Source organism: Peromyscus eremicus, unplaced genomic scaffold, assembly GCF_949786415.1.
Source record: "Peromyscus eremicus unplaced genomic scaffold, PerEre_H2_v1 PerEre#2#unplaced_1047, whole genome shotgun sequence".
NCBI classification, from domain to species: domain Eukaryota; kingdom Metazoa; phylum Chordata; class Mammalia; order Rodentia; family Cricetidae; genus Peromyscus; species Peromyscus eremicus.
Genome location: NW_026735282.1, coordinates 21,935 through 145,000, shown reverse-complemented (window position 1 = coordinate 145,000; position 123,066 = coordinate 21,935). Strand labels below are relative to the sequence as shown.

General features: G+C 41.9%; 1 protein-coding gene across 4 annotated transcripts; it reads right to left on the bottom strand.

Moving 5' to 3' along the window:
• Window positions 1-13,202: 13,202 nt before the first annotated feature.
• Window positions 13,203-63,414, bottom strand: LOC131901986 (POTE ankyrin domain family member A-like). 4 transcript variants are annotated; one of them, XM_059253022.1, is made up of 22 exons: window positions 63,071-63,406; window positions 60,928-61,045; window positions 60,596-60,769; window positions 56,425-56,531; window positions 55,451-55,588; window positions 54,606-54,664; window positions 48,159-48,189; window positions 45,624-45,696; window positions 39,126-39,213; window positions 37,246-37,328; window positions 35,317-35,374; window positions 33,252-33,280; window positions 33,108-33,168; window positions 30,011-30,039; window positions 29,860-29,920; window positions 28,398-28,426; window positions 28,248-28,308; window positions 26,531-26,625; window positions 19,125-19,230; window positions 18,516-18,592; window positions 14,342-14,440; window positions 13,203-13,473 (listed from the first exon to the last, which is right to left on the bottom strand). In XM_059253022.1, exons 1-21 carry the CDS (start codon window positions 63,319-63,321, stop codon window positions 14,366-14,368), a joined length of 1,803 nt encoding a protein of 600 aa, XP_059109005.1. In that variant the 5' UTR covers window positions 63,322-63,406; the 3' UTR covers window positions 13,203-13,473; window positions 14,342-14,365. The 4 variants fall into 4 exon arrangements, 3 of the variants coding, with proteins under 3 accessions (XP_059109005.1, XP_059109006.1, XP_059109004.1); XM_059253023.1 differs by having other exon boundaries at window positions 13,203-13,419; window positions 37,246-37,325; window positions 63,071-63,405; XM_059253021.1 differs by having other exon boundaries at window positions 13,203-13,419; window positions 63,071-63,403.
• Window positions 63,415-123,066: the final 59,652 nt, after the last annotated feature.

Below are 123,066 nucleotides of genomic sequence, written 5' to 3'. Positions count from 1 at the left end.
AAAATAATAAAAGAATAAAATTTCTATGAGAAAATCATACTAGTCACACAAAATTTGAAAATCCAGAATGTCAGCAGCTTTTAAGACACTGGGCAGTTTGGGGAGTCCACTCATCTTTGCCCAACATTATGTTCCATTTGTCGTACAAAAGACGCATCACTGCGAATCTGGAAATGTGCTTAAAGCATTTATTGTAATTCAAAACACTGAATTTTTTCAACATCAGAAACACAAGGAATACTCCAGCTGTGCTTCGTGGGGTGTTCTGTACACACGCTGCTTTTCTTTTGTTCTGTTCATGGCCTCCACTCCTGGGGCAGGAGGCTAGCTTACTCACTGTTTTCTGTCCTTGTCCTTTAGCATTTAAGTCAGACATTCGAGCATCATGGACACCTCTGCCACAGACTTCTCAACACCTGTTTCTTAGGTTTCACCCTTGTCCCAATAGGGGCTTCTGGGGTGATAGCCTGTCAGTTACAGCTTGTAGGCATGTGACAGGAAACTAGAGACCAGGATGAGCTACATCAAGGCTAACATATGAAAGAAGTCAGTTGGCCAAGAAAGCCCGTTTCTGCTGGGTTTCATGTAGAAAGGGAGGGTGCCAGATATGACCATGTAAATGGCCTAACATGGGCTCTGCCTAGTAATTTACCTCGAGCTGAAATATCCCCTCCAGATGGAGAGGGGAGGCTCCTGAGATGTCACACATCTGGGAAATATGAAATCTAGAAGATTCATGAGGTCCTTCCCCTAGGTTAGAGAAAAAGTCAGCTATGGCTGGACTTTGAGCATCTGAGCTTCTGGGAGCCACATCCCAACCTGTTGCCCTGCCTTCTGCTCTCCTACAGCAGGGAAGGCCTCTGGTCTCTGAGCCAGGTATTTGGCGCTGGATATGAAAAAGAAAATTTTCTAGCTTCTCAAGAGGGTGAACTGAGATTCCACAACATTCTGAACAGGAAGTCATTGCTAAAATTCAGATAATGTTGTATGTGCATGCATGTAATTCTGTGTGTGTCGTTTGCATGCACACATGCATGTACATTTCAGCTGTCTGGTAACAGTATACTAAACATGTGCTGTTCACCTAATTTCCCCTGGGCTGCCTCCCCTTGCTTAGACTCTGAGGATATAATTTCTGGAGGATGCAGATGTCTTACAAAAGCCAATTGTCTGAATGACTGCAAAATGCTCAGAATAACATTTGCCACTAACTTTGATAATATGTTCCACTTCTTACTGATTTCTGTTACCTTTTAGGGTCTGTCCTCTTTTGCAAAGATATTCCATGGAAAGAAATTTTACTGTTGACCTATAAATATTAAGGAACACAGGCTTTGATAATAAAAATTCCACTTTATAGATGAATATTTGCATGTCAATATTAATATGAATTTCATAATACTCCATTTTAAGGACAAAACTCCTCAAATTACCATACTCAAATTTTTGAGTAAAATTACTCAAAAATAACATTTTTATTTTCAAGTAATCACAATGTATAGATTGTAGCGTCCTAATTATGAAACTGATTACTTTTGCCCAGGAATTATGAAATATATTTACAATGTAGCAGTGACCCCCAGTGGTCAGAAAAGGTTGGGCAACTGTTCATAGTTTAAAAGGCAGATAGCCTCTTCCTTCCAAACTGAATTTTTACAAAGAGTTAAACCCACACTCATGTTGTTTGATCCAGACAGGAACTAGTATTTGTAACTCTGTAGTTTACAAAGAACTGTGAATGCATGTAGCCAAGTCATAATCACAAGAATATTAAATTACCGCTCAAAGGCATTTAACTGTGCACGAATCAGGATTTTCTTATAAATTTTAGTAGTGTCCTGAAATTCAGAAGTTCCTCTAAAAATCCACCTATGATGGAGGGGAAAGTGAGAAATAGACAAGCCACCTGGCCCCATCATATTTTTTACTTAAAGGTCTGAAGGACTCATATTAGATATTTCACTCAAAAATAAATGTCTGAAAGGAATCACCCTCACATCCATGCCTGGAGCATGCTTCATTCCTGCTTCGTTTCCTTGTTCTTTTCTTTGAGAAAGGGTCTCACTGTGTAGCCCTGGCTAGCCTGGAACTTGATATGTAGGTCAGGCTGGCCTTGAACTCACAGAGATCCACTTGCCTCTTCTTGAGGAGTGCTGGAATCAAAGGTGTGTGCCACCTCACACCAGCTCTGACTTTGTTTCTTGAACTGATTCCTGCTCATCACAGTTATCCTCTCTTCTGGTCTAGCAGTGTGGCTGACAGCCTCAATGACTTCCGGTGTCAAGTTGAAGTTGAGACAACATGTTGACCTTACTGATGACCACAACTCAGAGTTAAACCTATCTCTTGGAATGTTTATATGCCATTGTTCTTGTGTGCAGGCCATTTGTTAATAGTTTTCTTCCTGTGCCTGTTCTAAGTTTAAACACTTCTGCAGGGCAGCACCATGTACTGTGTATCTGAGCTCTTGATGCTTCTGTTAAAACCGTGATTCCCTCTTTCTGTGACGGTCTTCAAAACACAGAGGCAGGGAAGGTCAAATTGACTACTTACTAGGAGAACTACTGGAACATCAAGAACAGCTCCAGAGCAAGTGGACGCCAGAGGGATGATGGACACTCTGAGTGAGGCTCAAGGGTGAGAGGGCTGATGGTTAAGGCAACCTAGAATATAAAACACCACTGATGTAGACTCACTAGCATACTACAGACAGGCAGTGCAGTGGTCAGAGAACCTGGAGACAGGTTCATAGACATGTCCCCAGAGAAAGGATAAGTGATGTGGCATCATATTGCTACTGAAGAATTACACGGGTGTAGGAGAAATGGCAGAGGAGGAGGAAGGAGAAGAGGTATTTGTGGTAACAATGCCTGCAGCTTTCCAGTTTCTGACAGAAACCTAACCCTAGTCTCAGGCTGCTGGTGGCCATGCTATGCTGTCTCCTCCTGCTGCACTAGGTCACTTAAGAACAGAAACAGTAAACACACTGACTTCCTTCTCATAGATTCCTTCTGCCATGCTCGTCCTCTCTGCGAATTTCCACACTGTTTTAGCAGTTGCACCCCACTTTTCTCCTCTGCTTGGCTTCTTCACATTGGTCTGCCTTTTGTCGCTTCTAGATACCTAAGGTGTTTCTCCTCCCTGCATTTGTTTTCAAGGTTTCTTCCAGCGTCTTCAGGTTTTAGGATCTGAAGATGGCACTCAGTCTTGAGTGTGTTTATCTGGCCTGGTGTCCTTGAGCATCCTCAGCCTGCCTTGATGTTCACATGACCCATGTCTAGTCTAAGGGATCTTCTGCAGTCTATTCTAAGTCCTCGCTAACCTCAGCCTTTCTTAATACAGTGAGTCCTAAATCTATCAATGATGCATGAACATCTCAAGATTTCCCCCCAAAGCGCATGTGTGACAGTTTCCTCAGCATCTCCACAGAGACAGCCAATAGCATTCTCAAATGTCACATCTGGTCTTTCCCATGTCACGTAACGTCAACTCACTCCTTTGTGCTCCTCAGTACTGCTAGGTTTCAAACCTGGGACAAACGGCTGAGGTGCCTATACCTATATCAAAATAGACTTGACCACCAGGTTCTCCCTGTATCCCTCAGTCCCTGTCTGTTAAAGGGTCTTCCTGGCTGGCATACCAGGCCCCCTACCCTGACCTTCTCCAGCCCTGGGGCTAGGCTGCCCTTCTCCTAGCTACCCTTCCTTAATCCAATCATTTTGGTTGAGTGCTATCTGTGTACCTTTGGGCCTCCTGGCTGCTGCATCTGGTTCCCCTCTTTCCTCTCTCCCTTCCCCTCCTCCATCTCCTCACATGACCCACCTCAGTCTGGTCATGTCCATTCTGGGCTCTCCCAGATGTTCTAGCCTCTGGCTATGCTCTCCCACATATCTACAATAAACCTTCTCCTCCATACATACCTAGGAGCAGTCATGTATCCTTTTCCTTTTTCCCATTCAAGTACATACTTCGTTCAACTTAGATGCTACTCTTTGCCTATCTCTCATTCAACAAACACTCATGCTGGGGTGTCCCTCCTACACGCATGCATTCAAGTCTATACTGAAACTACAGCAGTGAGCAACAACTTGACCAAAAAAGGCTTCACGGGGCTTACATACAAGAAGATAGGCCCAGGCAATATGCAACATCAAAATTTATAGGTGGGGATCAAGAGTGCTGTTGGTGTCATTTGACATTTTTAGTGGCATGATGAAAGCTTCACCAGGAAGGTGGCAGCTGAACCTCTTCTTGGAGGGCATGAGAACCCAGGTGTGTGAATATGTAGAGGGGTTTTCCAGGCAGAGGATATGGTAAATGCAAACACTCTGAGTCACCTGGCCCAGAACGATGAGGCCTGTGTGACTGGAGCCCCATGGGAGCTTCAAGACAGGAGGGTGGGGAAACAGAAACAGAGGCAAGTCAGATCTGGCAGGGACTTGACAACCAGTGAAAGATTGGTTTTTACAAGATGAGACGGGAAGCCCCAGTTCTGGACAGAAGAGTCATGACTTGGCTCCTTTTTTTTTTTTTTTAAACCAGGGTTCCATTGCCTTTTCTCTGAGAAACCACCATTTGAAAGTGAAGGTGTGGTCAGTAAAGGAGGTTGGAAATGATATTGACTTCACAGATTCACAGCTACAGGGCTGTCCTATACGCCCTATGAACTAGCAAGCTTAACACTTGGGAAGACTCAGAAATGTTTGAGGAATGCCTTAATGGTCTAGAAACCACCGTCCAAACAATGTTACAGCAACCCTGAGAAAAGCAGGAGACTGTCCCAGAAATGGATCAATTTTAAGATGAGCTAAGATTCAGGTGTGGGAAAACCTGGAGTTAATTTCCGCTTCTGGTTTCAAATGGGTATCTCTATTTCATCCTATATGGATTTTAGAGTAATCTGTCGTTTACTCATTTTTATTAAGTATCTTGGGTTTTGTTGTTGTTGAATAAACTATAAAAATGTAAGAGCATACCAATGCAATAAAATAGTCTATTGATGTGGTTTTATAGGGGTTGTCTACTTGACAGGACATAGACTCACCTGTGAGGCAAGCCTCTGCCAGGCCTGTAAGGGATTGTCTAGGTTATGTTAATTGAGAGGGAAGACTCACCCTAGGTGTGGAGGACTATTCCTTGGACTAAGCTCCTGGACTGTGTGGAAAGAAAGCTCTCTGAGCATGAACACTCATCTGTCTTCGACTCTGACTGAGGCCGCATCATGATGAACTGCTTCAAGCTCTGGCCTCCCGATTTCTCCACTGTGATAAACTGCACCCTCCAACTTTGAGAGCAGACAACCCTTTCTTCTTCCATTGGTACACTGTATCACAGGAACAGCAAAAGTCACTGAGTGAAGAGTGCCCCAAACCTCCAGAATGTTCATTTGAAGTCTCTTCATGTACTGTGTGCATAGATATATACACATCTGAGACATTTGAGGCTCCACTGTCCAACCTACATGGGGAATTAAAGGCCATGCCCCTGTCCTGGGACACAGTCCATGCAGCCTTTGGTATTCTTTACCCACCTGATATTTAATGAGAGTAAAGAGATGGAATTGCTTTTAAAAGAATGTCTTGTCTCAGCCACTGAGATGGCTTAGCAAAGAGGCTTGTCAACCAAACCTGATGCCCTGAGTTTGATTCTTTGAGACCCAGATGGTGGAAGGAGAGAACCGACTCCCGCAAATTGTCCTCTGGCCTCCACAAGCATGAACAACACATGCACATACACATAGAAAATCAATTAATATATAATATTTAAAAAATAAAATGTGTTTCATTGCATTCAGCATGAGATTGCAAAGAAACCCTACCTTCTCATGACCACGATGTATAAATCACAAAAGGTTTTTCAAAGTCTTTCAGAGAATGGGAGTCTATCCAGAGGCAGCACTTTCTTGTTCCACCAGATCCCTGAAAGGCGCATGCGCAGGCTGCATCACCGGGCTTGTTTCTACAGGCTGGGATGCCACAGCATACCCTGCTTCATGTTCCCTCTGCTTCTCCTCTGGCCTGGCAGAGAATTCCCATGCCGGCCTTCTTCAGCGGACTCAGTAAATCTTTTAGCATCTCAGGAAAGTTCTCCCAGGAGTACAGGATGGCTGCATGTGATGTGCTACCTCCACGGCAGGGTTTGATCACAAAGCCGAAAGCAGCTCTGGGCCTGGTTTGTATCTCAGTCATCAGAGGATACAGAAAACCACCATCCCACAGACCTTCGCCTGCCCTGAGAGCTGTGCCGCTTCTGACACCATCAGGATGCCAGATTCTACTGACTTTTCTTCATCCAGTGGCTTCATCCAGCCCAGCGCTTTGCACCAAAGGAAGGCAAAGAGTTACAATGATACACACCCCACCTGAGACTTAGCCACAGATTTGCCTGGAGATAAAGCCGGCTTCCCAGACACCGTCACTCATAATCTTCTTTTTTCTGTTTAGTGTGTCTTTCTTCAGGTCCCTATAGACCAATGTTAAAGGTTTTGATTAGCATGTGCTCCCCAAGACTCAGTCAGAAATGCTATAATAATATCCACCTCAGCTCTTTGGGGGCCACACTACCCCCAATCTTGACTTTTAAAGTACATGTAAGTCCCAAGGGCTTTTAGCAAGAAAGTGGATTTAGGTAGGGTTCTATAATACAATGGCTAATCTTGGTGTCAATTTGACACACCTGGGAAGAGGAAATAACAATGGAGGAATTACCTCCAGATTAGCCTATGGCCATGTCTACAGGGCACTTCTTAATTGCTAATTGGTGTAAGAAAGCCCAACCTGACAGGGCTATACCACACCCCTAGGCCTTGGGTCCTGGGATATATAAAGAAGCCAGCTGACCTAGAGCCTGAGGGTAAGCCTGTCAGCAGCTTTCCTCCACAGCTTCTGCTTCAGTTTTTGCCTCCAATTTCCTGTCCTGGCTTCCCTTGACGACGCACTGTAACCTGCAAGCAGCCAAATAAACTCTTTTCTTCCAAAATTGTGTTTGCTCAGTGTTTCGTCACAGCAACAGGAAACCAAATTAGGTCATAGGCTAATCTGGAAAAATGACCATGACATCTTAAACTTAAAAACTTTTAAAGGAGCATTGGATACAAGTCCTTGAAAAAACAAATGTATACATACACACATGTGTTCATGTGCTTCAATATAGGCACAAAGATAGAGCTCTCTGGAAACATATGATGTCACTGCATTGTTTTTTAATCTTGGTTTTTATAAGTCTGCACCTTCAGCTCTGCGCACAGAGGTTTTTGGAAAAGTTGTAATGAGAGGAAGGGCGCACAAGCACATAATATCCTTTCATTATGAACCTAATTAATTTTAATCTTTATGAAAATCTAATAAAGAACTTCTCAGAAGACAGATGGAATAAATTTACATCAGATTTTTAATTTAATATCTAGTATTAATTCACTGAATTAATGTATATTTTACTCAGAATTTTATAACATTATCTAAATTATACAAGATTCAGTATGACAGGCATTTCCATCTGAACTGAACGTTCTTATAACACTGCTGAATGGTTTTTAAGCTACATTAAACAGAGACTCATTTTTTGAATGTAATAAACTTTTGTCACCACGAAGCTTGCCTCAGTGGGAGTTAGTAATGATGTAACAAAAAGTATCAGGCTGTGTGTGTCCCATCCCCGCCCATCTCGTGTGTGTGTGTGTGTGTGTGTGTGTGTGTGTGTGTGTGTGTGTGTGTCCCCACCGGCTATGATGTAAAGACTGTCTCAACTGTCTCAACTGGTTTTTAAGCACCTAGCCTGACCCATGACCACAGAATTACATTGACCTCTGCCTGGACCTAGGAGTCAGTACAAACCGTTCTTTGTAGGAAACTCAATGACCTCAAATACAGTAAATTAATTTTAAAGAAAATATGTACATGCTGGTGCTAAAATACTTTATACGTGTTCACCAAATAGAGGAGAAAGTAAGTCAAGACACATTCAGCCAAGCAGATCCTAGATTTATGTTTTCTAATATGCAAATATAATTCTAGATAGAATTTTGATACAACATTATTCTACACTTGGGGGACATCATGGAATTTGTCTAAAATGTTAAGACCGTTAGCTCTTGTACAGTCACAATAGTTCTGGTTGATGTGATAAATACATTACAAGTGCAAATTAAGGGGGTGCAGATTAATTCCAGCTTACACTGCAAGCAGTATGGTCTGTCCTGGCAGAGAAGTCAGAGAAGCTAACTGGTCACATGACACCTGCAGACTGGAAGCAGAGAGACAGGAATGCATGCATTCAGTTGCTTCTCTTTTAGGTCACCCCGGGACCCTAGCTCATGGGTAGGTGCTGCCTACATTTAGGATGGGTCTTTCCACTTTAATTAACCTAATTTAAAACATTTCTCACAGACAGCTCAGAGGTTTGTTTTCATGGTGACTCTGAATAGTATCAAAGAGAAGAAAGCGACCACCAGGTGGCAAATGGGTACTTGGCTGCAGTGATTATGAGCACTGGGAATGAGACCTTTCTCTATTGTCCTGTGAAAAAGTGAACCTGGGGGAAGGGGTGTAGATAAATGTTGGTCTCTTATCTGGGAAGTAAAAGGCTGGGAATTTAAGGATTATTAGTATAAATAGGGAACATGAAGAGAGAAGACAGATGTCAGATTGATCTCTGCGGTTTGAGCATTCATAGAGATGTCATTCAAAAGAGACCATGCATTCACAAGGTCACAGGGCAGGAGCCACATGCCCCGGCTGGCCCCGAGGATGATCAGTCCTACCAGGAAAGGGAGGCAAGGCTGATTTCTCCTGTCTCCTGGAGGTCCAGATTCAGCACACAGGAAGCCATCACGTCCTCACTTGAAGGCCTGCTGCTCAGAAAGAAACCAGAGAATATTGTCACCAGGGGACCCAACCAAAGAGAGGAAAAGGAAGACACCATTCCCAGTGACATCTAGCTTCTATTAGTCATGGAAAGGAAAAAAAATTTAGCGAATGGTTGTAAAGAAGTTCCGTCTTTAAGGACAAATCTGCCACCCTGTGGCAGTGGAGAAAAATACACTTAAAAAAACCCCTGCTTGGCGTTTCAGCCTAACCTAGTGGAAGACCCACAGCATGAGATTTCAGGGTTATTATGCCATGTATGCTAAATATTACTTTGTATTTCTGTTGATTCATTTTGGAAACCTTAAGTCATCTTAGAAGGAGAGAACCAAATAGCCTGGTTCAAGAAAAGACGCTTGTCTTTGTCTTAAAGAATATTTATGTATATGTTTATGAATGTCAAGAATGTGTGATAATTTAGACTCAAAAAACAGAGAAAAATATATCCTTCTCAGTTGTTAACATGGTGTTTACACAGATAGCCAAGAAAATACTCTCACTTCTCTTTCATATTTGCTGTCCATCTTCGCAGAAAGCAGCCTTCTACCTAGAGAATTGCATCCCGCAGAGAATTCTCACCACAGTGGCATGTGTTGACTGTCTTATCAATAAACAGTGTACAGGGTGGTCCTTGACTTCACTATCAGGATAGAAGTCACCAGAGCACAGTGGAGAGTCACCAAGGGCACCCACTGCAGAGGCAGGCAGAACCTGGAGGTATGGGGAGTGCACAGGACTTGGGGTCTCTTTCTGAGTGGAAATAGCCTTGCCAAGAAAATGAGGTGGACATCTGGATTCCATAAATTTTAAAGGATTAAATACGATGATTTAGCTTAATGACTGTCACAAATTATGAAAAGAGTGGTGGCCAGTGGGTACGGGATATCCAAAGACACTAGGAAATAATTTTTAAATTTTGTAGAGTGGAGTAATAACATACTAGATATGCAGAATAAGTGATCTTGATCTTTGCAAGTGGCTGATCTCTGAGTTTTAAGCCAGTCTGGTCTAGAGACCCAGTTTCAGAAGAGCCAAGCTTAGGCAGTGAAGGACAGAAAGCCAGGAAAGATTTCAATTGAACAAGTGGGTCATGTTCCAGCTCCAGTAAGCAGCAGATCTTGGCAAATTTGGCCATGTGGTTCTGGCTTTAGAGTTAAGGATAGAAGAAATGGCATGTGTCAGGATGTCCCTGAATGGAGGCCTAGGAGAGAGGCCATTGTGTGAAGCTGGGAAGTTGAAGCCTGGATTTCCTTGGAGAACCCAATGTTAGAGATGCCAGTGTCATGGGATAACTGCAGAGGAGAGCTGCTGATGGAGAATGGAACCAGCTCAGGAGAGAGAGAAATGTGTTGCACTCAACAAAGTTGAACAAAGTTGGGCATCTGAAGAACTTTCTAACATCAGACATTGAAATGCAGCATTTGGAGTTTGTCTGGCTGATTTTCAGTCTTGCTTTGATCCAGTTTTCCTCACTATGCTCCCTTCACTACATTTTGGAATGTTAATGTACATCCTGTGCTATTATATGTTGGAAGTATGTGATCTGGTTGTTTTATTTTGATTTTATAGGGGATTACATTTAAGAGACTTATGAATTTCACAAAAGTCCTTGAACTTTGGACTTTAAAACATTGTTGAGATTGTGATAGACAATGGAGACTTTTGAAGTTGACTGTATTCATTTTGCATTATGATATTTTTACAAGTTTATGGGTACAGGGGAGTGGAATGTGGTAGTTTGAATGTAACTGACCCCCATAGTTTCATAGGGAGTGACTATTAGGAGGTATGGTTTAGTTGGAGCGGACATGACCTTTTTTGAGCAAATGTGTCACTGTGAGTGTGGGCTTTGAGGTCTCCCATGCTCAGGACACCACTGAGTGTCTTAGTTGACTTCCCACTGCCTGCAAGATATAGGAGGCTCAGCTACTGCTCCAGCACCATGTCTGTCTGCATGCTGCCATGCTCCCCATCATGATGATAATGGAGTGAACTTCTGAAAGTGTAAGGGAGCTCCATCAATTAAATGTTGTCCTTCTAAGAGTTGCTGTGGTCATGGTGTCTCTTTACAGCAATGGAAACCCTAACTAAGGCAAATATGCATGAGGGTGAGGTCTAAAGTGCCATGGACACGCTAGGATGCTGGCGATGCAAGGAATGTGGGATGTATGTAAGCATGCTCACATTTAAAAAGTGGAATGAGCCTGAGAGAGGCCAGGTGTACTGCAGGAGTTAAGGCTGAAAAGGGCCTCTCTATGTCCTTTGGAGTTCATTTCTTGTAATCATATTCCCCACTTTCTTGTGCTGGAGCTGCAAGCTTTGGTATTTTTCTCACTTGTATTTGGTCTCGCTCTTTTTAAGATTTTTGTGTACCATTACCTACACTTTCCTTTTAGAATGCTGGTCTTTAATTTGTGACTTTGTATGTTTAAAGACTCAATATTCATTCTGATTTTGCAAAGGATTAAAGCTTTGAGACTCAGAAGAGCCTTTGGATTTCAGACTTTTGTACATTGTTTGAATTGTGAATCATATGGGGACATTCCAAGTTGCAATAAATGCAGTTTACATTATGAGAAATTCATGAGCCTTATGTATGGAATATTCTTATTTATTTGTGAAGTGTCTTCCAGAGAGCCATCCAATAAATTCCTTCCCCAAAAATAGAGGTGCATTTTTTTTAAAAGTTGTGGGATCTTTAAAAGTTAAGGAATGCCCTGTACAGTAGATCGCTAGAGCCACCCCTTTGAGGGATTATCCTCAATCTTTAGTTTCAGAAGTGCTCAGCTTATAGGTCAACCATAACCGGAACATCTGCCGCCTCACAGTTCAGCCACCTTCCACTGATTTCCTACACCATGCCTTCTTCATTCACATGGACTTAAACTCTCTAAAGTGATGTGCCAAAACCATGCTTTGTTTCTCAAATGGTGTTTGTCACACGACTTAAAGAAGTAATATAGTATCATGGAACAGACAACATTTCATAGTAAATTTTCTTTCTCCTCCTGTCCTTTTCACCAATGAAAGAATGAATTCTACTGAGCAAACATTGTCCAAAATAAATTCCCATCAGGGCTTGGTTCTGAGGCTTAAAGTATCTTAAAAACAAATATTGACATATCACATATATTTTTTCACATATAAGACTGTTTTTGAAACAGAAAATTCCTGCATTTATATTTATCTCAAACTATAAATAAGGACATAGAAAAGTGTTCCAATGCAGCAGTTTAACTAAAGCAGTGCTTCAGTCTTGATGGACAGGGAAGGAGCTTGGCCCTGTCTCAACTTGGCATATCATGCTTTGTTGACTCCCATGGGAGGCTTCATCCTTTCTGAGGAGTGGGTTGGGGAATAGAAATGAGGTTGGAGAGGGAATAGGATGAGAGAGGAAGGGGTGTGTGTGGGAACTGTGGTTGGTATGTAAAATAAACAAAAAATTTAATGAAAAAAAGCAAAAAACAAAGTAACAAGAGAGGGACCAATATTTGCTGATTGCCTTGTATGGGACACTCAACAGTCAACAGAAAAGGCTTCAGTAGGTTTTATTTTACCCAGAATCACTGGAATGGCAGTAAAAAAGACATTGCAAAAGCAATTAGGATAGCTACTATACATAAAAGGAAGAAGTGTCAGAAAGGGTGTGAGAAATTGTAACCTTTGTGCATTGCTGATAGGTATGGAGAGTGATGTAGGAGCTGGGGGATACAGTATGGCGCCTCCTCACAAACCTAAATGGGGAATTACCATATGATTTTTTATACATATTTATATTTACTTCACATCTATATTTATTCCCCAAAGAATTTCATTTCAGGCCTCAGATACTCATGTACTTCTGAGAAAACACACTTCTGCATTGCTCATTATAATTGCAAGATACCAAGAAGAAATCCATTCATGGGTAAAAGAATAAACAATAGATAAACTAAAAAAACTAAAACAGTGCTCATTTACATAAAGAAGGTATGGATGAACCATCAATGACCATCATCAAATACTGTATAGCTGCATTAGTAACTAGAAGAGCTAAAGGGAAATATAGCAATCAAATGGACTCGAACAACTTTGAATGGGTAATTAAATTATTATTTAATTATTATTAATTATTAGTTATTCAATAACTTTGTACATTCAAAAATGATATCTTCTAAAAATATATTACAAAGCACATAAACATATATACATATAAACATATATACATATATACACATATACATAAACTATTTACATCAAGGGAAGGAAGGTAAATATAAAATAAACACTGAAGATAGCATAGCATATTAACATAATATAACATAATCTAATAAAACAAGATAAACATATGGAAATAAAAACTGAAGATAATATAATAGTGTAATATAGTATAACATAATAAAACAAAATAAATAGGTGAAAATAACACTGAAGATTATGTAATATTATTCTAAAACATAAAATAAAAATATGCTTTTTTTTGAAGCAATTATTGGAGAAGAGACAGATTTTCTCCTGAGTTGTCTTATTGTGGATGGTCGGAGAAGTTGTCAGGCAATTGTCGAGGCTTGTCCAAGTTCTAGGATGAGAATAATTCATTTTAAATGCACAGTGTTCTCTTCTGCTTTATAAACTATATGGTGAAAAGAGCTAGTTAGAGCATTCATAAAATGCATTTCTAGAACATGTGTGCCAACAGAGACGTTTTTGTAAAGTTCACCTTTCATCCATCATGAACATTCCATTGAATACTTCACTTTCACGACAGATCGATATGCTCTATGACATTTGTGAACCTTAATGCTAACACCTAACTCTAACCTTAAATCTACTCTAACTATATAACAGGAAGCCTAATCGTAAAACTCAACCGAGCCTTAAACTCTAAATTGGGTCCTAACTCTAGTATGTAACAACAGTGAGGAAAACATGGAAGATGGTTAGGAATACCTTTTCTTCTTATGAATGAAACCTTTGTGTTAGAAATCGATTTATGTTCTTTTTACATTTTCAACACCATACTATTCCTTTTCTAAAGAATTTATTCTCTCCCTGACCACCAGACACACTGCCCCATTTTCCTCCTCTATGTCCAGTATTTGAAACTGTTCATATTCTTTAGCTCCCAGCTTTCTCTCTTCAGCTTTATTTCCTAATATTCCTGAACTTTTGAAATGTGACCAAAACATACACACACACATTCTATCTATCTATCTATCTATCTATCTATCTATCTATCTATCTATCTATCTATCTATCTTACTATCTATATCTATATAATCTATCTAAATAACTGTATATATATGTATATATATATATATGCAATTGATGACAATCTTGATTTAGCCAGTTGTTGACTCATGAGATAATCATTCCATTGACAGTTAACTCTTTTTATCCCCCTTGCTGCACTGAAATACTTATACTCCTGAGCTGGAAAACTGAGTATATATTTTAGATAAACATTCTTTCTAATACATTTAAAAAAATATAACTCTTACCATCACTTTTTTATGTTTTCTCTTCTATTTCTTGTAGTGGGAAGAAGAGCTCCGTTTTTTGGTGAAACATGCACAAAAGCATGCTCTTATAGCATCAATCTGAAAGAGATTATGTAAAATAAGGAGTTTTTAAACTGAAAATTAAAACAATGTCACCAAAGATTTGAACCATCCATTCAACTAAAAAGGGCAACTATGGCTGATTGCATATTTTACGTACATTCACAATTTTAGAATAAGTTACAATAGTATGAGAATTAAGTACTAGGACTCCTTCAGAAAGGGAGGGACTCTGAGTTCTAGGCTTAGGCTACCTCTGATGTTCCAGAAACTCCAGAACCAGATGAAAGATTCTGACTTCCCTTTAGGACCACATAAGATACCCATGAACTTTGTCCTGGGGCCTGACTTGCATGATCTCCTACAACAACATAAGGTCCAGGGATTTTCCTCCAGAATCCCAGGCAGTATGACTTCCTACACCAAGTGAGGGACCCTGCCTTCTAGATGTTAGGCCCACTGATGAACTAGGCAAACTCCATGACCAGTTGAGAGGCTCTCACTGCTTTGATTCAACCTATGTATTCTGCTCAGGACCATTCCCACAGGTGGCTATGTTTCACCTGCCAGGCACCACCTGTATTGACACATGAACCCTGCTCTAGGCTTAAACAGAGGCTGACTCCCAGAAGAAGGATATCCTTCAAATCACAAACATATTTAAAAATCTCCTTTGAATGTAATTCTAAAATCTAAAAGAAATGGATGTATTTCTAGATTCATTGTATGTAATGAAATTAAGTCAGGAGGAATGATATATATATATATATATATATATATATATATATATATATATATATATATATATATATGCACTATTGAGATTGAAGAAGGAACAAAATACTTTTCAACTAAAAACTGACCAGGACCAGATGGAGTATTTGAAGAATTTTACTGAATACCAAAGAAAAATGAATATCATTGCTACTCAGATCATTTCATGAAATAGTAAAACAAAGGATTTCTCCAAAATTTTTATGATGCCAGTAATACCTTGATACCCAAACTAGAGAAAGATTCATACGAAAAGAATTAAAACCACAGACTGATTTTCATGATGAGAACAGATACAAAACTTCTAAATATGAGATTGACAAGCTGGGGTTTGAGAAATGCCCCAGCATTGACAAGCAATGCCTATTCTTCCAGAGGACCCACTTTCAATGCCCAGCATCCACACCATATCTCACAGCTGTCTGTAACTCCAGTTCCAGGGAATTGGATGCTCTTTTCTGGCCTCTGAGTATACCAAGCACACATATCATGCACAAGAATACATGTAGGCAAATAACCATATATATAAAATTAAAAATGATATTGGCAAAGAGAATTTAAGACCATAACAAAAAGATTATCCATGATGGCCCTTTTGGTTTCATCCAAGAATGCAGGGTAAGAAAAATGTATGTAAATCAATCAATACAACAAATCAAATAAATGGAATAAAGAAATTCACATGATCATCCCAATATATGCATGAACGACCACTAACACAATTGAACATTTGGACCTTAATGATAAAAGTCAGGAGAGGCTAGGTATGGGTAGAGAATATGTCACAATTATACAAGCAATAAACAACAAGCCTACCATCTACATATTCTAAAATGGAGAAAAAATATTAATCTAACCATAATGATGAGAAAAAAAGGCAATCATTGTTCACTGTCTCTATTCTTTTTAATAAAGAGCTGAAGTTCTAGACAGACCCAATAAGGTAAGAAGGATATTAAAGCATACAAAGTGTGAGAGAACTCAGAATGCCCCTACTTAAGGATGGTAGGATTTTATCAGCTGTAAAAGGGTTGAGGCTCCACAAAAAGTCTTTCAGCTGATAAACACTACAACAAATTAGCATTTCACAAATTTAACACCAAAATCAGTGATAACAAACTGAATAAAAAAAATCAATGAAAGAATCCCACTCACCTGCCCTAGGATATAGAATCAACCTTGATAGCCATCAGCAGATGAATGGATAGGGAAAATGTGGTATATACACACAATGGAATATTACTCAATAAAGAAAAATAAAATAGTAAAAATTGCAAGTAAATTAATAGAACTAGAAGAAGTTTTACTCAATGAGGACAGCTAGGATAAAAAAGCAAATGTGATATGCTGCCCTCATGTGTAGATATTAGACTTTTGTATGTTCAAATAGGATTACACGAGGAAACCTAGAAATTAGACGTGGTCTATTATAGATGGACCCATTGAAAGGGAGGTAGTAAAATATATGTAAAATTAAGTCAGAGAAGGAGAATACTGGATGTTGACAGTTTCAATCACGGAAGGATTGGAGGATAAAGGACAGAATGATGAGTGCCAAATAAAAACGAAGGTCTATGAATAAAGCCTTATAGGAACCAAGATCTTGCAAATTAAGTAAAATATAATTTAAGGGGAGGTAGAACACAGGTGACAAGAAATAACACTGGAGCGATAAGTACTCTGGGGCTAAGGTTTAAGTGGCAATGAAGGTAGAAGAGTAAGTCAGAGCAGGGACTAAGGTGTAACTGAACATAAACTAAGGCTGTATGAAGGCTTGTGGAAGCAACTACTTGGTCAAATAGTTTAAAAGACATACTAAAAAGAGTTAGTTCAGAGGTACCTGGAATGTGTTGACTTATCTCATAAGACATGAAATTTATATTGAAACTCCAAAACAAGGGACAGCATACCTCCCTTTGAGTTGTCTGTCAAGTAGGCCTCCATGTCATCTCAAATAACAATCTATTTCTACACATTCTGGTAGTTTGTCATAACTAAATGGTAAGACTCTTTGTTGAAGATACCACACAGTCTGGTTGCAGGGCATTTAGAATTCAATCCCTAGCAGACAAGGAATTTCTGCCTTTCATCATAATAAAAGTTGTAATTCCAGCCACTGGTCATGAAATACATCAAGAGTCTATCCAGTCTTGGACCTTTCCTATGACAACAGTGACCAGCCAGGCAAGCTGTCCACAATGGTTGTGTGGTAGTTATGTAAATAACCAACCTTGTTAGGAATGGATGGGAGACCTGCACCAAGCAATGGATTAAATGTCTGATGCTGTAAACCTTGTCAAAAGCTTATGTCTGGAATAGTCATAAGCTAGTTCAGGAGAATTAACTAGTGCTATTATTATTTACATTTATACTCATAGGTTTGTTCTGCTCTCATTGTTGGTCATATGATATTTTTTTCAGAGGGTAATGGTTAATGTTAATATTAACTAGTTAACATGATAAGGATAAGCCAGTGTGAAGGTTCATCTGCAGATGGGTCATTTGCATTGACCTTCCACTACTGAAAGCTCAAGAAACAATGAGGAAGAATGGTCTGAAAACAATGTAAGAGTTTGAAGTACACTGAAATGTTCTTTTGGGGACATGGCATAACGGATGCACAGATCAACTCAGAACAGTTGTGTCTTATACTAGACTTGCACAAGCTCAAGCCAGTCAAGATGCCAGCATGAGTGAGGAAACATCTCTCAAGGCCCCAGCACTAGATGAGGAGCAATTGGCCATGGCTGGTTGTGAAAGGAGGAGATTAATTTATCTGTGGGCTGTGGCTTAGGACAGATTGCTCATGTCCCAGAAAGTGTCTTCACACACATTCACAGATGGTCAGCCCTACTTGGACTCAGTGGGCTATTAATAGTAATTTTAAGAGCCAGGCAGTGGTGGCACACACCTTTAATCCCAGCACTCAGGAGGCAGAGACAGGCGGATCTCTGTGAGTTCGAGGCCAGCCTGGTTTACAGAGCAAGTTCCAGGATAGGTGCAAAGCTACACAGAGAAACACTGTCTCAGAAAACAAAAACAAAAGTTAATTTTAGGAGACATTAAGCAAAGAAGAGGAAGAAGAAGAAGAAGGAGGAGGAGGAGGAGGAGGAGGAGGAGAAGGAGGAGGAGGAGGAGGAGGAGGAGTTCCACCAGCACAAGATGGAAGGAGTCAGTGGTGAATGTAGTTTTCAAAGAATAAATAATAAGAATACTTAAAAAAAATTTACGTTCTATGTATTAATTCTAGAAGACATACTAAATTTAACCTTATTTGGCCTATGGAACATTACTGTGGAAACAGCATAAATGTGCAATGTAAACTGAAGTATATACTTACAAATGGCCGCTTAGTTTTTCTAGCACTGTGCTGCTTCTGCTCTTCTGAGGCATGCTCTTGGTCTTCCATGACAGATGCTGTTAAGAAGGACACATATTTCACTAAGCAAAGTACAATGAACATTTAGGGAAAAAGCTGTCCATTGCTATAATGAAGGCACATTAGGGATGATAAAATATTTATTTTCGTTTTCCCAAGCAATAGTTTGAATTAATTATAAACTGCAGTGGAAATATTTAAATTTTCTTCTCTGCTTAATAAAGGATCTCTCTCCAAAACATGTGTCTGGGTGTGGTTTTTCTCTGAACAGAGGTTTAGGAAGCAGCCCCCACTGAATGGGAGTTCCCTTCACTTATATATTCAGATTGATCTCATATATTTCTGAAGATAAAGCAAATGAAATATGGACACCTGAGAGGTGGGAGCAAGGACTCTGTCTTTGACAAACAAAATCTTATCTGTTGCTCAGATTTGATAATGTGTGTGTTATTACCATTCTACTAATCCTTTTGCTTCCTATATGTGTAGTTGTCTGTCTATTACAGATAGTGTTCTGTTCTATACACAATCATTCTATAGAACAAATATATTTTAAAATGTAGTACTTACTTCTCTCCTGATGCATTATTACATTTTTTTCTGCATCATTGTCCATTTTGGATGAGTTGGGACCTGTTGTAGAAGATTCCTGTGGTCCATTAGGGTCAGACACACTCTATCAAAAGGCGTATTGGTAACATATGTTAGAAAGGTCTTATTTGATTTCTAAGAACATACTTGAATTCCTAATTTTATGACACGTGTACTTGAAATTCTATGTAGTGTATATTGAAGACAAAGACATTTTAATAGCAAATCTATTGCGCACAGTAAAGTTTAAATCTATCCTTCATTTTTCATGGCACTTCACTATGTAAGAGGTACAAAGAAAAAAGGAAACACATTCAGAGGATTTGACCTGATGCACAATATTAACAAAACAAAAGCAACTACTTTTATATAAGAACTGTTAATGCTATTTATATTCCCAAATGAATTTGGAGATATTTATAAAATAAAGAATTGCCTACCCTATTATCAGGAAAATTTCTTTGGACAGTGTGGTACTTTGAATGCAAATGGGCCCCATAAGCTTATAGGAAGTGTCACTATCAGAAGGTTTGGCCTTGTTGGAGGTGGTGTGACCTTGTTGGGGGAAGTTTGTCTCTGTGGGGGCCATTTGAGGTCTCCTGTGCTCAAGTTACACCCAGAGTAGACACAGGCTCTTTTACTGCTTGCTGATCAGGATGAGAACTCTCAGCTCCTTATCCAGGACCATGTCTGCCTGCATGCTGCCATGTCCCACCATGATGATGGTGGACAAAACCTGTGAAACAGGAATCCATCCCAATGAAATGTTTCCCTAATAGGAGTAGCCATGGTCATGGTATCTCTTCCCAGCAATAGAAACCATAACTAATGCAAACAGTATTGATTTCTATTCTCCTATTTCTCTCCCTTTAATTTTGTTCTCCTGATTTATTGCTCCAGCTAATAGATTGAGCACAACATTGAAAAGGATTCAAGATGATAGACAAACCTGTCTCTTATCACCTCAATGCACTCATGTTTTCTTCCATTGAGGATGATGTTGGCTCTGAGTTTCTCCTTATATAATTGTTATTGTGTTGAGGTATTGTCCTTCTTGTCTTACACTCTCTGGACTGTTATCATGATGGTATATTGGATTTTGGCAAGGGCCTTATCTACATGTATTGAGAAGTTTAGGTGACTTTTTGTCTAAGTCTGTTTCTGTGCTTTGTTAAATCTGTTGACTTGTGTATTTCAAACCATCTCTGCATCTCTGAGATAAAAACAACTTGTTCATGGTGGATCATTGTACCTAGAGTTTTTCTGCCTGGCCCACAGTCAGGACAAATCTCTCTCACCTGCCAGTCATACAGATGCTAAGACCCAACCAAGTAAACACAGAGACTTATGTTGCTTACAAACTGTATGGCCATACCAGGCTTCTTGCTAACTGTCTTACAGCTTAAATTAATCCATTTCTATAAATCTATACCTTGCCACATGGCTCATGGCTTACCGGCATCTTCACATGCTGTTTGTCATCGTGGCGGCTGGCAGTGTCTCTGACTCAGCCTTACCAACCAATCAGAGCAACACATTTGCCATACAGAACATCCCATAGCACTTCCCCTTTTCTTTCTTTTTTTTTTTTCAAAAAGGGAGGTTTTAACCTTAACAAAATAAAATTACATATATTTTGGGAATTTGGGTGTAGCTTCTCTTACTACTTCCTGCTGGAGGGGGCACTGTATCTTATGGGGACACAAAGAAAATTTTAGGATTATGGAATAGCCCATGAGGGTGTATCATCTGAGCCAGTTGCCTTCAAACCATTCTGGATGTTGGATCATTTGGGCCATGGTGTCATCGGAGACCTTTCAGGGGGTCTTGGCTGGTCAAACCTGATATATCTTAATCTGAAACAAATCCATAGCCTCTGGCTTTCTGTGGGAACAAAAGCAGAGCCTCCTTTCCAAAGCAACACATCCTTACATCCAAATTTTGAAGTCAAGGTATCTTTAAAATATACATATTGGTTTAACTCAACATCTTTTACAATCAAATGTTTTTCTGCAGTTAAAAATCCCAAAGACAACACAATCCAGATTCTCTGTGTAATATTCATCTTTACGTGGCTTATTTTTTATATTAATTTTATTGTCTCTTTAAAGACTTTATTTTTTAAAACTATGTATTTGTTTCTATAACTGTATATATCACCTTTTTTGTCTCTTTCAAGCCTAAGTATATTTTACACACATTGTAAACTATTACATCTGAATCTGTCTTATTGTGAATCTATTGCTTTAAACTGCAGCATTTGTAAGACTGAAACGGTGCTAAATGGCTGCTGGCTCTGCCCACCTCAGTTTCCCAACATGGTGGTGGTACATTTACCGCCAGCTCTGGGAGCTATCGTGGTTCTATACTTTCATCCAAGCAGCGTGTAGCCCAGAAACCTCTTTTTTTGTTTTGTACTAGCAAAGGCTAAATCCACCATGCAGCTTAGTGTGCCACTTGCAGAGGCCTCATTCCTGCCATACTGCAGGTCGAGTGCGCATGTCAGGAACCCACAAGTAGCTCAAACGGGCAGGTGCTGCTCATTTAAGAGAGACTATTAGGAAGCTATTTTTAGCTCCGTTTTAGAATCTTTTCTCAGGTTTTAGGTGGAAACTCTTGCCAACTTGTTGGGCGCCATTTGTAGCTAGAGTTTTCCTGCCTGGCCCACAGTCAGGACAAATCTGTCTCACCTGCCAGTCCCACTGCCGCTCAGACCCAACCAAGTAAACACAGAGACTTATATTGCTTACAAACTGTATGGCCATACCAGGCTTCTTGCTAACTGTTCTTACAGCTTAAATTAATCCATTTCTATAAATCTATACCTTGCCATGTGGCTCATGGCTTACTGGCATCTTCACATGCTGTTTGTCATCGTGGCGGCTGGCAGTGTCTCTGACTCAGCCTTCCACTTCCCAGCTTTATTCTCCTCCTTGTCCTGCCTATACTTCCTCCTGCCTGACTACTGGCCAATCAGTGTTTTATTTAGCAACCAATCAGAGCAACACATTTGCCATGCAGAACATCCCACAGCAGATCATCATTTTGGTGTGTGTCTATTTTAGCTTTGAAAATTATTTTATTGAGTATTTTTCAATCTCTATTCAAAGGCTCTTGTAAATTCTGTTGGTTGCTCTCCTGATCTGTAATATCCAGGGCTTAATATCACAGCATATAGTAAATATTCACTACATGTGAATTACAACTTTTTGGTTTTATTTTAAATTTATTTATTTATTTCACATCCCAACCACAGCTTTCCACCCCACCTCTACTTCCTGTGTCTCTCCCTACACTGTCCCCCATGCACTACTCAGTTTCTATTCATAAAAAGGCAGGCTTCCCATGAATATCAACAAAACATGGCATCACAAGTTCCAGTAAGACTAAGCACAAATGCTTGCTTTAAGGCTGGGCAAGGGACCCAAGTATGAAGAATAGATCCCTAAAGCCAGCAAAACAATTAGAGAAAAGTTCTGCTTTCACTTTTAAGAGTACTACAAGAAGGAAGATCTACCCAACTGCCACTTATATGCAGAGGGCCTAGGTCAGTCCATGAAGGCACTCTGGATGTCATTTCAGTCTCAATGAGCTCCTATGAGGCCAGGTTAGTGGATTCTGTGGGTTTTCATGTGATGTCCTTGACCCCTCTGACTCCTATAATTCTTCCTCCCATTATTCAGCAGGATTCCCCCAGGCTAGGCCTAAATTTTGGTTGCAGGTCTCTGTATCTGTTTCCTTCAGGTGTTGGGTGAAGCCTGTCTGATGACAATTGAACTAGGGCACAATCAAGTTTGTATTCTGGTTCTGGGTACCTCACTCAAGATGATTTTTTCCAGTTCCACACATTTGCCTGCAAATTTCTTTCCTTTTTCTTTTTTTGGTTTGATTTTGGTTTTTGTTTGTTTTCGATTCTTTTATTTATTTGTTTGTTTGTTTGTTTGTTTTACATCCTAACCACAGTTTCTGCTCTCTCTTCACCTGCCTTTCAGTCCCTCACCTCCATTCACTTTCTGTTCCCACCCCCCATCAACTCCTCCTCTCTTTTGTTTAAGAAAGGGCAAATTTTCCATGAGTATCAACAAAGCATTGCATATCAACATGACATGCCAGTTTAATGATGTCAGTTTTTTAACAGATGAGTAATACTCCATTATGTAAATGTACCACATTTTCTATATCTTTTCTTGTGTTGTTGGACATCTAGCTTGTATTGAGGTCTGGTCTGTTATGAAAAAATAACTCTGATCACAGTTGTGTAAGAGTCCTTGTGGTATGATTAAGTGTGCCTTGGAATATACCCAAGATTGTTATAGCTGCGTCTGGAGGTAGATAGATTCTCAATTTTTTGAGAAATCTCCATAGTGATGTCCAAAGTGGTTGTACAAGTTTCCACTTCCACCACCAAGAGAGAAGTGTTCCTATTGCTCCACATCCTTTCCATCACGAGCTGTCACTTTGGTTTTAGGTCTTAGCCATCTTGATAGGTGTAAGATGGACTCTATTGTAACTGTTTCTTGGCCATTTGAGATTCTTCTACAGAGAATTCTCTGATTAGATCTGTGTCCTGTTTTTAATTGAGTTATTTGGTTTATTGATGTGTAATTTCCTGAGTGTTTGTTTATATATTTTGGAACTATTTTCTCTTTTAGAAGTGAGGTTGGTGAAGATCTTATCTCATTCTGTAGGCTGTCATTTTTTTACCATTGATGGTGCCCTTTGCCTTAGAAAAGATTTTCAGTTTCTTGAGGCTCCATTTGTTAATTATTGACCTTTGTGTCTGCTCTACTGGTATTCTATTCAAAAAGTTGTCTCATGTGCCAATGGATTCAAGATTATTTCCCAATTTCTCTTTTATCAGGTTCAGTGTAACTAGATTTATGTTGAGGTCTTTGATCCACCTGGACTTGAGTTTTGTGCAGGATGATACATAGGAATCTATTTGCATTCTTCTACATGTCAACATTCAGTTATAGCAGCACCATTTGTTGAAAATGCTTTCTTTTTTCCATTGTATTATTTTGGCTTCTTGGTTGAAATTCAATATCCATACATTTATGGATTTACCACTGAGTCTTTGAGTCCATTCCAATCAAATACTGGAGCTAAAAGACATTATGACTCACATGGACCCAACAGATCTCCTGAGACCATTTCATCCAAACACAAATGAAGACATTTCTCAGCACCTCATGGAACACTCTCCAAATTGACAACATATTCAGTCACAAAGCAAGTTTTGTCAGATACAAATAAATTGAAACACACTCCCTGCATCCTATCAAACCACATGGATTAAAGTTGAATTTCAACAACAACAGAAACAAGAGAAAGTCTAAAAATTCATGGAAACAGAACAACTCTCCAGTGAATTACCACTGGGTCAAGGCAGAGATAAGAAAGAAATTAAAGACTTCCTCAAATTCAATAAAAGTTAATGCACAACATATTCACATGTATGGAACACATTGCACGGGTTGTTAAAAGGAAAGTTCATAGCACCAACTGCCTTCATAATGAATTTTGAGAGATCTCATTTTAGAGACTTAAGAGAACACCTGAAAGCTCTGCAACAAGCACACCAAGAGGAGTAGACTGCAGGAAATAACTGAACTGGGGGCACAAACCAATAAAATAGGAAGAACTTATCTAATGAATTCAATTTAGAGGATAGCACTTTCACACCATCCATTACAGAAACAGACTCAAGGACAAATAGCACATGATTATGTCATTAGACACAGAAAGGGTCTTTGACAATATTGATTGTCACTTTATGATAAAAATCTCAGAGAGTCTAAGAATGAAAAGGACATATTTCTGCATAATAAAGCCGATAAAAAGCAAACACACAACTAACGTATTGTTAACACTCAAATCATTCCTTCTAAAATCAGGAACCTGACAAGGATGACCACGCTTCCTCCTTCTGTTCAATATAGTACTAGAAGTCTTAACTAGAAGAGTAAGACAAGACAAGATACATGAAAGAAACCAAGAGGTGAAAATATTTTCATTTGTAATAATATGATTCTATAAAAAAAAACATATTTTGCCCAGAAAACTCCAATGGCTGATAAATACATTTAGCAAAGTAACAGGTTTTAATCTGAGCCTCCAAATCAGTAGCCTACCTAAAAATACTGCACATACTGAGAATAAAATCAAGAAAACCATGCTATTCCAAATAATCTCAAAGTGTAATGAATTAGGATAAATGTCACCAAAAAGTGAAACTTCAACAATGAAAGCAGTAAGAAAGTGAAAATAAGAAACTGAAGATATTTCGATAACTTGCAAAGACCTTCTGTGATCATTATTGTAGGGTTAATATTGTGAAACTGGTCATCCTAATAAAAGCGATATATGAATACCACATGGTCCACATAAAATTTCCAGTTCAATGTTCATAGAAAATGAAAAAGAAATTTTAAATCCCAAATGGAAACCCAAAAGACCAAGAATAGCTGAAACAATTTTGAACCATGAAACAAAAACAAAGCAAACTAAAAAGAACAAAAACAAAAACTTATGGAAGCATCACCATTCCAGATTTCAAGTTACGATAACCAATTGAAGTAATAAATAGAGTATGGCAGTGGTCCCCAAACAAACATTGATTGGTGGTAGAAAACTAATGACCCACATATAAGCCCACAGTCCTGCAGTCTCTTAATTTTTGTAAAAGAGGCCAACGATTCACATTGTAGAAAACAAATGGTGCCAGTCACATTGGACAGATTGGACTATAGGTGGATGAATGAAGTTAGAGCCTTATCTCTCACCCTGCATAAAACTCAGCTTCCAATGATCCAGGTATCTCAACACAAGGCCCAAATGTTACAGATTAATGATTAATTCTTTGGTATAGCTAAATACTTTCTGAGCAGGTCACTGGTACAGACACTATAAACAAGTAATTACCAAAGTAATAAATGGGATCCCATGAAACTAAAAATCTTCTGTGCAGCAAAGGACACCATAAAGTGATTGACAAGGCAGCATGGAAGAATGGTTAAAAATCTTTACACATTGTACACATGAGAGAGGGTATGTAGAATATAAAGAATGCATTGTTACTTCAAAAACCAATCCATGATATTCACATTGAGTCTTGTCTTTACGCTGGTGTGTAAATACATTAAAAATAGAGCAATTACAATTATCAGAAACTTACTGACTATACATCAAAGGAAATATTTAGCAATGTCATGGCATTCTAAGAATACTTTGTAATTAAGAATAGATTAAATGTTTTCATTGTATTACTCGATTATTAATTTTTTGACTGAATAACGTGGTTTAAAATGTAGCATGTGAGTCTATGGCAAAGTCATTGAAGCAAACAATAGGAAATGAGAAATTTAAATTTAAATTTTACGTACAAATTCTTGATTTTCTGCACTCTTATCAAAACTTCTCTCATTTTCCACTTTAAATTCTGTTATTTCTTCTTCTAGTTCTTCTGAAAATATTATATCTTTTACATAAAAAATATGAACAACAATTAGGCAAAATAATACTCTATAAAAATAGAAATAATGTAAAGTTAGGGTTTTATTTTTTATATGTTATTTCAATTAACCACATGGTATAGGTGTATATTTACATCCTCAAGAAAACTTGTAATTGTAGACAAATCAACACTTGGACAGGTACTACATATTGGCCAGTTTTGAGTCATATACATGCTTCATATGATTTGTCAGGAAACTCATAAATGACCTATATGCTTACATCCACATATGAAGGAACTGTGGAAAATAACATTTTCATCCTGTAAACTATCCTTGCCTTGCAAGAGTAACTTAAGTAACTCACTGTTCACTTCCCCCAAATGGTACTTGGTTTACCACACATTTTTCTGTGAACAGGATAACATGCTTTTGCTCTGCACTGAAACTGCTCCTTTTTTTTTTTTTGGTTTTTTGAGACAGGGTTTCTCTGTGTAGCTTTGGAGCCTTTCCTGGAACTCGCTCTGTAGACCAGGCTGGTGTCGAACTCACAGAGATCTGCCTGCCTCTGCCTCCCAAGTGCTGGCATTAAAGGCACCACTGCCTGACAAATTGCTCTTTTATGACTCACTTTATCACATGGAGTCATTTTGTACTGTACATCCTTTTTTTCCCAAGAAAAATGGGTATTGCTGTAGCTACCCTAGCTTAAGATAATGCTTAAACTCTTCTTTTGGATTTCAACTTGAACCCACTTTGTTACGGTTGTATCCGTTTTTCTCCTTGACATGTAGAAACTATATTAAAGGTTATTCTAAGATCGGAAGATCTCATTTGCTTTTGTTTCCTGTTTTCTTTTAATTACTTTGTGTGATTCTGATAGGTTTTGACTTTTAAGTTTTGAAAGTAAGTAAGCCATGGCAGACATGGTTTCTTTACTGATATAAACACAGAGAGATGAGTTTCAGACAATAGAGTACAGAGAAATGAAAAGGTGTAAAAGCAAACAAGATGTGCATATAAGTAATGAGATTTTCAGTGACTGAACTGCCATATGTGAGTGTACCCTAATTTATTGAAATAGATTATAGATATGGTTTGAAAATGCCATTCCTATTCCTTGTAAATCAATTACAATGCTCTGCAGATGGAGGAAGGCAGTGCACTATGAGTTATAAACAACACAAAAATTGATTTTCTTTTCTGAAGAGGTGGTATATTGCTGTTTGTCCAGCCCAGAACAGAATCTCTGAGCTCAACATGTCTCTGCCCTGACCTTTCAGGGAGCTTTACTATAGGTGTGCGTTTTGAGACCTAGGTGTCCAGAAATGATGTTCAAACTTTAGGGAAGTCACATTAGTCTCGTGATTGACTTATAGAAGTCACTAATAAACAGGGAATTTGCACACTGGAAAGGTTAAGGTGAGTGAACCTGGGTATTAAACATTGAAGCTGTGCTTACATTTACTAATAATTCATATTGTCCTTGTGAATGTTTTTGAAGCATGTCTGCCACTAGTAAGATGGCATTGCTTATGTCAAACCCTATCATCACCATCATCAAGATATAATGGGCATCAGGAAGTCTGTGTGCATTTGAAATGTATTAAAATAAACTGATCAGAAGAATATGACATACGAAATTTACCTGGTTGAGATTGGTGTGGTAGAGACTCAGGTTTGGAGATTGGACGTGAATAATCCCTCAGCTGAATGGATTTTCAAATGAGATACTTAATTAATGTTTTGGAATTCAATAAATATTAATCATTTAATATAAATTTTAAAAGTCATTTACCTCTGAGTGAGGACATTTTTCAGCCCACACTAAAAGAAAAAGGATAAATTTATTAATCTCCTACACAATGGGAACTACAAAAGTAACTTTATATAGGCTTTGGATGGCAGTGAGTTCTTATTCCCTTCTTCCTAAATAAACACCTATTAGTTTACTGGTTAGGACAACAGCTGACAGAAATGACTGAAACATTCTAAAAGCAATCTATAGATTTAATGTAATTCTCATCAAAACTACAACATAATTAGTCAGAGAAATTGAAAAAAAAATAACCACACCAGCATGAAAAAGCCTTTCAGCTCCACATAGAAATAAAAACAAATGAACAAAGAAAAAACCCTGGAGAGAGGTAAAACAAACCCCAATGCAAAAAGAGTTGGAGAAACCACCACCCCAGATTTCATGATTTTTACAGGTCTAGAGTAATAAAAACATCTTGGTTTTAGCATCACGGTATATGTGTTGATCAATGAAATCAAACTGAACACCAAACGTAAGTCCACACACCTATGGACACTATTTTTGATAAAGAAACTAGAAAGACACGCTGGAAAAAACCAGCTTCAATACATGGTGCTCACCAAACTTTATGGCTTCAAGAAGAATGCACAGAGAACTGTATTTCTAACCCTGAATAAAACTCAACTCCAAGTGGATCAAGGATCTCAAAATGAGACCAGAGACCCTGAGTAAGACAGAAGACAAAGTGTGTAATAGGCTTGAACTGACTGGTACAGGAAAAACACTTTCTGAATAGGACACCTGTGGCACAGGCACTAAGACCTACATTTAATAAATGGGACCACATGAAGCTAAAAGCTTCTTTATGGCAAGATATGTATACCAGTTATGGGATTTTAAATAATCACTCCATCATATGATAGTGTTATTGAAATAAATTATAGATATGAATTCTAAACACATTTCCTATTTCTTGTTACTAAATTACAGTGCAGTACAGATGAAGGTAAGATATACATTATAAATTCTAGAACAAAACAAAACTTGATTTTATTTTCTGAAGATGTGGTATACTGCTGGCTGTCCAGTGCAGAACAGAATCTCTGAGTTCACATATGTTTTTGCTTTGCCCTTTCTGGTAACTTTGGGTACAACAGGTGTTCATTCTGAGACCCAGGTATCAAGAAATCATAGACATTGGAGAAATCTCATTAGTCTCACGATTGACTTCTATAAGTAACTAATAAACAGAGAGCTTGCACACTGGAAAGGATAAGGCCTTAGATCATGAGTATTAAATATTAAAGCTGAGCTTATTTTGCAAATTTTTTATATTTCCAATGTAATATATTTTCCAGCATGTATGCCACTATCAGATGGCATTGCGTATGTCAAAGTCTACCATCACCATCATCAAGATATAATTGGCATCAGGAAGACTGTGTGCTTTTGAAATTTATTAAAATACCTTGATCAGGAGAATGTGACTTACAAAATTTACCTGCTTGAGATTGCTGTGTTTCAGACTTGGGTTTGGAAATTCGATGAGAATAATCCCTCTGCTGAATGGATTTTGAAATGAGATATTTAATCAATATTTTGGACTTCAATCAAGATGTAATTATTCAATATTACTATTAAAAAGCATTTACCTCTGGGTGTGGACATTTTTCAGCCCAAACTGAAAGAGAAAAATGTAGAGTCAGTCTCATGCACAACGAGATCACCAAAACTACCTTTATGTAGGCTTCAGATGGCAGTGAGATTTCATTCCCTTCTTTCATAATAAACTCCTATTATTTTACTGCTTAGGACAAAAACTGACATAAATATACCAAAACTTAGCAAAGCAACTTAAAGATTCAGTGCAAGAGCCATCAAAATTCTAATATAATTTGTCAGAAAAATTGAAAAAAAGGAAAACCAACCACAACAGCGTCTAAACACCTTTCAGGTTCATATGGAAATCCAAAAAATAAAAATAAAAAAATAAAAAACCAAACAAAAGAATGGAGAGACTCCACCAGCTCAGATTGTCCCCGTTCTCCTAGGCGCAGTTACAGGCCAGCAGGCAACACTCCTGCAGGCAGGTCTGATTCCCACCACCCCATCAGATCCTTTAATCACAAGTCCTACTCTGTCCCTCTAAGCCTACCCACTGCACCAAGACTGCAGCTGCTCCCTGAGACACACACTCTGCTAGCTCCAATTGAACCAAGAGGTGAATCATTGTTCTTCCAGCCAGTCACCCAGCCTCTAGGCCTTAGGCCCAGGGGCACAACCCATGCCCCCATTCCCCCACCCATTGCAGCCCCAATTTCAGGCCAGTTGGAAAGTCTCCTGCAGGCAGAACTAACTACCTCCACTCCACATAAGACTCTGTTATCTACAAGTCCCACTTGCTCTCCCAAATCCACCCATCCCCCAAGACCATAGCTGTTCCCTGAGACACAGACTTGGCTGGCTCCCATTGGACCAAGAGGTGACTTACTGTACTCCCAGCCGGTCACCCTGCTTCAGAGGCACAACCCAAGCCCCCTTACCCCCACCCATTGTAGCCCCAGTTGTAGACCAGCAGGCAAGACTCCTGTGGTGAGGTAACCCAGGCTCAGAAAGACAAACATGATATGTAATCACTCATCAGTGGATACCAGATGTAAAGAAAAAAAATAATCAGACTACAACCCACAGCTCCAAAGAAGCTAGGAAACGAGGAGCCTAAGAGGGACACATGGATTGCCATGGGAAGGAGAAACAGAGGAGATCTCCATGAGTAAAGTGGGGATGGGGAGCAATAAAGGGGATGGGATAGAGGAAGAGAACATGAGGGGATGATGGGATGGCTGAGCTGGGAGAGGGACAGAGTGGGAGAGCAATGAAAGAGATATCTTAATAGAGGGAGACATTATGGGGTAAGGGAGAAACCTGGTGCTAGGGAAATTTCTAGGAATCCACAAGGATGACCCCAGATTAGAAGACTGGCAATAGTGGATAGGGTGCCTGAACTGGCCTACCCTGGCATTCAGATTGGTGAATTCCCTAACTGTCATCATAGAGCCTTCATCCAGTAATTGATGGAAGCAGATGCAGAGATCCACAACCAAGCACCAGGCTGAACTCTGGGAGTCCAGTAGAGAAGAGGGAAGAGGATTCTATGAGCAAGGGGGGCGGGGTCAAGATTTGTAGGGAAATCTACAGAGACAACTAAACCATGTTTGTAGGAACTCAGGAACTTTAGACCAACAGCTGTGGAACCAGCATGAGACTGGACTAGGCCCTCTGCATATGGGAGACAGTTGTGTAGCTTGGTCTGTTTGAAGGCCCCCTGGTAATGGGATCAGGATCTATACCTGGTGCATGTGCTGGCAATCTGGAGCCCATTACCTATAGTGGGATGCCTAGCTCAGCCTTGTTGCAGTGTGGAGGTGCTTGATCCTGCCTCAACTGAATGTACCAGGATTTGCTGACTCCCCATGGGAGACCTAACACTTTTTTGGAGGAGGGGCTGGGGGTATACTGGAGGGGAGTCGGAAGAGGGATGAGAGGGGGATCTGTGGTTGGTATGTAAAATAAAATTTTAAATTAAAAAAGAACAAAATAATGAAAGACAACACTGAATAGAGATAAAAGGATACTTAATATGAAAAGAGGATGGAGAAGCCACTATCTTAGAGTTCATGTTTTGTTACAGAGGTAGACTAATAAAAACAGCATGGTTCTAGCATCACAATAGACATGTTGATCAGTGAAATCAAACTAAACACCAAATGGAGGTCCACACACCAATGGACACATGATTTTTCATATAGAAACCGGAAATATACACTGGGTAAAAAACATCTTCCACACATGGTAATGAACTAATCTTGATTGCTGCATGGAGAAAACTGCACAGAGATCTGTATTTACTACCCTAAATAAAAACTTAATTCCAAATGAATCAAGGATCTCTAAATAAGACCAGAGACACTGAATATAACAGAAGAGAAAGTGTGTAATAGGCTTGAATTCATTGGTACAGGAAAAGACTTTTTGAATAGGACACCTGTAGCACAGGCACTAAGACCCACACTTAATAAATGGGACCACATGAAGCTGAAAGTTTCCTATGGCAAGATATCTATGTAAGCTTTGGGATTGTCAATGACTGCTCCACTATATGATAGTGTATGCTGTGTTATTGAAATAGACTGTAGATAAGAATTCTAAATGCATTTCATATTCCTTGTAATTAAATTACAATGCACTATGAGTGAAGTGAAGCAGTGTACTATGAGTTCTAGAGCAACACAAAAATTGATTTTCTTTCCTGAAGATATTGTACATTGCTGTTTGTCCAGTCCAGATCAGAATCTCTGAGCTCAAATAAGTTTCTGCCTTGTCCTTACAGATAGCTATGTGTGTAGGTGTGCATTCTGAGATCCATCAAGAAATTATGGTCACACACTGGGGCAGTCTCATTAGTCTCATGATTGACTTCTACAAGTCACTAATAAACAGAGATTGCACACTGGAAATGATAAGGCAGTCCAACATGAATATTAAACATTGAAGCTGAGCTGACATTTCTAAATGTTTTATGTTGTCAATGTAATAATTTTGAAGCATGTATGCCACTAGTGAGTTGGCATTGCTTATGACAAAACCTTCCAACACTATAGTCAAGATATAATTGGCATCAGGAAGACTGTGTGTATTTGAAATGTATTAGAATAAATTGATCAGGAGAAAGTGACTTACAAAATTTACCTGTTTGAGACTGCTGTGTTTCAGGCTTGGATCTGGAGACTAGATGACAATCATCCCTCAGCTATTTTGAAAAGAGACATTTAATCAATATTTTGGATTTCAACAATATATAAATATTCAATATAAATATTAAAAGGCATTTACCTCTGGATGTGGACATTTTTCAGCCCAAACTGAAAGAAAAAGAAAGTATAGTCAATCTTATGCACAATAAGAATTCCAAACCTACCTTTATGAAGGCTTCAGAGGGCAATGAGTTCTATTCCCTTCTTTCAAAATAACCATCTATTATTTTATTGGTTAGGAAAGCAGCTGACAAGAAATATATTGAAATATATCAAAAGAAATCTATAGATTCAATTTAATTCCCATCAAAATTCAGAGAAATTTAAAAAACAACCACAACAGCATCAAAAAGCCTTTCAGGTTCATATGGAAATACAAAAAAATCTTGGATAGATTTAAGAAGATTCTCAATACTAAAATACGCTGGAGAAATCACTATCCCAGATTGCATGTTTTGTTACAGAACTAGAGTAATAAAAACATCATGACTCTATCATCAAAATAGACATGTTGATCAATGAAATCAAATTAATGTCAAAACACCTATGAATACATGATTTTTCATAAAGAAACTAGAAATACACACTGGATAAAAAAATAGCCTCCATACATGGAGATTACCAAACTTCATGGATACATGAAGGAGAATACACATACAAAACTCAACTCCAAGTGGATCATGAATCTCAAAATAAGACTAGATACCCTGAATATGACAGAAGAAAAAGTTTTTAACAGGCTTGAACTCACTGGTACAGGAAAGACTTCTGAACAGAACACCTGCAATACAGCACTAAGACCCAAATTTAGTAAATGGGACCACATGAAACCGAAAGCTTCTTTATGGCAAAGGACACCATCATCAGGCTACATAATAGGAAAAGAACTTAATCATTCAAACCTCTAATGTACAGTTAGTATCTAAAATACATAAAGAAGAAAAATTGGACTCCCAGGAAACAACTAACCCAATGATAATGGTGTTCGGGAATACAAAGACAATTTTTAAAAGATAAAACACAAACTGCTGACAAACTTTTAAAGAAATGCTCATCATCTTTCTTTATCAGGAGAATGCAAACCAAAAGTACTTTGAGATTTCATTTTTCTCCTGTCCAAAGGGCAAAGTTCAATTAAGCAAATGACAACTCATGCTTGTGAGGATATGACGAAAATGGAACACTTGCTCATTACTGATGAGAATGTAAACTTTTACAGCCATTAAGGAAATGACTCTGTCATTTTCTCAGGAAGCTGGCTACTAATCCTTCTCTAAAGCCACCTATACATCTATCTGGCATATACCCAAAGGACTCTATATCCTACTACAATAAATACCTGCTCATACATGCTCATTATTGACTATTTACAATAGCCAGATTTAGGGAACAGTTTAGATGTCCTTTAACTGGCAAATATATAATGAAAATATGGTGAACTTACACGATGGGGTGTTTTGCTTCTATCAAAAAAAAGGAAATTTACATATAAGTGTAGGAAGCTAGAAAAAAATCATCACCAATGAGGAGACCCAGATCCAAAAGTCAAATACTGTATAATTTCCCTTATATGTGAGTGTTAGCATTTAAGTCTTCAACATGTGTGCTAAAATCCATAGACTCTGCATCAAGTAAGGGACTGCTTGCGAGGATCGTTCAATTAAAGGGAAATAGAATATATAATTGTAAAGAGACAGTGGGGGGAAGGGCGATGCAAGTGAGAGGTTAGGGTAGGAATATGGGGATGGACAATTTACTAAAGTCCACGTGAAAAACCATATGGAAACATACTGCTGTAGAATATTTCTAAATACATATGCATATAAAATAAATCCAAATGGAGTCTCCAAATAAAAGAGGAGATAAAGCCCCAATTAGACATCTTTTGCTAAACATGAAACCTTCAGTTATACCTAGTTGAGTCAATGGACAAAAGGGCAATTTAGGTATCTCAGGTAGAAGAGAACTCAGAGATCCTTCTGGGAGTATCTCAATTTTACACATCGCTCATGCATATTAACATATGGGGCTTATTACCACTTTTGTTGTCTTTTATTTAAGTGTAAATTTATTCAGTGATTTCTTTTGGTAGCACAACATACCAGCATTTGTCTTACATAAAGTCTCTTCATGATGACTCTTACCTTGAATTATTTCATTTTCTTCTAGACCATTTCCTATGTTGGATGACTGGGCAGCTTTCTGCAGTGGATTAGGGTAAAAGACACTCCGTCACGTGATATTAGTAGTGTAATTTCAAAAGATCTCATTTTCTATTTCTGAACATATCATGATATTGGACTTTAAGAAAATTGTTCATGAGAATATATGCAGTATATATCAAAAACCATGGTATTTGAATGGAGAATCTTATATACACAGTCAAGTTTAAGTCTTTCATTTCCCAATTACATACAAGAAATATAGAATAGAGGAAAAACATCCATAGACAGAGTAATGCCTGATGTGTATGTATCAATAAAAGTAATTATTTTATATTACAATGCATAAAACTAATTTGTTCTTCTTAGTAAAGTTGGAGAATGTTAATGACACAAATGTTCACATCTTTAGTAAGGCCATTCCTCTAGGACACGATTAATATTAATCATGAGGTGTTATACAATGACATTATTTGTGTGGTTAGGCTTGATAGGAGATATGTATTATGTTAAAAAGCATTCATGTTATATCATGCTGATTGTGTAGTGAAGAAGGCAGAATGTGCTTAATTTCGGTAAAAGTGAACGAACAAAACTGACATATTTCGTTAATTTCTTATAGATGGTAAATCTGGATCAAAATGATAAGCAGACAAGTTATTTCCTATGTTACCTTTAGACAATAACATTAGACCATTATGCAGTTTTAATATTTTGCAAATGTTTCTCAATGAACAGAAATCTTCCCCAAACACCATTTCACATTTTTTGCATGTTTAATAGAATCAACAAATCTTGCTTTCTCGTCATTCAAGAATTTTAAAAGTTATGAGAATATGTTGTCCACTATTCTATATGTACAGTAATGCCATCCTATTTGACAGTTACTGAGTGGACACTCCCTCATCTTCTAAAACATGTTAGGCTTCATACTTTGATCTCTGATATCAAAATACCATTCTCACTCCTACCCTGTATTAACGACAATTTTACCTAAATGTCTCTCTGTACCATATGTTTTCTTTATGACAAAATGCACCTATCTGAACTAAAACAGTTGCTTTTTACTTGTTTTGTGTTCTATTACTATAGCATATTAGGCTTCCCTCTGAAATTCTCAGTTCTTGATTTCTCAACATAGAGTAGATATTGACTATACAGATTTATGTAGGTTTAAAATATTAAAAATGTCTTCAGAACATACTCATACTTCAGTAAGTACCTAACATTGTGTAAAAGGGAAACTATAGTGTCTTGAATCTATTTGAATTCTCTACATTAACTCAACTCCCAATATATATATTAATTAAGCATATTGGACAATAATGTGGAAATAATTAATTTTCTTCATTGAACTGAGCAAAATAATTGAGTTTTTCCTTCACAATGAAGCCTCTTTTATGGAATCAAAAATTCTTTCTGTTGGCAGATTAGTTGATTATATGTCCATATTATCTTCTCAAATGAGGACCTTGAAATAACCCAATGACCATAAGGAAAAAATTTCTCCTTGACATAACTGAGTATAATCATCACATAACAAATTTAGTTTCTGCAGGAAGAATCAACTTTATGAAATAAATCCAACTCTGAAGTCACAATTTTATATCATCCACTATTTTAAATAGAGAGCCATAAGACTCTCCAGCTACGTAAAGAGCTTAACATAAAGCACAAGTAATAATCACATAATTATTTACTAAATTACTTATAAAAGACAATGATTAGCTGTGTGACTGGATTCTAAGAATACCCTGTGTTTTATAATAGGTAAAAGACTTTCACTTCAATGTTAAATCATCATTGATGGACTGAATATAGTAGCCTGAAGTGTAGTTTCTTTTGGCCTATGGTAAGATCATCAAACCAAACAGTAGTAAGTGAGAAATTTAAATTTAAATAGTTACATACCAACTTTTGATAGTCTTCATTCTTATTATAAGCATTTTCATTTTCCAGTTTTAAATCCGGTATTGTTTCTAATTCTAGTTCTTCTGACATATCCACATATTTTATTTAAAAAATAAATATAACAATTAGATACACAATTTTCTATGACAATAGACTGAAATACATTCATAATTAGAATTTAGAAAAAAATTTACTCTTATCAAATATTTCAATTAAATGTACTTTATACATGAATATTTACATGCTTAGATAAATGCCCAAGTTGTAGAAATACCTGTATATCACTTGTACAGAAACTGCATGTTGCCAGCTTCAAGACATCCAAATACTTGACTAATTCATCTAGTAGTAACACACCTCTCATAAATGACCAAGCTCTCTAAAATCTACATTTTCAGACGTCATCCATTTTTCAGAACATTTATCATGTGCTCACACCCACAAGCACATTCAAAAATGTACAAATTAAAGAAATTGGAGAAGGATTATGAAATAATTTTTTTTATTGAAACTGGCAAAATAGTTTTAGTTGTAAGGCCCTATTGCTCAAGACTCCACACTTTAGACACAGAATTTGGAGTAATTTAGCTGGACCTGACATAGAAACCTGCTCTCCTACTATGAGAACATGCTATGCAAAGTGCCAAGGGAGATAAGCAATCAGTAATCCCACCACCAAGATGTTGAAAGGCCTGGCAAGATAACGCTCATGGTAGGATAGCGACACTTTTATTTTTGGGGTAATCAACAGCTGTCCTATCGGTCCGGAGACCCACTCAATGAGAAATTCATTCCTGGTACTGGGAAACTAATCAACTATCCATGGATGGAGAAATCATAAACACTAGGAGTCATCAATTACTCCCGTTTTCTTATAACAGTATACTTACTGTGTTCTAAATATGGTTTTTATAGTCACGGTTATACCACAGAAGAATGTAGCTGTCATTTCTCCTCAAAGAATTTACTTTACACAGTACATAAAAATATTACAGTATATACAATTAATCAGACTCCAAGGAGTGACCATAATATGCCGCAACTCCACTTACAAAGTCCTAAATCTAAAGATCAGGAAAAATAGCAAGAATTGGGTAGATAGATTGTAAAATCAAAGTACCAGCACTCTTGAAGCTACACAGCATCTTCTATGCATGACTTAGATATTGCTACCACGAAATTTCAAAAGTATGATATCTGAAAAGACACCTATATAAGGACAACACTTGATGAAATGCTACTGTGGGTGAAGTGAATCTCACAATGCACAACCCCTAGATGAAGATCTGTAGGCAATCAGTGACTGATAAACCAAGAAAAATCAGGTGATTTTCCAGAGATGAGCTCATCCTAGTAGGATAATAGGTTGTGCAATTCCAGTGATCAGTCCTAAACACATGTACATACAAGCAACACACTAAACAAATACACACAAGCATGCATGCACTTACACACACTCACACACGCACAGAGACACAAACACACATGCACACACATATTCACGCATGTACGCACGCATACACACACACACACACAAAAAAAATAGTGTGTCTTTACTAATAGTATAGAAGTCACACACATAGTTACTAAGGACTTGAGCACAGGAAAGGTTGTAGGAATAGCCAGACACCTGAAAATGATGTAAATATAGTACACAAGCATGAAATTATCAAAAGCTAAATAAAATAAAAGGCAACTCTTTTACTGACATTCTTATTTCAACCTTTGGATGAAAGTTTTTCTTGTCTACTATTACATTTTTACTTTTGTTTGATTTAATATGTATTACGTGGGTTATTTTATTTGGCTAAGGTATTTGTTGCCATGTTTTAAGCAAACCTCTCTGCCAAGTGATCTTACAAGTTAAGCATGTGCATTACCTTCTTGTTCTTCTACATTTTCATATTGTTTGGAAGCTATTGGTAAGTCATCCACACCACTTTTCAGACTATTCTCAGGAATATCTTGCTAAAATAATGAAAATAATAATGAGAATATAGTTGAATTTCCTATTTTGAATTCAACTAAACTTAAAAATAGGATAAAATATTTTCATAGATAACCTTTTGCATGCTCTTGAGATCAACCTGTCTTTTTACCCCATACAGTCACATATTCTAAAATCAAGCCTTGTAGCAGAAATAGAAAAAGATTATCTGCAGAATTCAATAAAGAACTAAACTCATAATATGAAACTTACATTCCTCACCAAAAATTAAACAGTGAAAGGATACATTTAAGTAATAATAACTGTTAATGTGCTTGCCATATCAAAGTATTTGATTTAAAAATCAATTCCTTGAGAAAATCATTTTAATATTATAATAAGGCCCTTTGGTTAGTATGAAAATACAAACTACGCCAGGTGGAGAAGAATTGAAATATTTTAGAATTAGTTTTGTTTATGAAAAGAAGGATGTACAAAAAATAGTTTTGTTAAAATCTTAGAAAGAGAGAAAATAGTTTCATAAAATTAAAAAGCAATTAGTGGTTCTTCTTTGTTTACATAATGCATGTAATCTTTCAATGAAATCTTAAACTCTTTCACAGTAAAAAATGGGTATCATTAGAGCATAACAAGCATTAACATGAAGGGAAGCATCAGAACATTCATTCTATGTCTGGAATGTTCCTGGTGCTTATTTATACTTGAAATAGTAGAGAGGTCCTTATGCAATTACACACTCAGCATTTTTAGTCATTTACTTGTGAGATAGGTAAGAAAATTTAAAGTTCACATAGATTCACTATTCTCTAAATGGCATAACACTAATGGTTATCACTTCATATTTAAGTCATATGAACTGGTAGTTTTAATTCAGAAAGATTCTGTGATGAAACATCAATGTCATTATGTCAGCTGAGGATTTGTAAGTCTTCAAATACTGTTGAAATATATGTCAGTCTGGTCCCAACATTCATAAAACACGTGAAGAAAGGAATAAAAAGCCCTATTGACTATATGCTGAAATCCACATTTGAAGAATTTATGTATAGCTTATCACAATAAGACTTGAAGGACTGGGTGTGTGGTTGAGTGGTAAAGAATTTGCCTTGCATTCACTAATTTCATAGTTGATGTAATAAACGGAAAAAACAAAAAAGAAAACTACAAAACTCTAATCACAAGTGATCTAGGACACCCAGAAACAGGAAGCCTAACCTCAGAGTGATTTTGGAGATTTAAATGAGCAATGAAACCACTGTGTAGACATCCTTTAAAATTTGAAGTGTTACATATGATGCAAAGAATTTCAGGTTACTTTTAAAGATTTTGAGTGCAAAAATAAGATGAAATTGAAATTTTGCCTTTAGCATTGGTTATCAAAGACCTTATTCTAGAACTTTCTACAATTAGGGGGAAACATGTATACCTCAATTATATGAAGAGTTTTTTCTTCCATTTTTGATTTAAAAATTTGCATGTACAATATATTTTGAACATATTTTCCCAACCAAAATACTCCCAGATTATTCCCCATCTACCTACCCCCAATCTTTCTCTCTTAAATCTACCCCCAAATTGAAAATACAAACTTACAACCAATAAGACAAACATGCCACAAGAGAACAATCAGCCCCCAAAAATACCACAAACACAAAATTGAACACTGCTTCCTTTGTGTTGATCAACTTCCCCTGGTCATAGTGTCTTCTCTGGAGTGCCTTTGATATACCCAGTGATGCTTCAAGTAGAACACTGACTTTTCCTTTTGCCAACAGCTATCAATTACAAACTGTGTCCTGGTTATGGATGGCAGCCTGTGTCTTCTTCTGCCTCTTAGTGCTGGCACCCTGTCTTGTTGGAACCTGGGCAAATCATCTGTGTATGGGCGTAGTCTCTGAGTTCATATGTGCATTGGTCTTGGTCCTGTTGTATCTGGAAGCCAAAGTTTCCTTGACCTTATCCATAAGCACTGGCTCTTATAATCATTCTGCTTCCTTTTCTACATAAACACTGAGCCTTGATGGAGGAGGTTTGATGAAGACATCCAATTTATGACTAGGTAGTCCAAAGTCTCTCACTCTGCATTTTGACCAGTTGTTGATCTCTGTGTTGATTCCCATCTACTGCAAGAGAAAACTTCTATAAGGAGGATCGGGAAAGGTATAGTGACATGTCTCTAGGACTCACTTTCTTGCTGTATTCATTCAGAAGAAGAGTAGCATTGGGTTTATCCATAGGCCCATACCCTACATTATCACGTTATTGGCCCCTTTGGCAGTGTTAGGTTTGTATTCCACCTTATGCAGTCTCTAAGTCCAATGAAAAAGTTATTTGTTATTCCCATAACATTTATGCTACTATGGGACCAGCATATGTTTCCGACAGGTCACTGTTGTAGGTCACAGGGTTGTAGTTGGTGATATCGATGATTACCTTTCTCCTCTGTGAGCAGGAGGTGTATCTTCTAGCACCACGAACATTAGTTAGAAGGTGTAATGATTCTATTTGGGCACAAATCCATCTACTCTATGTTTGGGTATTTAATATGTGGTTTTTTCACCAATAGGGTCTTTCTATTTGGTTGTGGAGTGAGACCAAAGGCCTTCACCATAGCCTGTTATGTTTGGATAATTCTATGTGCCTGTAGAATCATCAACAAATGGTTCAGGTCAAACTGGATGGCCACATGCAGAAGAACTAAGTAGATCCATATCTATCACCCTGCATACATCTCAACTACGAATGGATCAAAGACTTCAACATAAGACCATAAACTCTGATTAAGATAGAAGAAAATGTCTGGAAAGGGCTTGAATTCATTGTTACAGTCAATGACTGACTTTCTGAACCAGATACCAATAACACAGGCATTAGAACCAAAACTAACAAGTGTAACTTCATGAAGATGAAAAGCTTCTCCTTAGAATAGAACAGCATCATGTAAAAATTTATGGCATGGAAAATGAATAAACCATTGCCAATTATACATCTGATAGGGGATTAGCATCTAAACCACAAAGAACTAATAAACTGAAAATCAAGAAAACAAATAACATGTTCTAAAAAATGGGGTACAGAACAAAGCAGAGATACACAAATGCCTGAGAAACACTTCAGTAAATGTTCAACATCCTTAGTCATCAACGGAAATGTAAATCAATGCCCCTCTGAGATTTCATTTTACCTAAGTCAAAATGGTCAAGATCAATAAAACAAATGACAGCTCAGCTGGGGAGTATGCAAGGAAAGGGAAACACTTGTTCCTTCCTGAAGGAAGTGCAAACTTATACTAGGATGTGAAGAGCCTTCAAACATTCTTTTTGTACCTCATTGTATACCCATTGGCAGCCTGAGACAGAACTCATTAGGAACATCCTTGAACTCTTGGAAAGTTCAACCTGCCTCTGTCATCTGAATTTTAGGATAAAGACTGTGCCATGATGACTGGATCCAATATTTTATGAGAATGAATAATGCAAAGCTACAATTATACTTATTTTGAGAGAAAGATTTTGTATTTCTACATTTTAATCACTTTAAATAATACTTTTTTCTAGATAAAGTACCAAAATGCTGTGGGATGGTCTTTCTGTATGCTGTGAATATATGTTGCTCCCATGGGTTAATAAATAATGCTGTACTGGGCTATGGCAGGTCAGGATGGAGCCAGGCAGGAAAACCAAGAGAGACAGAGAAAGAAGAAGGGTGGAGTCAAGGAAGATGCTGCAAGCTGTCGGGGGGAGCAAGATGTAATAAAATACAGGTAAAGCCACGAGGCACATAGACTAATAGAAATGGGTTAATTTAAGATATAATAGCAATAAGCCTGAGCCATATATCAAACAGTTTATAATTAATATAAACCTCTGTGTTTTTATTTGGGACCAAGTGGCTGCAGGACACAGGAAAACTTCCATCTACACCAGACTTGAAAAATTGTTTTTAAATGTTAGTGTCCTGAGTAAGAGGGTGGTTTTTTTTTTGATATTTTTATTATTAAGAAATTTTCTATTCAGGTTACATAATAACCACAGATTCCCCTGTCCTCCCTCCTTGCACCCCCAGCCTTCCTCCCCAACCCACCCCCCATTCCCATCTCCTCCAAGGCAAGGTCTCCCATGGGGACTCAGCAGAGCCTGGTATATTTGGTTGAGGCAGGCCTAAGCCCCTCCCTCATGCACCAAGGCTGCTCAGGGTGTCCCACCACAGGCACTGGGTTCCAAAAAACACACTCACACACCAGGGACAGATCCCAATTCCACTGCCTGTGGGTCTGCTAACCAGTTCAAGGCAAACAACTGTCTCACCTATCCAGAGGGCCTAGTCCAGTCCCATGGGCCTCGACAGCTATTGGTGCACACTTCATGAATTTCCACTAGTTTGGCTGGCTCTCTCTGTACATTTTCCCATCGTGATCTCAATGTCCCTTGCTCATAGAATTCCTTCTCTCTCTTATCAATTGAACTACTGGAGCTTGGTCTGGTGCTTGGCCATGGATCTCTGCATCTGCTTCCATCAGTTACTGGATGAAGGCTCTATGATGACAGTTACGGTATTCACTAATCTGATTATCAGAGTAGGCCAGATCAGGCACACTCTCAACTATTGCTAGTAGTCTAAGGTGGGGTCATCCTTGTGGATTCCTGGGAACTTCCCTAGCACTCTGTTTCTCCCTGTTCCCATGATGTCTTCATTTATCATGGTATCCCTTTCCTTGCTATCCCATTCTGTCCCTGTTCCAGCTCAAACCTCCCATTGCCTTATGTTCTCATCCCCCATTACTTGCCCTCCATTACTCCCCCTCACCCTCAGTTTGCTCATGTTGATCTCATCTATTTCGCCTTCACTGTTTGATCTATAGGGTCTTCCTTGTTAGCCAGCTTCTTTGGAGTTGTGGGTTGTAGTCTGGTTATTCTTTGCTTTACATTTAATATCCATTTATGAGTGAGTACATACCATATTTTTCCTCTTGAGTCTGGGTTTTCATCCATTTGCCTGCAAATTTAATAATATCATTGTTTTTACTGCTGACTAGTACTCCATTGTGTGTATGTACCACATTTTCTTTATCCATTCTTCACCTGAGGGGCATTTAGATTGTTTCCAGTTTCTGGCTATTATGAATAATGATGCTATGAACATAGTTGAGCTTGTGTCCTTGTGGTATGATTGAGCATTCCTTGGGTATATGCCCAAGAGTGGTATAGCTGGGTATTGAAGAAGACTGACTCCCAATTTTCTAAGAAACCACCATACTGATTTCCAAAGTGGCTGTACCAGTTTGCACTCCCACCAACAGTGGAGGAGTGTTCCCCTTCCTCCACATCCTCTCCAACATAAGCTGTCTTCAGTGTTTTTTATCATAGCCATTCTGACAGGTGTAAGATGGTATCTCAGAGTTATTTTGATTTGTATTTCCCTGATGGCTAAGGATGTTGAGCAATTTCTTAAAAGTCCTTTGGCCATTTGAGATTCTTCTGTTGAGAATTCTCTGTTTAGGCCTGTAGCCCATTTATTTGGATTGTTTGGAATTTTGATGTCTAGTTTATTGAATTCTTTTATATACTTTGGAGATCAGCCCTCTGTCAGATGTCAGGTGGGGTTGGTAAAGATCTTTTCCCATTCTGTAGGCTGTTGTTTTGTCTTATTGACTGTGTCCTTTGCCCTACAAAAGCTTCTCAGTTTCAGGAAGTCCCATTTATTAATTGTTTCTCTCAGTGTCTGTGTTATATTTAGGAAGTGGTCTCCTGTGCCAATGCATTCTAGGCTACTTCCTACTTTCTCTTCTCAAGTTCAGTGTAACTGGATTTATGTTGAGGTCTTGGATCCACTTGGATTTGAGTTCAGTGCATGGCGACAGATAGGGATCTATATGCAGTCTTCTGCATGTTGACATCCAGTTAACATGTAGTTGACATCCAGTTAACAGTTTTTAAAAGTTTGTATCATGAGTAAAAGATTTTTTAAAAGGTACTTTAAAAACTAATGCTAATTTCTGTGCCCTTCAATACATGGGTTGGATATGTAAGCTACCTTAAGTAACATAATGAATAGGTTAGTCTACATATTTAGAGAAGCCTGAAAATTATGTAAGTCATGCTATAAGAAATAAAAATAAAACTACTAATGTTTATTTGTCCAAATATTCCCAAATTTCAAATTCCCTCCACTGTGGTAAAACTATACAAACTAATTTTTCTGTGATTACTTATTTCTTATCTCATTTTTGGCTTTCAGAACCTTAAAGTAATTAATATGTTTTGGTACTTTTCACCATCAATATAGTAATATTGTCATAATTTTATAAAAAAATTCTAGCCAATTTTTCATCTAGAGTGATGACATTTTGACAACTGCTCTATTATACCATTTCAAACTCCACAAAGAAGAAATTCAGCACAAGAATTTACCTCAAGAAGGCATTGATTACCTGAGTTTTCAAATTAGCTGTGTCCTCCATTGTTGCACACACGGAAATCAGTGACTCAGATTCAAAGTGATGTCTTTGAAGCAAAACACACAACAACAAATAAGTGAGTAGTGGACAAAAGCATTTGTCCTGAATGTTTAGTTATTTGAATAGCAGATGGTGTTTCTGTTGTTATTAGACATCTGTTTTATAAAATTTGTTCAGCTGTTAATTTCTGTCTCCACTTCTCCTAATCTCTGCATTTGTCAAGAAAGAGTTCCACATAGTTCCACATCAAATAGTGTCAGTCAATATATTTGTGGAACCTGAAAATCATTTGTTTTGAAAACTGTCCTGATGATTGCATGCAAATTACAATGAATTGCTCACATACTCTTTAATCATTAATTTAAATAAAGGTAATAGCCCCAAATAAAGCAAAACAATAGTGTCCTCATTCTACTCTATTAATAAAGCATAAAACTATATAACTACTAAATGGCAACCTTCATTCTTGAGCATGGAAAATACCCATTGAAAGGAAACCATCACATCCATTCATTGTAAAACAACTAATAAAGTCATGAAAAAGATGTGAAATCCTTGAACATTAAAGTTATAAGTGAACAAACAAATGTGCACATTGAGGTTTGAAATCCTCTTATCATGGGTGTTCAAACATTAAAATGTAATAATTCAGTTATTACATTGGTAGAGGCTGATTGAAAAACTACCAAGCACTTAAAAACCTTCATATGTGCTCGGTTGATGGCAGAGACTTCTGGAAAAGCAGATCCCTGGGACTTTTGCCTCTGTTTCCCTCTATGTTCTCTAGATGTCTTCCTTATATAGGATACCACTCCTCGTTCCCTCTTTTGCAGTCTTCAGTGATGCTCTCTGGCCTTTAAATATTCATCCCAGGAAGGTGCAGATTCCTGAAAGTACAGGCTCAAAGAACCTGAAAGACAGCTAGTTCCCTGGTTCAGGCAAATAAGCTAAATGGAGGGTCAGCAACACACATCCCAAGCCTAGATATGTTACAAAATTCTATGATTATGTTCTGCAATTCCAATCTGAAAAGGACAGGAATTTGGCAAAGGTAACAGGAAAAGAAGCAGTGGCAGTGGATCACAGATATTTTTCATTTCAGCCCTTGGTTCTGAACATTCTCTAGCCCACCCTCTGTGATACCACATTCCCGTTTTCTATAAAGACTTCAGGTTGCTCAAGTAAGTTTCAACAGAAGAATCTATTTGTCATTTCTATCAATTAAGCACAAAAGGTAATATAGTTTCCAAATTACGTTCAACCCTATCCATTCCCAGATGATTTTCACCATCCTGTGTCTATGTAAATAACTTTATTGTCTTTAAAAAACTAATCACGAGGCCAAACTCTTAGTCCTATTGGCCTCCATGATTTTCCTTTCGAAATTGCCCTTCCCCTGTTAATGTCATTCAAATCATCCACCATTAGGCTACTTTTAATGCCATTCTTGGAACACTTGAATCATTCCCATATTTTCCTACAGAAATTCTCAATCAAATACTGGTCAGTAAGGACTGGTCTTTTAGTGAAGGAATGCATGGGAATCTAAATTGGGCCATTTGTATTTCCACCTCCATAGAATACTGTGTTTTAGTTTTGGCTTCTCCCTCAGAGCAACTGTTTATGTATAACGTTGGATCTAGTTTTCTGTGCTCAGGATATTTTTATTAGTTTTCAAAATTCCTTAAAAACTACAAATTTTTCAGATCTGAGATTTTCTAATAAAACAAGAAGCAGTACCTGGCAGTCAAAAATTCTAAACTATAGGTCAAGAAACATGAGGAAAAATAAATGTACAATAAAAAATTTCAAAATTCTTAGTGTCATGGGGAAACAAAGACTTGATGAAATGAGAAAAAAACTCTCCTGTACCCAGGCAGTCCAGTAGTTTGAAGAGAAAACAAAACTGAGTATAAGTTCATAACGTCTCTTAAATAGATGCTCACTTGTATCAACATAACATGGTATATGTGCACATGGACTACCATTCCAATAATGTAATTCCAAGCCTTCTGTCATCTTGCTCATTTCAAACCTATGGCACTACAGACACAATAAAGAGAGGTTTCCCCCTCCAATCTTGATAGCAATGTAGTGTCTAAGAACAACTTTCAAAAGAAAAACTATGGAGGTTTTAGATAGGTTTCTCAGGAAAACTCTAATCCAGAGTTGACACATAAGGAAAACTGGCTTTCTACATGAGATCATCTCAATGTAGTCACAGGAACAAGAGAGTGCACAGGCTGACAGTTCAGTCAAGAGATGGCAACTTGTTACCTATGGGATTCATAGAATTAATCAAACTCTCTGGATGACCTTTGCTAAAGTAGTAAGACACTTAGTCACAAGGATATGAAAGCTTTAAAACATATGATTATATTAATGCATCATGGACACTAAATAAATCAGATGGAATCAGTGAAGAACACAATATTCAATAAACATTAGTTCTTTTCCCTGGTTCTAATTATAAGTTAACATTCATATTCAAAGACCTTAAAATCTTACCCCGATAAAAAGACATCTTCAGGCTGATTTCCTATAATTGAATGAAAAGTAGACATATTTCAGTCGATTATATTAGTCTATAAAATACCGTAGGGTAAATCTTCTAGAGTAAAAAATCTTCTAGGGTAAATAATAACTATGGTACTGGAATATAACAAATGCATCAGGAAATCTTCACCTCCTTTGGATTTATTGAATAAAAGAATGAAAGAAATTATCAGCATTTGATACCTCAAAGTAGGTGACCATGTATACTGACAACAAGTCCAACTAATGGCAAATAGTGCCGTTGCCAGAATCAGTGCCTATCATCAATAAATAGCAAAGAGAGTAGTTTTCTGGAAGAATGGTACCAGGATCAATTTGAAGACAGCATAAATATTTTGTTATAACACAACAAATATTCCCCAGATGCACGGCTGCAATCCTTTAGGTAGGGATGAAACAACCTATCAGAGAGAACCTGAGGCAATGATCATTGTACTTATCAATCTCCCCTAAAATTATGGAAACCTATCTGGACAAGGTTTCTCATAAAGACTTGCAAGGTATCAGAAAAGAGAGGTAAGGTGAAATCAATGCTGCCCACCCTCCTGATCTCCTCTGTGGTTAGGTTCTAATGAGCTCTTTTAGATCTGGCTATAGTTTTCATTCTTACCTATGATACAATAAGGTAGAACCACAATTGCTATTGTCACCTTTGGACATAACTACTGGTAAGATCCCCTCCTAAAGAATATATCTATTCTGCACATGGCTAAAATACAGAAAATTAAAAGTATGTACTAGGAAGGCTAGGTCCGAGAAAGTTGCTTTGGAGGTTTGTTTATTATAAAACTATAAATCCATATGTAGGTATCTACATATATATCACTTAATAACTCACTTAAGATCTTTCTACTGGGATAGAAACCTAGTTCCCTATGGTGGTATTTTATTTGTGCTGAAATGCGATTTTATTTGTATGTTAATAAAGATGCCTGGAGGTCAGAAGTAAAACCGAGCCACTAAGCAGAAGTCAGGTGGTGGTGGCACATACCCTTAATCCAATCCCATGGCAGGTAGAGTCTCTGTGTGGTCAAGGACACAGCCAAGGAGTGGTGACCTGAACCTTTAATCCCAGTACCAACCATAGAGACCTGGAGGTCTGTATAGACAGGCAGTGACAGGGAAGTCATGTGGTTGGGTTTAGAGCCAATGAGAAGGCAGAACAGAAAAGCAATAAAAAGACAAGTCACACAGGAAGAAGGTCTCTCTCTCTAGAGAAGAGACAGCAGCCAGGTATTAAGATAAGGCTGTCTGGGCTCTTCACTAGTGCTCTCATCTCTTGGACTTTTAACTCTGTAGTTGGCTCTGTGTTTCTTATTTACTAAGACCATTTAGAATTTTGTCTACAGTTCTCCTTTTATATAAAATAAGAAAGACCACACATGGTGAGATCCTATTGACATTACCCTTGAGAAAGTATCTTCCCATGGAAAATGAAGACTGGAAATGTGCCCAAGTGGCAGAGCACCTGTCTTGCAAAAATAGGGTAAAAGATAAAATGGGATTGTGGATGGATAGTCAAGTATTCTCTGGTGTATGAGTGGCTTCATATTTACTGATAAGCACTATAGATATTAACGACTCACAATAAAAACAGAATTTAAATCTGGAATTAGTAGACTAGTTTCTTCTTTTTTCCCCCAAAGAAGAGGTTCATTATTTACTTCATCTACAGTATTCACATTCTAAAGGTTACTGCATATGGGAAAAAGCCATGTGAAAGACTTGACTACAGTTTGGAAAAGTATGACCTCTGGAGATTGCCTTTTGGCAGTCAAGAGTCAGTTTGGCAACACAAAGCAGGAAGACAAAAATAAACAAAAATAAAAATAAAAATAGGGTCATTGGAGTAGCAAACACATAGAGCACCTCCTTCTTAAAGTATGAAACCTTGAGTTCAACACCTCACAGATAAGAATATTAATTTCTAATTATACATTTAGGAACCAGACCATTGCCATACAGTAGAGCCAGAAGTAATCACCGTGTATATAAACATTTCAGTAACACTATGTGATATATTTGTTTAAATGGAAGAATTTGAATACAAAATTACCATTATTTTAGGTTTTGCGCCACCTTTATTGAATACGTCTCTTTTTGTCTGTCACCCCCCAAAAACTGCCATCAGTAAACTCACACCTGGTCCAGATCCAAGCTGACAACCCTCTTTGTTTGTGAGCCACCATTGTTGGGCAATTCTCTTTTTCCATTTCCCATCCTATTATCCCCTACTACTATCTCCAAACCCACATGCCTTGCTTAAGAAATGCAGCAGGGATGGCCTCCATGTTTCCTAGCTACCTTTGCTAGCTAGGTGGCTACTTCATTTTCTCTGGAAGCCAACAATCCTATTCCAGACCCAAAGCTGTGAACCCTCTGTTGCAGGAATCCTAAATGTTATTTTAATTAAAAAATGGAGCCAGATATTGGGGAAAATGCTGAAAGATCAGAGAGACAAAGAAACAAGTCATAGCCAAGTCTAACCTCGCCAACTCCAGGAATCCTCTGACTGAATGCCTCTGAGTACTCAGCTGAAAGCGCTCCAGCTGAAAAGCCTCTAGACAAAAGGGGTTCCAGCCAAAAAGCCTTTAGTTCCTGTCTCCTCATGCCTTATATACCTTTCTCCACCCAGCCATCACTTCCTTCCTAGTGTTGGGATTAAAGGCATGTGACTTCCCAGTAATGGGATTAAGGGTTGGTGCCACCACTGCTTGCCTCTCTTTCTCTCCTAGTCTGATTAAATCTCATGTAGTCCAAGGTGGATATAACTCACAGAGATCCAGATGGATCTCTGCCTCCCGAGTGCTAGGATTAAAGATGTGTGGCACCACTGCCTGGCCTCTATATTTAATCTAGTGGCTTGTTCTGTCCTCTTATCTTCAAGCAAATTTTATTAGAGTACACAATATATCACAACCTTTTCTGGGTAAGTCACTTCTTCCCTGTTCTGCCCCCACATTTTTTGTTTGTGGCTGTCACCATACACAGAAGACTAGGTCCAGATCAATGGCTGCAATAGATATAATACTGAAAATTTCAGCATGCCAATTAGAAAGTTCAGAGAAAAACCTTACCAATATAACAAATCAAACAAAAGATAGAATATGAGAATGTAAAGAAAAAGTAGAAAAATCTATAATTAATTAGCAAATAATATAAAAAAAAACCATGCTAGAAGACCAGGAAAGAAATTTGAGATACTATCAAAGGCTCAAATCTTTGAATTCTATTGGCATACATGAGGAAACAGTATTCTCAATCAATAGCATAGACAAGATTAATAGAAAGATCACAGAGGAATTCTTCATCCAAGTAAGGAAATATATACACACACTGATACAAGAATCAAACAAAACCCCAACCAGACAAGATCAGAAAGAAAACTCCAAAGCATATAATAGTAACACCACCAAATATACAGGACTAGGAAAAAATATTGAAAGCTTAAGAAAAGAAAGTATACAAGTCATTTGGAAATGAACGTGCCCAGGGCAACAGCTGAATTATCAAACAAAACTCTGAAAAGCAGAAGAGCCTGAAGCAATGAACTTCAAATACTACAAGTCCATGCATGTCAACCAGGACTCGTGTGCCCAGTGAATCTGTCTGCCATAGCTGAAGAGGAAACACTTCCATGATACAAGCAGCCTGAAACAGTTATAGCAAATAATAAATTCTAAACAGACTACTAAATGTAATACTTCTAACTGAAGAGAGGAGTAAGTGTGAGAGGAGACTTTTAGAAAGAAAACAAGCAACGCTATAATTTAAGGAAATACAAAGGGCATCTAACAACACAAAACAACAGGAAAATAAAACACTGCAATCTAGGTACAACTTTCAATAACGAATCCAGATATCAATGGCCTCAACACTCCAGTCAAAAGACAAAGGCTACCTAAACAAATTAAGAAACAAAATCCAACTATCTATTGTCTATGAAAAATCTCATCTTAGTTTAAAAGTCAAGCACCCTCTTACAATGAATGGATGCAAAATGTATTCTCAAAATGTATTCTAAGCAAACACTGTCAGGAAGCAAGCAGGTATCGGCATCCTAGTACCTGAAAAATCATTTTCAAACTAAAATGAAGCAGAAGAGACAAAGATGTGCACTTCATACTAATTAAAGTGTCAACAAATACAAAATAGAATACTTACACACACACACACACACACACACACACACACACACACACACACATGCAGGTGCACCCAACTTCACAAGAAACCTAATGGAACAAAAGGCACAGATCAACACAGACCCGATAACATTATGTGATTGCAAACACTGATTTTTCCAATTGATTGGTCATCCAGCCCAAGTACATACAATCTCAGAATTAAATGACATCTTCATTCAATTGACCTAACCAATAATTAAATATTCCACCTCAATACCAAAGAATATATATTCCACTCAGCAGCACAAAGAGGCTCCTCTTAAATAGAGCATATGCCTAGAGACAAAGGAAACTTTAAGAAATACAGAAAATTGAAATAATGCCATGTACAGTATGCAACCACTGAGTCATAAAAGTTAAAATTGGCAGCAAAATAAACTCCAGTATGCATATAAACAAATAAATGACCTAATGATCCAAGTCAAGAATTTGAAGAAAAAAGAACAAAAACAAACCAAACCCCCAAACAGTAGATAGTATGAAATAATAAAAAGTAAATGAATTAAATAGAAAAAAAGAAAACTGTACAAAGAACTAATGAATCTAATAGCTATTTTTCTGAGAAGATAAAGATGACTCCTTCATCAAGATTCTCTTGAGTCTCACACCAGAATGTAGACATGAAGCAGAGATCAGCAGAGTCTAGGGATCCCAGTCTCAGTTGATAAATCAACATTACAACTCCAGCATCTCTAGCTCAGGGAACATCACAGAACAGGCAGAGGGAAAGACTGCAAACATCAGGAAGTCTGCTGTGAAACAGTCTCTCATGGAAATGGCTATATTAACAAGATCTGAACAGAGACAATATCAATAGACATGCTAAGGAAGAAGTAGGGAGGAATCTCCGAGGGCCATGCTCCTGGACAAGGAACTGCAGGAAACTAATGACTGCTGAGATAGGGATAGTGTGTCTCTCTCAGACAGGAACCCCTAATTGCTTGACTGATGAAATTGTAGTCAGCACTGAAACCATGTAACTACAAACAAGAAAACTGAACTCAGTAGGTTGTAGTTACACATTTGTGTCTCTGTGTGTGAATGTGTGCATTGAAGAGTAATTATAAGGGAAGAAGAGACTATCAATTTGAGACCTGCGGGGACATGGAAGAAGCGGGAGCGTGGGGAGAGTGCTGGAGGGAAGAAAGGGAAGTGGGAAAGTGATCTAATTGTACTTTAGTTAAAATCTATAGAAAAGAAAACATTCCTTTAATAACATACACAGGAAAGGAAATCATAAAAGGATTGAATATTGTGTCTTGTTTAGCCATACAAATCATGTTTTCTATGATATGTATAACAAAGTAATTGTGTTCACTTACTGCAATGCATTCATTTTTACTGTGAGAAAATAATGTGTTTTTTTATAATGTGTGTGGATAGCTAAGAAGACAACTTAGAAGTTAACAGCATGCATTGCTCTTCACGAGGACCTGTTTTCTGCTCTCAGAACCTATGTGGTATTTTACAATCACCTGTAACTCCAGTTCCAAAGAATACAACACCATCTTCTCTCTCCCACAAGCACCAGACATGAACATGATGCACATGCCTGGTGTACATGCAGGCAAAAACACTCACACATGAAATAAAATAAACAAATAAAATGAATTACAATACAGTGTAGTGGAACTATTAATGAAGTAGACACTATGTTAACATTTTTAGAAAAAAAATGTATGAAGTACACTAAAATGTGCTGTGGGCTGGGGAGAGGCTGGCATCTCATCACAGTATGGTAATTAAAAAAATATTTTTACATGCAAGTATGTAATTCCGGTGTAAAACTGAGAAACTTTTTAACAAAGCAGTTTCATACAACTAATTTCTTAAACAATTCAGCCGTCAATAGACACTTGGTTTTTAAAACTGCCTAGGAGGAGCTGGAGAGAGGAATGTAAAGGAGGAAAGGATATTAATTCTATCATAATTTAAATGCATTTTAAAAATAAAAACTGCTCTTTGCGAGTGAAGGGGAAGGGGAACACTCATCCACTCACCCAATGGTAAGGGCAGTACAAACATATAACCACTATGGAAATCTGTTTGGCCATTATTTAAGAAGCTGGTTATGGATCCACCTCAAGATCCAGCTACACTATTCTTGGGTATGTACCCAAATAATATCTAATTACAGAGAATTTAAAAATTCTAAATGCAACATTTTTAATCTAAAGAAGGGCTACAGAGAAGGAAACTTCAAAAGACTTACGTGTGAAGGTATTTTGTTGTCTCCAGAGGAATAAGTCGTGCTGAATAATCACCATTTTTCTGCCAAGTATGGAAATGGTGGTAAACAACGTTATTATTTTAATATGGATGGAAAATCATTTATCAATATATTAAATATTTAAGATATTTCAAAGACAATATAAGATTCCATCAAGTCATCTGGACATACCCTTCAAATTTATTAGTTCTAAAAGATTTTACAAAGTGTCTCATTTTAGAGGGAAAGAACAGAGTGAGATGGTGTAGATTTACTATGGTTCAAATCATCTGGATTATCTTGACAGGATGGAAAGTGCCCTAATATAGGTAGGAGTCCTAAGTATACTCGCTCTGGGAAAGTGTTTCCTTAGGCTCCGACTTAAGTTTCCAAAACTCAGGATTTCCCTACTTTGGTTTAAAAGTTTGCTATGAAAATTTCACCACCTAAAAACAGGCACAGAAATAGTAAAGCAGTATCTAACTTGCTTCTCAGTCTTGATCTGATTAGAATCCTAAATGAAAGCACTCTATAATTCATGAATGGACCTATTATCAAATGCTACAGAATTCAGAATTTGATATTACTGAAATAAAGAGTAAGCCCATGGTGAGAACACTAATGAATTCCAAGACATAGGTTGCTCTATTGCTGGTCTTCCTTTAGCCAAGAAGGAAACAATGATCTGAGTTTTGTCATAATGATCCTGAATCGCAAGTGGAGTTGACTAAAATGCTTCCATTCCAAAAGCATTTAAATAATGAATTCACGCTTGGTTAAAATACAACATTGGTAAATATTTCATGTCTAAATTTAGTTTCAATTAGCGTTTTAACTTCTGGACTTACGTTTTGCGTTTCCCCATAATGGCATAATAAAGAGCACTCCATCCAAATGTGTCCTTTAACTGGTGATCAACACCTTTCTTCAGTAAAATTTCAACCATATTTTCACAATCCCATCTAACAGCATACATGAGTGTTGTTCTAGAATGACAGAGGCAATTCAATTACTTAAATGGTGAACTGTATACATTTTACCATATAAGTATAAGGCCTTTGTGTGTAGAATGGACCATTAACTTTTTAAGCATCCTGAAAGCAGAGTTCAGATTCCTAAAATATGTCCAAGGCTAAAACTAGAAAACAAGCAGAAAACTTCTTAGCCCACTATGATACTTTATAGAGTAGAATTTGTATTTTAAATTGTTTATGGTGAATAACTGTTTGGAGAAAATTGACCAGAAGTACAGAAAGCTTTATATGAAAAAGAACACCATTTCCTTCCTATTCTATTAAAATACAATTCACTATTATATATGGAATTGAAATTTGCATAAAATGATAGTAATAATGTGATCAAATAATTTTAATGTTAAAAATGAATGTTTTCAAATCCTGATACTAATATCATGCCATATATGTAAGTTTACAACTACCATTCATGTATCATCCTTCTCTGCACACCACCAAAAGTATTTGAAGATTAAAGGGTGTTCACAAGGTTGTGTGATTGCAAACTTGAAAACACTGGGACTGACACTGTAAATGTACAATATAATATAAATGCTATCAACTCATAGAAGATCATATGGCAGTCAAAATAAAAATCAAAATAAAAACCTCTCATTATGAAAGTGAATATGAACCTGACTATCATTCTTTGGCATAACCATTTCATGTAATAGATATTTTTAGATATGTAACTGATGTTTTATTGACTTTTTCTAATCTAGTCCCATAACACATATGAAATGAATGATTTTTACTATTCTAGACTATTTTCAACACAAGTAGTGTTTTAAAAATGCAAAGTGTAGTACCTTAGATATTGATCAGATACGTGAAGATTCGCACCGTGTGTGATTAGGTATGCTGCCATGCGGGGTTTCCTTTCTCGGAGTGCTAGCAGCAGAGGGGTCAACCCATCCTGTAATGATATCAATTAATCATTCGCAATACCGCATATTTCACAACTGAACTGAAAATCATATATGTAGCCCGTGATCGTAATGTTTACCATAGACTTGACCACAGTAGTCTTTTCCTTATTAGCCTAATGCACCTGCTAATGATCCTCAAGATTGCAATATTCTAACCATGGCTGCAGTTGTCACAAAGTCCTCTAGTCCATTACAGAACTCATGTGACACCCATGGACCTGTGGTTCCTGTCACAGAAGTTGTCATGGTACTTTGAAGCCATGGCACTCTCCCCTCAGAGTTTATCTGAAGAGACACACACCGACACACAGTGGCAAAGGTGTTAGATCCTAAGTTGCATGGATGAGCAAAATTGTCTTTTCTATGTCAGAAATTCTCCTGTATTTCAAAAGACAGTTATGTGGCAGATGTAGCATTTCCCAACAGAAAAATTCAATTAAGGACAATGACAAAACTATGGAATTGTCCAGTATTTAAAACCTGATTTCTGAAGTACTGTTTGGCAAATCTTCTGTGGGGCAAATATCAGCAACAGCAGAAGTTGTTTCACAGGCACAATTCTCAGAGTATTGTAATGATGTGGTATTTGCTGAGGACACAGAGGAAGCTCTTCTTGATTCTCCATTCAGGAAGGGCCAAGGGTAACAATGTCTGCCTCTTGCTCTGAACAGGTCACCAAAGAAATGACCTCAAAATGAGTAAGAAATCAAAGAATCTTTTTTTTTTGAACTCACAAAGATCCGCCTGTCTCTGCCTCCCGAGTGCTGGAATTAAAGGCGTGTGCCACCACCGCCCAACTCAAAGAATCTTTGATTGCTTACCTTGAAATGTATTCTGTCCTGTTACAAGTTGAAAACTGTCTTAGTGTTTAGAAAATCCAGTACATTTTAAAAATATTTTTATTTATATTATTTTTAGACAGTTTCCTACATGAGATCTGTATTTACATAGTTTCTACACCCTCACTCCTCCAACTCCCCCTAACTCCCTCTGAAATTCAGGACCTGTATTTTATTACTGTCACACACACATGTGTATTATGTACAACCTACTGGTTCCATGTAATGTGAGCAGACTCTCTGTGTGCCTCTTTTTTATGTCTCTGCCTCTCCTTTTCTCTTTCCCTCCCCCTCTGTCTCTCTCTCTTCCTGTATGTGTGTTGGTTTGTGTGTGTGTCTGTGTGTGTCTGTGTGTCCATGTGTGTGCATGTGCATGTGTGTAAGTGTGTGTGTTTAAGCATGGCCACTGTGGTTAGATAAACTATTGAGGAGTTTAGAGTGTATCCCTGGAGAAAATTGAATTCTACTCTCAGCAGTTATGGATAATTGGCAACTCTTTATTTACGAGTGTAGTTTTGAAGTTTCCCCTATCAAGTGTTTGCATGTCAACTGGTGTTTTCCTTGTGCATGTCTTATTTAGGCAACCATATTATTGAGATTTCATAGATGAATTATCCCTTTTGTATCTAGAAGACACTTTTCTGCAACAGTCATCCTGGTCACTGGAACTCAGAGTTTGTTTGTTTGTTTGTTTTTTCAGAACTTTCTTTCTCAGTGTCACCCGAAACTTAAGTGTGGGTGTTGTATTGTAGATGTAGGATTGTGGTAGGCACCCATGGTCCTTTGGTCTTTGCATTTTCACTAGTTGTGGATCTCTGTTATACTCTGTATTTGCTGCATTTTAATCATCATTGCATCTAACTCCAATTTACTGAGTGACTGTACTGTACTATAGCTAGTGCATACAGATCTGTGTAATGGAAGTTTTAGAGATGGGCAAGGCATTGCTTTCTTTCTGGTTTATATTTTGCTTAGAAAACAACCTAAGCAGGAATCAAAATAGAGCAATAACTTAAAAGTATTTTAAACATTAGAATTCAGAAATGAAGGCACAACTGTAATCCCATCAATAGAGTGCAGGGTATTATTGCAGGAGGATCGTGACTTCTAGGAGAGTCTGGGCTACATAGTGAAACCCTATCTAAAAAATTAATATTGGAAGTCTATGATGATTTTAGGATTATCAATATCAGTGAGATTAAGACGATGTATTGTAATTTACATGAAGTTATGCAACAAGGGGTGGAAAAGCCTTGCCCAACTCCACAGCTAACAAAATACACAGTGCCAGGCAGGTAAAAATTCCCTAGACTTTTTGGGAGTTCCAGAGATTTCCCAAACAATATGAGCTACTGCCAGTGTTCTTGGTTGCCTCCAGTCACTTAAGTGTAAGATCTTGCTACAGAAGACACCAAATCCTTTGGAGAAAAGACTAGCAGGAATAAAGCTGGAACTAACCCAGTGATTCCTATCCAAGTACTAGCTTCCTGTGGTGATCTGCAAACTGCCAAGGGAGAAAAGGAATCTTCAGACATCCTAAATTTATATCAAACACTAAGAAATAAGGCTAGTAGACTGAAACACCTGTATCGGCAAAGCAGGTGAAATGGGATTTGTTAGCAAATAAAACACACTTGGAGGTTGGATTGTGGAAGTACATGCAGGGAACCGTTCCATCATAGGGGCTCAAAAGCAAAATGATTTGATTTGTTATAGTCAGGATGAAGCATAGTTTTTAAAATTCTCTTAGAGATTGAGCATGCACTGCATTCCTGGAGAAAATGGAGGTTATGAATGGACTGCGCTGTTCCATAGCCCTTTGGTTTGTTTACTAAAATTTTAACCTCTGCTGCATGCATACTAATGGATGTGTGGAAATCAAGTGCTTGTAGTGCAATGTACCATGCTTCAGTTGCAAATATTCAGTCTGTGATAGCATTTTGAAGGTGAAGTATCACCCACAGCCTGAAGTGATTTATATCCCAGCACAGCTTGTCAATATTTTGGGTAGGTGTTGAAGCTTTTGGAATTGGATATTTGATGGGTGTGATATTGGTATGTAGGCAGTTTTGGGGTACACCTATTCTGAGTTTTTCAAGAGGCCACTGATTCTGTTTCTGTGGAGATATGAGGAGGAAGGAAGGATTACAAGTTCCTGATACCACAGACAAAGTTATATCCAGCTGCCTATAGGAAGTTATCTTGATGGCTAACCAATGAAGAGAACCCAGCCCCTGGTGGGTGGCACCACAGCCTTGTTTCAGAACATGGCTGTGTAAGACTTTACAGAGATAGCTGCAGAGTAAGCAAACAGGCATCCTGGACTCATTCATTTCTCCCTCTCTTGAGGATAGATGATATGTCAACAGCTTTCTCAAGATCCTGATTCTGTGCTTTTCCCAGTAATACACAGTAACTTGGAAATGTAAGTCAAATAATCCTTTTAGTCCATTATCTATTTTTATAAATATTTTCCATGGCTCCATAAAAGTAAGCTAAATTCTCTAATGTTGATTTCAATAAATTAACATTTACTTCTCCCCCTTTGGAAATAATTTTGAGAGCTATATTCAGTGCAATTTAATCATATTCACCCCTTCCCTTTCACTACTTTCCAAATGCACCCCTCTTCTGTACCCACCCATCTTTCTAACCTTATTGATATAAACCTCCTCTCAAGTCTCTGGGGTCACTGTAGAAGATCAGGTTAAAGCTTGTAAGAGCCAGGTCCACTGGATGACCAAAAGCAAAGAGTGTCTCATGGGCACACCAGCGTAGATGTTCATATGACATCACAGTCACCGTGAAAACATTCAGAAGATGATGGTTGGAAGCTCAAGTGACACAAAATGTCATTATGCAAGCAGGAATTTAGCATGAAGTTCTGCTCTGAGCTGAGAAATTCTTGACAGTTATAGCTGCTAGGACTGGATAGTCATTTTCATTTAAAGGTGTGGCCTGGGTGGACTGAGCATGCTCCAGTGGATGGTCACATACCCAAGAGTATGTGGGCAGCACGAATTGGACTCAATGGGGTAAAAAACAAACTATAACAACATATCAATACTTAGATGGATACCGATCAAGTTATTTCAAAGTGCCAGTCAAGTAATACTTCAACTTCTAAACGTGAATAAATTGGACCAAGATATGACAACTGTTAAAGCATATAGTTTTCAAATACTTGGGGATTCAATTTAGAAAATTTTTACCTTTGTAGTATCTTCAATGTTTCCCCCAAATTCAAGAAGACTGCTGGCAATATCTGGCCTGTCTACATACACTGCATGGTGAATTGCTGCTTCTCCATTGCAATCTTTAATATTGGGATCTGCTCCACGATCAAGTAGGACAGACACGATCTCTGTCTCCCAGCTTTGTACAGCCTGTGGATATCATTACCAGGAAAACACTGTCAATTTAAAGAACACACAATAAACTTCCCCCAACTTTCACCATGATTTATATTTAAGTGACTTTAATTTTACTTTCATTCTAAACACTTAGATCAACTTAATTACTGAAATTGAAGTCTTTGAAATACCTTCATTAGTGGTGTGGACATTTGATTGTCAAGGGCATTAATCTCACAGGCCTTAAATCTTAACAGAAAACGAACCAGATTGATATGGCCATAGAAGCATGCAAAGTGGAGCGCAGTTCTGTGGGAATGAGAGACATTTTGAAGGAAAACTGTAAGGCACTATTATCAACATACACAATCACTCTGGCATTTATAAATATTATATCGTATTTAAGTCCATAGACCCATAAAAATATTTAACTTCATTCAAAATTTATTTTTATTTGCTCTTATAATTTACTGTATTTAAAAATTTATTGCAACTATCATTTATCGCAGTGTGAATAATACACACAGCTGTTGCAGCCTAGATAAGTGCTCTATTAGTGAACTACGTAGTAAAGAGCAGCCTATTTGAGCAAAAAGAACATGACTATTGGGTGAACTCATTTTCAGTTTGAATCCTACTCTAGACACTACCATCAACCAACTACTTCTCAGCCTTCCTGTGTTGTGAATTCTTGTCCAGAAAATGGATGTTAAAAGGAATACTTCTATCAAATTAGGATGACTCAATTAGATTCTTTGCAACTATTCAGAAAATATTCTTCAACAACAACTTAACAATCTTTTCGGTATTTAAGTTATGAATGTTAACACTGTAATAAACATATTTCAAGTCAATGTTAGTTCCATTATCTCTATTTTGTAAATATATTAAGGAGTATAAATTTTAGAGTCTAAGGATATCTCTTCAAAACTTGAGACAAGTTCTGCAATAAACTTATGCTTCTGCTGCCTCAGCCTGCAAAGAGCTTGGATTGTAGATATGACACACCACTGAGCTTGAGATTTGGTTTTTCACGCATTTTAACTCAGCTAAAATTGAAATGTCATTTACAATTCATAATGTACAACAGTGACTGCCAAAACTTAAAGACAATTTTTAATACATAAGATAGCATGTCATTGTGCCATGCATGGTGTCTCTACTAAGTGAAATGTGATATATAATGTGATATACATATACATACATATATACATATCCATAAATATAAAACATTTCTAGACTTTTACTGGATTTTTTAAAGAAAGCTATGAAATGTACTATTGATAAAAACTGAAAATTATCAACAGCAAAATCTAAATGCACAGCAAACTTGGCTTTGATTTTTAAGGAACTTTAATTCAAAGGAAGTAAGTATGGAACTTCAAGTCAAATACATAAGAATGCCCATTTTTGATAATAGTTAAATTCATAGCATACAGAGAAATTAGATGTATGCTATGTCTAACGTCAGTATCTAATATCAATTTCACGAGGGAGATTTAGGACACTGTGGGCCATCTAGTAAACCAAAATTGGGAAAGCAAGACAGTTTGTTGATTTGTAAATCATGAAATTCACTGCAAGTTCCATTCACCTCTATCAGAAGTAAGTAAAGATGTCAGAAGTAACTTTCAGAGAACTTGGAGCATGTCAGCACATTGTGTTATTAAAATGGTGGCTGATCAAGGCCACACTGAATAAACTTTCAGAAACATATGAAGTAATGAGTGAAGGAACTTAAGAGAAATTTACAGAGATGGGAGAGTGATATCCCCAGGAAACTAGTGAGAAACAACAAGAAAATGAAGGAGCAGCAGGAAAAGGAGCACACACCCATCTGTCAAGTTTAGATTATTTCTGTTATTTTCAGTGAGGAATATAAATGTTAGTACACACAGATAAAAGATCCATATTGAATGTTTTTGGGTGATTTTAGGTGGGAGGAAGACATTATGAGGAACACTACTTGATCTCTGTAGTTTCTACAGTTTATACAACATTGTGTTTATTAGGTACATTGAAAATAATTCCCATTTCTTTATAGTTTGTTAGATTATTCTATTGTGTATTCGATGCTCCATAAGAAAATGCTCCATAGGGGAATTACGGGGTGACAGTAAACCTGCTGGAGCTTTGGTCTTATGGTTCTCCTCCTCCAGAAGAAGATCTGGACACTGGAACTTTGTGATCACAGGTACCAAAGAGACTGTAGTCCAGAAAGCACAGCTGGTCTCTCCTCACCCCTATTGCCCTCAACAGAGCTAGGAAAGGTAGGTTTCTCCCATCACCCGATTTCCTCAAGGCCCCTCATCCTTATCTTCCAAGTGTTCTTACCGTTTCCCTTCATCCTCATCATTCACATGAAATTGGTTCTTCCTGAGGAGACGCACCACCACTTTGAGCTTTCCCATGCATACTGCCTCATGAAATTGGTTTTCAGGGTCATAAGGCTGGCGGTACCTGTCTTCAGTTCCACAGTGAAAGCAGGACAAGTATCCCGTTCCCCTGCTTGGGCCGTCACAAAACCCCAAGGGGGTTTTCGGCTCCTTCTTAAAGCAGAAGAGCTTCCTCAGGGTGGACAGCATAGCAGTGACCACCTTTCTATCAACTCAACACTAAGTAATTTTAGGAAATGATGAACTTTTAACCACTGACCGTCTAACAACCAGAGCCTAACTCTGCGACTCTCACAAGTGCGAGGCTATGGTTTGGCCAGTCAAACCGAAGCATGCAGTTATAGAACAGTCGTTGCTAAGCAACACTGGTAAACAAAAGCATGCTCCTTCTTCCTTAGGCATAACTGACAGTTTATGGAGCAAATAGTGCTCACTGTGCATGTGCAATATAAGTGTGGCGGTCTCCTGGGCTTTAGTTTGTGTATATCCTGCAAGATCTCGATCTCTTTATTTCTTTATTCCCCACAACAATCTTGCTTGGTACTTACTTTCTTTGTGGGTGTAATTACTCATTATGATATCTTTTTTTGGTTTTGTTCTTGTTTTGCTGAGTGTTTGTTTTTTTATTTCCTTTTTCACTAAGAGGTCAAGGATGGGCTTGTCTTTGTAAGGAAATTTCTCTCTTGAAGCTTCTCCCTGATATTTTTGGTTCAGTGTTCTTTGAATTTTCAGTGTAGTGAAAAGCTGTAAAATTACTATTTTCTGAGCTCAGAAGTGATGGTACACACCTTAATCCCAGCCTTTGACAGGAGGCAGAGACAAATGGATTTCTGTGAGTTTGAGGTCAGTCTGGTCTAGTGAGCCAGAGCTGCATAGTGAGAACCTCCTTAAGAAAATGAAATGAAAAAATGTTTTTAATTTCACATGATTTCAATACTAAGTGGAGAAGTTTTTATCCAGTCATGTCTGTTGTGATTCTAAATGTATTCTGTGTACTTGGGTCTATTTATTTCTCTTGATATGAGGAAATTTCTGCTGTTGTTTCATAGAACATATTTTCTATCCCTGAATATCTCCACACATTATCTGTAGTGTTAGATACATATATTTGCTGTGTGAGGTACTTTTGAAAGAGAATGTACCCACAGGTTTAGATAATTGAACACTTGTTCCCAGAGGGTAGTGCTAATTGGGGAGGATGTGGAACGTCTGGGAGATGGAGCCTTGTTAGATGACATCCATCCCTGGAGACAGGCCTTGAATGGTCATAGTCTCCGCCCATTGTGTTTGCTCTCTGCTTCCTGAGTGTGGTTGGGATGGAACCTCTAAGCTTCCTTTTCCTGCCCCCAGGTTGACCATTTGTGCTAAGTCTCCCCACCATGATAGACTCCTATGCTTCTGGAACTGAAAGCCTAAATACACTCTTCCTTCTGTAAGATGCTGCTGGTCATGATGTTTTATCACAGAAACAGAAAATTAACAAATGCAATCTCTGAACAGTAGCATCTCAGAGATCATAAAAGATGTGCTCATTACTTTTAATTTATTAGTGTCTAAATATAATAATACACATACCTTAGTATCCCTGATGTTTTTGTACTGGATTTTCACTCTATTGCTGACTCTTTTGAAAGAATTTCTATGCTTTGTGTATAGAGATATATTTCCATTAAAAAAAAAAACCTGTAAAAGTGAAATTCCCAATAGCCAGCCACTCCAGTGAGTACATGAGCAACACAAATTGTACTTGGTGTATTTGGAGCTGGGTCACAAATGTTGGATGGTGGACCTGGGAGAACTGGGAAGCTAGTGTGATTGTTACACATTTTTTGAAATTCCCAATAAGCAATACAAATATTATGTTGGAAAAATTACTGTGATAGTTTTCACATTCTTTCTCCTGAATTTCACATCCAAGTTGTGTATTAATTTTCTTATACATTCAGTTGTTTTATGTGTATCTTCACTGTAGTAATGGATGTTTCATTTCTAATTATTTTAAATTTTATTTATATAGTAGTTATTCTTCCCACAGCTCCAGAGAAGCTAGGAAACAAGGCGAATCCTAAGAGAGACACATGGATCACCTTGAGAAGGGGAAATAAATGAGTTCTCCATGTGTAAACTGGTGATGCGGGGGCAATATAGGGGAGGGGATGGGAGATGAAAACATATGGGAACAGGATAGTCAAGTGGGGGGAGGGATGGTGTGGGAGAGCAATGAAAGAGATATTTTGATAGAGAGAGAAATTATGGGGTTAAGGAGAAACCTGGTGCTAGGGAAATTCCCAGGAATCCACAAAGACAACCTCAGATTAGACTACTAGAAATAGTGGAGAGAATGCCTGTATTACCCTACCCTAGTAATCAGATTAGTGAATACCATAACTATCATCATTATGATGGAAGCAGATGCAGAGATCCACAGCCAAGCACCAGGCCAACCTCAGGGAGTCCAGTCAAGGAGAGGAAAGAGGGATTATACGAGCAAGAGGGTCAAGATCATGGTGGGGAAATATACAGAGACTACTGAACCAAGCTCATAGGAACTCATAAACTTTAGACAGCTGTGGAACCCACATGGGACTGGACTAGGCCCTCTGCACACAGGAGACAGTTGTGTAGCTGGGCCTACTTGAAGGGACCCTAGCAATGGGATCAGGATCTATTCCTGGTACATGAGCTGGCTTTCTGATCCTATTACCGATGGTGGGACCCCTTGCTCAGCCATGATGCAAGGGGGAGGGGCTTGGTCCTGCCTCAACTGAATGTACCAGGCTTTGCTGATTCCCCATGGAAGGCCTTTCCCTTTCAGAGGAGGGGATGGGGGTTGGGTCAGGGGGAGGAAGGCTGTGGGGGAGTGGAAGGAGGTATGAGAGGAGGATCTGTCACTGGTATGTAAAATGGATAAAAAAAAAATTCTTAAATTAAAAAAATTAAATTTTTCAAATGGCTGAAAGACATTTAAAGAATTGCTCAACATCCTTAGCCATCAGGGAAATGCAAATGCAAATGACTCTGAGATACCATCTTACACCTGTCCAAACGGCTAAGATCAAAAACACTGAAGACAGCTTATGTTGGAGAGAATGTAGAGCAAGGGGAACACTCTTCCTTTGTTGGTAGGAGTGCAAACTTATACAGCCACTTTGGAAATCAATATGGCAGTTTTTCAGAAAACTGGGAGTCAATCTTCCTCAAGACCCAGCTATACCACTCTTGGGCATATACCCAAGAAATGTTCAATCACACCACAAGGACACATGCTCAACTATATTCACAGCAGCATTATTTGTAATAGCCAGAACCTGGAAACAACCTAAATGCCCCTCAACTGAAAAATGGATTAAGAAAACATGGTACATATACACAGTGGAGTACTACTCAGCAGTGAAAAACAATGACATCATGAAATTTTCAGGCAAATGGATAGAACTAGAAAATATCATCCTAAGTGAGGTAACCCAGACTCAGAAGGATAAACATGATATGTACTCGCTCAAACATGGTATGTACTCACCCAGACTACAACCCACAGCTCCAGAAAAGCTAGCTAACAAGGAGGACCCAAAGAGGGACACATGGATTGTCCTGGGAAGGGGAAATAGATGATCTCCATGAGTAAACTGGGCATGAGGGGTGGGCAATGGAGGGTAGGGGATCGGGGATGGATGAGAACATAAGGGAACTGGATGGTTCAGCTGGAACAAGGGTGGAGTGGGAAAGCAATGAAAGAGATACCATGATAAAGGGAGATATCATGGGGATAGAGAGAAAACTGGTGCTAGGGAAGTTGCCAGGAATCCCCAAGGTTGACCCCAGCTTAGACTACTAGCAATAGTGGAGAGGGTGCCTGAACTGGCTTACCCTGGTAATCAGATCGGTGAATACCCTGTCATCATAGAGCCTTTCTCCAGTAACTGATGGAAGCAGATGCAGAGATCCACAACCATGCATCAGGCCGAGCTCCAGGAGTCCAGTGGAAGAGAGAGAAGAGGGATTGTATGAGCAAGTGCATCAGGATCATGATAGGGAAACCTGCAGAGATGACCAAACCAAACTAGTGGGAACTCATAAAATTTGGATCAACAGCTGTGGAGCCTGCATGGGACTGAACTAGGCCCTCTGCATCATGAGACAGTTGTGTAGCTTGATCTTCTTAAGGGGCCCATAGCAGTAGGATCAGAATCCATCCCAAGTGCATGAGAGGCTTTTTTGGAGAGCACTACCTATGATGGGACACCTTGCATTGCCTTGGTTTAGGGGGTGGGGCTTGGTTGGACCTGCCTCTACTAACTACCTCCCCATGGGAGCCCTTACCTTCTTGTAGGAGGGAATGAAGGGTGGGTTGGGAAGAGGAGGCTGGAGGGGCAGAGGGAGGGAAGAAGAGATCTTTGATTGGTATGTAAAATGAATAAAAAAATTCTAAAGAAAAAAATAAAATAAAATACAAATATATGAAAAAAATAAATTTCTCTGTCTCTGTCTCTCTGTGTATTTCTATGTGTTATGTGTGTGAAGGTGCTTGAGGTGGCTAGAATAAGGTGTTGTATTCCCTGGAGTTGAAGTAACAGGCAGTTGTGACCCACTTGAACTGCATTCTAAGAACTAAACTTTAGTTCTAATGGAGAGTAAGAAACACTTTAAGCACTACACAGTATCTCCAGTTCTGATTTTTCAATTCCATGTTATATTTTGATTAACATATAAATTATATCACTTTACCTTTTTCTTTCCTTCCTTGATCTCTTCCAATGTTTTCACCTTCCAAATTATTCTGTTTTTCCATTACCTCTTAAACTGATAGCCTCTTTTTAAAATTATTACTGTTACACACACACACACACACACACACACACACACACACACACACACAGAGAGAGAGAGAGAGAGAGAGAGAGAGAGAGAGAGAGAGATTAATGCAACCTGCTGAGTCCACTTCATGTTGCTTTTGTAAATATGTACCACATTTTCATTATCCATCTATCAATTGAACTACATTAAGATTTTTTCCATTTCCTAGCTATTGTTAAAAGAGCAAGAATGGACATGATTGAAAAGGCATGGATGAGGAGAGGGTATGTACATGAAGGGCATGGGAAACTCACTGAGCAAGAGCCTTAGGTTCCTTCCTAAGTTGGAGGTCTGGCTATTTAGAGTGTGTGATTAAATACTGTTACATGACAACTAGGGGACTTACCCCTGGAAAAGACTAATTTTCCCTCTTTCAGTAGTTGTTAGCTGTCTATTGTTCCTTTTAAAAATTATTTTTTTAATGTTTAAAATGTTTCTTTTTTAGATTCATATTTTTAGCAATTACAAGATTACTGGTTTTCAAATTTTCATGCAAGATATTTTGACCATGCTTTTCCTTCCCCCAACTCACTCCAGATCCTCCCTTCCACATTATGAACCTAAGCTTTTGTTTTCTCTTTTCTTTTTCTTTTGCAATAATACCACAAAACAAATGTAAAAACAAAAATGAGAAAAACACAAATTCCCCCTGACACATACACAAAGAACCTGGAATTCATTTTTGTTGGCCAACTACTCTTGGCCGTGGGATTTTGTATACACAGAGTCACTCCGTTACAGAAAAAAGGTTTTCCCTTTCTGGCAGGTATAAATTTCAGATACCTTCTTTATTAGGGATGGGAACCCTACTTCATTTTCTACCCTCCTCAATGCTGGAACTCCATGTAGTTGAACCTGTGCAAGTTTTTTGTGTACTGCCACAGTCTTTATGAATTCACTTGTGCATCAGATCCATTGTGTCTAGAAGACATCATTTCCATGGTGTTTTTTTTTTCATTTCATGACAGAAACTCATGTTAAAATTTTGTCACGAATGAATATATTCTTTTTATGTAGCAAGATTCTCTATTCTCATTTTAAGACATATAACACATGAACAAGAAGCATGATCTAGGTAGATTTGCACTCTGGAGAAATAGTTACCACATTGGATAATGCAGTTACATGATAGAGAAGAAAATGAAACACTGTTCTTTTCCAAAACAAAAGTTTATGAATGGTGCATTCTTCACTATTAATGAAGAAGCTGTGTGAAAAGTATACACTAACTATCGCATTTTTAAATCTTATAGCACTATGGACAAGAAGAATGTTAGAATTTTTTTGAAATTGGTTACATAAAAGTTTGGAAGACACTTCACGTTCATCCAGTATTTGATAATTGAAATGTAGTCTATGAGGCATGATTAACACAGAATGAGTAGATTCTATTTTGTGAGCACATCTTTACAACTGTACAATATTGAGCTACTTGCAAACTTATGCAAAACATGTAGGAGAGCATTTAAATTATGTAACTGGATAAGAATGTGGCTAATTTCTCCAATCCACAATGAAAGTTTTGTCAAATGCTGTGAAGTGGTCTTTCGGAACCCTGTGAATAGGTGTTGCTCTTATGGGTTGATGAATGAAGCTCTTTGGCCTATGGCAAGACAGCTTAGAGCCAGGTGGGAAATCCAAGGAGACATACAGGAAGAAGAAAGACAGAGTCAGGGATGACAATGCATGCCTCTGGAGGAGCAAGATGTAATAGAACACAGATAAACACATGCAATACATAGATTAATAGAAATGGGCTAATTTAAGAGGTAAGAGCTAGCTAGCAATAAGCCTGAGCCATACACAAAACAGTTTGTAATTGATAATAAGCCTCCGACTGATTATTTGGAAATAGGCAGGTGGGAGAGATTCATATGTCTATAGTCAATATTTCTTCTATATCACACAGGTCCCATTTTATAAGCCCACATTTCCTCCAGCTCATTATAGGAATGTAAGTGTTATGGAAAAGATCTTTGGCATTACTCCTATTACAATATACAGAAGGAAGAAAATAAGAACTGTCTATTTAATTTGAAAAATTATATTTGAGGATCTATCATCTAGAATAAAGAAATCTATTTTCCAAGAACATACTCTCCTTACATGATTATCAATCAAATGCACTGTTCTGGAAGACTTAGAGATGATTACTAAACAGAAGGTGTAAAGATGTGGCATTCTTTCAGGCCATGAGAGAACTCCTATGATGAATACCTCATAAAGATTCTATTTCAGAGGAAGACATTTTCTCTGGTCATTATAGGTCTATATCATTTTATTATAAATACCTTATTAGAGAACTTGTGAAATGCATTTCTAACCAGGGTGCATGAGAATGTACATTCCGTCCCATTCCTTTAGACAAGCATTTATATAATGCATCACTAACCTGGGAGAAACAGATTCCTTTTATGAGTGCACGAACCCTGTAGCTCTTTTAGACTATTTGGATTAGTGTGAAGAAGAATATGTTTCTCAAATCCAGTAACAGAGAGTGGAGAAATTAGAGTAGAACTTTTCATTTCACATAGGAAATTTTATGATTTGCCCTGGAGAAGATGGGAATGGGGGGTGGGCTGCAGGAAGGCGGGGGTTGGGGGGGCAGGAGGGGGGAGGACAAGGGAATCCGTGGCTGATATGTAAAATTAAATTAAATTATAAAATAAAAGGAAAAAAAGAAGCATAAAAAAAGAAATTTTATGATTAATCTTTCACCTAGAAAAATAAAAATCCGTCTTAAATGCACATATAATGGATAGCTCTTTATAGGTCTGTACACACTGGTATAAGGTTCTAGTTAGAGTACTCATAAATTGCATTTGTATTTACATATTTACAAAATTCGGGCTGAAACATCTACATCACAACTCTTACATCTCCAGATTTCAGGGAACATCACTGAAAAAGAGGTGGAAAGATGATAAGAGTTGGAGTATTAGTATATCTGTTAAAAGATTGTGTCTTCCAGCTATGGCAGGGAAGCTATACCTATGAAATCTCAATAATATGGCTGCTTAAATGAGATCTGAAAAATGAAACGATCAGTTGAAATGCTAGTTTGGATTAGGAAAATCTCATGAGAGCTCATCACTGGATGGTCTGTAAGAAATATTTAATGACCTCTGGCAGAGAAAGAATTAGTCTTTTCCAGAGATGTGTACCAGGAAAGATTATCCCATCCCATGTATTTAGACATAAAACATATACATAAAGAAATATTGAATGTACAGAGCAAGTATATATTTTCAAGTCTAAGGTGATCTCTTTAAAACTTGAGACTTGTTCTGCTGTAAACGTATGGTCCTGCTGCCTCAGCCTCCAGGGAGCCTGGGTTGTAGATATGGCACAGCACTGAGTTTGAGATTTGATTTTTCTCACATTTTAATTAAGCTAAAGTTAAATGTCATTTACAATTCATAATGTACAACAATGATTGGCAACACTTAAAAGCAATTCTTAATACATAAGGTAACATGTCATTGTGCCATGCATGATGTCTCTACTAAGTGAAATGTGATATATGATATATATATATATATACATATATATTACACACGCATCATTATTAGTCTTTATACTGTTTTTAACATAGTTATGAAGTGTACTATTGAGAAAAAGTGAAAAGTGTCAACAGCAAAATCTAAATGCACAGCAAAATTGGCTTTGCTTTTTAAGGAACTTTAATTCAAAGGAAGTAAGTATGGAACCTCAAGTTAAATATGTAAAAACGGCCATTTTTGACAACAGTTAAATTCACAGCATACATATGAATTAGATGTATGCTATGCCTAACGTCAGTATCTAATATCAATTTCATGAGGATTTAGGACACTGTGGGCCACCTCGAGTAAACCCAAAATTGGGAAAGCAAGATAGTTTGTTGATTTGTAAATCATGAAATTCACAGCAAGCTCCATTCACCTCTATCAGAAATAAGTAAAGATGTCAGAAGTAACTTTCAGAGAACTTGGAGCTTGTCAGCACATTGTGTTATTAAAATGGTGGCTGACCAAGGCCACACTGAATAAACTTTCAGAAACACATGAAGTAATGAGTGAAGGAACTTAAGAGAAATCTACGGAGAAGGGAGAGTGATATCCCCAGGAAACTAGTGAGAAACAACAAGAAAATGAAGGAGCAGCAGGAAGAGGAGCACACACCCATCTGTCAAGTTTAGATTATTTCTGTTATTTTCAGTGAGGAATATAAATGTTAGTACACACAGATAAAAGATCCATATTGAATGTTTTTGGGTGATTTTAGGTGGGAGGAAGACATTATGAGGAACAACACTACTTGATCTCTGTAGTTTCTACAGTTTACACAACATTGTGTTTATTAGGTACATTGAAATTAATTCCTATTTCTTTATAATTTGTTAGATTACTCTATTGTGTATTCGATGCTCCATAAGAAAATGCTCCATAGGGGAATTACGGGGTGACAGTAAACCTGCTGGAGCTTTAGTCTTATGGTTCTCCTCCTCCAGAAGAAGATCTGGACACTGGACCTGTGTGATCACGGGTACCAAGGAGACTGTAGTCCAGAAAGCACAGCTGGTCTCTCCTCACCCCTATTGCCCTCAACAGAGCTAGGAAAGGTAGGCTTCTCCCATCACCCGATTTCCTCAAGGCCCCTCATCCTTATCTTCCAAGTGTTCTTACCGTTTCCCTTCATCCTCATCATTCACATGAAATTGGTTCTTCCTGAGGAGACGCACCATCACTTTGCGCTTTCCCATGCATACTGCCTCATGAAATTGGTTTTCAGGGTCATAAGGCTGGCGGTACCTGTCTTCAGTTCCACAGTGAAAGCAGGACAAGTATCCCGTTCCCCTGCTTGGGCCGTCACAAAACCCCAAGGGGGTTTTCGGCTCCTTCTTAAAGAAGAAGAGCTTCCTCAGGGTGGACAGCATAGCTGTGACCACCTTTCTATCAACTCAACACTAAGTAATTTTAGGAAATGATGAACTTTTAACCACTGACCGTCTAACAACCAGAGCCTAACTCTGCGACTCTCACAAGTGCGAGGCTATGGTTTGACCAGTCAAACCGAAGCAGGCAGTTATAGAACAGTCGTTGCTAAGCAACACTGGTAAACAAAAGCATGCTCGTTCTTCCTCAGGCATAACTGACAGTTTATGGAGCAAATGGTGCTCACTGCGCATGTGTAATGTAAATGTGGCTGTCTCCTGCACTCATTTGCACATATCCTCAATCTCTTCCTCAGGTTTGGTGGATCCTTTCCTCCCCACTGTAATCTTGCTTGGTGCTTCTTTTCTTTTGGGACTGCAATTATTCATTATAAAATTTCTTCTTGGGTTTGTGGCTTGTTTTTATTTACATTTTTACTAAGAAGTCATGGATGGATTGCTTTCGTAAGGACATGGAATTTCTTGAAACTTCTCTCTGGTGTTTTTGGTTCTGTGTTTTTGCAATTTTCAGTGAGGTGAAAAGCTGTAAAATAACGATTTTTGTGTGCTTGGGAGTGATGGTACACACCTTTAATCCCAGTCCTTGGCAGGAGACAGAGACAAATGGATTTCTGTGAGTTTGAGGTCAGCCTGGACAAGTGAGCCAGAGCTGCATAGTGAGAACCTCCTCAAAAATGGCAAATTCTCTTTCTTTCTTTCTTTCTTTCTTTCTTTCTTTCTTTCTTTCTTTCTTTCTTTCTTTCTTTCTTTCTTTCTTTCTTTCTTCCTTTCTTTCTTTCTTTCATTAAGAGAATTTTCTATTCATTTTACATATCCACCAGGGATTCCCCTGTCCTCCCTCCTCCCACTCCCCGAGCCTTCCCTCACAACCCCCTCTCCCATTCCCACCTCCTCCAAAGCAAAGTCTCCCCTGGGGAGTCAGTAGAACCTGGTATGTTCAGATGAGGCAGGTCCAAGCTCCTCTTCCCAGCTTAATGTCTTTACAATACAATGTGGAGAAGTTATTATCCAGCCATGGCTGTTATGGTTCTAAATGTCTTCTGTAGAGCTGGTTCATAAATTTCCTTAGATATGAGGAAATTTCTGCTATTGTTTCACAGAACTTGATTTTTATGCTCTGATTATCTCCACTCTATCTGCAATACCAGATATTTATATTTAGTCTCTGAGGTGTTTTTGAACAAGAATGTCCCCCACAGGTTTAGATAATTGAACATTTGGTCCCAGATGGCGGTACTAATTGGGGAGGATGTGGAACATCTGGGAGATGGAGCCTTAATAGATGACATCTGTCCCTGGAGACAGGCCTTGAATGGTCATACTCTATGCTTTCTGAGTGTGGTTGAGATGGAACCCCTAAGCTTCCTTTTCCTGCCCCCATGTGAGCCATTTGTGCTAAGTCTCCCCACCATGAAAGACTCCTATGCCTTTGGATCTGGAAGCCCAAATACACTCTTCATTCTGTAAGATGCTTCTGGTCATGGTGTTTTATCACAGAAACAGAAAATTAACAAGTACAATATCTGAATAGCAGCATCCCAGAGATCTTGAATGATGTGTCCATTACATTTAATTTATTAATGCCTTAATATAATAATATGCCCACCTTGATTCCCAGCCCTGATGTTCTTCTGCTTGATTCTCCATATTGCTGATGCATTTTAAAGTTTCTACATTATTACACAGAGATATCCATGCAGAGAGTCCCCCGGTCGCCCCCTCAGCATTCAGAGCTCTGCTAGCACCCGGCTCCCCCGCAGCGTCCTGGACTCTGCCAGTCCCCGGTCCCCCCCGCAGCGTCCTGGCCTCTGCCAGTCCCCGGTCCCCCCGCACCGTCCTGGGCTCTGCTAGTCCCCGGTTCCCCCTGCAGCTTCCCGGTCCCCCAGCAGCGTCCTGGGCTCTGCAAGTCCCGGTCCCCCTGCAGCGTCCTGGGCTCTGCTAGTCCCCGGTCCCCCCGCAGCGTCCTGGGCTCTGCCTGTCCCTGGTCCCCCAGCAGCGTCCTGGGTCCAGATAGTCCCCGGGCCCACCACAGTGTCCTGGGCTCTGCTAGTCCCCGGTCTCCCCGCAGCGTCCTGGGCTCTGCTAGTCCCCGGTGCCCCCGCAGCGTCCTGGGCTCTGCCATTCGCCGGTCCCCCCCCCCCCCCTGCAGCGTCCTGGGCTCTGCCCGTCCCTGGTCCCCCAGCAGCATCCTGGGTCCAGATAGTCCCCGGTCCCACCGCAGTGTCCTGGGCTCTGCTAGTCCCCGGTCTCCCCGCAGCGTCCTGGGCTCTGCTAGTCCCCGGTGCCCCCGCAGCGTCCTGGGCTCTGCCAGTCCCCGTTCCCCTCGCACCATCCTGGGCCGCGCTAATCCCCGGTCCCCCTGCAGCATCCTGGGCTCTGCTAGTCCCTGGTCCCCCTGCAGCGTCGCCGGTCCCCCAAGAGCTTCCTGGGCTCTGCTAGTCCCCGGTCCCCCCGCAGCGTCCTGGGCTCTGCCATTCGCCGGTCCCCCCCCCCCCCGAAGCGTCCTGGGCTCTGCCATTCCCGGTCCCCCCGGAGCGTCCTGGGCTTTGCCAGTCCCTGGTCCCCCCGCAGAGTCCTGGGCCCCGCTAGTCCCCGGTCCCCCCGCAGCGTCCTGGGTTCTGCTAGTCCCCAGTCCCCCCCGCAGCGTCCCCGGACCCCCGCAGCGTCCTGGGCTCTGCTAGTCCCAGGTCTCCCCACAGCTTCCTGGGCTCTGCTAGTCCCCTGTCCCCCTGCAGTGTCCTGGGCCCCGCTAGTCCCCGGTCCCCCCGCAGCGTCCTGGAATCTGCTAGTCCCCGGTCCCTGGCAGCGTCCTGGGTACTGCTAGTCCCCAGTCCCCCCCGCAGCGTCCCAGGACCCCCCGCAGCGTCCTGGGCTCTGCTAGTCCCCGGTCCCTGGCAGCATCCTGGGTTCTGCTAGTCCCCGGTCCCCCCGCAGCGTCCCCGGGCCCCCTGCAGCGTCCTGGGCTCTGCTAGTCCCAGGTCTACTGCAGCGTCCTGGGCTCTGCCAGTCCCCGGGCCCCCCGCAGCGTCCTGGGCTCTGCTAGTCCCAGGTCTACCGCAGCGTCCTGGGCTCTGCCAGTCCCCGGTCCCCCCGCACCGTCCTGGGCTCTGCTAGTCCCCGGTCCCCCTGCAGTGTCGCCGGTCCCTCACAGCTTCCTGGGCTCTGCTAGTCCCTGGTCCCCCCGCAGCGTCCTGGGCTCTGCTAGTCCCAGGTCCCCCTGCAGCGTCCTGGGCTCTGCTAGTCCCCTGTCCCCCTGCAGCGTCCCGGGCCCCACTAGTCCCCGTTCTCCCAGCAGCGTCCTGGGCTCTGCTAGTCCCAGGTCCCCCCGCAGCGTCCCCGGGCCCCACGCAGCGTCCTGGGCTCTTCTAGTCCCAGGTCTACCCTCAGCGTCCTGGGCTCTGCTAGTCCCCGGTCCCCCCGCAGCGTCCTGGGCTCTGCCATTCGCCGGTCCCCCCCCCCCCCCGAAGCGTCTTGGGCTCTGCCATTCCCGGTACCCCCGGAGCGTCATGGGCTTTGCCAGTCCCTGGTCCCCCCGCAGCGTCCTGGGCTCTTCTAGTCCCCGGTCCCCCCCACAGCTTCCTGGGCCCGGCTAGTCCCCGGTCCCCCCGCAGCGTCCTGGGCTCTGCTAGTCCCCGGTCCCCCCGCAGCGTCCTGGGCTCTGCCAGTCCCCGGTCCCCCCGAAGCGTCCTGGGCTCTGCTAGTCCCCGGTCTCCCCGCAGTGTCCTGGGCCCCGCTAGTCCCCGGTCCCCTGGCAGCGTCCTGGGCTCTGCTAGTCCCCGGTCCCTGGCAGCGTCCTGGGTTCTGCTAGTCCCCAGTCCCCCCCGCAGCGTCCCCGGACCCCCCGCAGCGTCCTGGGCTCTGCTAGTCCCCTGTCCCCCTGCAGCGTCCTGGGCCCCACTAGTCCCCGGTCCCCCAGCAGCGTCCTGGGCTCTGCTAGTCCCCGGTCCCCACAGCGTCCTGGGCTGGGCTAGTCCCAGGTCCCCCCGCAGCGTCCTGGGCTCGGCCAGTCCCCGGTCACCCCGCAACTTCCTGGGCTCTGCCAGTCCCCGGTCCCCCTGCAGCGTCCTGGGCCCCACTAGTCCCAGGTCCCCCAGCAGCGTCCTGGGCTCTGCTAGTCCCCGGTCCCCGCAGCGTCCTGGGCTGGGCTAGTCCCAGGTCCCCCCGCAGCGTCCTGGGCTCTGCCAGTCCCCGGTCCCCCTGCAGCATCCTGGGCTCTGCTAGTCCCCGGTCCCCCTCTCAGCATTCCCTGGCCCCCCGCAGCGTCCTGGGCTCTGCTAGTCCCAGGTCTACCCTCAGCCTCCTGGGCTCTGCTAGTCCCCGGTCCGCGCAGCGTCCTGGGCTGGGCCAGTCCCCGGTCACCCCGGAACGTCCTGGGCTCTGCCAGTCCCCGGTCCCCCTGCAGCCTCCTGGGCTCTGCTAGTCCCTGGTCCCCCCGCAGCGTCCCCGGGCCCCCCGCAGCGTCCTGAGCTCTGCTTGTCCCCGGTCCCCCCGCAGCGTCGCCAGTCCCCTGTAGCTTCCTGGGCTCTGCTAGTCGCTGGTCCCCCCGAAGCGTCCTGGGCTCTGCCAGTCGCCGGTCCCCCCCCCCCGCAGGGTCCTGGGCTCTGCCAGTCCCCGGTCTCCACGGAGCGTCCTGGGCTCTGCCAGTCCCTGGTCCCCCCGCAGCGTCCTGGGCCCTGCTAGTCCCTGGTCACCCCGCAGCTCCCCCGGTCCCCCCCGCAGCTTCCTGGGCTCTGCTAGTCCCCGGTCCCCCAGCAGTGTCCTGGGCTCTGCTAGTCCCCCGACCCCCCGCAGCGTCCCCGTTCCCCCCCCCCCGCAGCTTCCTGGGCTCTGCAAGTCCCCGGTCCCCCCGCAGCGTCCTGGGCTCTGCCAGTCCCTGGCACCTCCGGCAGCGTCCTGGGCTCTGCTAGTCACTGATCTCCCCGCAGCGTCCTGGGCTCTGCTAGTCCCCGGTCCCCCTGCAGCGTCGCCAGTCCCCTGTAGCTTCCTGGGCTCTGCTAGTCCCTGGTCCCCCCGAAGCGTCCTGGGCTCTGCCAGTCGCCGGTCCCCCCCGCAGCGTCCTGAGCTCTGCCAGTCCCTGGCCTCCACGGAGCGTCCTGGGCTCTGCCAGTTCCTGGTCTCCCCGCAGCGTCCTGGGCTCTGCTAGTCCCCGGTCACCCCGCAGCGCCCCCGGTCCCCCCCGCAGCTTCCTGGGCTCTGCTAGTCCCTGGTCCCCCAGCAGGGTCCTGGGCTCTGCTAGTCCCCCGACCCCCCGCAGCGTCCCCGGTCCCCCCTGCAGCTTCCTGGGCTCTGCTAGTCCCTGGTCCCCCTGCAGCGTCCTGGGCTCTGCTAGTCCCCAGTCCCCAGAAGTGTCCTGGGCTCTGCTAGTCCCTGGTTCCCCTGCAGCGTCCTGGGCTCTGCCAGTCCCTGGCACCCCCCGCAGCGTCCTGGGCTCTGCTAGTCCCTGAACTCCCCGCAGCGTCCTGGGCTCTGCTAGTCCCTGGTCCCCCTGCAACGTCGCCGGTCCCCCAGCAGCTTCCTGGACTCTGCCAGTCCCAGGTCCACCCGCAGCGTCCTGGGCTCTGCTAGTCCCAGGTTTCCCCGCAGCGTCCTGGGCTCTGCCAGTCCCGGGTCCCCTTGCAGAGTCCTGGGCTTGCTAGTCCCTCGTCCCCCCGCAGCGTCCATGGTCCCCCCGCAGCGTCCTGGGCTCTGCTAGCCTCTGGCTCCCCCGCAGCGTCCTGGGCTCTGCTAGTCCCCGGTCCCCCTGCAGCGTCGCCGGTCTCCCTTAGCTTCCTGGGCTCTGCTAGTCCCTGGTATCCCCGCAGCGTCCTGGGCTCTGCCAGTCGCCGGTCCCCCCCCCGCAGCGTCCTGGGCTCTGCCATTCCCCGGTCTCCACGGAGCATCCTGGGTTCTGCCAGTCCCTGGTCCCCCGGCAGCGTCCTGGGCTCTGCTAGTCCCGGGTCCCCCCGCAGCGTCCCCGGTCCCCCCTGCAGCTTCCTGGGCTCTGCTAGTCCCCGGTCCCCCCTCAGCGTCCCAGTTCCCACCACCCCCCCGGAGCGTCCTGGGCTCTGCTAGTCCCCGGTCCCCCAGCAGCATCCTGGGCTCTGCCAGTCCCTGGTCCCCATGGCAGCGTCCTGGGCTCGCTAGTCCCTGGTTCCCCCTACAGCTTCCCGGTCCCCTGGCAGCGTCCTGGGCTCTGCCAGTCCCCGGTCCCCCCGTAGCGTCCTGGGCTCTGCTAGTCCCTGGTCCCCCCCTCAGCATCCCGGGCTCTGCTAGCCCCCGGCTCCCCCGCAGCGTCCTGGGCTCTGCCAGTCCCCGGTCCCCCGCAGCGTCCTGGGCTCTGCTAGTCCCCGGTCCCCCCCGCAGCGTCCTGGGCTCTGCCAGTCCCTGGTCCCCATCACAGCGTCCTGGGCTCGCTAGTCCCTGGTTCCCCCTGCAGCTTCCCGGTCCCCTGGCAGCGTCCTGGGCTCTGCCAGTCCCCGTTCCCCCGGTAGCGTCCTGGGCTCTGCTAGTCCCTGGTCCCCCCCTCAGCATCCCGGGCTCTGCTAGCCCTCGGTCCCCCTGCAGTGTCGCCGGTCCCCCCGCAGCTTCCTGGGCTCTGCTAGTCCCTGGTCCCCCCTCAGCGTCCTGGGCTCTGCCAGTCGCCGGTCCCCCCCGCAGCGTTTTGGGCTCTGCCATTCCCCGGACTCCACAGAGCGTCCTGGGCTCTGCCAGTCCCTGGTCCCCATCGCAGCGTCCTGGGCTCGCTAGTCCCTGGTTCTCCCTGCAGCTTCCCGGTCCCCTGGCAGCGTCCTGGGCTCTGCCAGTCCCTGGTCCCCCCGTAGCGTCCTGGGCTCTGCTAGTCCCTGGTCCCCCCCTCAGCATCCCGGGCTCTGCTAGCCCCCGGCTCCCCCGCAGCGTCCTGGGCTCTGCCAGTCCCCGGTCCCCCGCAGCGTCCTGGGCTCTGCTAGTCCCTGGTCCCCCTGCAGTGTCGCTGGTCCCCCAGCAGAATCCTGGGCTCTGCTAGTAGCCGGTTCCCCCGCATTGTCCTGGGCTCTGCCAGTCCCCAGTCTCGCTGCAGAGTCCTGGGCTCGCTAGTCCCCGCTCCCCCCGCAGCGTCCCCGGTCCCCCCGGAGCGTCCTGGGCTCTGCTAGTCCCCGGTCCCCCTGCAGCATCGCCGGTCTCCCTTCGCTTCCTGGGCTCTGCTAGTCCCCGGTACCCCCGCAGCGTCCTCGGCTCTGCCAGTCGCCGGTCCCCCCCCCCCCGCAGCGTCCTGGGCTCTGCCAGTCCCCGGTCTCCACGGAGCGTCCTGGGCTCTGCCAGTCCCTGGTCCCCCGCAGCGTCCCCGGTCCCCCCCGCAGCTTCCTGGGCTCTGCTAGTCCCCGGTCCCCCCTCAGGATCCCAGTTCCCCCCCCCGCAGCTTCCTGGGCTCTGCTAGTCCCCGGTCCCCCCGCAGCGTCCTGGGCTCTGCTAGTCCCCGGTCCCCCCGCAGCGTCCTGGGCTCTGCCAGTCCCTGGTCCCCATCGCAGCGTCCTGGGCTCGCTAGTCCCTGGTTCCCCCTGCAGTTTCCCGGTCCCCTGGCAGCATCCTGGGCTCTGCCAGTCCCAGGTCCCCCCGCAGCGTCCTGGGCTCTGCTAGTCCCCGGTCCCCCTGCAGTGTCGCCGTTCCCCCGCAGCTTCCTGGGCTCTGCTAGTCCCTGGTCCCCCCTCAGCGTCCTGGGCTCTGCTAGTCCCCGGTCCCCCTGCAGTGTCGCCGGTCCCCCCGCAGCTTCCTGGGCTCTGCTAGTCCCTGGTCCCCCCTCAGCGTCCTGGGCTCTGCCAGTCGCCGGTCCCCCCCGCAGCGTCCTGGGCTCTGCCATTCCCCGGACTCCACGGAGCGTCCTGGGCTCTGCCAGTCCCCGGTCCCCCGCAGCATCCTGGGCTCTGCTAGCCCTCGGTCCCCCTGCAGTGTCGCCGGTCCCCCCGCAGCTTCCTGGGCTCTGCTAGTCCCTGGTCCCCCCTCAGCGTCCTGGGCTCTGCCAGTCGCCGGTCCCCCCCGCAGCGTCCTGGGCTCTGCCATTCCCTGGACTCCACGGAGCGTCCTGGGCTCTGCCAGTCCCTGGTCCCCATCGCAGCGTCCTGGGCTCGCTAGTCCCTGGTTCCCCCTGCAGTTTCCCAGTCTGGCAGCATCCTGGGCTCTGCCAGTCCCCGGTCCCCCCGCAGCGTCCTGGGCTTAGCTAGTCCCCGGTCACCCCGCAGCTCCCCCGGTCCCCCCCGCAGCTTCCTGGGCTCTGCTAGTCCCCGGTCCCCCAGCAGTGTCCTGGGCTCTGCTAGTCCCCCGACCCCCCGCAGCGTCCCCGTTCCCCCCCCCCCGCAGCTTCCTGGGCTCTGCAAGTCTCTGGTCCCCCCGCAGCGTCCTGGGCTCTGCCAGTCCCTGGCACCCCCCGCAGCGTCCTGGGCTCTGCTAGTCACTGATCTCCCCGCAGCGTCCTGGGCTCTGCTAGTCCCTGGTCCCCCTGCAGCGTCGCCGGGCCCCCAGCAGCTTCCTGGGCTCTGCCAGTCCCAGGTCCACCCGCAGCGTCCCCGGTCCCGCGCAGCGTCCTGGGCTCTGCTAGTCCCCGGTCCCCCTGCAGTGTCGCCGGTCCCCCAGCAGATTCCAGGCCTCTGCTAGTAGCCGGTTCACCAGCATCGTCCTGGGCTCTGCCAGTCCCCTGTCTCGCTGCAGAGTCCTGGGCTCGCTAGTCCCCGCTCCCCCCGCAGCGTCCCCGGTCCCCCCGGAGCGTCCTGGGCTCTGCTAGTCCCCGGTCCCCCTGCAGCGTCGCCAGTCTCCCTTAGCTTCCTGGGCTCTGCTAGTCCCTGGTACCCCCGCAGCGTCCTCGGCTCTGCCAGTCGCCGGTCCCCCCAGCAGCGTCCTGGGCTCTGCCATTCCCCGGTCTCCACGGAGCGTCCTGGGCTCTGCCAGTCCCTGGTCCCCCCGCAGCGTCCTGGGCTCTGCTAGTCCCCGGTGCTCCTGCAGCGTCCCCGGTCCCCCCCGCAGCTTCCTGGGCTCTGCTAGTCCCCGGTCGCCCCTCAGCGTCCCGGTTCCCCCCCCCCCCCCGCAGCGTCCTGGGCTCTGCTAGTCCCCGGTCCCCCCGCAGCGTCCTGGGCTCTGCCAGTCCCTGGTCCCCATCGCAGCATCCTGGGCTCGCTAGTCCCTGGTTCCCTCTGCAGCTTCCCGGTCCCCTGGCAGCATCCTGGGCTCTGCCAGTCCCTGGTCCCCCCGCAGGGTCCTGGGCTCTGCTAGTCCCTGGTCACCCTGCAGTGTCGCCGGTCCCCCTGCAGCTTCCTGGGCTCTGCTAGTCCCCGGTCCCCCTGCAGCGTCCTGGGCTCTGCCAGTCCCCTGTCCCCCTGCAGCTTCCTGGGCTCTGAGAGTCCACGGTCCCCCCCCCCCCGCAGCGTCCTGGGCTCTGCTAGTCCCTAGTCCCCCTGCAGCGTCGCCGGTCCCTCACAGCTTCCTGGGCTCTGCTAGTCCCAGGTCCCCCTGCAGCATTCTGGGCTCTACCAGTCAACAGTCTCCCCGCAGGGTCCTGGGCTCTGCTAGTCCCTGGTCCCCCAGCAGCGTCCTGGGCTCTGCTATTCCCCGGTCCACCCGCAGCGTCGCTGGTCCCCCCTGCAGCGTCCTGGGCTCTGCTAGTCCCCGGTCCCCCCGCAGCGTCCTGGGCTGTTCTCGTCAGTTTCCTAAGTGGAGTTGAACTAGATATGGCCCATATGTCGGAAGCACAGTTCTTTTGTTCTGAGCAAGCTCACTGTTCTGGCCCTATAGGAAACAAAGTAGATTAGAAGAGTGCTCTTTTCTCAAAAGCAGAGTGTGTTTCTTGTAAGGCGAGCTAGTATTTTTTTCCTAGTCCTAAATGGAGTTGAATCACATGCAGTTTCTGGTCCTAGGAGCAGGAGTTGTTTTCTGGTAAGAAGAGTCACTATTGAGCTCCCATTGCCATACACAGTGAAAATAGCACTTGCGTCTGTTCCCAGCAAGTACAGTGTATTGGACTGAAGAGAAGCTACTGTTCTCGTCAGTTTCCTAAGTGGAGTTGAACTAGTTATGGCCCGTACGTTGGAAGCACAGTTCTTTTGTTCTGAGCAAGCTCAATGTTCTGGCCCTATAGGAAACACAGTAGATTAGAAGAGTGCTCTTTTCTCAAAAGCAGAGTGTGTTTCTTGTAAGGCGAGCTAGTATTTTTTTCCCAGTCACAAAAGGAGTTGAATCACATGCAGTTTCTGGTCCTAAGAGCAGGAGTTGTTTTCTGGTAAGAAGAGTCACTATTGCGCTCCATTTGCCATACACAGTACAAATAGCACTCGTGTCTGTTCCCAGCAAGTACAGTGTATTGGACTGAAGAGAAGCTACTGTTGTCGTCAGTTTCCTAAGTGGAGTTGAACTAGATATGGCCCATACGTTGGAAGCACAGTTCTTTTGTTCTGAGCAAGCTCACTGTTCTGGCCCTATAGGAAACACAGTAGATTAGAAGAGTGCTCTTTTCTCAAAAGAAGAGTGTGTTTCTTGTAAGGCGAGCTAGTGTTTGTTTCCCAATCAGAAAAGGATTTGAACCACATGCAGTTTCTGGTCCTATGAGCAAGAGTTGTTTTGTGGTAAAAAGAGTCACTATTGTGCTCCATTTGCCATACACAGTGCAAATAGCACTCGCGTCTGTTCCCAGCAAGTACAGTGTATTGGACTGAAGAGAAGCTACTGTTCTCTTCAGTTTCCTAAGTGGAGTTGAACTAGATATGGCCCGTACGTCGGAAGCACAGTTCTTTTGTTCTGAGCAAGCTCACTGTTCTGGCACTATAGGAAACACAGTAGATTAGAAGAGTGCTCTTTTCTCAAAAGCAGAGTGTGTTTCTTGTAAGGCGAGCTAGTGTTTGTTTCCCAATCAGAAAAGGATTTGAATCACATGCAGTTTCTGGTCCTATGAGCAAGAGTTGTTTTGTGGTAAAAGGAGTCACTTTTGTGCTCCATTCGCCATACACAGTGCAAAGAGCACTCGGGTCTCTTCCCAGCAAGTACAGTGTATTGGACTGAAGAGAAGCTACTGTTCTTGTCAGTTTCCTAAGCAGAATTGAACTAGACATGGCCCGTGCGTTTAGGAAGCACAGTTCTTTTGTTCTGAGCAAGCTCACTGTTGTGGCCCTATAGGAAACACAGTATAGAAGAAGAGTGCTCTTTTCTCAAAAGCAGAGTGTGTTTCTTCTAAGGCGAGCTAGCATTTGTTTCCCATTCATAAACGGAGTTGAATCACATGCAGTTTCTGGTCCTACGAGCAAGAGTTGTTTTCTGCTAAGAAGAGTCACTATTGTGCTCCCATTGCAATACACATTGCAAATAGCACTCGCGTCTGTTCCCAGCAACTACAGTGTATTGGACTGAAGAGAAGCTATTGTTCTAGTCAGTTTCCTCAGTGGAGTTGAACTAGATATGGCCCGTACGTCGGAAGCACAGTTCTTTTGTTCTGAGCAAGCTCACTGTTCTGGCCCTACAGGAAACACAGTAGATTAGAAGTGTGCTCTTTTCTCAAAAGCAGAGTGTGTTTCTTGTAAGGCGAGCTAGTATTTGTTTCCCAGTCAGAAACGGAGTTGAATCACATGCAGTTTCTGGTCCTACGAGCAGGAGTTGTTTTCTGGTAAGAAGAGTCACTATTGCGCTCCCATTTCCATACACAGTGCAAATAGCACTCGTGTGTGTTCCCAGCAAGTACAGTGCATTGGACTGAAGAGAAGCTACTGTTCTTGTCAGTTTCATAAGCAGAATTGAACTAGATATGGCCCGTGCGTTTAGGAAGCACAGTTCTTTTGTTCTGAGCAAGCTCACTGTTGTGGCCCTATAGGAAACACAGTATAGAAGAAGAGTGCTCTTTTCTCAAAAGCAGAGTGTGTTTCTTGTAAGGCGAGCTAGAATTTGTTTCCCATTCATAAACGGAGTTGAATCACATGCAGTTTCTAGTCCTATGAGCAAGGGTTGTTTTCTGCTAAGAAGAGTAACTATTGCGCTCCCATTGCCATACACATTGCAAATAGCACTCGCGTCTGTTCCCAGAAAGTACAGTGTATTGGACTGAAGAGAAGCTACTGTTCTTGTCAGTTTCCTAAGCAGAGTTGAACTAGATATGGCCCGTGTGTCGGAAGCACAGTTCTTTTGTTCTGAGCAAGCTCACTGTTCTGGCCCTATAGGAAACACAGGAGAGTAGTAGAGTGCTCTTTTCTCAAAAGCAGAGTGTGTTTCTTGTAAGGCGAGCTAGTGTTTGTTTCCCAATCAGAAGAGGATTTGAATCACATGCAGTTTCTGGTCCTATGAGAAAGAGTTGTTTTGTGGTAAAAAGAGTCACTTTTGTGCTCCATTCACCATACACAGTGCAAAGAACACTCTAGTCTGTTTCCAGCAAGTACAGTGTATAGGACTGTAGAGAAGCTACTGTTATTGTCAGTTTCATAAGCAGAGTTGAACTAGATATGGACCGTGTGTGTAGGAAGCACAGTGCTTTTGTTCTGAGCAAGCTTACTGTTCTGGCCCTATAGGAAACAAAATAGATTAGAAGAGTGCTCTTTTCTCAAAAGCAGAGAGTGTTTCTTGTGAGGCGAGCTAGCGTTTGTTACCCAGTCCTAAACCAAGTTGAAACACATGCAGTTTCTGTTCCTATGAGCAAGAGTTGTTTTCTGCTAAGAAGAGTATTGTGCTCCCTTTTCCATATACAGTGCAAATAGCACTCGCGTCTGTTCCCAGCAAGTAGAGTGTATTGGACTGAAGTGAAGCTACTGTTCTTGACAGGTTCCTAAGCAGAGTTGAACTAGATATGGCCCGTGTGTGTAGAAAGCACAGTTCTTTTGTTCTGAGCAAGCTCACTGTTCTGGCCCTATAGGAAACACAGGAGAGTAGAAGAGTGCTCTTTTCTCAAAAGCAGAGTGTGTTTCTTGTAAGGCGAGGTAGCATTTGTTTCCCAGTCGTAAAAGGAGTTGAATCACATGCAGTTTCTGGTCCTATGAGGAAGAGTTGTTTTGTGTTAAAAAGAGTCACTTTTGTGCTCCATTCGCCATACACAGTACAAAGAGCACTTGCGTCTGATCCCAGCAAGGACAGTGTATTGGACTGAAGAGAAGCTACTGTTCTTGTCAGTTTACTAAGCAGATTTGAACTAGATATGGCCCGGGTGTCGGAAGCACAGTGCTTTTGTTCTGAGGAAGCTCACTGTTCTGGCCTTGTAGGAAACACAGTAGATTAGAAGAGTGCTCTTTTCTCAAAAGCAGAGTGTGTTTCTTGTAAGGCGAGCTAGTATTTGTTTCCCAGTCAGAAATGGAGTTGAATCACATGCAGTTTCTGGTCCTACGAGCAGGAGTTGTTTTCTGTAAGCAGAGTCACTATTGCGATCCCAATTACATACACAGTGCAAATAGCACTAGCGTCTGTTCCCAGCAAGTACAGTGTATTGGACTGAAGAGAAGCTACCGTTCTCATCAGTTTGCTAAGTGGAGTTGAACTAGATATGGCCGTATGTTGGAAGCACAGTTCTTTTGTTCTGAGCAAGCTCACTGTTCTGGCCCTATAGGAAACAAAGTAGATTAGAAGAGTGCTCTTTTCTCAAAAGCAGAGTGTGTTTCTTGTAAGGCGAGGTAGTATTTGTTTCCCAGACAGAAAAGGAGTTGAATCACATGCAGTTTCTGGTCCTACGAGCAAGAGTTGTTTTCTGGTAAGAAGAGTCACTATTGTGCTCCATTTGCCATACACAGTGCAAATAGCACTCGCATCTGTTCCCAGCAAGTACAGTGTATTGGACTGAAGAGAAGCTACTGTTCTCGTCAGTTTCCTAAGTGGAGTTGAACTAGATATGGCCCGTACGTCGGAAGCACAGTTCTTTTGTTCCGAGCAAGCTCACTGTTCTGGCCCTATAGGAAACACAGTAGATTAGAACAGTGCTCTTTTCTCAAAAGCACAGTGTGTTTCTTGTAAGGCAAGCTAGTGTTAGTTTCCCAATCAGAAAAAGATTTGAATCACATGCAGTTTCTTTTTCTATGAGCAAGAGTTGTTTAGTGGAAAAAAGAGTCACTTTTGTGCTCCATTCGCTATACACAGTGCAAAGAGCACTCGCGTCTGTTCCCTGCAAGTAAAGTGTATTGGACTGAAGAGAAGCTACTGTTCTTTTCAGTTTCCTAAGCAGAGTTGAAGTAGATATGGCCCGTGTGTGTAGGAAGCACAGTTCTTTTGTTCTGAGCAAGCTCACTGTTCTGGCCCTATAGGAAACACAGGAGAGTAGAAGAATGCTCTTTTCTCAAAAGCAGAGTGTGTTTCTTGTAAGGCGAGCTAGTATTTGTTTCCCAGTCCTCAATGGAGTTGAATCACATGCAGTTTCTTGTCCTGCAAGCATGAGTTGTTTTCTGGTAAGAAGAGTCACTATTGCGCTCTCCCATTGCAATACACAATGCAAATAGCACTCGCTTCTGTTCCCAGCAAGTACAGTGTATTGGACTGAAGGGAAGCTACTGTTCTTGTCAGTTTCCTAAGCAGAGTTGAACTAGATATGGCCCGTGTGTGTAGGAAGTTCAGTTCTTTTTTTCTGAGCAAGCTCACTGTTCTGGCCCTATAGGAAACACAGTATAGTAGAAGAGTGCTCTTTTCTCAAAAGCAGAGTATGTTTCTTGTAAAGCAAGCTAGCATTTCTTTCCCAGTCATAAATGGAGTTGAGTCACATGCTGTTTCTGGTCCTATGAGCAAGGGTTGTTTTCTGCTAAGAAGAGTAACTATTGCGCTCCCATTGCCATACACATTGCAAATAGCACTCGCGTCTGTTCCCAGAAAGTACAGTGTATTGGACTGAAGAGAAGCTACTGTTCTTGTCAGTTTCCTAAGCAGAGTTGAACTAGATATGGCCCGTGTGTCGGAAGCACAGTTCTTTTGTTCTGAGCAAGCTCACTGTTCTGGCCCTATAGGAAACACAGGAGAGTAGTAGAGTGCTCTTTTCTCAAAAGCAGAGTGTGTTTCTTGTAAGGCGAGCTAGTGTTTGTTTCCCAATCAGAAGAGGATTTGTATCACATGCAGTTTCTGGTCCTATGAGAAAGTGTTGTTTTGTGGTAAAAAGAGTCACTTTTGTGCTCCATTCACCATACACAGTGCAAAGAACACTCTAGTCTGTTTCCAGCAAGTACAGTGTATAGGACTGTAGAGAAGCTACTGTTATTGTCAGTTTCGTAAGCAGAGTTGAACTAGATATGGACCGTGTGTGTAGGAAGCACAGTGCTTTTGTTCTGAGCAAGCTTACTGTTCTGGCCCTATAGGAAACAAAATAGATTAGAAGAGTGCTCTTTTCTCAAAAGCAGAGAGTGTTTCTTGTGAGGCGAGCTAGCGTTTGTTACCCAGTCCTAAACCAAGTTGAAACACATGCAGTTTCTGTTCCTATGAGCAAGAGTTGTTTTCTGCTAAGAAGAGTATTGTGCTCCCTTTTCCATATACAGTGCAAATAGCACTCGCGTCTGTTCCCAGCAAGTAGAGTGTATTGGACTGAAGTGAAGCTACTGTTCTTGTCAGGTTCCTAAGCAGAGTTGAACTAGATATAGCCCGTGTGTGTAGAAAGCACAGTTCTTTTGTTCTGAGCAAGCTCACTGTTCTGGCCCTATAGGAAACACAGGAGAGTAGAAGAGTGCTCTTTTCTCAAAAGCAGAGTGTGTTTCTTGTAAGGCGAGGTAGCATTTGTTTCCCAGTCGTAAAAGGAGTTGAATCACATGCAGTTTCTGGTCCTATGAGGAAGAGTTGTTTTGTGTTAAAAAGAGTCACTTTTGTGCTCCATTCGCCATACACAGTACAAAGAGCACTTGCGTCTGATCCCAGCAAGGACAGTGTATTGGACTGAAGAGAAGCTACTGTTCTTGTCAGTTTCCTAAGCAGATTTGAACTAGATATGGCCCGGGTGTCGGAAGCACAGTGCTTTTGTTCTGAGGAAGCTCACTGTTCTGGCCCTATAGGAAACACAGTAGATTAGAAGAGTGCTCTTTTCTCAAAAGCAGAGTGTGTTTCTTGTAAGGCGAGCTAGTATTTGTTTCCCAGTCAGAAATGGAGTTGAATCACATGCAGTTTCTGGTCCTACGAGCAGGAGTTGTTTTCTGGTAAGAAGAGTCACTATTGCGCTCCCAATTACATACACAGTGCAAATAGCACTAGCGTCTGTTCCCAGCAAGTACAGTGTATTGGACTGAAGAGAAGCTACCATTCTCATCAGTTTGCTAAGTGGAGTTGAACTAGATATGGCCGTATGTTGGAAGCACAGTTCTTTTGTTCTGAGCAAGCTCACTGTTCTGGCCCTATAGGAAACACAGTAGATTAGAAGAGTGCTCTTTTCTCAAAAGCAGAGTGTGTTTCTTGTAAGGCGAGGTAGTATTTGTTTCCCAGACAGAAAAGGAGTTGAATCACATGCAGTTTCTGGTCCTACGAGCAAGAGTTGTTTTCTGGTAAGAAGAGTCACTATTGTGCTCCATTTGCCATACACAGTGCAAATAGCACTCGCATCTGTTCCCAGCAAGTACAGTGTATTGGACTGAAGAGAAGCTACTGTTCTCGTCAGTTTCCTAAGTGGAGTTGAACTAGATATGGCCCATACATCGGAAGCACAGTTCTTTTGTTCTGAGCAAGCTCACTGTTCTGGCCCTATAGGAAACACAGTAGATTAGAAGAGTGCTCTTTTCTCAAAAGCAGAGTGTGTTTCTTGTAAGGCAAGCTAGTGTTAGTTTCCCAATCAGAAAAAGATTTGAAGCACATGCAGTTTCTTTTTCTATGAGCAAGAGTTGTTTTGTGGAAAAAAGAGTCACTTTTGTGCTCCATTCGCTATACACAGTGCAAAGAGCACTCGCGTCTGATCCCAGCAAGTACAGTGTATTGGACTGAAGAGAAGCTACTGTTCTCGTCAGTTTCCTAAGTGGAGTTGAACTAGATATGGCCCCTATGTCGGAAGCACAGTTCTTTTGTTCTGAGCAAGCTCATTTTTCTGGCCCTTTAGGAAACACAGGAGATTAGAAGAGTGCTCTTTTCTCAAAAGCAGAGTGTGTTTCTTGTAAGGCGAGCTAGTGTTTGTTTCCCAATCAGAAAAGGATTTGAATCACATGCAGTTTCTAGTCCTATGAGCAAGAGTTGTTTTGTGGTAAAAAGAGTCACTTTTGTGCTCCATTTGCAATACACAGTGCAAAGAGCACTCGGGTCTGTTTCCAGCAAGTACAGTGTATGATACTGAAGAGAAGCTACTGTTCTTGTCAGTTTCCTTAGCAGAGTTGAACTAGATATGTTCCCTGTGTGGGAAGCACAGTGCTTTTGTTCTGAGCAAGCTCACTGTTCTGGCCATATAGGAAACACAGTAGATTAGAAGAGTGCTCTTTTCTCAAAAGCAGAGTGTGTTTCTTGTAAGGCGAGCTAGTATTTGTTTCACAGTCAGAAATGGAGTTGAATCACATGCAGTTTCTGGTCCTACGAGCAGGAGTTGTTTTCTGGTAAGAAGAGTCACTATTGTGCTCCATTTGCCATACAGAGTGCAAATAGCACTCGCGTCTGTTCTCAGCAAGTACAGTGTATTGGACTGAAGAGAAGCTACTGTTCTTGTGAGTTTCCTAAGCAGAGTTGAACTAGATATGGACCGTGTGTCGGAAGCACAGTTCTTTTGTTCTGAGCAAGCTCACTCTTCTGGCCGTATAGGAAACACAGGAGAGTAGAAGAGTGCTCCTTTCTCAAAAGCAGAGTGTGTTTCTTGTAAGGCGAGCTACTATTTGTTTCCCAATCAGAAGAGGATTTGTATCACATGCAGTTTCTGGTCCTATGAGAAAGAGTTGTTTTGTGGTAAAAAGAGTCACTTTTGTGCTCCATTCACCATACACAGTGCAAAGAACACTCGAGTCTGTTTCCAGCATGTACAGTGTATAGGACTGTAGAGAAGCTACTGTTATTGTTTGTTTCGTAAGCAGAGTTGAACTAGATATGGCCCGAGTGTCGGAAGCACAGTGCTTTTGTTCTGAGCAAGCTCACTGTTCTGGCACTATAGGAAACACAGTAGATTAGAAGAGTGCTCTTTTCTCAAAAGCAGAGTGTGTTTCTTGTAAGGCGAGCTAGCGTTTGTTACCCAGTCCTAAACCGAGTTGAAACAAATGCTGTTTCTGGTCCTACGAGCAAGAGTTGTTTTCTGCTAGGAAGAGTATTGTGCTCCATTTGCCATATACAGTGCAAATAGCACTCGCGTCTATTCCCAGCAAGTACAGTGTATTGGACTGAAGAGAAGCTACTGTTCTTGTCAGGTTCCTAAGCAGAGTTGAACTAGATATGGCCCGTGTGTGTAGGAAGCACAGTTCTTTTTTCTGAGCAAGCTCACTGTTTTGGCCCTATAGGAAACACAGGAGAGTAGAAGAGTGCTCTTTTCTCAAAAGCAGAGTGTGTTTCTTGTAAGGTGACCTAGCATTTGTTTCCCAGTCGTAAACGGAGTTGAATCACATGCAGTTTCTTGTCCAATGAGCAAGAGTTGTTTTGTGGTAAAAAGAGTCACTTCTATGTTCCATTCGCCATACACAGTGCAAAGAGCACTTGCATCTGATCCCAGCAAGGACTGTGTATTGGACTGAAGAAAAGCTACTGTTCTTGTCAGTTTCCTAAGCAGAGTTGAACTAGATATGGCCCATGTGTCGGAAGCACAGTTCTTTTGTTCTGAGGAAGCTCACTGTTCTGGTCCTATAGGAAACACAGGAGAGTAGAAGAGTGCTCTTTTCTCAAAAGCAGAGTGTGTTTATTGTAAGGCGAGCTACTATTTTTTTCCCAGTCAGAAATGGAGTTGAATCACATGCAGTTTCTGGTCCTACGAACAAGAGTTGTTTTCTGGTAAGAAGTGTCACTATTGTGCTCCATTTGCCATACACAGTGCAATAGCACTCGCGTGTGTTCCCAGCAAGTACAGAGTATTGGACTGAAGAGAAGCTACTGTTCTTGTCAGTTTCCTAAGCAGAGTTGAACTTGATATGACCTGTGTGTGTAGGATTCACACTTTTTTTCTTCTGAGCAAGCTCACTGTTCTGGCCCTATAGGAAACACAGGAGAGTAGAAGAGTGCTCTTTTCTCAAAAGCAGAATATGTTTCTTGTAAGGCGAGCTAGTATTTGTTTCCCAGTCAGAAATGGAGTTTAATCACATGCAGTTTCTGGTCCTACGAGCAAGAGTTGTTTTCTGGTAAGAAGAGTCACTATTGCGCACCCATTGCCATATACAGTGCAAATAGCACTCACGTCTGTTCCCAGCAAGTACAGTGTATTAGACTGAAGAGAATCTACTGTTCTTGTCAGTTTCCTAAGCAGAATTGAACTAAATATGGCCCGTGCGTTTAGGAAGCACAGTTCTTTTGTTCTGAGCAAGCTCACTGTTGTGGCCCTATAGGAAACACAGGAGAGTAGAAGAGTGCTCTTTTCTCAAAAGCAGAGTGTGTTTCTTGTAAGGCGAACTAGTGTTTGTTTCGCAGTCGTAAATGGAGTTGAATCACATGAAGTTTCTTGTCCTACAATCAAGAGTTGTTTTCTGGTAGGAAGAGTCACTATTGCGCTCCCATTGCAATACACAGTGCAAATAACACTCGCTTCTGTTCCCAGCAACTACAGTGTATTGGACTGAAGAGAAGCTACTGTTCTAGTCAGTTTCCTCAGTGGAGTTGAACTAGATATGGCCCGTACGTCGGAAGCACAGTTCTTTTGTTCTGAGCAAGCTCACTGTTCTGGCCCTATAGGAAACACAGTAGATTAGAAGAGTGCTCTATTCTCAAAAGCAGAGTGTGTTTCTTTTAACGCGAGCTAGTGTTTGTTTCCCAATCAGAAATGGAGTTGAATCACATGCAGTTTCTGGTCCTACGAACAGGAGTTGTTTTCTGGTAAGAAGAGTCACTATTGTGCTCCCATTTACATACACAGTGCAAATAGCACTCGTGTCTGTTCCCAGCAAGTACAGTGTATTGGACTGAAGAGAAGCTACTGTTCTTGTCAGGTTCCTAAGAAGAATTGAACGAGATATGACCTGTGTGTGTAGGAAGCACAATTTTTTTCTTCTGAGCAAGCTCACTGTTCTGGCCCTATAGGAAACACAGGAGAGTAGAAGAGTGCTCTTTTCTCAAAAGCAGAATGTGTTTCTTGTAAGGCGAGCTAGAATTTGTTTCCCACTCAGAAATGGAGTTGAATCACATGCAGTTTCTGGTCTTACGAGCAAGAGTTGTTTTCTGCTAAGAAGAGTCACTATTGCATCCCATTGCCATACACAGTGCAAATAGCACTCGCGTCTGTTTCCAGCAAGTACAGTGTATTGGACTGAAGAGAAGCTACTGTTCTCGTCAGTTTCCTAAGTGGAGTTGAACTAGATATGGCCCGTACTTGGGAAGCACAGATCTTTTGTTCTGAGCAAGCTCACTGTTCAGGCCCTATAGGAAACACAGTAGATTAGAAGAAGGCTCTTTTCTCAAAAGCAGAGTGTGTTTCTTGTAAGGCGAGCTAGTGTTTGTTTCCCAATCAGAAAAGGATTTGAATCACATGCAGTTTGTAGTCCTATTTGCAAGAGTTGTTTTGTGGTAAAAAGAGTCACTTTTGTGCTCCATTCGCCATACACAGTTCAAAGAGCACTCGCATTTGATCCCAGCAAGTACAGTGTATTGGAATGAAGAGAAGCTACTGTTCTTGTCAGTTTACTAAGCAGAGTTGAACTAGATATGGCCCATGTGTCGGAAGCACAGTTCTTTTGTTCTGAGCAAGCTCACTCTTCTGGCCCTATAGGAAACACAGTAGATTAGAAGAGTGCTCTTTTCTCAAAAGCAGAGTGTGTTTCTTGTAAGGCAAGCTAGTATTTGTTTCCCAGTCAGAAATGGAGTTGAATCACATGCAGTTTCTGGTCCTACGAGCAAGAGTTGTTTTCTGGTAAGAAGAGTCACTATTGCGCTCCCATTTCCATACACAGTGCAAATAGCACTCGCATCTGTTCCCAGCAAGTACAGTGTATTGGACTGAAGAGAAGCTACTGTTCTCGTCAGTTTCCTAAGTGGAGTTGAACTAGATATGGCCCGTATGTTGTAAGCACAGTTCTTTTGTTCTGAGCAAGCTCACTCTTCTGGCCCTATAGGAAACACAGTAGTTTGGAAGAGTGCTATTTTCTCAAAAGCAGAGTGTGTTTCTTGTAAGGCGAGCTAGTGTTTGTTTCCCAATCAGAAAAGGATTTGAATCACATGCAGTTTCTGCTCCTATGAGCAAGAGTTGTTTTGTGGTAAAAAGAGTCACTTTTGTGCTCCATTCGCCATACACAGTGCAAATAGCACTTGCGTCTGTTCCCAGCAAGTACAGTGTATTGGACTGAAGAGAAGCTACTGTTCTTGTCAGGTTCCTAAGCAGAGTTGAACTAGATATGGCCCGTGTGTTGTAAGCACAGTGCTTTTGTGCTGAGCAAGCTCACTGTTCTGGCCCTATAGGAAACACATTATAGTAGAAGAGTGCTCTTTTCTCAAAAGCAGAGTGTGTTTCTTGTAAGGCGAGCTAGTGTTTGTTTCCCAGTCCTAAATGGAGTTGAATCACATGCAGTTTCTTGTCCTACGAGCAAGAGTTGTTTTCTGGTAAGAAGAGTCACTATTGTGCTCGCATTGCCATACACAGTGCAAATAGCACTCGCGTCTGTTCCCAGCAAGTACAGTGTATTGGACTGAAGAGAAGCTACTGTTCTCGTCAGTTTCCTAAGTGGAGTTGAACTATATATGGCTCGTACTTGGGAAGCACAGATCTTTTGTTCTGAGCAAGCTCACTGTTCAGGCCCTATAGGAAACATAGGAGAGTAGAAGAGTGCTCTTTTCTCAAAAGCAGAGTGTGTTTCTTGTAAGGCGAGCTAGCGTTTGTTTCACAATTAGAAAAGAATTTGAATCACATGCAGTTTCTGATCCTATGAGCAAGAGTTGTTTTGTCGTAAAAAGAGTTACTTTTGTGCTCCATTCGCCATACACAGTGCAAAGAGCACTCGTGTCTGATCCCAGCATGTACAGTGTATTGGACTGAAGAGACTCTACTGTTCTTGTCAGTTTCCTAAGCAGAGTTGAACTAGATATGGCCCGTGTGTCGGAAGCACAGTTCTTTTGTTCTGAGGAAGCTCACTGTTTTGGCCCTATAGGAAACACAGTAGATTAGAAGAGTGCTCTTTTCTCAAAAGCAGAGTGTGTTTCTTGTAAGGCGAGCTACTATTTGTTTCCCATTCAGAAATGGAGTTCAATTACATGCAGTTTCTGGTCCTACAAACAAGAGTTGTTTTCTGGTAAGAAGAGTCACTATTGCGCGCCCATTGCCATACACAGTGCAATAGCACTCGCGTCTGTTCCCAGCAAGTACAGTGTATTGGACTGAAGAGAAGCTACTGTTATTGTCAGTTTCCTAAGCAGAGTTGAACGAGATATGACCTGTGTGTGTAGGAAGCACAATTTTTTTCTTCTGAGCAAGCTCACTGTTCTGGCCCTATAGGAAACACTGGAGAGTAGAAGAGTGCTCTTTTCTCAAAAGCAGAGTGTGTTTCTTGTAAGGCGAGCTAGTATTTGTTTCCCAGTCAGAAATGGAGTTTAATCACATGCAGTTTCTGGTCCTACGAGCAAGAGTTGTTTTCTGCTAAGAAGAGTATTGTGCTCCCTTTTCCATATACAGTGCAAATAGCACTCGTGTCTGTTCCCAGCAAGCACAGTGTATTGGACTGAAGAGAAGCTACTGTTCTTGTCCGTTTCCAAAGCAGAGTTGAACTAGATATGGCCCCTGTGTGTAGGAAGCACAGTTCTTTTGTTCTGAGCAAGCTCACTGTTCAGGCCCTATAGGAAACACAGGATAGTAGAAGAGTGCTCTTCTCAAAAGCAGAGTGTGTTTCTTGTAAGGCGAGCTAGTGTTTGTTTCCCAGTCCTAAATGGATTTGAATGACATGCAGTTTCTTGTCCTACGAGCAAGAGTTGTTTTCTGGTAAGAAGTGTCACTATTGCGCTCCCATTGCCATACACAGGGCAAATAGCACTCGCTTCTGTTCCCAGCAAGTACAGTGTATTGGACTGAAGAGAAGCTACTGTTCTTGTCAGTTACCTAAGCAGAGTTGAACTAGATATGGCCTTTAAGTCGGAAGCACAGTTCTTTTGTTCTGAGCAAGCTCACTGTTCTGGGTCTATAGGAAACACAGTATAGTAGAAGAGTGCTCTTTTCTCAAAAGCAGAGTGTGTTTCTTGTAAGGCAAGCTAGCATTTGTTTTCCAATCTTAAACGGAGTTGAATCCCATGCAGTTTCTGCTCCTACTAGCAAGAGTTGTTTTCTGCTAAGAAGAGTCACTATTGTGCTCCCATTGCGATGCACAGTGCAAATAGCACTAGCTTCTGTTCCCAGCAAGTACAGTGTATTGGACTGAAGAGAAGCTACTGTTCTTGTCAGTTTCCTAACCAGAGTTGAACTAGATATGGCCCGTCTGTGTAGGAAGCACAGTTCTTTTGTTCTGAGCAAGCTCACTGTTCTGGCCCTATAGGAAACACAGTATAGTAGAAGAGTGCTCTTTTCTCAAAAGCAGAGTGTGTTTCTTGTAAGGCGAGCTAGTGTTTGTTTCCCAGTCCGAAATGGAGTTGAATCACATGCAGTTTCTTGTTCTACCAGCAAGAGTTGTTTTCTGGTAAGAAGAGTCACTATTGCGCTCCCATTGCCATACACAGTGCAAATAGCACTCGCGTCTGTTCCCAGCAAGTACAGTGTATTGGACTGAAGAGAAGCTACTGTTCTTGTCATTTTCCTAAGTGGAGATGAACTAGATATAGCCCGAACATCGGAAGTACAGTTCTTTTGTTCTGAGCAAGGTCACTGTTCTGGCCCTATAGGAAACACAGTAGATTAGAAGAGTGCTCTTTTCTCAAAAGCAGAGTGTGTTTCTTGTAAGGCGAGCTAGTATTTGTTTCCCAGTCAGAAATGGAGTTGAATCACATGCATTTTCTGGTCCTACGAGCCGGAGTTGTTTTCTGGTAAGAAGAGTCAATATTGCGCTCCCATTGCCATAAACAGTGCAAATAGCACTCGCATCTGTTCCCAGCAAGTACAGTGTATTGGACTGAAGGGAAGCTACTGTTCTCGTCAGTTTCCTAAGTGGAGTTGAACTACATATGGCCCATAAGTCGGAAGCACAGTTCTTTTTTTCTTAGCTAGCTCACTCTTCTGGCCCTATAGGAAACACAGTAGAGTAGAAGAATGCTCTTTTCTCAAAAGCAGAGTGTGTTTCTTGTAAGACGAGCTAGTGTTTGTTTCCCAATCAGAAACGGATTTGAATCACATGCAGTTTCTGCTCCTATGAGCAAGAGTTGTTTTGTGGTAAAAAAGAGTCACTTTTGTGCTCCATTCGCTATACACAGTGCAAAGAGCACTTGCATCTGTTCCCAGCAAGTACAGTGTATTGGACTGAAGAGAAGCTACTGTTCTCGTCAGTTTCCTAAGCAGAGTTGAAGTAGATATGGCCCGTGTGTGTAGGAAGCACAGTTCTTTTGTTCTGAGCAAGCTCACTCTTCTGGCCCTATAGGAAACACAGGAGAGTAGAAGAGTGCTCTTTTCTCAAAAGCAGAGTGTGTTTCTTGTAAGGCGAGCTAGTATTTGTTTCCCAGCCAGAAATGGAGTTGAATCACATGCAGTTTCTGGTCCTACGAGCAAGAATTGTTTTCTGGTAAGAAGAGTCACTATTGAGCTCCATTTGCCATGCACAGTGCAAACAGCACTCGCGTCTGTTCCCAGCAAGTACAGTGTATTGGACTGAAGGGAAGCTACTGTTCTTGTCAGTTTCCTAAAGCAGAGTTGAACTGGATATGGCCCATGTGTATAGGAAGCTCAGTTCTTTTGTTCTGAGCAAGCTCACTCTTCTGGCCCTATAGATAACACACGAGAGTAGAAGAGTGCTCTTCTCAAAAGCAGAGTGTGTTTCTTGTAAGGCGAGCTAGCATTTGTTTCCCAGTCCTAAATGGAGTTGAATCACATGAAGTTTCTTGTCCTACGAGCAAGAGTTGTTTTCTGGTTAGAAGAGACACTATTGTGCTCCCATTGCCATACACAGTGCAAATAGCACTCGCATCTGTTCCCAGCAAGCACAGTGTATTGGACTGAAGAGAAGCTACTGTTCTTGTCAGTTTCTCAGTGGAGTTGAACTAGATATGGCCCCTATGTCGGAAGCACAGTTCTTTTGTTCTGAGCAAGCTCACTGTTCTGGCCCTATAGGAAACACAGTAGATGAGAAGAGTGCTCTTTTCTCAAAAGCAGAGTGTGTTTCTTGTAAGGCGAGCTAGTGTTTGTTTCCCAATCAGAAGAGGATTTGTATCACATGCAGTTTCTGGTCCTATGAGAAAGAGTTGTTTTGTGGTAAAAAGTGTCACTTTTGTGCTCCATTCACCATATACAGTGCAAAGAACACTGGAGTCTGTTTCCAGCAAGCACAGTGTATGGGACTTAAAAGAAACTACTGTTCATGTCAGTTTCCTAAGCAGAGTTGAACTATACATGGCCCGGGTGTCGGAAGCACAGTGCTTTTGTTCTGAGCAAGCTCACTGTTCTGGCCCTATAGGAAACACAGTATATTAGAAGAGTGCTCTTTTCTCAAAAGCAGAGTGTGTTTCTTGTAAGGCGAGCTAGCATTTGTTTCCCAGTCCTAAACCGAGTTGAAACACATGCAGTTTCTGTTCCTACGAGCAAGAGTTGTTTTCTGCTAAGAAGAGTATTGTGCTCCCTTTTCCATATACAGTGCAAATAGCACTTGCGTCTGTTCCCAGCAAGCACAGTGTATTGGACTGTAGAGAAGCTACTGTTCTTGTCAGTTTCCAAAGCAGAGTTGAACTAGATATGGCCTGTGTGTGTAGGAAGCACAGTTCTTTTGTTCTGAGCAAGCTCACTGTTCTGGCCCTATAGGAAACACAGGAGAGTAGAAGAGTGCTCTTCTCAAAAGCAGAGTGTGTTTCTTGTAAGGCGACCTACTGTTTGTTTCCCAGTCCTAAATGGAGTTGAATCACATGCAGTTTCTTGTCCTAGGAGCGAGAGTTGTTTTCTGGTAAGAAGAGTCACTATTGCACTCCCATTGCCATACACAGTGCAAATAGCTCTCATGACTGTTCCCAGCAAGTACAGTGTATTGGACTGAAGAGAAGCTACTGTTCTCGTCAGTTTCCTAAGTGGAGTTGAACGACATATGGCCCGTAATTCGGAAGCACAGTTCTTTTGTTCTGAGCAAGCTCACTGTTCTGGCCCTATAGGAAACACAGTAGATTAGAAGAGTGCTGTTTTCTCAAAAGCAGAGTGTGTTTCTTGTAAGGTGAGCTAGTATTTGTTTCCCAGTTAGAAATGGAGTTGAATCACATGCAGTTTCTTGTCCTACGAGCAAGAGATGTTTTCTGCTAAGAAGAGTCACTATTGCGCTTCCATTGCCATACACAGTGCAAAGAGCACTCTTGTCTTATCCCTGCAAGTACAGTGTATTGGACTGAAGAGAAGCTACTGTTCTTGTCAGTTTCCTAAGCAGAGTTGAACTAGATATGGCCCGTGAGTGTAGGAGCACAGTTCTTTTGTTCTGAGCAAGCTCACTGTTCTGGCACTATAGGAAACACAGTAGATTAGAAGAGTGCTCTTTTCTCAAAAGCAGAGTGTGTTTCTTGTAAGGCGAGCTAGTGTTTGTTTCCCAATCAGAAAAAGATTTGAATCACATGCAGTTTCTGCTCCTATGAGCAAGAGTTGTTTTGTGGTAAAAAGAATCACTTTTGTGCTCCATTTGCTATATACAGTGCAAAGAGCACTCGCATCTGATCCCAGCAAGTACAGTGTATTGGACTGAAGAGAAGCTACTGTTCTTGTCAGTTTCCTAAGCAGAGTTGAACTAGATATGGCCCATATGTCGGAAGCACAGTTCTTTTGTTCTGAGCAAGCTCACTGTTCTGGCCCTATAGGAAACACAGTAGATTAGAAGAGTGCTCTTTTCTCAAAAGCAGAGTGTGTTTCCTGTAAGGCGAGCTAGTATTTGTTTCCCAGTCAGAAATGGAGTTGAATCACATGCAGTTTCTTGTCCTATGAGCAAGAGTTGTTTTCTGCTAAGAAGAGTCACTATTGCGCTTCCATTGCCATACACAGTGCAAAGAGCACTCTTGTCTTATCCCTGCAAGTACAGTGTATTGGACTAAAGAGAAGCTACTGTTCTCGTCAGTTTCCTAAGTGGAGTTGAACTAGATATGGCCTGTATGTCGGAAGCACAGTTCTTTTGTTCTGAGCAAGCTCACTGTTCTGGCCCTGTAGGAAACACAGGAGATTAGAAGAGTGCTCTTTTCTCAAAAGCAGAGTGTGTTTCTTGTAAGGAGAGCTAGTGTTTGTTTCCCAATCAGAAAAGGATTTGAATCACATACAGTTTCTGGTCCTATGAGCAAGAGTTGTTTTGTGGTAAAAAAAAGTCACTTTTGTGCTCCATTCGCCATACACAGTGCAAAGAGCACTCGCTTCTGATCCCAGCAAGTACAGTGTATTGGACTGAAGAAAAGCTACTGTTCTTCTCAGTTTCCTAAGCAGAGTTGAACTAGATATGGCCCGTGTGTCGGAAGCACAGTGCTTTTCTTCTGAGCAAGTTCACTGTTCTGGCCCTATAGGAAACACAGTAGATGAGAAGAGTGCTCTTTTCTCAAAAGCAGAATGTGTTCCTTGTAAGGCGAGCTAGTATTTGTCTCCCAGTCAGAAATGGAGTTGAATCACACGCAGTTTCTTGTCTTATGAGCAAGAGTTGTTTTCTGCTAAGAAGAGTCACTATTGCGCTCCCATTGCCATACACAGTGCAAATAGCACTCGCGTCTGTTCCCAGCAAGTACAGTGTATTGGACTGAAGAGAAGCTACTGTTCTTGTCAGTTTCCTAAGCAGAGTTGAACTAGATATGGCCCGTGTGTCGGTAGCACAGTTCTTTTGTTTTGAGCAAGCTCACTCTTCTGGCACTATAGGAAACACAGTAGAGTAGAGGAATGCTCTTTTCTCAAAAGCAGAGTGTGTTTCTTGAAAGGCGAGGTAGTGTTTGTTTCCCAATCAGAAAAGGATTTGAATCACATGCAGTTTCTGGTCCTATGAGCAAGAGTTCTTTTGTGGTAAAAATAGACACTTTTGTGCTCCATTCGCCATACACAGTGCAAAGAGCACTCGCGTCTGTTCCCAGCAAGTCCAGTGTATTGGACTTAAGAGAAGCTACTGTTCTTTTCAGTTTCGTAACCAGAGTTGAAGTAGATATGGCCCGTGTGTGTAGGAACCACATTTCTTTTGTTCTGAGCAAGCTCACTGTTCTGGCCCTATAGGAAACACAGTAGATTAGAAGAGTGCTCTTTTGTCAAAAGCAGAGTGTGTTTCTTGTAAGGCGAGATTGTGTTTGTTTCCCAGTCAGAAATGTAGTTGAATCACATGCAGTTTCTGGTCCTATGAGCAGGAGTTGTTTTCTGGTAAGAAGAGTCACTATTGCGCTCTCACTGCCATACACAGTGCAAATAGCACTTGTGTCTGTTCCCAGCAAGGACAGTGTATTGGACTAAAGAGAAGCTACTGTTCTCGTCAGTTTCCTAAGTGGAGTTGAACTAGATATGGCCTATCATTCGGAAGCACAGTTCTTTTGTTCTGAGCAAGCTCACTGTTCTGGCCCTATAGGAAACACAGTAGATTAGAAGAATGCTCTTTTCTCAAAAGCAGAGTGTGTTTCTTGTACGGCAAGCTAGTGTTTGTTTCCCAATTAGAAAAAAATTTGAATCACATGCAGTTTCTGGTCCTAGGAACAAGAGTTGTTTTGTGGTAAAAAGAGTCACTATTGTGCTCCATTCGCCATACACAGTGCAAAGAGCACTCACGTCTGATCCCAGCAAGTACAGTGTATTGGACTGAAGAGAAGGTACTGTTCTTGTCAGGTTCCTAAGCAGAGTTGAACTAGATATGGCCCGTGTGTGTATAAAGCACAGTTCTTTTGTTCTGAGCAAGCTCACTGTTCTGGCCCTATAGGAAACACAGTAGAGTATAAGAGTGCTCTTTTCTCAAAAGCAGAGTGTGTCTCTTGTAAGGCGAGCTAGCATTTGTTTCCCATTCGTAAACGGAGTTGAATCACATGAAGGTTCTGGTCCTACGAGCAAGAGTTGTTTTCTGCTAAGAAGAGTCACTATTGCGCTCCCATTGCCATACACATTGCAAATAGCACTCGCGTCTTCATCCAGCAAGTACAGTGTATTGGACTGAAGAGAAGCTACTGTTCTTGTCAGTTTCCTAAGCAGAGTTGAACTAGATATGGCCCGTGTGTGTATAAAGCACAGTTCTTTTGTTCTGAGCAAGCTCACTGTTCTGGCCCTATAGGAAACACAGTAGATTAGAAGAGTGCTCTTTTCTCAAAAGCAGAGTGTGTCTCTTGTAAGGCGAGCTAGCATTTGTTTCCCATTTGTAAACGGAGTTGAATCACATGCAGTTTCTGGTCCTACGAGCAAGAGTTGTTTTCTGCTAAGAAGAGTCACTATTGCGCTCCCATTGCCATACACATTGCAAATAGCACTCGCGTCTTCACCCAGCAAGTACAGTGTATTGGACTGAAGAGAAGCTACTGTTCTTGTCAGTTTCCTAAGCAGAGTTGAACTAGATATGGCCCGTGTGTAGGAAGCACAGTTCTTTTGTTCTGAGTAAGCTCACTGTTCTGGCCCTATAGGAAACACAGTAGATTAGAAGAGTGCTCTTTTCTCAAAAGCAGAGTGTGTTTCTTGTAAGGCGAGCTAGTGTTTGTTTCCCAGTCATAAATGTAGTTGAAACACATGTAGTTTCTTGTCCTGCAAGCAAGAGTTGTTTTCTGGTAAGAAGAGTCACTACTGTGCTCCCATTGCCATACACAGTGCAAATAGCACTCGCCTCTGTTTCCAGCAAGTACAGTGTATTGGACTGAAGAGAAGCTACTGTTCTTGTCAGTTTCCTAAGTGGAGTTGAACGAAATATGGCCTGTATGTCAGAAGCACAGTTCTTTTGTTCTGAGCAAGCTCATTTTTCTGGCCCTATAGGAAACACAGTAGATTAGAAGAGTGCTCTTTTCTCAAAAGCAGAGTGTGTTTCTTGTAAGGCGAGCTGGTATTTGTTTCCCAGTCAGAAATGGAGATGAATCACCTGCAGTTTCGGGTCCTGCAAGCAGGAGTTGTTTTCTGGTAAGAAGAATCACTATTGTGCTCCCATTTCCATACACAGTGCAAATAGCACTCGCGTCTGTTCCCAGCAAGTACAGTGTATTGGACTGAAGAGAAGCTACTGTTCTCATCAGTGTCCTAAGTGGATTTGAACTAGATATGGCCCATATGTCGGAAGCACAGTTCTTTTGTTCTGAGCAAGCTCACTGTTCTGGCCCTATAGGAAACACAGTAGATTAGAAGAGTGCTCTTTTCTCAAAAGCAGAGTGTGTTTCTTGTAAGGCGATCTAGTATTTGTTTCCCAGTCAGAAATGGAGTTGAATCACATGCAGTTTCTGGTCCTACGAGCAAGAGTTGTTTTCTCTTAAGAAGAGTCACTATTTTGCTCCATTTGCCATACACAGTGCAAATAGCACTCGCGTCTGTTCCCAGCAAGTACAGTGTATTGGACTGAAGAGAATCTACTGTTCTCGTCAGTTTCCTAAGTGGAGTTAAACTAGATTGGCCCGTACATTGGAAGCACAGTTCTTTTGTTCTGAGCAAGCTCATTGTTCTGGCCCAAAGGAAACACAGTAGATCAGAAGAGTGCTCTTTTCTCAAAAGCAGAGTGTGTTTCTTGTAAGGCGAGCTAGTGTTTGTTTCCCAATCAGAAAAGGATTTGAATCACATGCAGTTTCTGGTCCTATGAGCAAGAGTTGTTTTGTGGTAAAAAGAGTCACTTTTGTGCTCCATTCGCCATACACAGTGCAAAGAACACTGGCGTCTGATCCCAGCAAGTACAGTGTATTGGACTGAAGAGAAGCTACTGTTCTTTTCAGTTTCCTAAGCAGAGTTGAAGTAGGTATGGCCCATGTGTGTAGGAAGCACAGTTCTTTTGTTATGAGCAAGCTCACTGTTCTGGCCATATAGGAAACACAGTAGATTAGAAGAGTGCTCTTTTCTCAAAAGCAGAGTGTGTTTCTTGTAAGGCCAGCTAGTGTTTGTTTCCCAGTCCTAAATGGAGTTGAATCACATGAAGTTTCTTGTCCTACGAGCAAGAGTTGTTTTCTGGTAAGAAGAGTCACTATTGCGCTCCCATTGCCATACAAAGTGCAAATAGCACTCGTGTCTGTTCCCAGCAAGTACAGTGTATTGGACTGAAAAGAAGCTACTGTTCTCGTCAGTTTCCTAAGTGGAGTTGAACTAGATATGGCCTATCATTCGGAAGCACAGTGCTTTTGTTCTGAGCAAGCTCACTGTTCTGGCCCTATAGGAAACACAGTAGATTAGAAGAGTGCTCTTTTCTCAAAAGCAGAGTGTGTTTCTTGAAAGGCGAGCTAGTGTTTGTTTCCCAATCAGAAAAGGATTTGAATCACATGCAGTTTCTGGTCCTATGAGCAAGAGTTGTTTTGTGGTAAAAAAAAAAAGTCACTTTTGTGCTCCCTTCGCCATACACAGTGCAAAGAGCACTCACGTCTGTTTCCAGCAAGTACAGTGTATTGGACTGAAGAATAGCTACTGTTCTTGTCAGGTTCCTAAGTGGAGTTGAACTAGATATGGCCCGTGTGTTGGAAGCACAGTGCTTTTCTGCTGAGCAAGCTCACTGTTCTGGCCCTATAGGAAACACAGGAGAGTAGAAGAGTGCTCTTTTCTCAAAAGCAGAGTGTGTTTCTTGTAAGGCAAGCTGGTGTTTGTTTCCCAGTCCTAAATGGAGTTGAATCACATGCAGTTTCTTGTCCTATGAGCAAGAGTTGTTTTCTGGTAAGAAGAGTCACTATTTTGCTCCATTTGCCATACACAGTGCAAATAGCACTCGCGTCTGTTCCCAGCAAGTACAGTGTTTTGGACTGAAAAGAAGCTACTGTTCTCGTCAGTTTCCTAAGTGGAGTTGAACTAGATATGGCCCGAACATCGGAAGCACAGATCTTTTGTTCTGAGGAAGCTCACTGTTCTGGCCCTATAGGAAACACAGTAGATTAGAAGAATGCTCTTTTCTCAAAAGCGGAGAGTGTTTCTTTAAGGCGAGCTAGTGTTTGTTTCCCAATCAGAAAAGGATTTGAATCACATGCAGTTTCTGGTCCTATGAGCAAGAGTTGATATGTGGTAAAAAGAGTCACTTTTGTGCTCCATTCGCCATACACAGTGCAAAGAGCGCTAGCGTCTGATCCCAGCAAGTACAGTGTATTGGACTGAAGAGAAGCTACTGTTCTTGTCAGTTTCCTAAACAGAGTTGAACTAGATATGGCCCGTGTGTGTAGGAAGCACAGATCTTTTGTTCTGAGCAAGCTCACTGTTCTGGACTTATAAGGAAACACAGGAGAGTAGAAGAGTGCTCTTTTCTCAAAAGCAGAGTGTGTTTCTTGCAAGGCGAGCTAGTGTTTGTTTCCCAATCAGAAAAGGATTTGAATCACATGCAGTTTCTGGTCCTATGAGCAAGAGTTGTTTTTGTGTAAGAAGAGTCACTATTGTGCTCCATTTGCCATACACAGTGCAAATAGCACTGGCGTCTGTTCCCAGCAAGTACAGTGTATTGGACTGAAGAGAAGCTAATGTTCTCGTAAGTTTCCTAAGTGGAGTTGAAGTAGATATGGCCCGTACATCAGAAGCACAGATCTTTTGTTCTGAGCAAGCTCACTGTTCTGGCCCTATAAAAAACACAGTAGATTAGAAGAGTGCTCTTTTCTCAAAAGCAGAGTGTGTTTCTTGCAAGGCGAGCTAGTATTTGTTTCCCAGTCAGAAATGGAGTTGAATCACATGCAGTTTCTGGTCCTATGAGCAAGAGTTGTTTTGTGGTAAAAAGAGTCACATTTGTGCTCCATTGACCATACACAGTGCAAAGAGCACGCGCTTCTGTTCCCAGCAAGTACAGTGTATTGGACTGAAGAGAAGCTACTGTTCTTGTCAGTTTCCTATGCACAGTTGAACTAGATATGTCCCGTGTGTCGGAAGCACCGTGCTATAGTTCTGAGCAAGCTCACTGTTCTGGCCCTATAGGAAACACAGTAGATTAGAAGAGTGCTCTTTTCTCAAAAGCAGAGTGTGTTTCTTGTTTGGCGAGCTACTATTTGTTTCCCAGTCAGAAATGGAGTTGAATCACATACAGTTTCTGGTCCTACGAGCAAGAGTTGTTTTCCAGTAAGAAGAGTCACTATTGCGCTCACATTGCTATACACAGTGCAAATAGCACTCGAGTCTGTTCCCAGCAAGTACAGTGTATTGGCCTGAAGAGAAGCTACTGTTCTGGTCAGTTTCTTAAGTGGAGTTGAACTAGATATGGCCCATACATCGGAAGCACAGTTCTTTTGTTCTGAGCAAGCTCACTCTTCTGGCCCTATAGGAAACACAGTAGATTAGAAGAGTGCTCTTTTCTCAAAAGCATAGTGTGTTTCTTGTAAGGCGAGCTAGGGTTTTTTTCCCAATCAGAAAAGGATTTGAATCACATGCAGTTTCTGGTCCTACGAGCAAGAGTTGTTTTGTGGTAAAAAGAGTCACTTTTGTGCTCCATTTGCCATGCACAGTGCAAAGAGCACTCACGTCTGTTCCCAGCAAGTACAGTGTATTGGACTGAAGAGAAGCTACTGTTCTTGTCAGTTTCCTAAGCAGAGTTGAACTAGATATGGCCCGTGTATCGGAAGCACAGTGCTTTTGTTCTGAGCAAGCTCACTGTTCTGGCCCTATAGGAAACATAGGAGAGTAGAAGAGTGCTCTTTTCTCAAAAGCAGAGTGTGTTTCTTGTAAGGCGAGCTAGTGTTTGTTTCCCAGTCAGAAATGGAGTTGAATCACATGCAGTTTCTGGTCCTACGAGCAAGAGTTGTTTTCTGGTAAGAAGAGTCACTATTGTGCTCCCATTGCCATACACAGTGCAAATAGCACTTGCGTCTGTTCCCAGCAAGTACAGTGTATTGGACTGAAGAGAAGCTACTGTTCTCGTCAGTTTCCTAAGTTGAGTTGAACTAGATATGGCCTGTACGTTGGAAGCACAGTTCTTTTGTTCTGAGCAAGCTCACTCTTCTGGCCCTAAGGGAACACAGGAGAGTAGAAGAGTGCTCTTTTCTCAAAAGCAGAGTGTGTTTCTTGTACGGCGAGCTAGTGTTTGTTTACCAATCAGAAAAGGATTTGAATCACATGCAGTTACTGGTCCTATGAGCAAGAGTTGTTTTGTGGTAAAAAATAGTCACTTTTGTGCTCCATTTGCCATTCACAGTGCAAAGAGCACTCGCGTCTGTTACCAGCAAGTACAGTGTATTGGACTGAAGAGAAGCTACTGTTCTCATCAGTTTCCTAAGTGGAGTTGAACTAGATATGGCCCGTATGTCGGAAGCACAGTTCTGTTGTTCTGAGCAAGCTCACTTTTCTGGCCCTATAGGAAACTCAGGAGAGTAGAAGAGTGCTCTTTTCTCAAAAGCAGAGTGTGTTTCTTGTACGGCGAGCTAGTGTTTGTTTACCAATCAGAAAAGGATTTGAATCACATGCAGTTTCTGGTCCTATGAGCAAGAGTTGTTTTGTGGTAAAAAAATAGTCACTTTTGTGCTCCATTTGCCATTCACAGTGCAAAGAGCACTCGCGTCTGTTCCCAGCAAGTACAGTGTATTGGACTGAGAGAAGCTACTGTTCTTGTCAGTTTCCTAAGTGGAGTTGAACTAGATATGGCCCGTATGTGGGAAGCAAAGTTCTTTTCTTCTGAGCAAGCTCACTGTTCTGGCCCTATAGGAAACACAGTAGATTAGAAGAGTGCTCTTTTCTCAAAAGCAGAGTGTGTTTCTTGTAAGGCGAGCTAGTATTTGTTTCCCAGTCAGAAATGGAGTTGAATCACATGCACTTTCTTGTCCTACGAGCAGGAGTTGTTTTCTGGTAAGAAGAGTCACTATTGTGCTCCCATTGACATACACAGTGCAAATAGCACTCGCATCTGTTCCCAGCAAGTACAGTGTATTGGACTGAGAGAAGCTACTGTTCTCGTCAGTTTCCTAAGTTGAGTTGAACTAGATATGGCCCGTACATCAGAAGCACAGTTCTTTTGTTCTGAGCAAGTTCACTGTTCTGGCCCTATAGGAAACACAGTAGATTAGAAGAGTGCTCTGTTCTCAAAGGCAGAGTGTGTTTCTTGTAAGGCGAGCTAGTTTTTGTTTCCCAGTCAGAAATGGAGTTGAATCACATTTGGTTCTTGTCCTACGAGCAGGAGTTGTTTTCTGGTAAGAAGAGTCACTATTGCGCTCCCATTGACATACACAGTGCAAATAGCACTCGAGTCTGTTCCCAGCAAGTACAGTGTATTGGACTGAAGAGAAGCTACTGTTCTGGTCAGTTTCTTAAGTGGAGTTGAACTAGATATGGCCCGTACATGGGAAGCACAGTTCTTTTGTTCTGAGCAAGCTCACTCTTCTGGCCCTATAGGAAACACAGTAGATTAGAAGAGTGCTCTTTTCTCAAAAGCAGATTGTGTTTCTTGTAAGGTGAGCTAGTGTTTGTTTCCCAATCAGAAAAGGATTTGAATCACATGCAGTTTCTTGTCCTACGAGCAGGAGTTGTTTTCTGGTAAGAAGAGTCACTTTGGCGCTCCCATTGCCATACACAGTGCAAATGGCACTCGCATATGATCCCAGCAAGTACAGTGTATTGGACTTAAGAGAAGATACTGTTCTCGTCAGTTTCCTAAGTTGAGTTGAACTAGATATGGCCCGTACGTCAGAAGCACTGTTCTTTCTTCTGAGCAAGCTCAATGTTCTGGCCCTATAGGAAACACAGTAGATAAGAAGAGTGCTCTTTTCTCAAAAGCAGAGTGTGTTTCTTGTAAGGCGAGCTACTATTTGTTTCCCAGTCAGAAATGGAGTTGAATCACATGCAGTTTCTGGTCCTACGAGCAAGAGTTGTTTTCCGGTAACAAGAGTCACTATTGCGCTCCCATTGCTATACACAGTGCAAATAGCACTCGAGTCTGTTCCCAGCAAGTACAGTGTATTGGACTGAAGAGAAGCTACTGTTCTGGTCAGTTTCTTAAGTGGAGTTGAACTATATATGGCCCGTACATCGGAAGCACAGTTCTTTTGTTCTGAGCAAGCTCACTCTTCTGGCCCTATAGGAAACTTAGTAGATTAGAAGAGTGCTCTTTTCTCAAAAGCAGAGTGTGTTTCTTGTAAGGCGAGCTAGTGTTTGTTTCCCAATCAGAAAAGGATTTGAATCACATGCAGTTTCTTGTCCTATGAGCAAGAGTTGTTTTGTGGTAAAAAGAGTCACTTTTGTGCTCCATTCGCCATACACAGTGCAAAGAGCACTGGCGTCTGATCCCAGCAAGTACAGTGTATTGGACTGAAGAGAAGCAATTGTTTTTGTCAGTTTCCTAAGGAGAGTTGAACTAGATATGGCCCGTGTGTCGGAAGCACAGTGCTTTTGTTCTGAGCAAGCTCACTGTTCTGGCCCTATAGGAAACACAGTAGATCAGATGTGTGCTCTTTTCTCAAAAGTAGAATGTATTTCTTGTAAGGCAAGCTAGTATTTGTTTCCCAGTCAGAAATGAAGTTGAATCACATGCAGTTTCTTGTCCTACGAGGAAGAATTTTTTTCTGCTGAGAAGAGTCACTATTGTGCTCCCATTGCCATATAGAGTGCAAATAGCACTCGCGTCTGTTCCCAGCAAGTACAGTGTATTGGACTGAAGAGAAGCTACTGTTCTTTTCAGTTTCCTAAGCAGAGTTGAAGTAGATAGGGCCCGTGTGTGTAGGAAGCACAGTTCTTTTGTTCTGAGCAAGCTCACTGTTCTGGCCCTATAGGAAACACAGTAGATTAGAAGAGTGCTCTTTTCTCAAAAGCAGAGTGTGTTTCTTGTAAGGCGAGCTAGTGTTTGTTTCCCAATCAGAAAAGGCTTTGAATCACATGCAGTTTCTGGTCCTATGAGCAAGAGTTGTTTTGTGTTAAAAAGAGTCACATTTGTGCTCCATTCGCGATACACAGTGCAAATAGCCCTCACGTCTGTTCCCCGCAAGTACAGTGTATTGGATTGAAGAGAAGCTACTGTTCTTGTCAGTTTCCTAAGCAGAGTTGAAGTAGATATGGCCCGTGTGTGTAGGAAGCACATTTCTTTTGTTCTGAGCAAGCTCACTGTTCTGGCCCTACAGGAAACACAGGAGAGTAGATGAGTGCTCTTTTCTCAAAAGCAGAGTGTGTTTCTTGTAAGGCGAGCTAGTGTTTGTTTCCCAGTCCTAAATGGAGTTGAATCACATGCAGTTTCTTGTCCTCGAGCAAGAGTTGTTTTCTGGTAAGAAGAGTCACTATTGCGCTCCCATTGCCATACACAGTGCAAATAGCACTCGTGTCTGTTCCCAGCAAGTACAGTGTATTGGACTGAAGAGAAGTTACTGTTCTAGTCAGTTTCCTCAGTGGAGTTCAAGTAGATATGGCCCGTATGTCGGAAGCACAGTTCTTTTGTTCTGAGCAAGCTCACTGTTCGGGCCCTATAGGAAACACAGTAGATTAGAAGAGTGCTCTTTTCTCAAAAGCAGAGTGTGTTTCTTGCAAGGCGAGCTAGTGTTTGTTTCCCAATCAGAAAAGGATTTGAATCACATGCAGTTTCTGGTCCTATGAGCAAGAGTTGTTTTTGTGTAAGAAGAGTCACTATTGTGCTCCATTTGCCATACACAGTGCAAATAGCACTGGCGTCTGTTCCCAGCAAGTACAGTGTATTGGACTGAAGAGAAGCTAATGTTCTCGTAAGTTTCCTAAGTGGAGTTGAAGTAGATATGGCCCGTACATCAGAAGCACAGATCTTTTGTTCTGAGCAAGCTCACTGTTCTGGCCCTATAAAAAACACAGTAGATTAGAAGAGTGCTCTTTTCTCAAAAGCAGAGTGTGTTTCTTGCAAGGCGAGCTAGTATTTGTTTCCCAGTCAGAAATGGAGTTGAATCACATGCAGTTTCTGGTCCTATGAGCAAGAGTTGTTTTGTGGTAAAAAGAGTCACATTTGTGCTCCATTGACCATACACAGTGCAAAGAGCACGCGCTTCTGTTCCCAGCAAGTACAGTGTATTGGACTGAAGAGAAGCTACTGTTCTTGTCAGTTTCCTATGCACAGTTGAACTAGATATGTCCCGTGTGTCGGAAGCACAGTGCTATAGTTCTGAGCAAGCTCACTGTTCTGGCCCTATAGGAAACACAGTAGATTAGAAGAGTGCTCTTTTCTCAAAAGCAGAGTGTGTTTCTTGTTTGGCGAGCTACTATTTGTTTCCCAGTCAGAAATGGAGTTGAATCACATACAGTTTCTGGTCCTATGAGCAAGAGTTGTTTTCCAGTAAGAAGAGTCACTATTGCGCTCACATTGCTATACACAGTGCAAATAGCACTCGAGTCTGTTCCCAGCAAGTACAGTGTATTGGCCTGAAGAGAAGCTACTGTTCTGGTCAGTTTCTTAAGTGGAGTTGAACTAGATATGGCCCATACATCGGAAGCACAGTTCTTTTGTTCTGAGCAAGCTCACTCTTCTGGCCCTATAGGAAACACAGTAGATTAGAAGAGTGCTCTTTTCTCAAAAGCATAGTGTGTTTCTTGTAAGGCGAGCTAGGGTTTTTTTCCCAATCAGAAAAGGATTTGAATCACATGCAGTTTCTGGTCCTACGAGCAAGAGTTGTTTTGTGGTAAAAAGAGTCACTTTTGTGCTCCATTTGCCATGCACAGTGCAAAGAGCACTCACGTCTGTTCCCAGCAAGTACAGTGTATTGGACTGAAGAGAAGCTACTGTTCTTGTCAGTTTCCTAAGCAGAGTTGAACTAGATATGGCCCGTGTATCGGAAGCACAGTGCTTTTGTTCTGAGCAAGCTCACTGTTCTGGCCCTATAGGAAACATAGGAGAGTAGAAGAGTGCTCTTTTCTCAAAAGCAGAGTGTGTTTCTTGTAAGGCGAGCTAGTGTTTGTTTCCCAGTCAGAAATGGAGTTGAATCACATGCAGTTTCTGGTCCTACGAGCAAGAGTTGTTTTCTGGTAAGAAGAGTCACTATTGTGCTCCCATTGCCATACACAGTGCAAATAGCACTTGCGTCTGTTCCCAGCAAGTACAGTGTATTGGACTGAAGAGAAGCTACTGTTCTCGTCAGTTTCCTAAGTTGAGTTGAACTAGATATGGCCTGTACGTTGGAAGCACAGTTCTTTTGTTCTGAGCAAGCTCACTCTTCTGGCCCTAAGGGAACACAGGAGAGTAGAAGAGTGCTCTTTTCTCAAAAGCAGAGTGTGTTTCTTGTACGGCGAGCTAGTGTTTGTTTACCAATCAGAAAAGGATTTGAATCACATGCAGTTACTGGTCCTATGAGCAAGAGTTGTTTTGTGGTAAAAAAATAGTCACTTTTGTGCTCCATTTGCCATTCACAGTGCAAAGAGCACTCGCGTCTGTTCCCAGCAAGTACAGTGTATTGGACTGAGAGAAGCTACTGTTCTTGTCAGTTTCCTAAGTGGAGTTGAACTAGATATGGCCCGTATGTGGGAAGCAAAGTTCTTTTCTTCTGAGCAAGCTCACTGTTCTGGCCCTATAGGAAACACAGTAGATTAGAAGAGTGCTCTTTTCTCAAAAGCAGAGTGTGTTTCTTGTAAGGCGAGCTAGTATTTGTTTCCCAGTCAGATGTGGAGTTGAATCACATGCAGTTTATTGTCCTACGAGCAGGAGTTGTTTTCTGGTAAGAAGAGTCACTATTGTGCTCCCATTGACATACACAGTGCAAATAGCACTCGCATCTGTTCCCAGCAAGTACAGTGTATTGGACTGAGAGAAGCTACTGTTCTCGTCAGTTTCCTAAGTTGAGTTGAACTAGATATGGCCCGTACATCAGAAGCACAGTTCTTTTGTTCTGAGCAAGTTCACTGTTCTGGCCCTATAGGAAACACAGTAGATTAGAAGAGTGCTCTGTTCTCAAAGGCAGAGTGTGTTTCTTGTAAGGCGAGCTAGTTTTTGTTTCCCAGTCAGAAATGGAGTTGAATCACATTTGGTTCTTGTCCTACGAGCAGGAGTTGTTTTCTGGTAAGAAGAGTCACTATTGCGCTCCCATTGACATACACAGTGCAAATAGCACTCGAGTCTGTTCCCAGCAAGTACAGTGTATTGGACTGAAGAGAAGCTACTGTTCTGGTCAGTTTCTTAAGTGGAGTTGAACTAGATATGGCCCGTACATGGGAAGCACAGTTCTTTTGTTCTGAGCAAGCTCACTCTTCTGGCCCTATAGGAAACACAGTAGATTAGAAGAGTGCTCTTTTCTCAAAAGCAGATTGTGTTTCTTGTAAGGTGAGCTAGTGTTTGTTTCCCAATCAGAAAAGGATTTGAATCACATGCAGTTTCTTGTCCTACGAGCAGGAGTTGTTTTCTGGTAAGAAGAGTCACTTTGGCGCTCCCATTGCCATACACAGTGCAAATGGCACTCGCATATGATCCCAGCAAGTACAGTGTATTGGACTTAAGAGAAGATACTGTTCTCGTCAGTTTCCTAAGTTGAGTTGAACTAGATATGGCCCGTACGTCAGAAGCACTGTTCTTTTCTTCTGAGCAAGCTCAATGTTCTGGCCCTATAGGAAACACAGTAGATAAGAAGAGTGCTCTTTTCTCAAAAGCAGAGTGTGTTTCTTGTAAGGCGAGCTACTATTTGTTTCCCAGTCAGAAATGGAGTTGAATCACATGCAGTTTCTGGTCCTACGAGCAAGAGTTGTTTTCCAGTAACAAGAGTCACTATTGCGCTCCCATTGCTATACACAGTGCAAATAGCACTCGAGTCTGTTCCCAGCAAGTACAGTGTATTGGACTGAAGAGAAGCTACTGTTCTGGTCAGTTTCTTAAGTGGAGTTGAACTATATATGGCCCGTACATCGGAAGCACAGTTCTTTTGTTCTGAGCAAGCTCACTCTTCTGGCCCTATAGGAAACTTAGTAGATTAGAAGAGTGCTCTTTTCTCAAAAGCAGAGTGTGTTTCTTGTAAGGCGAGCTAGGGTTTGTTTCCCAATCAGAAAAGGATTTGAATCACATGCAGTTTCTGGTCCTATGAGCAAGAGTTGTTTTGTGGTAAAAAGAGTCACTTTTGTGCTCCATTCGCCATGCACAGTGCAAAGAGCACTCACGTCTGTTCCCAGAAAGTACAGTGTATTGGACTGAAGAGAAGCTACTGTTCTTGTCAGTTTCGTAAGCAGAGTTGAACTAGATATGGCCTGTGTGTCGGAAGCACAGTGCTTTTGTTCTGAGCAAGCTCACTGTTCTGGCCCTATAGAAAACACAGTAGAGTAGAAGAGTGCTCTTTTCTCAAAAGCAGAGTGTGTTTGTTGTAAGGCGAGCTTGTATTTGTTTCCCCGTCAGAAATGGAGTTGAATCACATGCAGTTTCTGGTCCTACGAGCAAGAGTTGTTTTATGGTAAGAAGAGTCACTATTGTGCTCCCATTCCCTACACAGTGCAAATAGCTCTCGCATCTGTTCCCAGCAAGTACAGTGTATTGGACTGAAGAGAAGCTACTGTTCTCGTCAGTTTCCTAAGTTGAGTTGAACTAGATAGGCCCGTACATCGGAAGCACAGTTCTTTTGTTCTGAGCAAGCTCACTCTTCTGGCCCTATAGGAAACACAGTAGATTAGAAGAGTGCTCTTTTCTCAAAAGCATAGTGTGTTTCTTGTAAGGCGAGCTAGGGTTTTTTTCCCAATCAGAAAAGGATTTGAATCACATGCAGTTTCTGGTCCTACGAGCAAGAGTTGTTTTGTGGTAAAAAGAGTCACTTTTGTGCTCCATTTGCCATGCACAGTGCAAAGAGCACTCACGTCTGTTCCCAGCAAGTACAGTGTATTGGACTGAAGAGAAGCTACTGTTCTTGTCAGTTTCCTAAGCAGAGTTGAACTAGATATGGCCCGTGTATTGGAAGCACAGTGCTTTTGTTCTGAGCAAGCTCACTGTTCTGGCCCTATAGGAAACATAGGAGAGTAGAAGAGTGCTCTTTTCTCAAAAGCAGAGTGTGTTTCTTGTAAGGCGAGCTAGTGTTTGTTTCCCAGTCAGAAATGGAGTTGAATCACATGCAGTTTCTGGTCCTACGAGCAAGAGTTGTTTTCTGGTAAGAAGAGTCACTATTGTGCTCCCATTGCCATACACAGTGCAAATAGCACTTGCGTCTGTTCCCAGCAAGTACAGTGTATTGGACTGAAGAGAAGCTACTGTTCTCGTCAGTTTCCTAAGTTGAGTTGAACTAGATATGGCCTGTACGTTGGAAGCACAGTTCTTTTGTTCTGAGCAAGCTCACTCTTCTGGCCCTAAGGGAACACAGGAGAGTAGAAGAGTGCTCTTTTCTCAAAAGCAGAGTGTGTTTCTTGTACGGCGAGCTAGTGTTTGTTTACCAATCAGAAAAGGATTTGAATCACATGCAGTTTCTGGTCCTATGAGCAAGAGTTGTTTTGTGGTAAAAAATAGTCACTTTTGTGCTCCATTTGCCATTCACAGTGCAAAGAGCACTCGCGTCTGTTACCAGCAAGTACAGTGTATTGGACTGAAGAGAAGCTACTGTTCTCATCAGTTTCCTAAGTGGAGTTGAACTAGATATGGCCCGTATGTCGGAAGCACAGTTCTGTTGTTCTGAGCAAGCTCACTTTTCTGGCCCTATAGGAAACTCAGGAGAGTAGAAGAGTGCTCTTTTCTCAAAAGCAGAGTGTGTTTCTTGTACGGCGAGCTAGTGTTTGTTTACCAATCAGAAAAGGATTTGAATCACATGCAGTTTCTGGTCCTATGAGCAAGAGTTGTTTTGTGGTAAAAAATAGTCACTTTTGTGCTCCATTTGCCATTCACAGTGCAAAGAGCACTCGCGTCTGTTCCCAGCAAGTACAGTGTATTGGACTGAAGAGAAGCTACTGTTCTTGTCAGTTTCCTAAGTGGAGTTGAACTAGATATGGCCCGTATGTGGGAAGCAAAGTTCTTTTCTTCTGAGCAAGCTCACTGTTCTGGCCCTATAGGAAACACAGTAGATTAGAAGAGTGCTCTTTTCTCAAAAGCAGAGTGTGTTTCTTGTAAGGCGAGCTAGTATTTGTTTCCCAGTCAGAAATGGAGTTGAATCACATGCACTTTCTTGTCCTACGAGCAGGAGTTGTTTTCTGGTAAGAAGAGTCACTATTGTGCTCCCATTGACATACACAGTGCAAATAGCACTCGCATCTGTTCCCAGCAAGTACAGTGTATTGGACTGAAGAGAAGCTACTGTTCTCGTCAGTTTCCTAAGTGGAGTTGAACTAGATATGGCCCGTATGTCGGAAGCACAGTTCTTTTGTTCTGAGCAAGCTCACTGTTCTGGCCCTATAGGAAACACAGTAGATTAGAAGAGTGCTCTTTTCTCAAAGGCAGAGTGTGTTTCTTGTAAGGCGAGCTAGTTTTTGTTTCCCAGTCAGAAATGGAGTTGAATCACATTTGGTTCTTGTCCTACGAGCAGGAGTTGTTTTCTGGTAAGAAGAGTCACTATTGCGCTCCCATTGACATACACAGTGCAAATAGCACTCGAGTCTGTTCCCAGCAAGTACAGTGTATTGGACTGAAGAGAAGCTACTGTTCTGGTCAATTTCTTAAGTGGAGTTGAACTAGATATGGCCCGTACATGGGAAGCACAGTTCTTTTGTTCTGAGCAAGCTCACTCTTCTGGCCCTATAGGAAACACAGTAGATTAGAAGAGTGCTCTTTTCTCAAAAGCAGAGTGTGTTTCTTGTAAGGCGAGCTAGTGTTTGTTTCCCAATCAGAAAAGGATTTGAATCACATGCAGTTTCTTGTCCTACGAGCAGGAGTTGTTTTCTGGTAAGAAGAGTCACTTTGGCGCTCCCATTGCCATACACAGTGCAAATGGCACTCGCATATGATCCCAGCAAGTACAGTGTATTGGACTTAAGAGAAGATACTGTTCTCGTCAGTTTCCTAAGTTGAGTTGAACTAGATAGGCCCGTACATCGGAAGCACAGTTCTTTTGTTCTGAGCAAGCTCACTCTTCTGGCCCTATAGGAAACACAGTAGATTAGAAGAGTGCTCTTTTCTCAAAAGCAGAGTGTGTTTCTTGTAAGGCGAGCTAGTGTTTGTTTCCCAATCAGAAAAGGATTTGAATCACATGCAGTTTCTGGTCCTATGAGCAAGAGTTGTTTTGTGGTAAAAAGAGTCACTTTTGTGCTCCATTTGCCATACAGAGCGCAAATAGCACTGGCGTCTGTTCCCAGCAAGTACAGTGTATTGGACTGAAGAGAAACTACTGTTCTCGTCAGTTACCTAAGTTGAGTTGAACAAGATATGGCCCGTGTGTAGGAAGCACAGGGCTTTTGTTCTGAGCAAGCTCACTGTTCTGGCCCTATAGGAAACACAGTAGATTAGAAGAGTGCTCTTTTCTCAAAAGCAGAGTGTGTTTCTTGTAAGGCGAGCTACTATTTGTTTCCCAGTCAGAAATGGAGTTGAATCACATGCAGTTTCTGGTCCTACAAGCAAGAGTTGTTTTCCGGTAACAAGAGTCACTATTGCGCTCCCATTGCTATACACAGTGCAAATAGCACTCGAGTCTGTTCCCAGCAAGTACAGTGTATTGGACTGAAGAGAAGCTACTGTTCTGGTCAGTTTCTTAAGTGGAGTTGAACTAGATATGGCCCGTACATCGGAAGCACAGTTCTTTTGTTCTGAGCAAGCTCACTCTTCTGGCCCTATAGGAAACTTAGTAGATTAGAAGAGTGCTCTTTTCTCAAAAGCAGAGTGTGTTTCTTGTAAGGCGAGCTAGGGTTTGTTTCCCAATCAGAAAAGGATTTGAATCACATGCAGTTTCTGGTCCTATGAGCAAGAGTTGTTTTGTGGTAAAAAGAGTCACTTTTGTGCTCCATTCGCCATGCACAGTGCAAAGAGCACTCGCGTCTGTTCCCAGAAAGTACAGTGTATTGGACTGAAGAGAAGCTACTGTTCTTGTCAGTTTCCTAAGCAGAGTTGAACTAGATATGGCCTGTGTGTCGGAAGCACAGTGCTTTTGTTCTGAGCAAGCTCACTGTTCTGGCCCTATAGGAAACACAGTAGAGTAGAAGAGTGCTCTTTTCTCAAAAGCAGAGTGTGTTTAATGTAAGGCGAGCTAGTGTTTGTTTCCCAGTCCTATATGGAGTTGAATCACATGCAGTTTCTGGTCCTACGAGCAAGAGTTGTTTTGTGTTAAAAAAGAGTCACTTTTGTGCTCCATTCGCCATGCACAGTGCAAAGAGCACTCGTGTCTGTTTCCAGCAAGTACAGTGTATTGGACTGAAGAGAAGCTACTGTCTTGTCAGTTTCCTAACTGGAGTTGAACTAGATTGGCCTGTACGTTGGAAGCACAGTTCTTTTTTTCTGAGCAACCTCACTGTTCTGGCCATATAGGAAACACAGTAGATTAGAAGAGTGCTCTTTTCTCAAAAGCAGAGTGTGTTTGTTGTAAGGCGAGCTAGTATTTGTTTCCCCGTCAGAAATGGAGTTGAATCACATGCAGTTTCTGGTCCTACGAGCAAGAGTTGTTTTATGGTAAGAAGAGTCACTATTGTGCTCCCATTCCCTACACAGTGCAAATAGCTCTCGCATCTGTTCCCAGCAAGTACAGTGTATTGGACTGAAGAGCAGCTACTGTTCTCGTCAGTTTCCTAAGTGGAGTTGAACTAGATATGGCCCGTATGTCAGAAGCACAGTTCTATTGTTCTGAGCAAGCTCACTGTTCTGGCCTATAGGAAACACAGTAGATTAGAAGAGTGCTCTTTTCTCAAAAGCACAGTGTGTTTCTTGTAAGGCGAGCTAGTATTTGTTTCCCAGTCAGAAAAGGATTTGAATCACATGCAGTTTCTGGTCCTATGAGCAAGAGTTGTTTTGTGGTAAAAAATAGTCACTATTGTGCTCCATTCGCCATACACAGTGCAAATAGCACTCGAGTCTGTTCCCAGCAAGTACAGTGTATTGGACTGAAGAGAAGCTACTGTTCTTGTCAGTTTCCTAAGCAGAGTTGAACTAGATATGGCCCGTGTGTCGCAAGCACAGTTCTTTTGTTCTGAGCAAGCTCACTCTTCTGGCCCTATAGGAAACACAGGAGAGTAGAAGAGTGCTCTTTTCTCAAAAGCAGAGTGTGTTTCTTGTAAGACGAGCTAGTGTTTGTTTCCCAGTCCTATATGGAGTTGAATCACATGCAGTTTCTTGTCCTACGAGCAAGAGTTGTTTTCTGGTAAGAAGAGTCACTATTGTGCTCCCATTGCCATACACAGTGCAAATAGCACTTGTGTCTGTTCCCAGCAAGTACAGTGTATTGGACTGAAGAGAAGCTACTGTTCTCGTCAGTTTCCTAAGTTGAGTTGAACTAGATATGGCCCTTATGTCGGAAGCACAGTTCTTTTCTTCTGAGCAAGCTCACTGTTCTGGCCCTATAGGAAACACAGTAGATTAGAAGAGTGCTCTTTTCTCAAAAGCAGAGTGTGTTTCTTGTAAGGCGAGCTACTATTTGTTTCCCAGTCAGAAATGGAGTTGAATCACATGCAGTTTATTGTCCTACGAGCAGGAGTTCTTTTCTGGTAAGAAGAGTCACTATTGTGCTCCCATTGCCATACACAGTGCAAATAGCATTCGCGTCTGTTCCCAGCAAGTACAATGTATTGGACTGAAGAGAAGCTACTGTTCTTGTCAGTTTCCTAAGCAGAGTTGAACTAGATATGGCCCATGTGTAGGAAGCACAGTGCTTTTGTTCTGAGCAAGCTCACTGTTCTGGCCCTGGAGGAAACACAGGAGAGTAGAAGAGTGCTCTTTTCTCAAAAGCAGAGTGAGTTTCTTATAAGGCGAGCTAGGGTTTGTTTCCCAATCAGAAAAGGATTTGAATCACATGCAGTTTCTGGACCTATGAGCAAGAGTTGTTTTGTGGTAAAAATAGTCACTTTTGTGCTCCATTCGCCATACACAGTGCAAAGAGCACTTGCGTCTGTTCCCAGCAAGTACAGTGTATTGGACTGAAGTAAGCTACTGTTCTTGTCAGTTTCCTAAGCAGAGTTGAACTAGATATGGCCCGTGTGTCGGAAGCACAGTGCTTTTGTTCAGAGCAAGCTCACTGTTCTGGCCCTTTAGGAAACACAGTAGATTAGAAGAGGGCTCTTTTCTCAAAAGCAGAGTGTGTTTCTTGTAAGGCAAGCTACTATTTGTTTCCCAGTCAGAAATGGAGTTGAATCACATGCAGTTTCTTATCCTACGATCAAGAGTTGTTTTCTGGTAAGAAGAGACACTATTGAGCTCCCATTGCCATACACAGTGCAAATAGCACTCGCATGTGTTCCCAGCAAGTACAGTGTATTGGACTGAAGAGAAGCTACTGTTCTTTTCAGTTTCCTAAGCAGAGTAGAACTAGATATGGCCCGTGTGTTAGAAGCACAGTTCTTTTGTTCTGAGCAAGCTCACTGTTCTGGCCCTATAGGAAACACAGTAGATTAGAAGAGTGCTCTTTTCTCAAAAGCAGAGTGTGTTTCTTGTAAGGCGAGCTAGTGTTTGTTTCCCAGTCTTAAATGGAGTTGAATCACATGCAGTTTCTGGTCCTACAAGCAAGAATTGTTTTCTGGTAAGAAGAGTCACTATTGTGCTCCCATTGCCATACACAGTGCAAATAGCACTTGCGTCTCTTCCCAGCAAATACAGTGTATTGGACTGAAGAGAAGCTACTGTTCTCGTCAGTTTCCTAAGTGAGGTTGAACTAGATATGGCCCGTATGTCAGAAGCTCAGTTCTTTTGTTCTGAGCAAGCTCACTGTTTTGGCCCTTTAGGAAACACAGTAGATTAGAAGAGTGCTCTTTTCTCAAAAGCAGAGTGTGTTTCTTGTAAGGCGAGCTACTATTTGTTTCCCAGTCAGAAATGGAGTTGAATCACATGCAGTTTCTTGTCCTACGAGCAAGAGTTGTTTTGTGGTAAGAAGAGACACTATTGAGCTCCCATTGCCATACACAGTGCAAATAGCACTCGCGTGTGTTCCCAGCAAGTACAGTGTATTGGACTGAAGAGAAGCTACTGTTCTTGTCAGTTTCCTAAGTGGAGTTGAACTAGATATGGCCTGTACTTGGATGCACAGTTCTTTTGTTCTGAGCAAGCTCACTATTCTGGCCCTATAGGAAACACAGTAGATTAGAAGAGTGCTCTTTTCTCAAAAGCAGAGTGTGTTTCTTGTAAGGCGAGCTAGTGTTTGTTTCCCAATCAGAAAAGGATTTGAATCACATGCAGTTTCTGGTCCTATGAGCAAGAGTTGTTTTGTGGTAAAAAGAGTCACTTTTGTGCTCCATTTGCCATACAGAGCGCAAATAGCACTGGCGTCTGTTCCCAGCAAGTACAGTGTATTGGACTGAAGAGAAACTACTGTTCTCGTCAGTTTCCTAAGTTGAGTTGAACAAGATATGGCCCGTGTGTAGGAAGCACAGTGCTTTTGTTCTGAGCAAGCTCACTGTTCTGGCCCTATAGGAAACACAGTAGATTAGAAGAGTGCTCTTTTCTCAAAAGCAGAGTGTGTTTCTTGTAAGGCGAGCTACTATTTGTTTCCCAGTCAGAAATGGAGTTGAATCACATACAGTTTCTGGTCCTATGAGCAACAGTTGTTTTCTGGTAAGAAGAGTCACTATTGTGCTCCCATTGCTATACACAGTGCAAATAGCACTCGAGTCTGTTCCCAGCAAGTACAGTGTATTGGACTGAAGAGAAGCTACTGTTCTGGTCAGTTTCTTAAGTGGAGTTGAACTATATATGGCCCGTACATCGGAAGCACAGTTCTTTTGTTCTGAGCAAGCTCACTCTTCTGGCCCTAGGAAACACAGTAGAGTAGAAGAGTGCTCTTTTTTCAAAAGCAGAGTGTGTTTCTTGTAAGGCGAGATAGGGTTTGTTTCCCAATCAGAAAAGGATTTGAATCACATGCAGTTTCTGGTCCTACGAGCAAGAGTTGTTTTGTGGTAAAAAAGAGTCACTTTTGTGCTCCATTCGCCATGCACAGTGCATAGAGCACTCGTGTCTGTTCCCAGCAAGTACAGTGTATTGGACTGAAGAGAAGCTACTGTTCTTGTCAGTTTCCTAAGTGGAGTTGAACTAGATTGGCCTGTACGTCTGAAGCACAGTTCTTTTGTTCTGAGCAAGCTCACTGTTCTGGCCCTACAGGAAACACAGTAGATTAGAAGAGTGCTCTTTTCTCAAAAGCAGAGTGTGTTTCTTGTAAGGCGAGCTAGTATTTGTTTCCCAGTCAGATATGGAGTTGAATCACATGCAGTTTCTGGTCCTACGAGCAAGAGTTGTTTTCTTGTAAGAAGAGTCACTATTGTGCTCCCATTGCCATACACAGTGCAAACAGCACTCGCGTGTGTTCCCAGCAAGTACAGTGTATTGGACTGAAGAGAAGCTACTGTTCTAGTCAGTTTCATAAGTGGAGTTGAACTAGATATGGCCCATATGTCGGGAGCACAGTTCTTTTGTTCTGAGCAAGCTCACTCTTCTGGCCCTATAGGAAACACAGGAGAGTAGAAGAGTGCTCTTTTCTCAAAAGCAGAGTGTGTTTCTTGTAAGGCAAGCTAGTGTTTGTTTCCCAATCAAAAAGGGATTTGAATCACATGAGTTTCTGGTGCTATGAGCAAGAGTTGTTTTGTGGTAAAAAATAGTCACTTTTGTGCTCCATTCGCCATACACAGTGCAAAGGCCACTCGCGTCTGTTCCCAGCAAGTACAGTGCATTGGACTGAAGAGAAGCTACTGTTCTTGTCAGTTTCCTAAGCAGAGTTGAACTAGACATGGCCCATGTGTGAGAAGCACAGTTCTTTTGTTCTGAGCAAGCTCACTGTTCTGGCACCAAAGGAAACAGAGTAGAGTAGAACAGTGCTCTATTCTCAAAAGCAGAGTGTGTTTCTTGTAAGGCGAGATAGTGTTTGCTTCCCAGTACTAAATGGAGTTGAATCACATGCAGTTTCTGGTCCTACGAGCAAGAATTGTTTTCTGGTAAGAAGAGTCACTATTGTGCTCCCATTGCCATACACAGTGCAAATAGCACTCGCATCTGTTCCCAGCAAATACAGTGTATTGGACTGAAGAGAAGCTACTGTTCTTGTCAGTTTCCTAAGCAGAG

Excerpts from the sequence above, each read along its gene's own strand:
- LOC131901986 (XM_059253022.1), bottom strand. The coding sequence starts at position 63,321 with ATGCTGTCCACCCTGAGGAAGCTCTTCTGCTTTAAGAAGGAGCCGAAA. Across the intron at positions 35,375-37,245 it reads ATGAAGACTATCAAAAGTTG|AAAGCTGCCCAGTCATCCAA; the intron begins GTATGTAACTAT and ends AATCCACTGCAG. Across the intron at positions 30,040-33,107 it reads AACACAGCAGTCTCAAACAG|TTTGGGCTGAAAAATGTCCA; the intron begins GTAAATTTTGTA and ends TTTCTCTTTCAG.